This window comes from Myotis yumanensis, unplaced genomic scaffold, assembly GCF_028538775.1.
Source record: "Myotis yumanensis isolate MYYU_CA2020_CCGP unplaced genomic scaffold, mMyoYum1.0.hap1 SCAF_8, whole genome shotgun sequence".
Classification (NCBI taxonomy): Eukaryota; Metazoa; Chordata; class Mammalia; order Chiroptera; family Vespertilionidae; genus Myotis; species Myotis yumanensis.
The window spans coordinates 36916888-37034464 of NW_027223759.1; the positions used below are offsets into that span (position 1 = coordinate 36916888).

General features: G+C 39.6%; 1 protein-coding gene and 3 pseudogenes across 1 annotated transcript; 3 read left to right on the plus strand and 1 right to left on the minus strand.

Annotated features, from left to right (window-relative positions):
• The first annotated feature begins 24334 nt into the window (after window positions 1–24334).
• On the plus strand, window positions 24335–63540 carry DNAJC10 (DnaJ heat shock protein family (Hsp40) member C10). Its single transcript, XM_070422630.1, has 23 exons — window positions 24335–24558; window positions 26108–26456; window positions 28293–28458; window positions 30918–30968; window positions 33684–33766; window positions 34004–34135; window positions 35342–35435; window positions 36517–36594; window positions 38647–38690; window positions 39194–39331; window positions 43660–43749; window positions 44344–44457; window positions 44927–45041; window positions 47549–47676; window positions 47963–48079; window positions 50150–50251; window positions 52413–52568; window positions 53782–53915; window positions 55259–55312; window positions 55584–55731; window positions 56767–56886; window positions 59842–59946; window positions 61070–63540. Exons 2-23 carry the CDS (start codon window positions 26253–26255, stop codon window positions 61079–61081), a joined length of 2385 nt encoding a protein of 794 aa, XP_070278731.1. The 5' UTR covers window positions 24335–24558; window positions 26108–26252; the 3' UTR covers window positions 61082–63540.
• Window positions 63541–63797: 257 nt separating this feature from the next.
• LOC139015470 (superoxide dismutase [Mn], mitochondrial pseudogene) lies at window positions 63798–64497 on the minus strand (annotated as a pseudogene).
• Window positions 64498–65869: 1372 nt separating this feature from the next.
• LOC139015471 (kinesin-like protein KIF15) lies at window positions 65870–80287 on the plus strand (annotated as a pseudogene).
• A 1190-nt stretch (window positions 80288–81477) lies between these two features.
• LOC139015472 (large ribosomal subunit protein eL6 pseudogene) lies at window positions 81478–82353 on the plus strand (annotated as a pseudogene).
• Window positions 82354–117577: the final 35224 nt, after the last annotated feature.

Genomic DNA, 117577 nt, shown 5'->3' on the forward strand with positions numbered 1-117577 from the left:
CATTTACATTAAAAATAGAATAAAGTGTCCTTTATAAGAAATTCATAAGATTTCAGAATTGGAAGGGATATGTAAGAGATCTAGTATAAATTTCTACTTTTATGAGGTCATGAAGCCCAAAGAGATAAGTAACATGACCCAGATTTTTTTTACTATAGTCTACCTTCTACCTATCTAGATTCAGACTATAACATGCTAAAATTTTTAAACAATAAAAAAATGATAAGAGAATAGTATTTCAGAAAATGTGTCACAAAAATATTTATCTTTAGTAATTATCTGTTGTATCTTAACTAGTGGCCTGGGGCACGAAATTCATGCACTTGGGAGGGAGGGTCCCTCAGCCCAGATTGCAAGAGGTTGCAGGCCAGGCCAAGGGACCCCACCAGTGCACGATCGGGGCCAGGGAGGGACGCGGGAGGTTGGCCAGCTGGGAGGGACCATGGGAGGGGTCCAGGGCATGTCTGGCCCGTCTCGCTCAGTCCTGATCAACCGGACCCCAGCAGCAAGCTAACCTACTGGTCAGAGCGTCTGCCCCCTGGTGGTCAGTGCACGTCATAGCGACTGGTCAACCAGTCTACTATCTGCCCCCTAGTGGTCAGTGCATGTCTTAGTGAGCGGTTGAGTGGCCTTAGCATATCAATAGCATATTACACTTTGGTTGAATGGACAAACGGACACTTAGCATATTAGGCTTTTGTTATATAGGATAAAGTTTCATTCACGAACACAGGGTGGGCAAAAGTAGGTTTTCAGTTGTTCTTATAAAAATAATACAATAATTAATAAATAATAGCACATGTAGCCCTGACCAGTTTGGCTCAGTGGATGGAGCGTCAGCCTGCAGACTGAAGGGCCCCAGGTTCGATTCCGGTCAAGGGCATGTACCTTGGTTGCGGGCACATCCCTGGTGGGAGGTGTGCAGGAGGCAGCTGATCGATGTTTCTCTCTCATCGATGTGTCCAACTCTATCTCTCTCCCTTCCTCTCTGTAAAAAAATCAATAAAAATATTTTTAAAAATAATAGCACATGTATAAACTCTTTCACATACTCACAACTGTAAACCTATGTTTGCCCACCCTTATACTCCCCACCCACCCTAATTCCACACCCAAATTTTTCCATAATCCATTCAGAATCACCACCTCTCATCATGGTAAAATTGAAAACAGATTCAGTGGTAGATTCAAAGAAGTTCTATTTTCACAACTATTTATTAAAAATTCAAGAAGCCTGCTTTCTACTTACTATATTTTCTTCTGTACATCCTTAACAGCCTATTTCATCAAACAATGCTCAGTTAGACCCAGGAATTCTTTTCTCCTTCCTAATAAAGGTTACTAATAAAGGTTTAATTACTCATTAAAATGGTAATAGATAGAAACTTGCTTTTACTATATTACAGCCTAAAAGCCAGGAGCTCATATAAGTGGTAAATACTGGAATCATTCTTTTTTAAAGCAAGAGCTACCCCAGAAAAATTGCTATCACTGCTATTTCACATGTATTGGAAGCATTACGTCTAATGCCATAAAGAAAAAGCCTTTAAGGCATGTGAATTGGAAAATGCCCTAAAAGCTTTCTCTTGCTTAATAACAGAAGAATTATGTCATCTGATGTGATGTATACCTGAAACTCCAAGAAAAATCAATGGAAAAACAACCACAAACAATAACTCAGGTAGCAGGATATAGAAATCAATAGACTTTATCAAAACAACCACCATTTAAATGATATAATGGAAACTAAGATCCCATTTACCATAGCAACAAAAAAAATATATGAAATGCTAGAAATATACTTAATAAGAAAAGTAAATATCTTTATGAGAAAAAAATCATTAAAACACTTCTGAAAAACACAAATATAGCCTTGAGCAATGGAAGGCATTTTCTGAAGATATTTCATCAATGTTATAAAGATGTCGGTTCTTTCTGTATTAATTCATTAATTTAATGTGACTCCATTTAAATCATCAACATCTTTTCCTAGAGTTCATAAAATTGATTCAAAAGTCCACATGGAAAAATAAGAAAGCAAAATAGGACAGGAAAACTCTGAAATATAGGAACTATGAGTTGAGGGAGGTGAGTAGAAGGAAGAGGATTAGCTAGCTCTATTAGCTATTAAAATAGTATCAAGCCTTAATAATTAAAATTATGTGGCATTGGCATATGGGTAGTCAGACTAGCCATGAAACAAAATTGGATGTTCAAAAATAGGAAAGGCACATACAGAAATTTAATAAAAAATAAAAGCAATATTTCAAATCACCAGAAAATATGTATAATTATTTCTGCTGTAATGGAACATTTATATTCCTAAAAGTCACTCCATTAGCCCGGCTGGCATGGCTCAGTGGTTGAGGGTCAACCTATGAACTAGAAGGTACTGTTCCATTCCCGGTCTGGGCACATACCTGGGTTGCCGGCTCAATCCCCAGTGTGGGGTGTGCAGGAGGCAGCCGATCAATGATTATCTTTCATCGTTGATGTTTCTAGCTCTCTCTCTCTCTCCCCCTCTCCCTTTCTGAAATCAATAAAAAAAAAATTTTTTTAATCACCCTATTAAAGCAAAATTGCCCAATAAAAATCACAAGACTTATAGGAAAAATAGGCCAGGGTTTAAAATTTAAAAACTTCATCAATAACACATTAAAAATGGAAATCTAATTTTTAAAAGTATAGCACAGTTTGATATATGCTAAATGGTTAAGAAATACTTAACATAATAAATTTGGCACTTAACCTTAAAAAAACCTGAAGTTTACTCATGGAAGTTCATTTAGGAAGGATTGCAGCCTGTGACTCAATATGAAGTAGATAGAAAAAGGTTGCTGGACTGGACTGGACTTTAATATGGAGCAAAAACTGTAGGCAGTAGCCTTTATTCTCTCTCTGCTGAAGACAAGATTGGATTTAAATGGCAAGATGAACAGAGATAGGATCTTGGAGGGGAACCCGCTTAATTTTACATTATCAATAAAACTCTCCACAAACGTCCATCCTCCCATGGGGGCCTCAGAAAATTCTTTTCCTGACAGCACCCCCGGAACCCCACTTCCACCAATAACATCTGGGGTCTGGTACATCTGAGTTTGAATGTTTATTCAGCCACTGGTCCCTTAGTTATGTGACCTTAAGAAATTGTAGACCATATCTGAATTTCAGGTTCCCTATCCACAAGTATGAATCTGATCTTCATAATAATCTTTTTAAAGGCTATTTGTGATAACTTGAGGAAGTATTTCCCAACCCCTCTACACCACTCCCCAGGAGAGGAGGAGTGGCTAGCCTGACTGGGTTCATGGAGAGGCAGTCCTCCATTAGCCTATGTTGACCAAAAGGCAAGAACTACATGGCCATGTGGACAGGAGACTGCCTCATGTCCTCTGGGGCCTACTCTTACATAATGAACACCTGTAAATATACTCTGTAAACCTACGCTCACACAGTGAACACCTGTGTTTTTAATCCTTATGTGATAAGCAGATCAAAAGGGCATGCTTCTCAACTCTGGCTTCTCACCTGTAAGCAGGTAGATATGACAGACAGATGGAATCCAAAGTCTAGGTTTAGAAGGAATTTGGAGACATTTCACCTCCTCAGTCCAACTTTACCAGTCATATGGCTGAAATTTTGAGCCCTGTTAAACTCATGTCTCTTGTGCTGTATTTTATTGACCAGAATCTTGGAGGGGAAAAGGCATGAGTGGTACAACTGAGGCAACAACCCTACTATGTAACTCCATCACTGTACCTGAAGCCAAGTAGGCACTCAACAAATATTAGTTCCTCTCCCCTTCCTTAAGGAGTTTATCAAGTTGAAAATATGTTCAGTTTTCTGTTAAGCTTCTCCTTTACATCAGAAGAGCAGCAAAGAAGGTCCGCATTTTCTCCTGGTAGCAGCTGCTAAATGGTTTACAACTCTCACAGGAGTACCCCCCATTGAGATTTCTAAAATATAACTCCTCGGGATAATCTTCAGGCACCAGATTGTAGGGCACCAGTTAGGTTTTTATCTGGAGAAAGTGGTTCTTTGCCTCCTACTAAAAATGCCTTGAGGGAACATACCTTATACCCTAAAAACAGGGTGGGCAAAAGTAGGTTTACAGTTCATATGGAAAAATACATGCAGATTATGTTTATTATGATGGCTTTATTAACTCAAAAGAATGTCACAATGAACCCATAAGCCTACTTTCACCCACCCCTGTGTACCTAGAAACTCTAAAATTCAACTCTGGAGAATCTATCTTAAAGTAAGAAATGTGAAACAGCAAAAGGTTTTATGCAGAATGATACACCAGCATTATTTATATCAGCAAAGCGAAATCTGGAAATAACAATGGAGTGATTACTTAAATTGTGCTAAATCTATTTAGTGAAATATTATACACTATGCTATTATTAAATATGTTTATAAAGATGTTAAAACATTTAAAATATTTATATTATAATTTTGAAAAGGAAGAGCAGATTAAAAATATTTCAGTATCTTTACAGATTTGTAAAAACTGAATGATACACAGAAAAGTGCTAGTAGTAATTATATTGGGGTGGCAGATATGAGGGTTTTTTTCTTCTTCTCCTTTTTATACCTATTCTTACCAAGAAAAATATGTTTTTTTTAAAGCCCAGAAACATTTGAATGCAGTGAGCACTTAACATACCCTATCACCAAGGCAAAAAGATAAAACTGTCTGGGTATGACTTCATTTCCCCTTTAAGACTGCTAATGTGCATTTCAAACTGATTTCATCTCTAAATATACTCATGTGGGAGAACATGAGAACACAGTGTAGTTGGCCCTGAGACCTCTAGTTTCCAAGGAATGACTACAGACACTTGGCAGTACTTGTCAACTAACAGGAGGATCAGGCAGTAATCTGTTTCAATATTCTTAAATATTAGAGACAGGCTGCATGTCTATGTCTATCCCTGACAGTCCTTTATGAGTAATAATGTTGGCGTCTTGACCCCTGTTTGACTCAACTCTCCACCCCACCATCAACCTTCACAAAGAAAACCAGGCTAGGAATTACATGCATCAGGATAACTAACGCTTCTAGATAAAACTCTGTACTAAATAGCTCACTGTCTACTATCAGGAGGCAATTCACTCTATTTCTTTTCCTGGTGATGACGTAGGCATAATCTACTGATTGTGTTAGGTTGACAGGTGTTGCCTTTTGGTAGATATACCAAATTTCAGGAGCATACTTTTCTTGCTTTTTAGTTTTAGAAAATTGTGTGTGTGTGGTTCGTGTTGTTTTTTTGTATGTTTGGTTGGTTGATTGGGTTTTTTGTCTTACTGTATTTGGCGTCTTGAACCCTGTTTGACTCAACTCTCCACCCCACCATCAACCTTCACAAAGAAAATACTTTGCCCACAATGGCTCTGCACAATCTTCCACGGCACCTCTCTTCCCCCTTCGCTGTCATGGTTTGATAACTTGTTTTGCCTAAAAGCAAGATGGCAATCTTAATCAAAAAGGGAAGCTTTATGTCTTGTGTCCATTGGTTATGCTTATATGCATGCATACAAGTCCTTCGGTTGATCTCTTACCCACCCTGGGCCACAATTCTTTTCTGTTGTTCACTTTTATGTGAAATCCATTTTCATCCAATAGGACATTTCCTCTTACTGAAGAAACTGTACCTTGTAAGATATCAGAGTTCATGATGGGCAGGGCAGCATGAGTATCTGCCAATGACATTATATTGCTTATAACTGGAGTTGTATCTTCACAAAGTAAAGTAGAGGAGGTTACTTAGAGTATGTAGAATTTTAGATGGCAATTGCAGGTTCTTAAGAAATAGTTCCACCAAGCTAAAATCTCTTGATGAAATACCATTCTCTGCTGTAAGATTATTTCTGCAGAAATAACATTTGCTTGCTTGTTTGTCTTATATTACCACTTGTGAATGCTTATTATGTACCAAGTTTTTTAAAAACATGGTCTTTTTCAAAACAACCCTCTGAGATCATCATTATGACTATTTTACAGAATATAAGAAAGGTTCATTGATTTGTCCAAGTCTAAAATGGCATAGTGGGATTCGAACCCAGGTCTGTCTCACTCTCCTGTGATCCCTGCTCTTGATCATGGTTTTCAGGCTGCTGCACACTGCTGGTCATCTAGTCCTGTTTTTTTCCTAAATAAATAAATAGGCAAGACCTTATTCTCCAATTTTCCATTCTCATGAGGAAAACCACTTTCTCTTTGCCTCTGCCATTATAACACTCTTCTTGACAACACAAGTACTTTCACAGTAGGTCACATTTCCCAAGAGTAAAAATTAGTGGTTTCCTCTAGGGTTGGCTGCATTGTGAGTACACTTTACTCTCGTGGTTTAACTATCTCCAAGATACAACATATGGCAAATTAGTTCTGGGGATTTTCCCATTTAAAAAATGTAATCCTTGAAATGCATATTCTTACTGGTTTTCATTAAAGAAAATATCTCTTTCCTGACATGAAGACTTTGTTTTCTTCCTGCCCTGTTTATTATATTTTATTTCATCCTAAATCTTAATGTCTGCTTACTTTTTTATATTTCATTTATATTTATTTATGAATCTCATTTATATGTCAAAGTTATATGTGAACTTCTTTTGTTTGTTTGCTTGCTCTGTTTCATTTTATTTTATCTTTATAGAACAATGGAAAGAACAATGAATACTGTGCAGCTGTAAAAAAAAAAAAAATCTCTTCCTTTGAGATAGCATGGAAGGGCCTGGAGAGTATTATGCTAAGTGAAATAAGCCAGTCAGAGAAAGACAAGTATCACATGATTTCACTTATATGTGGAATATAATTAACAAAATAAACTGATGAACAAAACAGATCCAGAGACATGGAAGCATGGAAGAGAACAAGGAATCTCAGAGAGAAGGGGGAGAGGGAAGAGATTAACCAAAGAATTTATATGAATATATGCATAACCCATGGACACAGACAATAGTGTGGTAGGAATAAAAACAATCAAAAAATTCAAACACTTGGGGGCTGAATAGTATGCTATTAAACAATGATTGGATTACCAAAGAGATCAAAAAAGATCCTGGAAATGAATGACAATGAAAACACAACAATCCAAAACCTATGGAACACAGTGAAAACAGTCTTGAGAGGGAAGTTCATAGCATTAGAGGCCTACCTAAAAAAAAAAAAAAAAAAAAAAAAAAAGAAAAAGAAAAACTGGTAATAAATTATCTAACTCTACATCTAGAGAACTAGAAAGAGAGCAACAAGAAAAGCCCAGAGTGAGCAGAAGAAAGGAGATAATAAAGATCAGAGCAGAAATATATGGAATAGAGACCAAAAAAAAAAAAAAAACAATACAAAAGATCAATGAAACCAAGAGCTGGTTCTTTGAAAGGATAAACGAGATTGATGAACCTCTAGCCAGGCTCACCAAGAAGCAAAGAGAGAGGACCCAAATAAACAAAATCAGAAATGAAAGAGGCAAAACTACAACAGACCCCACAGAAATACAAAAGATTGTAAAAAAAAAAAAAAAAAAATGACTATGAACAACTCTACTCCAACAAACTAAACAACCTAGAGGAAATGGACATATTCCTAGAAAAATACGACTTTCCAAAACTCAATCAAGAAGAATCAAAAAAAATCTCAACAGGCCAATAACTAAGTAGGAAATTGAAGCAGCCATCAAAAAGCTTCCCGCAAAAAAAAGCCCCGTGCCAGCTGGCTTCACAGGAGAGTTTTACCAAACATTCAAAGAAGAACTAAAATCTATCCTTCTCAGACAATTCCAAAAAATCAAGAGGAAGGCACACTTCCAAGCTCCTTCTATGAAACCAGCATTACCCTAATCCAGCGGTTCTCAACTTGTGGGTCACGACCCCTTTGGGGGTCGAACGACCCTTTCACAGGGGTCGCCTAAGACCATCGGAAAACACATATATAATTACATATCAGATATTTACATTACAATTCATAACAGTAGCAAAATTACAGTTATGAAGTAGCAACGAAAGTAATTTTATGGTTGGGGGTCACTACAACATGAGGAACTGTATTAAAGGGTCTCGGCATTAGGAAGGTTGAGAACCACTGCCCTAATCCCAAAAACAGATAAAGACAACTTAATGAAAGAGAATTATAGGCCAATATCCCTGATGAACATAGATGCTAAAATCCTCAACAAAAATTCTAGCAAATCGGATCTAGCATTACATTAGAAAGATCATACACCATGACCAAGTGGGATTTATTCCAGGGATGCAAGGCTGGTACAATATCCACAAATCAATAAATATGATACATCACATAAACAAATTGAGAGACAAAAATCACATAGTCATATCAATTGATGGAGAAAGGCTTTTGACAAAATCCATCACCCTTTCCTGATAAAAACTCAGCAAAGTGGGAATAGAGGGATCATACCTCAACATAATAAAAGCCGTATATGACAAACCTATAGCCAACATCATACTCAATGGTCAAAAACTAAAACCATTTCCCCTAAGAACAGGAACAAGAGAGGGATGCCCACTTTCACCACTCCTGTTCGATATAGTACTGGAAGTGCTGGCCATAGTGATCAGACAAGAAGAAGAAATAAAAGGCATCCAAATTGGCAAAGAAGAAGTAAAATTGTCATTATTCACAGATGACATGATATTGGACATAGAAAACCCCAAAGACTCCACCAAAAAACTACTAGAATAAATGAATTTGGCAATGTAGCAGGATACAAAATTAAACACCCAGAAATCTATGGCTTTTTTTATACACCAATAATGAACTCACAGAAAGAGAAACTAAAAAAACAATCCCATTTACCATTGCAACAAAAAAATCAAGATACCTAGGAATAAATTTAACCAAGGAGGTAAAGGACCTGTATTCAGAAAATTACAGGACCATGAAAAAAGAGATAGAGGAAGACATAAGCAAATGTAAGAACATACCATGTTCATAGAATCAACATCATTAAAATGTCCATACTACCCAAATCAATCTATAGATTCAACGTAATCCCCATTAAAATACCAATGGCATACTTCAAAGACCTAGAACAAACTCTCCAAAAATTCATCTGGAATAAAAAATTTTAAAAAAGACCCAGGCCCTGGCTGGTTTGGCTCAGTGGATAGAGCATCGGCCTGCGGACTGAAGGGTCCCAGGTTTGATTCCGGTCAAGGGCATGTACCTTGGTTGCGGGCACATCCCCAGTTGGGGGTGTGTAGGAGGCAGCTGATTGATGTTTCTCTCTCATTGATGTTTCTAACTCTCTATCCCTCTCCCTTCCTCTCTGTAAAAAAAATCAATAAAATATATTTTTTTTAAAAAAGACCCAGTAATCTTAAGAAAGAAGAACAAAGTTGGAGGGATCACAATACCAGATATCAAGCTATACTACAAAGCCACTATTCTCAAAACTGCCTGGTACTGGCACAAGAACAGACATATAGACCAATGGAACAGAACAGAGAACCCAGAGATCAACCCAAGCAATGGAGCCAAGACAGCCTCTTCAATAAATGGTGTTGGGAAAATTGGACAGACACATGCAAAAAAATGAAACTAGATCACCAACTTACACCATACACAAAAATAAACTCAAAATGGTTAAAGGATTTAAATGTAAGACGGGAAACCATAAAAATCCTAGAAGAAGCCAAAGGCAGCAAAATAGCAGACGTTTGTCATAGCAGTATCTTTACGAATACAGCTCCTAGGGCAATGGAAACTAAGGAGAAAATAAACAAATGGGACTACATCAAAATAAAAAGCTTCTGCACAGCAAAAGAAACCATCAACAAAACAACAAGAAAGCCCACTGCATGGGAGAACATATTTGCCAACGCTATCTCAGATAAGGGTTTAATCTCCAACATTTACAGGGAACTCATACAACTTAACAAAAGGAAAATATACAATCCAACAAAAAATGGGCAAAGGACTTAAATAGACACTTTATGAAAGAAGACATACAGAAGGCCAAGAGACATATGAAAACATGCTCAAAGTCACTAATCATCTGAGAGATGCAAATCAAAACAACAATGAGGTACCATCTCACACCTGTCAGAATGGCTATCATCAACAAATCAACAAACAACCCTCTTGCACTGCTGGTGGGAATGCAGACTGGTGCAGCCACTGTGGAGAACAGTATGGCGTTTCCTCAAAAAATTAAAAATGGAACTTCCATTGGACCCAGTGATCCCACTTCTAGGAATATATCCCAAGAAAACAGAAAAACCAATCAGAAAGGATATATGCACCCCTGTGTTCATAGCAGCACAATTTACAATTGCTAAGATTTGGAAACAGCCTAAGGGCCCATCAGCAGATGAGTGGATTAGAAAACTGTGAAATACTACGCTGCTGTAAAAAGGAAGGAATTCTTACCATTTGCAACAGCACAGATGAAACTGCAGAGCATTATGCTAAGTGAAATAAGCCAGTCAGAGAAAGATAAATATCATATGATCGCACTCATTTGTGGAATATAATGAACAGCATAAACTGATGAACAAAAATAGAACCAGAGTCATAGAAGCATCAAATAGACTGTCCAACCTATATGGGAAGGCAGGGGGGTGAGGGAGTAAGAGATCAACCAAAGGACTTGTATGCATGCATATGAGCATAACCAATGGACACAGACATGGGGCGGGAAGGGCATGTGCTAGGGGGTGGGGGCGGCTGGGGAGAGGTCAATGTGGGGAAAAGGAGACTTACGTAATATGTTAAACAATAAAGAATTTAATTTTTTTAAAAAATAGTGTGGTAGGCCTGGGGGGGGGAAGGGGAGGCAGGTGACACAGGTGCAGGGTGAAAGAGGTCAATGTGGGGGAGGGGGGTTGGAGGAGACATATGTAATACTTTCAACAATTAATGTCTGTTTACTTTTAAAACCTATGTCCAAATGACTGAGAGTGCTAGATTTGTCCGAAGCTACCTACTGGTTTTACTCTCTCGTGATTCTAGGCCAGTCTTCAAAGACATGACAGAGGAGCTGTGATCTCTCAAGTGTTATCAAAGAACAGGACATTTATTCCAACAAAAGTAACTCACTGAGAAAATGCTAATGAGACCAATTTTAACCATTGTTTAGGTGATTGCTGCATTTTATGTGAACATTCTTTTAAAGAATATAAATAAGTAATAAAAAAGACTCGGTTAAATTTGGGCTCTAGTATCTAGGTTCCTCTAAAGAAACCAATAGATTTAAATTTAAAATTATGAGAGAAACCTTAGCATATGTGATAAGTAATAATTTATGCATGTAAGAATTTATTGGATACACACAATATAAAAAGCACTGTGCTACTTTTGGTGAAGGATACAAGTCTGCACTCTAGTGAGGAATAAGAGAAATGTTTATAAGGTTATAGGTGATGCACCACATCAAATATGTGCAATGAACTAGCAGATAGGATCAGAGAAAATAAAGACATACTGTCTTATTTTTCATAATTATAAAAGCTATTTTAAAATATATATTTTTGAATAAGAAAATATGCACATGATATTAAATTAGAACAATATTTTAAAAGCTACTTTCTTAGTTTTTTAGATCTCTCTTAACTCATATGCATATTAATAATTTTTGTCTGAAATCAATCTAACTCTATTAGCAAAGTGGCTGGTAGAGTTCTCTCACCACTGTTGATGTGACTGGTAAAAATTCAAGTCTTTCCTGTTAGAAATAAAATGAGTCAGTTGGTGATAGTCAAAATGTAACAGTTCAGATTTGCATGAATTATTCACTTTCTTCCTTGTGATCTTTCAGATAGAAAAAACACACAAAGTACTTTCTAAAAGGATAACCATTACTTTTTAAAAATTCAAGTTATAATTGCAAATAGAAATGAAAGTTAATGATATGAAACTGTTCGTGTATTTTAAATTGATTGCTAAAGTATATTTGAACCAACCAAATTGTTCTAGAGAGACCAATGAAAGCAAGATAGAATACCTTTTCGGGGAGGGAGTGTGAGTAAGAATTTCAAGATATATGTTTCATGTTAAATTAAAAGTCCTACTTGGGATTTGAACTTTCTTTCTAATAACTCTTCAGTCCCCAGTAGCAATTTATTTTTGAGTTCCTCTTATATTAATTCCAACTTTACATTCTGGAAAAAAACAAGCCTATCTTCACACATTAATTTTCGCAGCTCCTGAAAGGTCAGTGACTCTCCATGCTAAAAGATACCTGATTATAATGCTTTTATGAACAGAGGGAACAGTTAGAAATTCTGATTCTAATCAGGAAGCAGAAATGATCTCGGAGAAAAAAGAAAGAACCATAAAACAACTAAGTAGCACTCAACTCTTGGGTTGGGTCAAATGTATGCCTCCATTCTACATAAATGTATTTATTAAACATCTATTATGGTCCAGACCTCCCTAAAGAAGAAATATCACAATAGGTATTAAAAGGCACCTCTTGCTCATGTGGCCTAGGAGCTAATCAAGCCAGGCAGGGAATCCCAACTCTGCCAACTAGCTGTATGGTCTTGGCCAAATCACTTGTCTTCTTTGAACCTTAGTTTCCTCATCCATAAAATGAGTCAGGATTAAGAAAATAAAAAAACATAAAGTAGCTCATAGAATGTCTGACATATTACAGACCATCATCAATGATAAGGTTCTAGCTCTGATCAGTTCTTGTTGCCTTGGTTATCTATAGATATAAAAGCCTAAGTGACCGTTATAACCGGTTGACCAGTCACTATGACGCACACTGACCACCAAGGGGCAGACGCTCAACGCAGGAGCTGCCCCCCATGGTCCCTCCCCATGGCCGGCTGCCCCGATGGGCCCCGATCACCGTCCAGGCCCAGGGACTCCACCTGTGCACGAATTTGTGTACCCGGCCTCTAGTATGAATATAAGGACTATAGGAAAAAATACTATCAGTTCTAAAACCTCAGTTCTTTAAAGCTCACAGTTCCTATTCTTATCTCCTTATACCTCTCCAAGCAATTTTGTCTCCCAAGTCACCATGGACTCATAAAATTTAGGAACCAAGGTAATTGATCTGGCAGAATTGATACCTGGGGTTGGAGGAGGTGGCAGTGCAAAGAGCAGGGAGGCATAGGATATATGAATTAAAAATGGAGTTGACCATAGCTAAGATTTGGAAACAGCCTAAGTGCCCATCAGCAGGTGAGTGGATTAAAAAACTGTGGTACATCTACACAATGGAATACTACGCTGCGGTAAAAAAAAAAAAAAAAAAAAAGGAATTCTTACTATTTGCAACAGCATGGATGGAACTGGAGAGCATTATGCTAAGTGAGATAAGCCAGTCAGAGAAAGGGTCCCGGGATCCTTTTTTAAAATAATGAATCCATTAAATAAGAACACATATTTATGAAAAGTTTCCTAAAAATTGATAAGACAATGGGATTTTACATTTATGCACATTTCTTTAATATCTAGCTTTACAAAAAAGGGCTAGATTTTCATATTTTATTTCTATACTTAATCTACTGTGATATGACACATCATGTACTCTCTGGAAAACTTCACTGTACACTTGTGAAAGAATGAGAGTGAACAAAATAATGTCTCATTGTTGTGAAAATAGTTTATAAAACAACTAGCATCTCATTTTTAGTATGAAAATAGTTTTGACATAATGGATAGTTGGAAAGAGTTTAGGGGCCCCCAAAAGTCCCTAGCCGGTTTGGCTCAGTGGATAGAGCGTCGGCCTACAGACAAAGGGTCCCGGGATCAATTCCCATTGAGGGCACGTACCTCGGTTGCAGGCTCCTCCCTGCCCCGGGCCCTGTTCAGGGTGCCTCAGGAGGCAACCAATCGATGTGTTTCTCTCACATCGATATTTCTCTCTGTCTTTCCCTCTCTCTTCCACTCTTTCTGAAAATCAATGGGGAAAAAAATATATCCTCGAGTGAGGATTAGAAAAAAAAAAGTACATTCAGTTTTGTTTGATGTTTTTAAATGTTAAGGAGGAAAAAGAAATAACCTCTGGCAACAGCATTTAATAAAGCAATTTCTTTAGGTATATAGTGGTCCCCCCTTGTCTGGGGGGGGGGGGGGGGGAGATACATTTCCAAGACCACAAGTGGATGCCTGAAACCTCAGAAAGCTCTGAAGTGTGTGTGTGTGTGTGTGTGTGTGTGTGTGTGTGTGTGTTTTCCTGTATATACATACCTATGATAAAGTTTAATTTACAAGTTAGAAACAGGAAGAGATTAACAATAATAGTTAATAATAGAAAAATTGTAAAAAAATATATACTGTAATAAAAGTTATGGAAATGTGCTCTCTCACTCTCAAAATATCTTATTGTATTGTACCCACCCCTCTGTGATGATATCCTGCCCATGGCATGAGATGAAGTGAGGTGGAATTTATTTAATATTTTCAAACTGAAGTTGACCATGGGTAACTGAAACTGTGGAAAATGATATTGTAGAGTAGGAGGAGTACTGGAAAACAAATTCACCAAGGAGGGAGTCATATAACTTGAATCTGGTTACAATGAGTAATACATTCCAAGGCAGTGAAAGTAAACTTTTCTAATTAAAAAAGACAAAGAAGCAGCAAGACTTAGAACACACACACACACACATACACACACACACACACATACACCACCCATGTTCTTTGTTTTCTTGTTCTGGCCACAAAAATTTAAAGGGCACATGGCTGGTAGAACAAGCAGAAGTTACAAAAAACAAATAGTGGTTCTCTCTTACCTACAAAGAGCCTGGTTAATTACAGAGACCAATTTCATTTTGGCAACTTAAGAAAGCCGGTGCCCTCAAAGCATTTGATCTCAGACAGGTAGTAACCAAGGGTGTAAGAGAGTAAGCATTGGTTTAAATGACCCTCAGGGCTTATAGTATCAGGAGTAAGAGAAAATCCAGGTTTCTCCTTAAAGCAGAATAAGGAAACCCAAAGGTAAATTTGGCAGCTGATAATGTAGCAATTAGTATGTGTCAGGCTCTGTTCCTAAACATCTTTTCTGACAATGAACCAATGTCACTTCTACAATGGTTCACTTACTTTCTCACAATTGTTTGAGGGAAGCACTAGTCTATTCCCTTTGTTAGGTATAAATCACCCATTGACCAAAGAAGAGTTACAAGGGAAATTAGAAAATATTTTGAACTGAATAAGAATGAAAATACAAGGTATCAAAATTTATGGGATGCCACTAAAATGGTTCTTAGAAAGAAATTGGTGGAGGAGGAGGGAACAAGATGGTGACAAAGGAGGCTCCTGAACTTTCCTCTTGCCGTCAATGCACCAAATGTGCAGCCGTGCACGGAGCAATTCCCTCTGAAAGAAATCCAGACACTAGCTCAGGGACTCCTGCACACGGGCAAATGAGAGAGTGCCACAAGATTGGTAGAAAACGCTGAGACACATCCTCACCAAAAACCCCTCCCTAGCACAGCACCAAACAATCAGGAAAGAACCCCCCAGCTTCCAGCTTCTCTCTGACAAGTAAAGGGTTGGACCTCACATCTAGCAACTCAACTTTTAAGACTCCCACCCAAGCGACAGGCCCCCAAGACGCCTGGCTCTTGAGGGCCAAAAAGGTTAGTGTCCATGACACCCATGGGACTGTGGTGAACAAAGAAGCAGTTCCTAAAGGGTGCATGGACATGGGCCACAGGTATCCTCCCAGGGTTCAGCATTGTCTAAAACGGTGGTTCTCAACCTTCCTAATGCCTCGACCCTTTAATACAGTTCCTCATGTTGTGGTGACCCCCCAACCATAAAATTACTTTCGTTGCTACTTCATAACTGTAATTTTGCTACTGTTATGAATCGTAATGTAAATATCTGATGTGCAGGATATATTTTCATTGTTACAAATTGAACATAATTAAAGCATAGTGACTAATCACAAAAGCAATATGTAATTATATATGAGTTTTCTTTTTTTTTTATTAAATCTTTATTGTTCAGATTACATTTGTTCCTCTTTCCCCCCCCCCCCCACCCCAACTCCCGTCCTCCCAGTTCCCGCCCCACCCTCCGCCCTCACTCCCCACCCACTGTCCTCATCCATAGGTGCACGATTTTTGTCCAGTCTCTTCCCACATCTCCCACTCCCCTTTTCCCCCCAAGAATAGTCAGTCCATTCCCTTTCTATGTCCCTGATTCATTATAATCACCAGTTCATTCTGTACATCAGATTATTTATTCACTTGATTCTTAGATTCACTTGTTGATAGATGCATGTTTGTTGTTCATAATTTGTATCTTTACCTTTTTCTTCTTCTTCCTCTTCTTAAAGGATACCTTTCAGCATTTCGTATAATACTGGTTTAGTGGTGATGAACTCCTTTAGCTTTTCCTTATCTGTGAAGCTCTTTATCTGACCTTCAATTCTGAATGATAGCTTTGCTGGATAAAGTACTCTTGGTTGTAGGTTCTTGGTATTCAGCACTTTGAATATTTCTTGCCATTCCCTTCTGGCCTGCAAAGTTTCTGTTGAGAAATCAGCTGACAGTCGTATGGGTATTCCCTTGTAGGTAATTGAGTCTCTTTCTCTTGCTGCTTTTAAGATTCTCTCTTTGTCTTTTGCTCTTGGCATTTTAATTATGATGTGTCTTGGTGTGGTCCTCTTTGGATTCCTTTTGTTTGGGATTCTCTGCGCTTCTTGGACCTGTAAGTCCATTTCTTTCACCAGGTGGGGGAAGTTTTCTGTCATTATTTCTTCAAATAGGTTTTCAATATCTTGCTGTCTCTCATCTTCTGGTACCCCTATAATTCTGATGTTGGTGCGTTTGAAACTGTCCCAGAGTCTCCTTACACTATCTTCGTATTTTCGGATTCTTTTTTCATTTTGTTTTTCCGGTTGGGTGTTTTTTGCTTCTTCACATTTCAAATCTTTGACTTGATTCTTGTGCTCCTCTGGTCTGCTGTTGGGTGTCTGTATAATATTCTTTATTTCAGTCAGTGTATGCTTAATTTCTAGTTGGTTCTTTATCACAACATCGAGGGTCTCATTAGATTTCTTGAGGCTCTCATCAAGTTTATCAGCAGTTTCTAGCAAATTATTGAAAGCCCTCAAAAGTGCGTTTTTTACCTCTATATCCTCCATTTCTGTCATGTTTTTTTGTCTCCGCATTTTTTATGCTTTCTTGGTGCACCCCCTTGTGGTCTTTGTGCCCAGTCTTGTTGTAGTTAAGCCTTAATTGTTGTCAGCAATACTAGGGGTGAATTGACCTCCAGGCTAACTGGCTATGAGAGTCAGCTGTGTCTGCAGTGGGAGAGCTTCTGTGCTGAATCTCTAGGGCGGTGCTAATCTAGCCTTTGCTTGAGGCTATCTGGCAAATGCTTCTGTGCAGGGCTTGGGTGGGGCGGGTCCCAGGGGATCTACAGGGCGGGCAGAGCGAGCAGTTATGGCTGCTCTCAGTTCCGTCCCCAGCGGCTCTGCAACCGCTGCAAACCTCAGAGAGAAAGCTGCCTTCCCGCTTCTCCAGTTTGAGTCTGGGTCCCTAGAGACTCGCCTGGATCTGGAGCTCAGAGTCTGAAACTCCCTCCCGATTGAAAACAACAACCTCGCCCTCCTCCGCCGGCCCGCTCCACGCGCACCTCCGCACCTTAGTATTTCACCTCCGCACTGCGCCTCCTCTGAGTCTCGGTATGAATTTCTCTTTTCTTCTAGTTGTAGAATCTCTCCTCAGCCAGCCTTCCTGTGGTTCTGGGTGATGTCCGTTCCGTCTTTTAGTTGTATTTTTGATGTGGTTGTTCGAGGCAGCAAACTCCGGCGTTAACCTATGCCACCATCTTGGTTCCTATATGTGTTTTCTGATGGTCTTAGGCGACCCCTGTGAAAGGGTCGTTCGACCCCCAAAGGGGTCTCGACCCACAGGTTGAGAACCACTGGTCTAAAGCCTCATCTTTTCTGGCTGCTGCCTGAAAAATGCGACCCCTAACTGCCTGGCTGTGAGAGCAAGCATGGCTTGCACTTGCCACGGTTGTCCCCCAGGATTCAACATAGAAGAAACAGGTAGCCATGGCCAGTGTGTCTCAGTGGGTTGGGCATTATCCCATGCACCAAAAGATTGCTGGTTCATTTCCTGGTTAGGACACATGCCTGGTTTGAGGGCTCTATCCCTGGTAAGGGCCATGCAGGAGGCAGCAGATCAATGTTCACTCTCACATTGATGTTTCTCTCTCTCTCTCTCTCTCTCTCTCTCTCTCTCTCTCTCTCCCTCTTCCTTTCTCTCTAAAACCAATAAAAATATTTTTAAAAAAGAACGAACAGGCAAAAACATCTCCCAGTTCTTCCCTGAAAGAGGTCTGATTGCATACTTTACAAGCTGCTGCCTGAGGATCAGCTTCTAATTTAACATGCATCTAGAGGCTGGTTGCAATCCTCCAAAGAGACGGGGAAACCAATGGGCACATCCCTGCTTTCTCCATCTGGCTTATTCCAACAATACAATCACACCCTCAGTGCCTCCCTGAAAGAAACTTACACAACTAAAACGCCAACTTTTATGGATGCCACCCAAATGCCAGGACCCCAAATCACCTAGTTCTGATAGCCAACAGGGCTTGATCCATCATTTCAGAATTCTACCAGCATTGAGATCCTTAAACACTCAGCTGTAGCTGATTCCCATGGAGCTCAGCAAAAGGCCCAGTCCCTTCTGAGAGGACAACCTACAAGGAATCAGACTCAGACACCTTTATTCTAAAATTTTACCCTGATTTATTCCTTTGCATATTTTCATCATACATATTTAAAGTCATTTTCATATAAAAAGGACTTCATATAAAGTCCTTTTCCATTTCCTCTCATGTAAGATCTTCCCTTTATTGTATCCACTAGAGGCCCGGTGCATGAAATTCGTGCACTTGGGGGGGGGGGTGTCCCTCAGCCCAGCCTGCACTCTCTACAATATGGCACCCCCCCCTGTGGGATCGGGCCTAAATCGGCAGACATCCCTCTCACAATCCAGGACTGCTGGCTCCCAACCGCTCACCTACCTGCCTGCCTGCCTGATTGCCCCTAACGACTGCCCTGCCAGCCTGATCAACACCTAACTGCTCCCCTGCTGGCCCGATTGCCCCCAACTGCCCTCCCCTGCCAGCCTGATCGCCCCCAACTGCCCTCCCCTGCCGGCCTGGTCACCCCTAACTGCCCTCCCCTGCATGCTTGGAACCCCCCAACTGCCCTCCCCTGCTGGCCTGATCACCCCTAACTGCCCTCCCCCTCTGGCCATCTTGTGGTGGCCATCTTTGACCACATGGGGGTAGCCATCTTGTGTGAGGGTGTGATGGTCAATTTGCATATTACCTCTTTATTATATAGGATTGGCTCAGTCACAAAAAAAGTTCTTGAATGACAAGAATGGCTCACTGTGCCTGAACTCTAAAAAGAATGTGATTTGTGCTAAACATCTACTTTCCTTTGGGGAGTCTAGAATTTTGGTGCCTGCCAAGCAGAGGATGCCTATATGTCTCGCTCCCAGTAAAAACCTTAGTCACTTGTTCCCTAATAAATTCCCTTGTCCACAACCCTGTACACGTGTTGTTACAACTCCAGCATGAGTTGTGTCTCCTGTGTGACTCCGCTGGGAGAGGATGCTTATAAGCTTCCACCTGATTTCCTCCAGATTCTGTCCACACACCTTTTCCCTTTGCTGCCTTTGTTTCAGATTCTTTCCCTGTAATAAAGCTTAGCCATCGGTACGATTATAGTCTTAGTCTGATGGGCCATTCTAGTAAGTCATCAAATCATGATTGTAGGGACAGTGGGCACAGGGGTCAACCTGTATAGTTACCCTAAATGCAATGCCTCAAACCAACCAACGTCTCTAATTCCCTCATTCCTGTGTCGTTTTGTTCTTAAAAACAACCAGAGCCATCCTCACATTTTGCAGCATTCTTCTTTGGGCTTTGCTCAGTGATTTTGTTTGTCAACTCAACACTTTGACTTCCTTATTTCAGGGTTTCCTCAAAATTTCTGGTCCATTGAGGCTACTTGTTTTTCTGGCACATTTTATCAATTAGTAATCTGATCTCCTGGTCTTCTGTTGTTTATCAAGTAAAATGGAAAGAAAAAATATTTCACTAGGACTGTCAATCCATACTTGCTCTGTGTTTGCTATCAATTCATCTTAGCAAATATTTATGTAGGAATTAGTGCAAAAAAAAACAAAACACTAAAGTGTTAATTACCACTTAACATTTTTAATGAAATGTAGTGTCAAAATAATTGGAATGTAAGGAAATAAGCCCAAAAGAAAGGTCAGTTATAGCTGGAGGCAGACCTGTTTATTGGAGATAAAAATATAAAATTACAATTATCATAGAAATATGAACAACTACAAATTCAACTGAATTCAACACATATGTTGAAAGCCAAGTCCACTAGTAAGTGCTGTAGGTGATTTTAAAACATCAATCAATTTGTCTTTACATATTAGGTCTGACCTAATAAAATATTACAATTTATCCCCAAAATCAAGCTCATGTGATGGGTTATTATGTTATTAAAAACTCGGTGACAATAACACCTTACTTAGCTTAAATAAATGCTATCAAAAAGTACTTCAATGGCCCTGATCGGTTTGGCTCAGTGGATACAGCGTTGGCCTGGGGACTGAGGGGTCCCAGGTTCGATTCCAGTCAAGGGCATGTACCTTGGTTGCGGGCACATCCCCAGTGGTGGGTGTGCAGGAGGCAGGTGATTGATGTTTCTCTCTCATCGATGTTTCCAACTCTCTATCCCTCTCCCTTCCTCTCTGTAAAAAAACCAATAAAAATTAAAAAAATAATAATAATAAAAGTACTTCAATGAACTGATTGTGGCGTTTCCTTATGGACTCCACATCTGCCCAGGTTGGAATCCAACTTCTACCATTACTAACTGCAATGTTGGGCTAGTAGCTTAACCATTCTTAGCTTCAGTTTTCTCATCTCTAAAATTGACATAATAAATGCACTTACTTCATAGAGTTGTTATGACAATTAAAAATGTTAAGATAAGTAACATGCTTGATATAATACCTGGGAATATATGTAAGTTTCACTTATTAAGATTCTCATCATTTCACACTGGCTAAGAAAACAGAAAACAGGTTATATTCCATTTCAACCATTTAGATTTGAATGTCTTTAGGCCCCTATGAGTTTAAGGAACTTTAAAGTTTCTACCTGGTTCTAAAATTCCACGTCTGTTAAGGAATTCTTTATTTAGAAACACCCATAATGTTCTTTCATTCTACTTTGAGCACTTCAGTTCAAAATTGAGTCCCTATGAAATATATTGTTTAAATCACTCATTCAACATAATACTGTATATTTCTACATGTGAATGGGTGTGTTCTCCACGTCTTCCCCCCTGAGGCCAGACAATAAGGACTTTTAGGAACAAAGAACTATTCTTTCCTCTCTGCATACAATAAATACTGAGTCTTCAGTTTATTGTAATGCATGTATTGAATAGATGCCAAGCACTGCCCTAACTAGGCATTGATGGAAAAGTAAATAAAATTCGATTTGGGGGGGAGGGTGGAGCAGGGGAGGAGGATATGGGGGTAGACAGGTTTCATCAAAGGGACAATGGCCTCTGCCAGCACTGGACAGTTCAGTTCCTCCCCATATGCCTCTGGTGCTTTTCAAGCTGCTGCCCCTGTGCTGGAACTCAGAGGGAGGGAGTCAGAGTGACTGGGACTCCAGCAGCTCTCTGTCTTCCTCAGCCTCACTGGTTTTTAGAGCCAGAAGTTGTGGGGACTTCTCTTCCTAGCACTGGAACCCTGGATGGGGGGCCTGGTGTGGGGCTGAGGAAGACAAAAATCTCTCCTGATTTTTATCTGCACACATGGGTGTGGGACCAGCACGTTCTGCATCTCCGCCTCCCCTACACACACACACACACACACACACACACACACACACACACACACACACACCAGTCTTGATATGGCTTCTTCCTTAATTCCCTAGTGTAGGACTTCCATTCAGCAAGGTTTCAGGTGGTTCTGAATGATGGTTGTTCTGTAGTTTAGTTTTAATTTTGATGTGATTGTGGGAGGAGGTGAGTACTGCATTTACCTACATCACCATCTTGACCAGAAGTCTTCAAAGGAATGTGTTTGTTTGAAATGGCCCAAATTATAATAACAGAAAATAAGGTCTCATTGTATCATTGTACTTTGAAGCAGATCTTTAATGCATTCAATATTTAGAATATTGCAAAGCAAAAAAATAAAATAAAAATTTATTCCTAATCTCAAAGAATTCATTATAGTAGACAAACCAATGAAATGTAATTATATTATGGTATGATAAATGCAATAATAGAAGATGGTTGATCAAATCTGCTTGAATAGCTTACAGAAAATCATTTTCAGAAAAAAACATGAACTGGGTTTCAAAAGATGAGTAGCAATTCTCCAGCTGGAACTAAAAATGAAACAAAGAAGTCCCTTTGTTGTAACATATTTCATGCAGTGTATCAAGTTTTGAATTATTATACTGAGGCTGGCAAGGCTTTGATTTCCCTGAACCAAGTGGACAGTCCTGATGTCAAGTATCTGAAGTAGAAATGTGCTTTCAAATATCTTTCTGTTCCCCATGATGACCAATTCCTCACCAAATCCTATACATATTACCTTCTATTTTTTCTGTTCATTTCTCTATGAACTAACGCCACCCTAGTCCAAGCTCATCATCTATCACCTGGTCCATTACAATGGTCTCCTAGCCAGTTTTCTGAAATTTGCTACTGCCCACCCACAGTAGCTTAAATAGTAACCTATATACAGTGGGGCCTTGACTTACGAGTTTAATTCGTTCCGTGATAGAGCTCGTAACTCAAATTACTCGTATGTCAAATCAAAAAGTGAACGAGTGAGACACGTGATGCTGGGCTGATGTTGTGGCGTTCACTGTGACGTTTGCTGTGCCAACTAGCGGTGGGGTATCTGCAGCTGGCTCATAACCCAAATTTTAGCTCGTAACTCAAAGCAAAAAATTGGCCGAGAGACGGCTCGTAACTCAAAAGACTCGTTAGTCAGGACACTCGTAAGTCAAGGCCCCACTGTATATAAAAGGCTAATATGCAAAGTGTCCCCTCAGGAGTTCAACCAGGAGACCGGGAGTTTGATCGCTAGCAATGACAGGCGCTGACCACCAGGGGGCAGCATGGAACAAAGGAAGGCCCTGGCCAGCAGCCAGAAGGCCCTGATTGGCCCTGATCTCCAACCCGGCCTAGGAACCATGCCGTGCATGAATTTCGTGCACTGAGCCTCTAGTTTAAAAATAATCACAACCCTTCCTCATCCTGAATAATTCAAACCAAAAGCCATTAGGTGGGTGGGCAGTGTCAGAGTCCAACCAAGGTGCGGAGTGTGCCCACATTGGGCAGAGGTAAAGGAAGGGGGGAGAGGGCAGTGAGTGACTGCATGTTGGAGCCTATTCATGGTGTCCCTGTGGGAAGGCAGCCTGACATAGGTTGGAACCTGAGTGAAGAGCAGCCCAACATAAAGTGTGGGAACCCAAGCAGGATGAAGAGGGCAGCTGCACAGGAAAGGGGCTAGCACCAGCAATGGGAGATTGGTTACATATGGGGGAATTGAAAGTTAAGTACATAGAAAGCAAGGATAATGGGAACCAGATTTCTCGTTGTCAGGGAAAGGAGCTACACCTGGAGAAGGGAGAAAACTGGAATGACTCCTGTGACATTATATTGGAACTGGAAGTTTTGGTGTAAACTCAAAGTTTCATATATATGCAAATATGAACCTGTGTATGTGTGTGAGTGTTAATGTACATATATTCCCTACCTGCTTTCCTTTTTTTTTCAAGGGAGAAAAAGAAGGGGCGGGGGGCAGAGAGAGAGAAATATTAGTTTGTTGTTCCACTTACTTATGCATTCATTGGCTGATTTTCATTGGCTGATTCTCCCATGTGCCCTGACCAGGGATTGAACCCTCAACCTTGGTGTATAGGGGCAATGCTCTAACCAACTGAGCAACCCGGCCAGGGCCCAAGCTTTCCCTTTTTTTTGCAAAAATTCCCTTCTACCCACCCACCCACCAACCAGAACAATCCCCTGTAGCCCCGCCTTCCCTTTAAGAACTGCATCCCCGGAAAATCGCCAGCCCAGAGGGCCCTTTGGGTTTCCCCGTCACCATAGCAACAGGCGCCGGAAGGGGCGGGCTTCGCTGGCCTGCGTCCGGCCCCCGGCAGCGCCGGTCCCAGAAGTGCGGGGGGAGGCGTGGACTTTGCGGTTAGAGCGTGTCCCTCAGCTCCGGGTTGGAACCGGAGCCGGATTCCGCGCCGACCGCCACGTCAACCTAAACATACGCCGCCCTCCCTACCCCGCCGCCGCCGCCGCCCCAGGCCTGTGCGGGTCCGCCCGGGCCGAGCCGGCCACGCCTTTCCCACAGTGCCCCGCGCCAGGCCCCGCCCCGCTCGCGCTGGAGACCGGCGTGCGGAGCCGAGCGGAGGTGGCCGTCGCTGCTGCCCGGGCGGCTCAACCTCCCCATCCCGAGCGCGGCGGCCCGGCGGCCCGAGAGTGCGCGCTTCCCTCCCGCCCGCACCGCGGCGCTCGGCCGGTAGGATCAGCCGAGGGGGAGGCGGAGGGGGGAGGAGCTGGGGCGGCGACCCCGCAGCCCCGAGGTGGGCACGGGCTGCAGCCGGCGGCGCGCGGGCCCGCTGGGAGGGAGGGCGGGACGCCGTGCGCCTGGATTCGAGCCCTGGTCGCTCGGCGGCCGGTTCCTTGTGTGCTTGCTCCCCGCCTTCCCATTGCACACACCACCTTGCTCCCCGCCTTCCCATTGCACACACCACCTTGCTCCCCGCCAGCGGCTCCCCGCCTCTTGCTCCAGGTCCTCCCTTTAGCTCGGCTACTCGGGCTCCTTTCTGCCCGTTCTGGCCTGAGACCTCGCCCACCGGCATCCGAGGACCGTCCTGTCCCCCGCTGTCTCCACCTCCTCCCGCTCCTCGCCTGCCCATCCGAGCGGCAGCTGCGGGGAGGCGTCCGGGTGCACTTACCTGCCGCCTCCACCTGCGCCGCCGCCCGGCGCGGAGCCCGCCCGGCACACACCCCCCCGCCGGGACCTGCGGGGCTCGGGCCGCTCGAGCGGCGTTTGAGAATATGCTCTGTTTTTTCCTAATCGCTGTGATCTAGTATGGATATTGGTACATATACATCGTTGTCTTTTGCAAAGGTGCTTTTTGGTGGCATGAAAAGGAGGGGTTAGAAGTGATTCACAGGTCAGGACAACAGTTTTAAGTGGACATTGAGGGTTAAACGAGGAAAGAACCCGAGGATGCGTGGGAAGGTTAGCTTTTTCTAAGCATCATGAGATCTTTGGGAGGAAAGTGTACAAGAGTAGATGTGATCTGACCTTATTTCCCCCACCACCAGGGAGCCTGTCTGATAACTGATTCCTTCTTTTTCTTTCTCTAATTGTGTTTCTACCAAACGTAAGCTTTGCAATAAAGTCACACTGTTAGCTTGTAGTCATTCTTCTTCTACTTTTATAAAATAGTCTCTACTTCTATGTACTGTAAGCACCTTCTGAGAAAACTCGGGAGAAGACGGCCTACTATGGAAGTTGTCTATTATAACAATAAAAATTCGCTGCCATTTTTGGAAGGGTTGTATAACAAAACAGACCCCCTGGAAGGCACCTGTCCTTTCTGGTCCCCATCCCCCAAAGGATATTCCCTACAAGTGAAATCTGATTCAAATGAAAGCTGGATAGCGTTAAAGAGGTGAAGCAGTAGCCAAAAAGGAAGTGGTATTACAAAAGGGCAATGCTTAGAGCAGGGGAGAAAAAGGAAGGAACAGTCCCCCCCGCCTTGTTTTCTGCTGCTGAACAGAACAATTTGCTGAGCTTATAAAATGTTCTGGCTAGCCACAACCACGCACTAGCTTTCACCGTGTACCTCCATCTCTTGGGTGATGTCACAAATCTGCATACCTGGATGTGGAAGCAGCGAAAGGGGCCCCAAAATAAGAGAGCCCGGGGCACTCACTCTGATTCACTATTTAATGGAGATTGTATTGCTGACCATGTTATTTAATAAGTAGTATTATTGCTGGGTTTGGGGTGTTTTGTTTTAATGTATTTTAACTACTTGGTTTCCTCTCTTTAGATTAACATTTGGGAGACAATTTTATGATCTTTGAGTCACCCGTGGAGTAATGTGGACAGAAGTTCTCAACCTTGCATGTTACATCAACCGGAACCAGCGGTGTATATTAATGTTCACTTAAAGCAGAACTTGTATAAGAAAAAGAATGGGAGTCTGGTTAAATAAAGATGACTATGTCGGAGACTTGAAAAGGGTCATTCTCTGCTTTCTAATAGTGTATATGGTTGTTTTAGTGGACACAGATCAGGATTTTTACAGTTTACTTGGAGTATCCAAAACTGCAAGCAGTAGAGAAATAAGACAAGCTTTCAAGAAGTTAGCATTGAAGCTTCATCCTGATAAAAACCCGGTAGGTAAAAATTTCTTTTTAAACATGTCTCACTAATGCATGTTAGTAACTTTGAGTATCTACTTAAATTAGTTTAAATAATATGTGCTCAAAATGCTTAAGAACATTCACATGTCAAAAATTGTAATTCAACTTAAGTATTAAAAACACAATAAGCAAAAGTGTCTGTTTAGAACAATATTTAGACATGTCAGTACCAAAACTGCAATTACCTCTTAATTTGAAAACTAAATTTCCAACAGTTCTACTACAGATGTTAATCCCAAAGCAGGCAATGTCTGTGAAGTAGTTTTCTTAGTAAAGTAGGTTAAGATCAAGTATTTTAAAGCAGTAAAAAAAAATTATTTTCGTAGAAGTTAGAGAGTATGTCTTGGTAAAAATGGCATGCTATTAATAGCATGCTATTACTATTTCACTATTTTCTCCCATGCACAAGTTTAAGACCAGAGTCAGAAAGTATTTTAAGTAAAACTTGAGAACAGCCAAATCTAGTTCATTCTAATCATAAATATTTGATTTTGTGTCCCATAATTTAATCTTTCAAAACTGAGTTAATTTTAATCCTTTTGATATGTTTATAATTCATCTAATTAATTTTTTATTGAGATTTGATACTCATCAAGGAGAAAGATAGGTTCTAATTTTCTACTTTCTAGATAGAATTTTTTACAGGATTATTTTATTTTGATTGCATTAAGCTGAGCACTAGAATCAGTATTTTTCTAAAACTCTCATTACTTGGTAATCTTTCCCCAGAATCTATATTCTGCTATTTTAACACATTTTTATTGATTTTTAGATAGAGACAAAGGGAGAGGGAGAGAAACATCTATCAGCTGCTTCCTGTACACCCCACCTGGGGATCAGCCCAAAGCCAGTCCTGGTGTGTGCCCTGACGGAGTCAAACGTGACTTCCTGGAGTGAAGGCTAATGCTAAGTCCACTGAGCTGCCCTGACCGGTTTGGCTCAGTGGATAGAGCATCGGCCTTCGGACTCAAGGGTCCCAGGTTCGATTCCAGTCAAGGGCATGTACCTTGGTTGCGGGCACATCCCCAGTGGGGAGTGCGCAGGAGGCAGCTGATCGATGCTTCTCTCTCATCGATGTTTCTAACTCTATCCCTCTCCCTTCCTCTCTGTAAAAAAATCAATGAAATATTTTTTTTTTTTTAAATCCACTGAGCCACACTAGCTGGGCTGTATTCTATTTATAGGATTTTTATTTTTCTTTGAAATTTCAGAATTGGATTTTTTTTGTTTCCATATGAAAAATGGTAGACCTACAACTAAGTATTATTTGGATGAAAGCATTCTTCAAAAACCAATTGAACCAGTAACAAATAAGGACTATTTCCAATCCAGTTTTAAGTCGTTACTCTGATACTAGTTTTTATTTACTAGTAATTATCTGATTACTTGGGGCACATACTTTTTATTTAGTTAATATATTAGTTTTGCCTCAAATAGCAAAATAACCTACAAATTTCTTTGTATTGTTTTAGGGGCAACAGATAACGCTTAACAAATACAAAGGCTTTTCAAGGGTTCATAAGTTGGCCTTTTCTCAGTTGCATTTCTTAGAAGGAATGACTTACATTGTATAAACACATCTATCAATCAGACTTTTGAGGCATCAGTTCTCATTTTTTTAAGATTGCCGTTCTTAAAAAATCCTTTTTTATTTTAACGCATGATAACCCACTTCATATTGTACTACTTCTCCTAACTTGGATATCTATTCTCCCCAAAATCTCAGGATTAAATTAAATCTAGATACAGGTTCTGAAGATACTTGATTATGTATCTGAAATAAATGTTATATCTAATGTTTTTTAATAGAATAACCCAAATGCACATAGTGATTTTTTAAAAATAAATAGAGCGTATGAAGTACTCAAAGATGAAGATCTTCGAAAAAAGTATGACAAATACGGAGAAAAGGGACTTGCAGATAATCAAGAAGGAGGCCAGTATGAAAGCTGGAATTATTATCGTTATGATTTTGGTAAGATAATATGATATACCTTATGAAATGATTGTTTATTTGGATAAATTCAGAAAATTAATTTTGTTTCACCACTTAGCTTATGTAGTTAATACGTTTTCACCTTGACTCTTTTTAATGTAACATAAGAGTGTTATTCAAAAGGAAAATCAGGTGGTAGCTATTATCTGAACAGATATGAAGGTATTTGGGTCATAATCTTGTTAAATGCTTGTAAAATAAGGTTTGCTGTTTAATTTAAAAATACTTACATTAGAAGTTAAATGGGGGGGGTTAGGGGGGTAACGTGGGTATAAGGACACATATGTAATAATCAATTAAAAAATTTAAAGAAAAAAGAAAGAAAAAAAAGTTAAATATTGAAGCTTTTCAAGATTTTTACAGCATCATATTTTCCAAGAAAAGCTAGTTTCTTTTTAAGTTTAATAGTGGTCACTTCAGTAGAAATGCCATCTTTAATAATTGTTTACAATGTTGATAGGAATAAGAAATAAGGTAAGAGCAGAGATGGTAAAAAATCAAGGGAAAGCCCAGCTGGCGTGGCTCAGTGGTTGAGTGTCGACCTACGAACCCGGGGGTCGCAGTTTGATTCCTGGTCAGAGCACATGCCTGGTTGTGGGCTCAATCCCCAGGGAGGGGTGTATAGGAGGCAGGCAATCAGTGACTCTCTCATCATTGATGTTTCTCTCCCTCTACATTCCTCTCTGAAATCAATAAAAATATGTATTTTTTAAAAACCAAAGGGAAAAAAAAGAAAAAGAAATAAAAAATAAAAATCAAGGGAAAGGGAGAGTAAGCAGGTATCACGGCAAGAGGGAGCATTCAAGTACCTAATGTTTCTCTTAGGTCAGCGGTTCTCAACCTGTGGGTCACGACCCCTTTGGCGGTTGAACGACCCTTTCACAAGGGTCGCCTAAGACCATCCTGCATATCAGATATTTACATTACAATTCATAATAGTAGCAACATTACAGTTATGAAGTAGCAACGAAAATAATTTTATGGTTGGGTCATAACATGAGGAACTGTATTTAAAGGGCCAGAAGGTTGAGAACCACTGTCTTAGATCATTAATTAACCTCAAATGTAGACTCAGAATTGAAGTATACCTTTATATTCAACTAAAATATTTTCAATTTATAGCTATTATATATGTTTCTTAAGACTATCTTTTCTAAGTATTATTTTCAGGTATATTCACTACAGCATGATAGCTATTTCAGGTGTTAGCAATTTACATTTCACAGTCTAAATCTAGCCTGCCACCTATTTTTGTAAAGTTTTATTGGATACAGGCAAACCTCATCTCATTGGGATTCACAGGTCTTGCGTTTTTTACAAATTGAAGGCAAGACCCTCCACCAGCAAAAAGATTATAACTACCTTTGATCCTACCTTTATTGTGGTGGTCTGGAACCAAACTGCAATTTTCTGAGTTATGCCCAAACAGTTATGTTCATTTATTTACATATTGTCTATGGCTGCTTTCACACTTGAGTAGTTGTGACAGAAATTATATTTCCCACAAAGACTGAAATAGTTACTAACTGGTCTCTATAGAAAAAGTTTGCTGAACCTTGGTCTATATCCATCACTAATATTATTTGGATGTTTCATAATGGTAATGAGAAATTTTCACATTGGTTTTAATTATTATGGTAAATAAAATTTATATTTACTTTAATAAGTTTGTCTCTACCTCTGTAAGTATTTTAATTATAAAACTTTAAGCCATAGAATATAATTTTAAATGATGCCACTTATTAAAAACATATAATTGAAAAATAAATGAGGTCTGTAGTCTAGTTAACAGTAATGTACCAGTGCTAATTTCCTGGTTTGGATATTGTTCTAAAACTATGTAACAGATCACCTAGGGCAGTGGTCGGTAAACTCATTAGTCAACAGAGCCAAATATCAACAGTACAACAATTGAAATTTCTTTTGAGAGCCAAATTTTTTAAACTTAAACTATATAGGTAGGTACATTGTTATTAACTTAATTAGGGTACTCCTACGGCTTAGGAAGAGCCACACTCAAGGGGCCAAAGAGCCGCATGTGGCTCGAGAGCCACAGTTTGCCGACCACGGACCTAGGGGAAGCTTGGGGGAAAGGTAAATGAGAGTCTGTACAACTATTTCAAAAGAAAAAGTTTAAAAAAAACATAGTAGGAATTTTCTGTGAAGATAAAATTTTGTGAATATTGGGAATCCCACAAACACACACACCTATGACAATCCATATCAGAAACTAATATCTCGATCATTCTTTAAAGGTACCAGCAGCGTTTTTGTGTACTCTAGGTCTCCCTCTTAGTTTGTTGCATATTTTTCAACTTTGAGATTTAGTAATCTGATTTTGATGATTAAAACAAGAGTAAATAACCTATTTTAAATGTGACAATTTACTTTTATGATGAAGTTTTAATTTTATAATTTTTATGGACTTTTAAAATTAGGTATTTATGATGATGATCCTGAAATCATAACATTGGATAGAAGAGAATTTGGTAAGTTTATGGGTATACAGTTATCATCAACTTTCCTTCCATTGTCTTAATGAACTTTAATGACTTCCCTGTGCAGTAGCTACAATTATTCCTCACATTTTACAGCATCACATGAATTGAAATCTTGGAAGGGGTACTAAGCAATATTCTCAACATCTATGCATGTGTGTTTGTGTCTGATTGGCACATTTGAAATTATAATGAACCAAGATCATTCTTTTTTCTACATCATTATTTTCCACATTATTAAAATATTTTTACAACGTTTCAGATTATGTTAAGTGAAAAAAAGCCTAAAACCAAATTTTATATGCAGTGTAATACAAATCATGCAAAAGGTCAAAGAACAGCTGATAAAATTCTAAATTATACACCTTGTCTATAATGTATGGGTTAACTATTCTTCCCATAGGCTTGTGTGTTTTGTAATTGAAATGTAGGTGAATACTGAGTCTTACACATGTTACTAATTAACCTGAATCAGTTACACATACTTAGAATAGTATGCATGTTTTGGTGTCTTACTATACTTCCTATAATTAAGAAACTTTATTTTAAAATTCACTGATTTTGATGTGAAATTATATGGAAACTTTAGCCAAAAGCAAATTGTCTTCACCTTTTTATCTTAAATGTTACATTGTTAAAATTTTTAAATGAATAAATTTTGTTGACTTATATAAGATTATCTTATCTACACTAATAAAAGAGAAACACGCAAATTGGTGTCACTCCACTACGGCCACCAGCCAATCAGCGACTATGCAAATTAACCCAACAAAGATGGCGGTTAATTTGCATACATAGGCACTGAGCGAAGACTGAAGATGGAAGTGGCCACGGAGCTGGAGCGAGCAGGAGGCTTGGGTTGCTCCCAGCAACAGAGGAAGCCAAGCTTCCCACCAGCCCTGGACTCCGCTCAAGGAGTGACTGGGGGCCCGGGTAGCCGGGGGCAACCCAGGCTTCCAGCCCGCCCTGGGCTCTGCTCAAGGAGGGGCTTGGGGCCTGGACTCCACTCAAGGAGTGGCTGGGGGCCTGGGTCACTCCGCTCGAGGAGCTGGAAAAAAAAGAAAAGGAGGGGCTGGGAGCAGCCAGAGCGGAGAAGCCAAGCCTCACTGCTGCGGCTGGACCAAAGGCCTGGGTCCCGGGTGCCAGAGGAAAACCTGTGCCAGCAGCCAGGGGAAGGAAGGCCTATTGTGCGAATCTTCGTGCAAAGGGCCACTAGTCCTATATAATAAAAGCCTAATATGCTAAGTGTCCAGTCATCCAGTTGACCGTTCAACCAATCAAAGCGTAATATGTTAATGATACACTAAGGCTGCCCAACTCTTTGCTATGATGTGCACTAACCACCAGGGGGCAGACGCTCCGACCTGTAGGTTAACTTGCTGCTGGGGTCCGGCAGATCAGGACTGAGCAAGATGGGCCGGACAAGCCCTGAAGCCCTCCCACAGTCCCTCCTGCTGGCCAACCACCCGCATCCCACGCCAACGCTGATCATGCACAAGTGGGGCCCCTCGGCCTGGCCTGTGCCCTCTTGCAATCTGGGACCCCTCAGGAGATGTCGAAGAGCTGGTTTTGGCCTGACGGTGGAACAGCCAGTCGCTATGATGCACACTGACCACCAGGGGGCAGACACTCAATGTAGGAGCTGCCCCCTGGTAGTCAGTGCTCCCACGGGGAGTGCTGTTCAGCCAGAAGCTGGGCTCAGCGGCGGCGGCAGGAGCCTCTCCTTCCTCTGCGGCAGCACTAAGGATGACCGACTGACAGCTAAGGCCCACTCCCTGTGGCTTAGGCGGCTCTCAATCTGTGGGTCGCAACCCCTGAAAATACATCCTGCATATCAGATATTTACATTACGATTCATAACAGTAGCAAAATTACAGTTATGAAGTAGCAACGAAAATAATTTTATGGTTGGGGGTCACCACAACATGAAGAACTGTATTAAAGGGTCACGGCATTAGGAAGGTTGAGAACCAGAGCCATCAGACATCCCCCTAGAGCTCCTGGACTGCGAGAGGGAGCAGGCCAGGCTGAGGGAAACCCCCCCACCCCCCCGCCTGAGTGCACGAATTTCAGATTATAATGTATAATGTATTGTTGGCTAGACATTATGTGGTGTTCAATTCTATTATTTTACAAAATAAATATTTATGTTTTGAATTATTAAAAATCTTGATACTTTTTAAATAATGCAGTTTTCCAAAGGAAATGTCTTAAGGCAAAGATTAAATTGAATCCCAGAGTCCTTACTACATTGTATAGGCCTCTTATTCCATTCTTTCAGAATTTGAAATAACTGTCAGAATTGATTGACCCCATATTTAACTTATGCTGCAGATATAGAAGAGCTTAAATCTCAGTTCAGTCTCTTACGGTTTTTCTTCTTCATTTCTCTCACCCACACAAACTCTTCCATGAGCTTTGGCTGTTGCTGCCTTTCTTTTTACAGCTTCATGGTGAGATGGTACTAAGCAGTTCAAGGCTGCTGCTTGTACAACTATGGGCTTCGAAGAGTTTATTTTAAAAGGTATTATTTGACAATTGAAGTACATTTTTTTATAGAAAATTTTGTACAGAAAATTATTGATAAAGGCAGTATGAAAGATGTACGACTTTTTTTCTTTCTGATCACAACAAAAATTTTTTAACCAAACTATGCACAAACTTCAGCAAATAGTTCTAAGTTGTTTTGGTTTCATGTACTTTTAGATGCTGCTGTTAATTCTGGAGAACTGTGGTTTGTGAACTTTTACTCTGCAGGATGTTCACACTGTCATGATTTAGCTCCCACAGTACGTATTTTTTACATCCTGATTATTAAAGTTTCATTATTTCTAATTGGTCTGTTATTTGAGTTTTTTAATATATTGGGATTTTGCTATTAACAGCAATTATAGCTATCAGTAATAATTATGTATTTTCACATATTTATGGTTTTATTTGCTAAAAATAGTCTTTAAGTATGTATAGTTTGAAGAATGTTCAAGGGAAGTGTTCAGAGAAATACTTATGTTTCCTTTTTCTCATAGTGGAGAGACTTTGCTAAAGAAGTGGATGGATTACTTCGAATTGGAGCAGTTAACTGTGGCGATGATAGAATGCTTTGCCGAATGAAAGGAGTGAACAGTTACCCCAGCCTCTTCATATTTCGGTCTGGGATGGTAAGGGATAAAGTTAGCAGTTGTTAAATTTGGGGAACTTTATGAGAAAGAATATACAGAGAAAACACAAGATGAGAATTTGTAGAATGCTTTGGTATTTACGTTTTACTTTAGGTACTGTCTAACTCATCTCTAGTCATAATAAACATTTTGAGTATTACGAATACTTTTAGATGCCTTTACAGTTCACCTTGGAATAATAACATAGAGGTTAGTGGCGCCTATAGAAAAATGCATAGCCCGGCCGCTGTGGCTCAGTGGTTGAGTGTCGACCTATGAACTAGAGGTCATGGTTTGATTCCTGGTTAGGGCACATGCCCATCCCCAGTAGGAGATGTGCAGGAGGCAGCTGGTCAATGATTCTCATCATTGATGTTTCTCTCTCCATCTCCCTTTCTCTCTGATACCAATTAAAAAAAAAAAAAATTTAAATGCGTGTAACTCAAGTGAGCGCTCTGCATGCACGGATTCCCAATCTCCAGTTGACCCTTCACAGGAGTTTGAACTGCAGACAGTTAAAAACGAAGTGGACCAATTGAAAAATTCCAAGTATAAGTGGACCCGTGCAGTTCAACCCACATCATTCAATGGTCAAATGATGACTTTCAAAATTAAATGATTGCCAATTTCTGTTTCTATCTTAAAGAGCATAGTATAACTAATATGCGCATATTCTACTTTATAGTTTACAAAGTATTTTCAGGTATTGTCTCATTGAAGATAAAATTTTGATGTCCCTTTTTTCCCAGTCTTAAGTGATAAAACTGAAACAGAAATTATAAATAGTATTATTAAAATGTCTTCCTTGAAATCTGTACAATCAAGATTTTCAGTATATCATTTGGAGATATAGTGTACATTTAAGAGGCAGATCTTACTGTATTTTTCAAAATAATGTAGAATCAGCCGAAACCGGTTTGGCTCAGTGGATAGAGCGTCGGCCTGCGGACTGAAAGGTCCCAGGTTCGATTCCGGTCAAGGGCATGTACGGTCAAGGGCATGTACGTTGGTTGCGGGCACACCCCCAGTAGGAGATGTGCAGGAGGCAGCTGGTCGATGTTTCTCTCTCATCGATGTTTCTAACTCTCTATCCCTCTCAATAAAATATGTTAAAAAAAAAAAAAAAAGAATCAAAAGTATTATTTTTAGTGGTGTTTTTAAAAGGAAAAGTAAAATATGTTTCCCTTTTTATTAAAACACCAATAGGCTGCAGTGAAATACCATGGTGACAGATCAAAGGACAGTTTGGTGAGCTTCGCCATGCAGCATGTCAGAAGCTCAGTGACAGAACTGTGGGCAGGTAATTTTATTTTCTTAATTTGCTTGATTTTTAAGGCTCCTTTGAAATTTATATTTTGTTTTTCAGTGGCAGTATTAATACTTTGGTCATCATATTGAAATTTTAAAATACTTTTTTGATGCTTTTAGAAGGGAATTGTGTGTTTTGTTCTGACCACTACTAAATAGTAGGCATTTAACAAATGAATTATATATGTACAGAAACTAAAACAATAAAATATGGGAAATAGATATGAGGTGGGGCTAGAGGAAAAGGCAAATTTCAAAGTGCAACTAAATGTTTAGCAAACCAAGTGTTTTATTGCTTTCATAAGTATACTATATCGGGCAGTAAATTCATGCCTATCCAGTTTAATTTTAAAGTTTAAAAACTCTTCTAATATTAGGCTTTTAATTCTTCAATGTTTTTAGATGGGCTATTTTAACTACTATGTATTACCCTTGAAATGATGGTGTTCACATCTAAAGGGTATTCATTGAATACCATTTATTGTCTCTGAAACTATGTTCAATTCTAGGACTGCAGTAATAAAATAAATAGCCCCTGCCTTCAGGGACCTCTTTATTTATCAAGAAAGACACTAGTAAACCATTAAAATTCAGCATAGTAACTATTATGGTAAAGGTAAGCTTATGGAAGCATGAAGGATAAGGAAACTCAGGTGGGGAATGGGAAAAGGTTAGTAAATACTTCTGGAATGAGGTCAGACCCAATCTGTCATGAAAGTGAAGAGGAAGCCTCATAGGCTCATTGTGTATTTGGGGAACTGGCAGTATTTCATGACTCTAACAGAAGGATGTGTAATGCATTAGTGGCTTGGGGAGAAATATGGCTGGCTGCAAGGGTAGATCTTACCAATTTGAGTTTCCTAATGAAATAATGAATTTAGATTTTATGTGGTGGGGGAAAAATATGGAGAGCTGGTGAATGAATTGTACATACTCAAAAGGATTTTTAGAAATTCCTGACTACTCAGAGTGGATTGGAAGAGGGTGAAATTAGGAGAGAGAAAAAAAATTCAGAAAACTGTTTTCATTATCAAGTAACAAGTGATCAGAAATTTGCTTTATTTTCTTTTAAGGAAATTTTGTTAACGCAATACAAACTGCTTTTGCCTCTGGTATTGGCTGGCTGATAACATTCTGTTCCGAAGGAGGAGGTAATTTATTCATTATTTTGTTATGAAGAGACCATGACATATAATTTTTAAATGACAATCTTTTTTACTTTTTCAGCTTTATTAAGATATAATTAAATAGCATTGTGTAACTTGAAGGGGTCAACATGTTGATTTGATACACTTCCAAAATGATTACCACCATAGCATTAGCTACCATCTCCATCCTGTCAAATAATTGCCATTTCTTTTTTGTAGTGAGAACATTTAAGATGTACTCTCTTAGCAACTTTTAAGCATATAATATACTATTATTAGCTATAATCACTATATGTTGTACACTAGATGCCCAGGACTTGCTAATCTTATAACTGGAAGTATGTATCCTTAGACTAGGTGACCATCTTGAGTATGCTACTATAATTGATTGCTCAGTACTCCAAACTATAATTTATATACAAGGTTATAACTTTTTACTTAATAAATATTTTTCTATTATTTTTCACATAGGTTTTAAAATTATTAATTTTTTTAAGTATCGTTTATGGTTTCTGTTCAGTGGGCAAGTTTTTCAGCCTAATTATATTCACAGTAAATGCTATGTTCAGATAGTCACAGATGTACATATTTATCAGTTTGCAAAAACAGTCATTTACAGATACAGTCCTCCCAAAATAATAATTTTTGGAGTTATTGACATTGCCTCATACTTATGCATATAAATATGTATACATGGTTACCTCATAACATTATATATTTGAAGATGACAACTTTCTATTTCTAGGAACCTTTCCCTCAGTAGATTAAGTTGAAAATACCCTACCGGTCAAACCATGAACTATAAACTGTATTTAAGCAATGTGATTGGTTAAAAATTGGTCCCAGTATTACAGAATATTCTAATTCAGCCCAGCTGGCATGGCTCAGTGGGAGCATCAATTTATGAACCAGGAGGTCACAGTTCAATTCCAGGTCAGGGCACATGCCCAGGTTGCTGGCTCGATCCCTAGTAGGGGGTATGCAGGAGGCAGCCAATCAATCTCTCATCATTGATGTTTCTATCTTTTTCTCCCTCTCCCTTTCTCTCTGGAATTAATAAAAATATTTTAAAAGAAAAAAATATTCTAATTCATTAATATCTTTTCATATGTTTAACCCCAACATGTATCTTTTCCTGAAACTTCACCTCACAGCCTTTATGCTACCATGTTGAGGAGGTATTGCCTTGAAAATAAAATCACCCTTAAATTTAATCTATCCTTGAGGAGTTTATTCATTTTGGCCTAATGCACAAATATTTGTCCATTTACACATGAAAAAACTTTGGAAATTAGAGATTTTACATATCTCTCTAGGCTCTGTGATGCTACAGCTCCCTTTCTTCAAAGTTATCTCATTTACTGTTAGTATTCATGTTTACAGAAATTTTATAAAAATAATGAAGAGGCTGTTTTATCTTATTTTAAGGATTTTTGCATATTTTTATCAAAAAAAGTTCATTACATGTTATTTCTCCAAAATTGTGAGATATCTTAGGTAAAGGGGATTATTGATCAGAGAAATTTGAGAGTAAGATCCTAAAGGAATGCTTGAGAGAAAATTACTCATTTTTTGTGTGTTTTTTTTTAAATATATTTTATTGATTTTTTACAGAGAAGAAGGGAGAGGGATAGAGAGCTAGAAACATCGATGAGAGAGAAACATCAATCAGCTGCCTCCTGCACACCCCCCAGTGGGGATGCGCCCACAACCAAGGTACATGCCCTTGACCGGAATCGAACCCGGGACCCTTGAGTCCGCAGGCCGATGCTCTATACACTGAGCCAAACCGGTTCGGCTACTCGTTTTCTCTTTAGTTGGAAATCCTTGGATTCTAAGGGGGAGGAATAAAAGAATTAGTGAGTGAGTGAGAGAGGTAATGTGTTGTGTGTGTAGAATGAGACTTTGACCACAGTAGTTACCTAGTAAATAAAGATTTCAGTATTTACCAGTAGAGCTCAAATAATTGTTTTAGAATCAGCATGATAGCTTTGTGAAAAGGCAAATGAAAGTATACACTCAGTAGAACTGAAATTGCTTGCTATTTTTTTCCAGATTGTTTGACTTCACAGACACGTCTCAGGCTTAGTGGCATGTTGGTAAGCATCAATTATTTTGTAAGACTACTAGCATATAGCCATGTCAAAACAAACAAACAAACAAACAAAAAAACACCACACACATACACACATTTAAAAACGGATTTCAGATATTGTCTTTGGTAGTTTTTTGAACATTTAACTCGCTTATTTGTAATCTTTCTTATTTTCTGATAAATGTAGTCATAGTTGTAGGTTTCTAATAATGAACTGTGTTCAGTAAATTTTGGCATGTGGTGCTTTCATTGTCATTCACTGCTAAGTATTCTTTAATTTAATTATGAAGTCCTTTTTAACCAAAGAGTTATATATTAGTGTTTTTATCATTTCCAGACTTTATTGTTTTGTTTGTTATTTTTGTTATTTAGTTAGCTCTCATCATATAATGGTTGGGAGTAGTCTTTGTTTTTGATACTTTGTTGTTGAAGCTCCCTTTGGGGAGAAACTTGGTCTTCCACTTGCAACAGGACCTATGTTTTCATTGTTGTTTCTTTCTATTTTAGGATGGTCTTGTTAATGTAGGATGGATGGACTGTGCCACTCAGGCCAACCTTTGTACAAGTTTGGATATAACCACAAGTTCTACTGCCTATTTTCCTCCTGGAGCCACTTTAAATAACAAAGAGAAAAGCAATGTTTTGGTATGAATCATTTTCATTTCTTTGAATGCACACACTTAAATATGTTTTTTTTTTAATCAAAGAGTAAGAAAATGAATCAGTTTATATCATCTGAATGTGGAACATTTAATAATCTAGAACAAATTTAATTTCTGGGATTCTGTTTAATACATTATTCAGTTTGTAAAGTCTGCTATAAGAATTATTTTTAACTGCATAAACTATTATACTTTCGAACCTCAAAGGTATGGAATACATTTTTAGGTTAAATGAATTTTCATTAGTTTCCATTTATTTGTATATTTTCTGATGTTAAAATACACATCATTGGTCGGTTTGGCTGGAACCCGGTATCTATTTCTTTTAAGCACCCTGTTAGATTCTGGTATAAACTCAGTGTGGAGATCTGCTGGTATGGTTCACCTCCCTAGTTTTAAGAATGAGGAAACTGAGTGTCAAGCTAGTTATCAAGGAGTTGGGATAAACAATGGGATATCAGACAAGTTTCAGAGGAACTCCAAAAGAAAAGAAAGACTCTAGGAAGAACAAACTTCCTTTAGTTTTCTTTTCTGTAAATTCTTTTTTTTTTTTGATGTTGATAAACAGACATACTCATTACAGAAATTCATATATAGTAAAGCAATGCTTAAAGAAAGATGAAAAATTTACTGAAACCGAATCACCAATAGACCAGCACCATCCAATTTTGGTAAATATCCTTCCGGAACTCTGTGTAGGTGTGCATACTATTAGGACCTGGTGCCAATGACTCTTCGGTTTTATCTGTGGCCTAGGTCTCTGCCCTCCACTCCAGACTGCATTCTACTACCTATTCAACATCTCTCCTGGGATATTAATTGAGGTCTCAAACTTGGATATCTGCAACTGTACTCCTGATAGTCCCTAATAAATCTGCTCTACCCACAGTTTTCCCCATCTCAGTTGATGAAATATAAATGTAATATATGTGGTACTTACATGCCATGCACACAGACAGAGGTGGGCAAAAGTAGGTGTACAGTTGTAATGCAAATAATATAATAACAAATAATATAAGAGTAAACTATGTTTTGCATAGTCACAACTGTAAACCTAGTTTTGCCCACCCCTGTGTATATATAATCATTATCAACAACCCCTGAATAGTAATTCATTGGCTAAAGGTGACATACTTAGATTAATCATTCCTTTCTTAATAGATATTTAAGTTGTTTCTACTTTTGATGATTATAAGCAGTGTAATGAACAATCTTATTCATCTTTTTATTCTTCTTCAATTATCTGTTTAGAATGAGATAGCTGCGGCAAGTTAAATTCCATTCATGTTGCCAAACTGCCCTACAGAAATTTGTTTAACTCTGTGCCATCAGTTCATGACATTTGCCTATACCCTGTCCAACAATTAATATAGGGTCTTACCTTCAGTAACATGCAACTTCATATTTTAGTGAGCCTTTGGGATTTTTTATATAAACTTCAAGCTCAGAATCAATCTTAGAAAACATAAATGAGTCATACTGGAAATGTAATAACCAGGAGTGATGGATTAAAGTCCTTATCCCTCCTAAAAGCATTTACGTTTTAAAAAATATAAGACACTATGCCAGCTAAATATGTCTGGAAGGTGAAATTTAGAGACTGGACAGTATCCTTTTATATATACAACTACCAAGTTTTACACCGAGACAGACAGGTTTATAATGAGTTTCTAGTGTATTCATCACTTATATATTTACTAGAGGCCCACTGCACGAAATTCATGCCTGGGTAGGGTCCCTAATAGCTGCCAGCTGCTGGCTGGAGCCTGCCTTCATTCTGCGCCGCCCCCTGGTGGTCCACGCATGTCATGGCAAGCGATGGAACTCCCAGTCGGTCGAACTCCCAAGGGGACACTTTGCATATTAGGCTTTTATATATATACTAGAGGCCTGGTGCATAAAATTAGTGCATGGGGCGGGGGGGTCCCTCAGCCCAGCCTGCACCCTCTCCAATCTCACCCTCTCCAATCTAGGATCCCTCTTGCAATCCAGGACTGCTGGCTCCTAACCACTCTCCTGCCTGCCTGATCACCCCTAACCCCTCTGCCTGCCTGCCTGCCTGATTGCCCCTAACTGCCTCTGCCTGCCAGCCTCATTGCCCCTACCTTGCCCCCCTGCCGGCCTCATCGCCCCTAACCGCCTCTGCCTTGGCCCCCGGCCTAAGCTGCAGTCTGGCCTACCTCTGTGGGAGGCGACCTGGCGGATCAGGGGAAGGCGCTGCCCTAATTACCCCGCTGCTGCTGCCACTGCTGGCCTGAGCCTGGGCCCTTTGCAGCTGTGCCTTGGCCCTCACAGCTACTGCGGTTTTGTCCGGAAGGTTGTCCAGAAGACATCTGCCCTAATTAGCATATTACCCTTTTACTGGTATAGACTTAGGGGCCCAGTGCATGAATTTATGCACCTTGAAAGGAACTGTGGGCCACCAGGCTGCAGTGGGCACAGGGGCAGGTCTCAGTCCCTCCTCTGCGCCCCCGCCCAGCCCCTCCAGTCGCGGCCCCCGGTCCCCTGTCTGCTGTCAGCCCCTCTCCTGCCACCGCTGCTAACAGCACTGGCTCTGCTCGCACTCGCTGATGGTGCGGAGCCATTGGGGCCAGCGCCAGCAGTGGGTGCGAGCAGGGCCGGAACCGTAAGCAGGTGCAAGCAGTGGCTGCTGCCCTGATCGCCCCTCAGGAGCAGGGGGAAGTGGAGAAGCCCTCAGTGGCAATTGGGGCCAGCAGCTACCACCTGCATCCGCTGACGGCGCTGAGCGATCGAGACCGGCGCTGGGCGCCAGCAGTGGGTGCGAGCGGTGGCTCTAGCACCGGCAGTGGGTGTGAACAGGGCCAGTGCCGGTGGGAGGTGTGACTGCCGGGCAGGACCGCAGCACATGGGAGCAAAGAATCTTCAGTAACCACCAGAGGCTTGCCCCGATGACAGTGACTGGCGCCCCACCTTGGTCTGGCACCCCCGCTCACCTGCTCCACCATCCCACCACGGCCGATGCCCACCATGTTCCGTGCGCATGCCCCCTGGTGGTCAGTGCACATCATAGCAACTGGTTGTTTGTTCGGTTGTTCTGCTGTTTGGTCTATTTGCATATTAGGGTTTTATATATATAGATAAGATAAGCTGCTATAGGAGTATTTTTAGCAAAATCTTCATAATGAATGTGACTAAAGTGAATGAGCTGTAGTACAGAGGCATGAAAGAATTCTGTTTTGACCTCTTAAGGCCTTTGGTAACAAAATATTTCATATAGAGCTTTAAGAATATTTATGCTATAGATTTAAAAAAAATAGAAAAACAAATTTCCAGGAGGAAAAACTGACTTTGCTGTTCTTATTCCCATTGTTTCTATCCATTGTTTCATATCAAGCACAATTAAGCTGTGAATACAGTGGTAGTTCTTACAAGTTTTAATGGAGTTTTAGATCTTTCAAGTAGTATTTGAATTGTCAAACATGGATGGTTTTTAATTAAATATATATAAAACTGTTTTGTCAACCCATATACATTTTCTTGATATAACCACTGCTGCACTCTTTGTAGTAATAGCTGCTTCATTGAGAATTAGACCACCAGATAGTTCTGTGAGAAAAATATGCTGAGGATGAAATATGGGCAGAAGTAAAGGTGATGTGTTAGAAGGGAGGTGTGCCTTCTTCAGTTATTTGTTTGTGTTTTAAATGAGACCTAGATCTAAAACATATTTAAAATAAGATCTTTACCAGTATAGTTTACTCTGCAAAACTCATAGGTAGTTTGGTTTTTTGGACATTCTTTCTGAAAACCTCTATAATAAGGTGCCTTTTCATTTTCTAGTTATAAGTTCTTATCTTAATTCCTATTAATTATTGGTTGGGGTATGAAGTGTCTTGGGTCATCAAATACTCTAGTGTTTTAACAATTCTTAAATAATGGGTAAAGCATTGTCATTCTGTATGAAACATGGTTAGCATTAACATTGAACTGAACATAAGATAGCGCTTTCCTCGTGATGCAGTCACTCCAGTGTGTTGTGGGGATTATTGTAGGACACACAGAACAGTTAATAGGCAATTCCAGGTAATGAAACACCTAATAATGAAATTTGTTTTATATCACTTTTTTAAAAAACAGCCCAGTTATACAATTTTTAATAATTGCCGAAATATGATAATACTTTTTTTGGGGGGGGGGGGGGGATTAACATTTAGAATAAATAGCTTGAAAACTATTTAACTTCTGTGACTTTTTTCCTTAAAAGTTCTTCTGTGGAAACAACAACAAAAAAGACACTAAAGTAAATGGATGTTGACTTAAAAAAATTACAATATAATTCTCTTATTCTAGTTTCTTAATTCATTGGATGCTAAAGAAATATATTTGGAAATAATGCATAATCTTCCAGATTTTGAACTACTTTCAGCAGACACACTAGAGGTAATATTTTTATAATGATAAATAATGTTGCTAACATTTTAAGTCTTAATATTTTAGCCAACATTTGGTTTATTCATCACTAGAGAGAAAGTAGCAGTTTCAAAGGATTATATATCAGTCAATTTTAGGTTAAACTCTAATTGACAGAGCTGCTGGTGGTACAGGGAGGATCTGTAGTTTTGTAAAACCTAACCAGTCCTAAAGGGCTTCAGGAATGTCATAAAAGCAAGATTTTGATCACAAAGCCACTTTGGATCTAATGGGAAACTTTGTTCTTGATTACAGAACTATTTATATTTTTCAATGAGTAATTAAGAAGCAGCTTCAGCAATACTTATAGCAGAATCAATTGTCTACTTTAATATTTTATAATGTAGTGACTTTTATCCTTCTGTAATTTTATATAATTGATTTACAGAGCATTATCCCAAATAAACTACAAAATAAGAATATGGATGTGCCTGAATTTTTGATATTATTTTGAAGTAATGGTTAGGATTATTAAAATTAACTATAAGAGAATAAAAAGAAAGATTAGAACTCAGAATTTCCTGTCTTTCACATTTCTTTTTAACTTTTTAAATCACTTTTAAGGATCGTTTGGCTCATCATCGATGGCTCTTATTTTTTCATTTTGGAAAAAATGGAAATTCAAATGATCCTGAGTTGAAGAAACTAAAGACTCTACTTAAAAATGAACATATTCAAGTAAGAAAAATGTATTCTGCCTAACTTTCTGCTACTATGCTTTCTTATTAATTTAATACATAAAGTTATATTTTAAATAACTAGTTTTCTTCTATAATGTATGAAAATGTCAATCTTTTTCTTTATTATCTGCTTCTGGGGTCTCACATGAAAAGGTTTCTTTCTCCCTCACCCCAAGATTATATAAATATTCTCTACATTTTTTAGAAGGGTGGCTTTCTTAAACAACTTTATATTATCTTGGAAATTTCTTCTCAGGTTTGTTAACTTTCTAGGAGCTTTCTTTTTTTAATTGCGTTTTAGTGTTAAATGTAAATTAATTATTTCGATCTCTTGTATTTATAGCCTATTAACTTCTGTTTAGAAACTGTTGTTAGAGCAGTGTCATTTTGTGATTACCCTTATGAATATTTAATTGATTGGATAAGATTTCATTTTCATCTAATTAAACCTTCTCTTTCTGCTTTAGATTGGCAAGTTTGACTGTTCCTCTGCACCAGATATCTGTAGCAATCTCTATGTTTTTCAACCATGTCTAGCAGTATTTAAAGGACAAGGAACCAAAGAATATGAAATTCATCATGGTAAGAAGGAGAAAAAATGTATCTTCATTTTCAAATAGTACAGGCATACTTCAGAGATATTGTGGGTTGGGTTCCAGATCACCACAATAAAACGAATCGTAATCTTTTTGATTGGTGAAGTTTCTTGCCTTCATTTTTTAAAAATGCAACATCTGTGCCTGGCCAGCATGGCTCAGTGGTTGAGCATAGACCTATCCCAAATAGCATTATCCCAAATAAACTACAAAATAAGAATATGGATGTGCCTGAATTTTTGACATTATTTTGAAGTAATGGTTATGATTATTAAAATTAGACCTATGCTCAACCACTGATCCAGAAGGTCATGGTTCGATTCCCGGTCAGGGCACATGCCTAGATTGTGGCCTTAAACCCCAGTGTGGGGCGTGCAAGAGGCAGCCAATCGATGATTCTCTCTCATCATTAATGTTTCTATCTCTCTTTCCTCTGAAATCAGTAAATTAATATATATACTTTTAAAACACAACATCTGTGATGTGCAATAAAGCAAAGCACAATAAAACAAGGTTTGACTATAATTTTGAATTTTACTTTTTACCTTATATTATATGGACATATGTATAAATAATTTGCTCTTATTTATTAATAAATTTCTTATAAGGAAAGACATTTTTAATTATATTTAGTTATTTTATATTCTTGACTCTTGATCAGTGTTTCAGTAAGAACTGTGGTGACATGTTAGGCTAGGGAGGAATTTAAGGACCTTGCTTGTTGACCAAAGTAGCACCTATAGTGTTTATTCCAGTTTGCCAAATGGAGCATCTCAACCATTACGAGTAATTTTCAGACATTCTTTTAGATGTTTCCTCCACTAGACTACCAAGCATCTCCATTAACTGCTTTGTCACCTTCCTCGAATTTATAATCACATTTCTACATTACAACTTGTTAGGGATTGCAACTCTGCATTCATGTAAGCGAAGTTCCAGTTCCTAGGGTTTGGGATGCATCATAGTCTCTCTCCTGAAAAGGTGAAATGTAGCAAGAGACCAGCAAACTACTACCTATCACAGTAAATAACAGATATTAACATTGTGCCTGTTAAGCCCTGTGTTAGGTGTTAGGAATGCAAAGTTGTAAGACATGGACTTGACTCTCAAGAAGCTTAAAATGTCTAGTACAGGTGAGAGGAAGGAGATCTATAAGCAAATATGAAAACCAATGTAATAGCCATTATGTATAAATTAATAAAATCAAAGAGACTTCTGCATAGTATAAGTCAGGAGGTGATATTTGAATTCAGGTGACATTTGCATCCTCAATTTCCCAAAGCAAATACAGAAGAATGAGAAGTGAGTTCCTTTAGGCCATAGGAACTATGTGAACAAAGGCTTGCTTGGCAAGGTAATCCCAATAGTAACGACTGTTTATTCTGTACTTTTTGGAAGGCAAACATTTTTCTAAAGGTTTTGCATACTTTTGTATTTCCATTTTGTATCTTCACAACAGTCCTGCAAGGGAGAAAATTGAGGCTCAGAAAGGCTAAGTAACTTTGCCAATGACAAAAACCAGTAACTGGTCAAGTAGATTTTTTATCCAAATATATCTGACTCCAAAGTTAATGGAGTTCTGTTCTTTTTTTACCTCTGAAATATTTCTGACTCCATTTCTGTGCTTGCTGCCTTATTTCAGATCCATCATGTACTGTATCATCCTCTGATACAGTTTTCCATCTCATAGCCTTTCTTCTTTATTGTTGGTTATTTGTTTTATTTGCACTTAATGCCCTAGAACAGCCAGGGCCAAACTACGGCCCGCTGGCCGGATCCAGCCCATTTGAAATGAATAAAACTAAAAAAAAAAAAAAAAAAGAAAAAGACTGTACCCTTTTATGTAATGATGTTTACTTTGAATTTATATTAGTTCACACAAACACTCCATCCATGCTTTTGTTCCGGCCCTCCGGTCCAGTTTAAGAACCCATTGTGGCCCTCGAGTCAAAAAGTTTGCCCACCCCTGCCCTAGAACATCTAGGAACATTCTCATGTCACTTTTCTGCCTTGACTACTGATTTCTTTTAAAATAAAGTTCAGATTTCTTAGTATAGGAGCAATGACTTTATCTGTTTTGCTCACCACTCTGTCTCCAGCACCTAGAATGGTGTCTGGTGTATAGTAGGAACTCAGTATATAGTTGTTAAATTAACGGTATACATTCACAATCTGCCTCTGATGGCTCTTTCAGCCTCATCTCTACCCTTCCAAATAATTATAGCTCCAGCTACTTGTGGATCTGTGAAAATATGATGTTCTTTCACTCCTCTGTGCCTTCATATAAAATTTTTCTTCCTCCTGCGTTGTAATCATTCCTTCTTGCCCCTCTAAATACAGAGGTGGCCAAAAGTAGGTTTATACTTGTGAGTACACAAAACAGAGTTTATTCTTATATTATTATTTATTAATATATTACTTTCCATACAAATATGTTTTTATAGATAAAAGGCAGAATATGGATTTTAACTTTTCTCTTACTCAATTTCAAAGGAAAGAAGATTCTCTATGATATACTTGCCTTTGCCAAAGAAAGTGTTCATTCTCATGTTACCACACTTGGACCTCAAAATTTTCCTGCCAATAACAAAGAACCATGGCTTGTTGATTTTTTTGCCCCTGTAAGTTATTTTTATCTGTCAAAATTCAATATTGTCAGATTTTCTCTTGTTACAGCAAAAAGACATTTTCTAAATAACCTTGAACCATGGGTACAGTTTGGCTACAACCACATATTGTATCTAAGAGAGAACTGATGTATTTTCCTCTAAGGATTAAGCATATACAAGCATAAGATTCACAACTAAGTGTGGCTTGTCTTACTTATATTGCTTGTTGCAAAAATTATGTGGGTTTTGTTGTACATTTTATTTGGCTCAGTGCTTATGAATATTTTTTCTTTTGTAGTGGTGTCCACCATGTCGAGCTTTATTGCCAGAGTTACGAAAAGCATCAAAGCATCTTTATGGTCAGCTTAAATTTGGTACACTAGATTGTACAGTTCATGAGGGACTTTGTAACATGGTAAGGCAAAGTATTAAAAGTTTTCTAATTAATCTGATATTAAAATAATAACTTTTTCAAAAATACATCTACATTTAGAGTAGTAAATTTTTTAAACCAATAATTTCAATAAATTATGATGGATTAAAATATGATAATATATGTAGTTAAGTGTAGATATAGTCTTATTTATTAAACTCAGGAAAATATTTAGTTGACTTGATAAAATATACGATTTTTTAAGATCTTCATATTTTTTTAACTTAATATTTTCTTTTGGAGGTCTATAGCTTTTTTCTTTGGCTTTCCTTGTAATCGTATAGCTAATAGAAGGAAATTAAAATGAATGCGATATGGGGTTAATTAATATTCACTCTTCGGTTCTAAGAAGTACTAGAAATTATATACCTCATGATGAAAGTATGCAATGCCCCCTATAAAATATTCTTGGAAAAATTTTAAATCAAATCATCAGCTCTATTAGTGTATTGAAGAACAGGTTAAGTGACAACATGGGCATGCAATTTGCAAATCCCAGCATATAGAGGACTTTATAGACAAACAACCAGTTTATTGGACACATTTATTAAAAGGGGAAGAAGATTAAAGACTTAGAAGACATGCTATTCAAATGTAAGTATAGTCTTCCTGTGGATGCAATTTAAACAAACCAACTGCAAAAATAGCAAATTGGGGAAATTTGTCCTCTGATAGGATATCTAATTATTTTCAGGAATTGTTAATTTTTAGATATGAAAATGATAGTGTGGTTATATTTGGGGGAAATACATGTTTTTAATATACTGAAATATTTATGAATGAAATGATAAGTTATCTGGAATTATCTTTAAAATAATCTTGGGATAGGGTAGAGTGGAAGGAAGTATAGAGGAATTAAGAATAGCCATGGGGCCTGGCCACAGTGGCTCAGTGGTTGAGTGTTGACTCATGAACCAAGAGAGCACAGTTTGATTCCTGGTCAGGGCACATGCTTAGGTTTTGGCCTTGATCCCCAGTAGGGATCATGCAGAAGGCAGCCGATCAGTGCTTCTCTCTCCTCAATGCTTCTGTCTCCATCCCTCTCCTTTCTCTCTCTCTAAAAAATCAATGAAAACATATTTGGAAAAAAAAAAAGCCATGAGTAAATGATTGCTGTAGTCCCGAGAATACATGAGACTTTATTGTTCTGTTTTTGTGTGTATTTTAAGTCAAAATTCATAAAAACTCAAACTTTTTTAAAAAGATAAATGGAAGTGAATATAGGATGAAATGTTTATGGCATCTGTGTGAGGACTAATTTCTCACTCCACACACAAAAACTAAATATAAAAATCGATGAATATGAACGAATTTGACTACGTTAAATGTAAAAACTATTACCAAAGAGACACTATAAAGTTTTTTTTTTTTTTAAATATATTTTATTGATTTTTTACAGAGAGGAAGGGAGAGAGATAGAGAGTTAGAAACATCGATGAGAGAGACATCGATCAGCTGCCTCCTGCACATCCCCCACCGGGGATGTGCCCGCAACCCAGGTTCGTGCCCTTGACCGGAATTGAACCCGGGACCTTTCAGTCCGCAGGCCGACGCTCTATCCACCGAGCCAAACCGGTTTCGGCAAGACACTATAAAGTTAAGGGAACAGGCTGCACGTATAACTGACAAAGCCTTACAGTCCAGAATATTTAAAGACTATAAATCAATTTTTTAAAAAAATTTTGAAAAAAAGTTTACAGACTTACCGCAAAAGAGGAAATGCAACAAACGTAGAAAATGTTCAACTTAAACTAAGTTCAAGGGAGTAAAAGGGACCAAGCTCAATTATCCATGCTCACTTCCCTGCATTTCACTCTTATGGGTTTTATGTCTTATGTAGTGCCTGTAAGTAAGGGTTAGGTATTCATCAGTACAACTGTGAATCCAATTCTTTTGCATATTTTGTCCAGGCTAAAATTTTTCAGTCACCAGAAATTTAGCAATGGGTCTTTTAAATCCTATTGCTTAAATAAAGGCAAACTAGTTATAAATTTGAAACAAATAGGTTAAATATATAAAATCATCTTTAATTTGTCTTCTCATTCTTAACAGTATAACATTCAGGCTTATCCAACTACAGTGGTGTTCAACCAGTCCAATGTTCATGAGTATGAAGGCCATCACTCTGCTGAACAGATCTTGGAGTTCATAGAGGTATTTAAGTTAATTCTGTAGTATTATAAATTATAGAGGTAATGTAAGTTATTTTAAGTTCATGGCTGTAAATTCTTCTGTGTGTGTGTGTAGTCTTTGTATAAATATTTAATCATCTATACTAATAAAAGGGTAATATGCTAATTAGACCAGGAGACCTTCCTGACAAAGCCATGGGGGCAGGGCCAAGGCAGAGGCAATTAGGGGCGATCAGGCCAGGAGGGGAGGGCAATTGGGGGTGATCAGGCCTGCGGGGGGGGGGGGGGGGGCAGTTGAGGCGAGCAGGCCGGCGGGGGGGAAGGGGCAATTGGGGGCGAGCAGGCCGGCAGGGGAGGGCATTTACGGGCAAGCAGGCCAGCCAGGGGGGGCAGTTGGGGGCAAGCAGGCCGGCAGTGGGGGGCAGTTGGGGGCGAGCAGGCCGGCAGTGGGGGGCAGTTGGGGGCGAGCAGGCCGGCTGGGGTGGGGGCAGTTGGGGGCAAGCAGGCCAGTAGGGGGGGGCAGTTGGGGGCCAGCAGGCAGAGTGGTTAGGGGCAATCAGGCAGGCAGGCAGGTGAGCAGTTAGGAGCCAGCGGTCCCAGATTTCGAGAGGGAACCCCATTGGGATCGGGCCTAAACTAGCAGTCGGACATCCCCCGAGGGGTCCCCAATTGAAGAGGGTGCAGGCCAGGCTGAGGGACACCCTCCTCCCCGCTCCCCCTTCCTGTGCACGAATTTTGTGCACCGGGCCACTAGTGTTTAATAACAGGATTTATTCTTCTCATACCAACACATTATTTTCTGGCAAGAAAATGAATTTCTTATATTTTTCTAATGTTTTACTCTTATTATGTACTTACTATAAACTCTAAGGATAAGTCTGTGTTTTATTTATTATCTAGTTCAGTGCCTTGTACTTAGTGGGCACAATTATTTCTTGAATACATTGAAATTATATTTTCACATAAAGCTTTGCCCCACCCCCTCTCCATGTTGTCTCAGCTAGAACCACCATGGCTTCTTTTAGGTCCATCCATATAGATGAGGTAGGAGTAAACTCAGTATCATCCAGGAAATGTGTGGGTGAGTAAGGGCAGTCTAACCCAACCCCAGTGGAGGGCCTCTTTCAAGCCTGGGCAGCTGTGCCACACCCATTGTCAGCACAGCAGTGCCCTATATCTATAGCATCTCCTTTTTTTTCACTAATAATATTAATTGACTATAATAGTTAAATAGGAGTTTCTTAAGAATGAAAAATTTTAGCTTATTATTTATGTAGTGACCATTCTCTGTCCTTTTCTCTTCCTTCTCCTCAGGAATAATAGTTTTTGGTTTTGTGTTGTTTTGATTTTTGAGGTTTCCCCCAGTGAAGCTAACATCTTCGTTAATATTACCCAATCATGATAGACTAAAACTTTGTTAAAATAGCATTTGGAGCGAGTGATCTGTAGAGAGGTCGTGCAGTGTCTCCAGTCAGCATGTCAGGAAAATAGACTAATAGGCTTTCCGTTATTAATTAAAGGGCCGTTTTCAAACCAATCATTGGTTCCAAAACAGAACTACATCTTATGTAGACACTAGAGGCACAGCGCATGAAATTGTGCAAGACCCAGACCTGCTGTGCCAGCAGGACCGCAGAATGCCCCGTGCAAACCGCAGGCCCCGCCTCCACCATGCCAGCCCCGCTCGAGCCCCAGCCTGCGAGAGGTGGTCTATGCACCTCCTGGTGAATGGTTGTTTGGTCGTTCCGCCGTATGGCATCATGACCACAGGCCTTTTATGATATAGATCTGGGGCAGCTCTTGAAAATCTTGCCTCATCTGCTCATAATTTTAAAGTTGCCTGTTTATTTTAGTGATACATAGAAATAGGAACAAAATATATTTTAATTTAAGAAGACAAAGGTCAGTGGGGAAAAAAGGAGACATATGTACTACTCTTTGTAATACTTTAAGCAATAAAATAAAATTTTTAAAAAACGGATAGGAAATAATCCAAACTTAATAAAAAATTTGGGATCATTTCTTCCTTTTTAAATTAATTCACTATAAATACTCTTTAAATATCCTTAAGTATCTTTTTATTCAAAAACAAATTTTTCTAAATGACTGATACCAACAATTTGCCAAGAATATATGAACAACTCTTTCTATATCTGTTATAATGAAAGTTGTATTGTCTTTAGGATCTTATGAATCCTTCAGTGATCTCCCTGTCACCCACCACTTTCAATGAACTAGTTAAACAAAGAAAACATGATGAAGTCTGGATGGTTGATTTCTATTCTCCATGGTGTCATCCATGTCAAGTTTTAATGCCAGAATGGAAAAGAATGGCCCGGGTATAGTAAAGTCGTTTATTTTAAATGTAAACATTTACTAAGAACGTTTATTTAACAGAATTATTTTGAAACTAGCATGAGTAAACCCACCTCTAGATTATAACTTAACAGTTCTGATCACACCACTTGGATTTCAACTCAGCTTCTGTCCGGTATATGAATGGTATAGAATAATTTACCTTTTTTTGTGTTACACTTCATATTGTATTTGACCAAATTTCTGCCAAAGTCAACCCAAAGGTCTCCTTTATTTTTACTTTTAGAGCTCAAATACAGTTTCTTCACAATATTGTAGGACTTAAAAATTGCTTTGATCTATAATACTATTTGGATTTTTTAAATTTCATACAAATAGACATAGTGTTATATAAATTATGAAAGGTTGGGAAAAAAAGATTTAAATACCAGAATGGAAAATACAGTAACTACTTTGTTTATTTCTAAGATAAAACATGAACAAACCTGAATTAAAGTGATTTCTGGTATCTTAACATTTGAGATAATACAACTTTGTGCTCTTTTCATTAAAATTTTTAAATTTAACTATGAGTCCATGTGCTGCCCACAGCCATGTCTCCATTTAAAAAAGTAACTCTGAAATTCCATTGCCAAGACCTTTATTCGTTCTTGGTTTCTAATTCTTTGAATTTTAGAAAAAATTTCATTTTCCCACCCTGGCCTGTTTGGCTCAGTGGATAGAATGTTGGCCTGCAGACTGAAGAGTCGCAGGTTCGATTCCAGTCAAGTGCATGTACTTCAGTTGCCGGCTCCTTCCTGGCCAGGCCTAATCAGGGCATGTACAGGAGGAAACCAATCGATGTGTTCCTCTCACATCAATATTTCTGTTTTTCCCTTTCTGTTCCACTCTCTCTAAAAATCAATGGAAAAACATTCCTGAGTGAGGATTAAAAAAATACATTGTTTTTAGAAAAAAATTATTTTCTCTATATAATAGGTGAATGAAATCAGTTGTTTAATATGCAATAATTGTAGTGAGTTCTTAACTACAAAATTAGATTTTCAGTTTATTATTCTAAATGTTCTATTATATTTAAGCCCTTACTTTTTTATTTGATGAAAATCACTGATAAATAATATAATAATTGTCTCACAGGGATAGTTTCTCTATGCAAATATATATAAAGTAGTTGTGGAGGTAATTTTTTTCTAATCACTTTGATATATTTGTCTCCTCTTTTTTTTTCTTTTCCAGACATTAACTGGACTAATCAATGTGGGCAGCATAGACTGCCAACAGTATCATTCTTTTTGTGCTGAAGAAAATGTTCGAAGATACCCTGAGATAAGATTTTTCCCCCCAAAATCAAATAAAGCTTATCAATATCAGTAAGTATTATCTAAAATTTTAAGGCACTTACTATAATCATTTATACAGTTAACATTTAAAAGTTATTCTAACTATATAAAAGTTAACCCAACAAGTATTTTTTGGCAACTCACCATGCTTAAGATAGTGTGCTAATGAGAACTTCAGAAAATGAAAAGAGAACGGAACAGTTACACTGTTCATGAAGCTGACAATATAGTAAAGAAGAAATAAGGAGAGAAAGAACTAACCTTCATTAAGTCCCTGGTTAGTTTCAGGTACTATACTAGATCTTTGCTCATATTATCTCCACTAGTCCTCACACATACCCTGAAAAAACAAACAAAAGTTATTACCCTTCCTATACTATTACTTATCAGATAAGTAAACAGATTCAAAGACCTTAGATTAACTTAGATAACAGCTGCTAAGGTCTAAAGTTGGAGCTTGAAACCAGGTCTCTCTCATTGTCCATGTTTTCACAACACCACATGGTTTTTCAGATAGAAAACTGGAAAACGCAAGGCAAAATATAATAAATATTATTTAAGTAAAAATGAACCATGGATTTCAAAGGAGGAAGGAATCACAACTATGAGAAAAATCATGAAATACTGCATTTGTGAAGTGGCTCTTACAAATGGGTATGAATTTTACAGACAGTAGTAACTGGAGTAAAGGTTCAGAAACTGAAGCCTTGGACATGTTCACTTTTGTCATTCCCATGGGTTTGTAGGTGTCCAGCAAGCAGCTACACATTCAGGTCTGTCTGGAACACAAAAAGACATTAAGACTAGTGAAAAATGTATTTGGGAAGCCATGTAAGTAGTGTTTATAGCTAGGTGTATCTGAGAAGAGAGGTGCTAGATAAAGTCATTGGACTAAACTTATCTTTAAACTAGAGGCCTGGTGTATGAAATTCATGCACTTGGGGGCGAAGCGGGGGAGTCCCTCAGCCCGGTCTGTGCCCTCTCAGTCTGGGAGCCCTCAGGGATGTCCGACTGACAGTTTAGGCCCGCTTCCCACGGGGAGCAGGTCTAAGCCGGCAGTTGGACATCCTTAGCGCTGCTGCAGAGGCGGGAGAGGCTCCCACCACCGCCGCTGTGCTTGCCAGCTGTGAACCGGCTTCTGGCTGAGCGGTGCTCCCCCTGTGGGAGCACACTGACCACCAGAGGGCAGCTCCTGCGTTGAGCATCTGCCCCCTGGTGGTCAGTGCGCGTCATCGCCACCGGTTGTTGCGCCGTTTGGTCGATTTGCATATTGGCCTTTTATTATATAGGATTTCTACAATGAGATCGTTTTCTGAACATATCCAATAATGAAAAATTCTATTTACAACTGACATATATTTTTCTTTTTTCAGTAGTTACAATGGTTGGAATAGGGATGCCTATTCCCTAAGAATTTGGGGTCTAGGGTGAGTAACTAAAATATATATTATTGTACGAAATGGATTTAATATTATTTACCTTCCTCTTATGTCTATAATTAAATTTACTGTGAGTTGTTTAAAATTCTAGCATTTTAAAGCACTTAGTAAAAAATTATAACTTACCAAAGATAAGGTTGTGGTTTATTACACTGCCATTTTTTAAAGTCACTTTAAACTTAAAAACTTTTGCAGCATTATATTTTAGAAGTTTGCTTTGGTTTTGTATAATGAAAAATAATTTTGATTTTTGCCTCAGATTTTTGCCTCAAGCATCCATAGATCTTACACCTCAGGCCTTCAATGAAAAAGTTTTACAAGGGAAAAACCATTGGGTGATTGACTTCTATGCTCCTTGGTGTGGACCTTGCCAAAATTTTGCTCCAGAGTTTGAGCTCTTGGCCAGGGTAAGTCTTGTCTACCTCTTAAATAAATTGTAATCACATGCATGTTTTAATAATTAGCTGAAACATTTTAAATATAATTTTTATTTTCTTAAAAGTTTCCTCTGAATTTTAAAAACCATTTCATTTCTACAACTATAATCTTTGCAGTAGGCTTCATTCTTTATTTAAAAAGTTAGCCAGCATCTCTACCTAATTGTTTTTGGGTCAGTGACTTTTTTTTTTTTTTCTTCAACAAGAAACTAAACATCTAACCACTGGGTCTTCAAATTCAAATTTAGGTGATGACTTCTATGATTATTAATACAAAAGCATATGTCTGGCCCTGGCCAGGTTGCTCAATTGGTCAGAGCATTGTCCCAATATGCCAAGGTTGCAGGTTCAATCTCTGGTCAGAGCACATTCAAGAATTAGCCAATAATGCATAAATAAGTAGGACAACAAATCAATGTTTGTTTTTCTCTCTCTTCCCCTCCTTAGATGACATCATCATCTACCTAACCTTAATAGCCAGAAGCCTCACTTCTGCTTGTTCCCTTTTTCCTTCAATTAATTCCTTCCCTGCAATTAAGGAAGGAATCCTTTTTTTGATCAGATGTGTACACGCTAGAGAAAGTAAGAGATCTGATAGTTAGTGAGACAACCGGAGAGTGTAGCTGGAGTAGTTAGCCTTCCACAAGATGGGTGCTACCTCAGCACATGAGATCAGAGAAAGACAGGAAGGAGACCATCTGGGATGTTTATGCTGTGACAGACAGGTGTAGGTACCAAGAAGTTGAGGTCATTTAGGGCAAAGCTCAATTTTCTTGATAAGGCAAAAGAGAAATTAATGCTATTGGAGATGTGCTGGACAAATAGGAATGCAAAGCACCAGTAAGAATTTGGAAGCAATCTTATTTGAATGGGGAGGATTGAAATGTTTTAAATAACAAATCCTTAGGTTTATAAAGATTTGAAATTTTTAGTATCACATTGCTTTGTGGTTGCCAAAATACTTCATTCCAAGGAGAATGGTAAACCATATTTGTTTTTTTTCAGATGATTAAAGGAAAAGTGAAAGCTGGAAAAGTAGACTGTCAGGCCAATGCTCAAACATGCCAGAAAGCTGGTATCAGAGCCTATCCAACTGTTAAATTCTTTCCTTATGAAAGATCAAAGGTACGTACAGGTTTTTCCTCCATGTTCCTTTCCTTTAGCAGGCCAAGCTCAAAAGATTTTTTGTTTAGACTGAGTAATGCTCTTTTCTAGATTCTTTTCTCTTTATCATTATCTTATTGCATATTATTGAAACACGGTCCTTTTTATATATACACTAAATGATTTTAAAAGGTTTTGTGTCTCATAATTGATATGATCTCCATTGCCTTAAAATTTTTACACTCATTAATAGGAAAATTACTCAAGAGACAAACCAAAATACTAATAGTGGTTTTCTATGAGTGATAGAATTCAAGGTAATTATTTACTTTCTGTGAAGTTTTATATTTCCTACTTTTATAGAATTAACATATAGTACCTTTATGATTAACTAGAGGCCCGGTGCACGAAATTCGGGCGGGGGGGGCGGGTCCCTCAGCCTGGCCTGCACCCTCTCCAATCTGGGACCCCTCAGGGGATGTCCGACTGCCCTGTGGGATTGGGCCTAAACCGACAGTCGGACATCCCTCTCACAATCCAGGACTGCTAGCTCCTAACCGCTCACATGCCTGCCTTCCTGATTGCCCCTAATCGCTTCTACCTGCCAGCCTGATCGCTCCCTAACCGCTCCCCTGCCGGCCTGATTGACGCCTAACTGCTCCCTTGCCAGCCTGATTGCCCCCAACTGCCCTCCCCTGCCAGCCATCTTGTGGTGGCGTGAGGACCACCTAGGTTTTTATTAGTATAGATGTTTTTCCAGGAAAGGATAGTATGCTATTGTAATACTTTTGAAATAACCTTAGTACCAGAGTATTTATCTTATAGAATCTTTATTAATGAATGATTTAGGCTATAAAAGTTGGTGCAGTCATTATTCCTTTTTTATAGGTCCGTAACTTTTTTTTTTTTTTCCCAACAAGAAACTAGACATTTAACCAGTGGGTCTTAAAATTCAAATTCAGGTGATAACTTTTATGATTACTAATACAAAAGCATATGTCTGGCCCTGGCCAGGTTGCTCAATTGTTAGAATGTGGTAACAATATGCCAAGGTTGCAGGTTCAGTCTCTGGTTATGGCACATACAAGAATCAGCCAATGAATGCATACACAACAAATCAATGTTTGTTTTTCTCTCTCTTCCCCTCCCACCCCCTCCTTTCTCTAAAAAAATAAATAAATTTTTTTTAAGTACATGTGTATCAGCCAGTATAATTGCTAACTGAAAGTACTCATGACCTTTGCTGTCTTCCCAAGTAAAAGAATGACATTATTGGCACTAGAACTATGATAAAATATTTTCTTTGTACTATATTCATGTTTTCTGATAAAACATGAAATTAATAATTTCAAATATTTTAATATATACTTTTTGAGAAAGAATATCTGATTTAAGGTCTCATGTTATTTATTGGTAATTATAATACATTTTTAAATAGAGCTAAATATTTAAATAGATAAATTAAATGGTGAATTTCAGAAATCTAGAATTGTCAGACATTTAGATTTTTCAGTGAAGGATTCTGATTAGTCCAAGAGGCTAACTATTTTAAGAACAGCATAGGGTAAGTATAACTTGAGAGAGAAAATGTTTTATACCTGAGGCTGAATCTTCATTCCTTTGGAATCACTAGCTTTGCTTCCCAATTCTCAGAACAGCTGAGAAGTGGGTGACATCATGTCAAATGATGTTAGAGAAATATCAATAAAATGACCAATCGTAGAAATGATCAGGCCATAGAGGGAGCTCTTTGAAAATATTGCCCGGCTTAGGTGGCTCAGTAGTTGAACAGCGACCTATGAACCAGGAGGTCACAGTTCCATTCCCAATCAGGGCACATGCTCCAGTTGCAGGCTTGATCCCCAGTGTAAGGCGTGCAGGAGGCAGCCGATCAATGATTCTTTCTCATCATTGATGTGTCTCTGTCTCTCTCTCTCTCTCTCTCTCTCTCTCTCTCTCTCTCCCTCTCTCCCTGAAATAAGTAAAAATATATATATTTTTTGGAATATAATGAACAACATAAACTGATGAACAAAAATAGAACCAGAGACATAGAAGCGTCGAACAGACTGTCCAACCTATGAGGGAAGGCGTGGGGTGAGGGACTAAGAGACCAAAAGACTTGTATGCATGCATATGAGCATAACCAATGGACACAGACAGTAGGGGGGTGAGGGCATGTGTTGTGGGGTGGGAGCGGCTGGGGAGAGGTCAATGGGGGAAAAAGGAGACTCATGTAATACTTTTAACAGTAAAGAATTTAAATTAAAATACACACATACACACACATATATTTTAAAAAAAGAAAATATGATGTTACCATATGTCTAGAGGAGTCCAGAGGACAGATTAGGACCCAGAATATCCCTGTCCAAACTGAAAGGCAGGGTTGGCATCCAGAAGTCCAGGCTAGAGGAAGAGGCCAAAGTAGAATGGTGATTGGAATAAACAGAAATGCAAACCCAGATGGGCAGTTATATGACGAAACAAAATCCTAACACATAATTGTGGGGTTGTCTCCAGGAGGAATGAAACGGGTGGCTCCAGATCCCAAGTGAGCGGAGTTGGTCATATTCACCTGTCCCCTCCCAGCCACCTTCCTGCTGTGGGCAGAGGAGAGCCAGGAGATGGGCATTGCTTTCCCAGTGGTTAGTTAGTCATGGTTTTGTCTGTGTCGGAGATTGTATTAGATGAGAATGATTTTAGTCCCCTGGGCATATCTTTTCTCACACAGTTTAAATGTTTCCAGGCATTTGGTGTGAACAGTGCATGTTTCCCATGTTCTCATAACAGTATCAGTATTTCTTTCAGGTAAATAATGGGCTAACTGTGCTTGTGTAGCATCATTTCCTTGAAGAAATTTAAGTTTCGAGCACTTAGAATTTTAAGGACTATTTTATTCAAGTTTCTGAGGTACAAAGGTCATGTTTTGATTAGATACTTAAAAGATTATAAGAAAAGTGTTTTTAATTTTAGAGAAATATTGGGGGAGAGCAAATAGATTCCAGAGATGCAAAAGAGATTGCTGCTTTAATATATGAAAAATTGGAAAATCTCCAAAAACATGGAATGAGAAATAAGGTAAGGACTAAGTCTAGAGCTGACTGCAAACATTATCTAAAGTTATTCTTCCTATATTTTATATGTATGAATAAGCAGGGAAACGAAGCTTCAAAAAACAGTAAGTAGTTGGAAATTCTTCTTTGGAAAATATGAGAATCAGAATGTAGCCTATAAACACTGAAATGCTTAGAGATTTGGACAAGTAAAATCACTTAAGAAATTATGGCTATAAATTATTTACGTTTTGTTCAAATGTAAGTAAAGCAGTGACTTGTTAGGAAAGGAATACATATACTGGAGCCTCCTGACAGACACATTTGGATAGCAAATATTCTTTTGTTCTTATTTAGTCGGGATGTGTTGGAACCCGTGGACCTCCTGGCCTCTCCTTGAATTTTTAACCCATCAGGCAGTTGCAGCTTTCTCCTGCTGTTCTTTGCAAGGGCTGTTTATTATTTTTCTTCTTTAAATCATGTCATTCTAGGACAGACTTAGACCAAACAGTCCATGAATGCGAGAGTGCCTTCTGAATGGAATTTAATACAATCACACGAGGGTTCTTGGATTCCTTTCCTGTACAGTGAAAGGGCAGAAGAGCAGCACAGCGTGGGAAAGGGCTAGGGACATCTGGCTCCGTAGAATCATTAGAACTACAGACCCCAACATAGAAAGTCTGACAGCCTGCTTCGGGAATTATGTTTTCTCCAAATCTAACAGTTAGGAAAGAGATGGTTATGAATCTTTATTTTCTTGGTTTCAGTAAACAAAAATGTTTTTCTGATAGTTTGTTTAGCTGTTTTCTCAAGATGTTTTGTGACTTTCTCATTAAACATTTGAGATAGCAAACACTGTTACTCATAAATCAAATGTCATAACTGAAATTAAGTTAAAGAGCGCATCAAAATATGAGTTCGAATGTGTAAAGCTATAATTGGTAGTATCTGCCTGGGTAAGAACTATGTGATACCCTTTCCTCTACCATTGTTATAGGTAGCAGAGGTTCTTATGTGGTGGGCTCATTAAATAAGAAATATAATTATTTTTGAGAAGATAAAAGTTTGGTTAGCTTATACTATTTTACCTTGTTTTTAATATAATCTCATGTTTCTTTTCTCTTTCAATTACTTTTATATTGTTAAAGGATGAACTTTAATGATAGTGAAGATGAAGAAAAAGTTGAAAACAAATTCTGACAAATGACATCAGAAGATATCTTTTTAGACTGTTACTACATTCATGGTGGGAATAAGTGAGCATTATATTGGACCTGTAATTGCACTGTCTCAATTCTATACAACATTGATATGAATGAAAGGTCTGCAAGCTCTCTATAATGTGCCAGGTCATAAATATTTTAGGCTTTGTAGACCATATGCGGTTCTTCGTCACATATGCTGTTTTGCTTTGTTTACAACCCTTTGAAAAATATAAAAACCACTCTTAGCTGAGGGCCATCCACAAATAGACCACAAGTCACATTCAGCCATGAGCCATAGATTGCTGACTGCTGGAAATGATGTTTGGGCTGGCTGGCTTGAACATGATTTTGCTCTGCTAGTGTATATGTCTCAGTAGTACAGAGTGAACTCTATCACTTAATGTGTTGTGGCTCACCTGAAAAAAGAGAACTTGGTTTTCAATCACCTGTTCTTCTAAAAATTCTCTCAAATTGATTCTCTAATCATATATTTCATTTAAAAAAAATGTGATGTGGCAAAATAAACAGATACCCTATTTTCATGATGTATTAGAGTGAAGTGATTCTTCATTCTTTTCTTTCTTAAAGGTTAAAGAATTAATTTTAATTTTCTACAGTTGAGAACAATTTTTGTAACAGTGAGTAAGCAAATTCTATAGATTTCTACAGGATCCAGAAATACCTGGAAAAAAAATATGTACAGCAATTAACAGGTCACTGTAGAGTATCCCAAACATATCAAGCACTTAGAGTCCTATATTTTAAAGATACGTGTTAATTTATTTTCTAAATATTTTTCATAAAGGTTTTCCCTGTGATACTAATTAACTTTTGAAGCATCTTTCTAATATTTATGTTTTTGTCTTCTGGGCTCTTTTGTTGTGTATCCTTTATTTCCATTTGCCTGTTTTTCTTCATAGTTGTTGTTTTTCACTCTTTTCTCTTCATTTTTCAAACAGGAGAAATAACTGCAGTTTCACTATAACTCATACTGATAATGTGGTCATTCCAATTATTAATTGGAGGCTATCATGTTCAGATAAATATTGGCACAATAACAAGTTATTTTTGTAAGAAAAGTATATAAATCTAAGAATGAAATCTTTTAGTTTCTCAGTTGTTCAGAATCAGATAATTATAATTCAGGGTAAGTGCTATGGTAAAAATTCCAGTTGAGCAAAAAAGAGGTCATTGAATTTAAAAAATATCTTCAGTTTTCCCAAAAACCTATTAGGATTATGCTTTATTATATTGGAAGAGATTTGTTTTTTTAAATATCATTTTACCTCCTTCCCCAAAATTTCCTCATATTTTATAGCTCCAACTGATAGAAAAATATATTTTTTTTATTTTCAAGTGTAACCCTATTCTTCAGTCTCTCCCATGTTGTTTTTAGTCTATTCCTTAATTCCTTATCTTAGACCTCATTTTACACATGTAGGCACATACAGAATAATTACCACTTTTAGCCTTAATTTACCACCACCTTTTTGAATTATGATCAGTAATGGCAAGTGCCTTTCATTTATTAAATTTTCAAAGCCTAGAAAATGTTTTGAATTGGCTTGTTTCTACAAGAAGCCTAAAATGGAATCCTAAAGAGGTCCTGGTAAATATTTACTGATTGCCGTACCAGGTACAGTGGGGCCTTGACTTACGAGTTTAATTCGTTCCGAGATCGTTAACTCAAATTACTCTATCAACTCAATGCAAAAAATCGGCCAAGAGACAGCTGGTATCTCAAAAAACTCGTTAGTCGGGATACTCGTAAGTCAAGGCCCCACTGTATATGAATGCCAATGTGCTGGACACTGAGGAGAGGACAAACGGCCCAGCGTGATTCACAGTGCTGACGCTGAGTCCGTAAACAAAGATGCAGGCACCTGTGTACTACTACCTATAAGTATCCAAATTTGAATGAAAAACATCTTAAACAGTAAATAAAATAGAAAAAATTATATATCCTGTAACTTGGCCTAAGTCTGTGCCTGTGGAATCAGCTGTAAAGCCAGCGCTATCTGGGAGTCATGTTAAGTAATGTGAATCCTGCAGTCACATCAGTATCATTGGTATTTAAAAGACCGCTGACAGAATTAAAGGCTTTAATGGCCACATTCGTGCAGGAGAGCACCTCTAAAGATGCCATTTCTCTCAGCAACCTCATTGTGTGCAGGTGGCCTCCGGTACCACACCATTCATTTCTAGCAGACCAGAGTGCATCTGTCAGGCAGTTGGATTTGAAAATGAGATACGTTTAAATATGTGACGATGTGAAACCATTTTGAATGTCTGTTTTTGGTATTAATGATGCTTGCCTATCTCAGTTGTCCAGTTTTTAACATCTTTCATATCTTTTTTACTTAAAGTATGTGATTAAGATAAAGGGAAAATAAAATGAAATTATTGTATAATGACTTTTATATTGTAAAATTTTTTTTTAAATTGGTTCTTTTTTAGTTTTGTTTCCTTGGGGGAAAGAAATTAATATTGTTAAACAACTAGGGTAAAAATCTAGATTATCTATAAATGCAATAGAACAGGATCAGAAAGGCTTCCATAGGGGCCTCAATAGTAAGGGATGTGATACTTTTGATGGCTTTATGGTGATATAACCTCCTGGGTATTTTAGCTCTCTGAAGAAAATGTTTACTCAAATGTTTACTCTGCACTACTACAGAATCAGCCATAACGAGCTTTCTGTAATGCTGATATACTTTTTGCAAGCCATGTATCTCTCAGTTACATTTTCCCAGTTGATTACATTCCAAATAGCTTTCAGATAATCAGGTCTGACATTTTTATACTGAAAGTAATAAGCATGCTCCCACACATCATTCCCCAAAAGTAGAATGAGACGAGACCTGTTCATTGAAGGGGATCCTGGTTAGAACAAGCAGCAATCTAGAAGCATCCTTGCTCCTTCTGGAAACCAAGCCAGCTCCCACCTGAGTGAGCCTTGAACGCCAGCAGAAACAGCTAAATGCAGTGAAGGAACCAGTCATGTTGATGACTTCCAGCAATTCCCTTCGGATTCTCCACCACCACGAGGGCTCAGGTCTGACGAGAAAATGCTGGTTGATGTGGCCTCCACTGTTGAACTTCAGGCAGGCTGAAGAGTTATTTGAGTGGCATTGTCACCCTTCTCCGCGCCTCCCCGTGCTTGTCCTCACCTCCCTGGTGTTCAGGTTGTTCACATGGGCAGTGTGGTGCTTGCTGTGGTGCAGCAGCATGATCCGGGCATTGGTGTGAGACTCTGGGGCGCCGTAGTCATAAGGCAAGTCCGGGAGGTGGTGTGCTGACAGCCCAGAGTGAACCAGTCGATTCTTTGTTTTCTGACAGTATTCAAAGCAGAAATTTTCTTTGCAGTACATTCATCAGAAAAGAAATACTGCATGGTTTCCTATGGCGCACATTTACAAAGCTGCTTATATATGAGAAAGTTTAATGAGGAAGTAGTATTTTTAAACCATTTTAACGGAATTTTTGTATAATAATTAGTCTAGTTTTAATCTTTATGTCTACCAACAAACTCAGATAAAGGTCTTAAACTATACATATTCAGTGAAATAATACAAAGGTTAAATTAGCCCTGGGCAGTTTGGTTCGGGGGATAGAGCGTCAGCCTGTAGACTAAAGGATCCCAGGTTTAATTCCGGTCAAGGGCACATGCCCAGGTTGCAGACTCATCCCCAGTAGGGGGTGTGCAGGAGGCAGCCAATCAGTGATTATCTCTCATCATTGATGTTTCTCTTCCTCTGTCTTCCTCTCTGAAGTCAATAAAAATATTTTTAAAAAACAAAGGTTAAATTAACCTAATGTATATTAAATATTCTATAATACCTAAAGAACATTTATTCTGAAGATGAAAAGGAAATAATATATCTGGAAGTATACACTTTACTCAATACCATAGAACAAAACTTAAATATACCCAAAATCTGGTGAATAAGCTTGTTTTCAAAATGAATAATAAAATTTAGGTCAACCACCAAGGTAAGTATAAATGTATTATATCTATATATATCAATATATATATCTATGCCTATAGATATATATATATAAAAGGTTAATAATATGCTAAGTGTTCAACCGGTCGCTATGATGCGCACTGACCACCAGGGGGCAGACGCTCAATGCAGGAGCTGCCGAGCTGCAATGACTTGGCAGCAGCAGTTATCAGGAGATGCACCCCAAAACCAGAGAGGAGAGTGTCCAATTCCTTGTGGGGTGACGTGATTCTACCTTTGGCCTTGGGTTATGTTGTTGCTGGGGCACTGTCAGCCCTGAATCTGGTTTACTGCACACTTGCCTTTGTGTTCCACATCCTGTATGACAGCAACTTTGCAGAGTGCCCTCTCGCACTCCAGGACCCCTTGGGGGATGTAGGAGAGCCGGTTTTGGCCCCGTCCCCACAGGCCAGGCCGGGGCACGCCACCTGCCGGAGGGATCTCGTTCACTCCACAGACGCCTTTCGACACACCACAGCACCACCCCAGGTGCTGTCGGCAGGGGGAGGGACTGAGGGAAGTTGGCTCCAGGGCCTGTTGGGCCATCTTGCCCAGTCCCGCCCCACCGGCCACCTTCTAATTAATTTCAACGTGCACAAATCCATGCACTAGTGTAAATATAAATTTTTTAGGGACCCACTGGCTCAAGTCATTTCTTTTAATGTTTAACAGTGGGTTTGCACTCATACTATGACCCAATCCTCAGATATATTTTGAGAGGTAACTAACCAAAGTTATGGTTGGGGCTGATGCCAAACTGGCCAATATCAATAATGAATCCAAGACTGTATTATTTAGTAGCCTGCTGTTCCGATATTTTGTAATCATTCAAAAAGGTCTGTGCTGATGTCCACACACAAAAAATATATATGCCATATTAATTAACTACTAAAGAAGTGAAAAAAGGTTTTTTTAAAGAATGAATAGGTTCTAGTGTAAGATGGCAACTTAGGAGGTTCCTGAACTCTCCTCCTCTCATGAACACACAAAAACTACCTACATACAGAACAATTTTCCCTTAAAGGAATGCAGAAACTAGAGTGACTACTGGGAACAAGAAAAAACCCACAATGAAATGGGTAGGAGAGACAGACACACAGGGTATTAAACCCACTTCTGGTGTAAAGACACAACTAGAACAAAATTCATGACTTCCAATTTCTCAGAGGAGCAAAGGTTTGAACCTCATCTGGTGCCCCAACTTTCTGTGTGATAAGCCTGTTTGCAATCTCCAGTGCTTCAGCCTGGGGGGCTGGCTTTTAATTTAACACACATCTAGGAGCTGCCTGCAGTACTGTGCAGAGAACATCTCTGCCTCGCTCCAGGTGGCTGTACTTTCCAGAAAAACTTTTGCACATATCTAGCACCCCAGCATCTGTGACCACCATACAGGGGACATCCTTTGATCACCTGGTGACCAAGTGGGGTTTAGATTTGCTGATCCCACAGGACTGGAGCAAATAAAGACAGTTCTTAACTGGTTATCCCCCAGGGCTCAGTGCAGAGAGAGCAGACAGGAAGCACCCATCTCCCACGCTTCCCTGACAGCAGCATAGGTATATTTACACACTTCAAAAGCTGCAGCCAGCCCTGGCCGGTTTGGCTCAGTGGATAGAGTGTCGGCCTGTGGACTGAAGGGTCCTGGGTTTGATTCCGGTCAGGGGCACATGCCAGGGTTGCAGGCTCGATCCCCAGTGGAGGGCATGAAGGAGGCAGCCGATCAATGATTCCCTCTTATCATTGATGTTTCTATCTCTCCTTCTCTGAAATCAATAAATTTACATTATATATATATACAAGCTGCTGCCAGAGGGTATGGCTTCCAATCAGCTTGTATCTAGGCCTGCCCTTTGGAACATTGGCAGGTTTTGGCACATCCTCAGCTACGGGGAGCCTATTAGAACAATGAAAGCTGCATGGTCAATCACAAAGTTTGAGAGATAGCCAAGAACTAGGGTAGGGTTGAACAATAAAGTTCATCTCCTACACCACTCCTTCAAGACAGAAAAGTAGCATGTTTTTGTTTGTTTTAATATATTTTATTGATTTTTTACAGAAAAGAAGAGAAAGGGATAGAGAGTTAGAAACATCGATGAGAGAGAAACATCCATTAGCTGCCTCCTGCACACCCCCCTCTGGGGATGTGCCCGCAACTAAGGTACATGCCCTTGACCGGAATCAAACCTAGGACCTTTCAGTCCGCAGGCCGATGCTCTATCCACTGAGCCAAACCGGTTAGGGCAGTGGTCGGCAAACTGCGGCTCATGAGCCACACGTGGCTCTTTGGCCCCTTGAGTGTGGCCACGAAGTTTCAATCACACTGTATGTGCGCGCCCACACGTGGTATTTTGTGGAAGAGCCACACTCAAGGGGCCGCAGTTTGCTGACCACTGGGTTAGGGCATCATGTTGTTATTCTCGATATATGTGTGATTTTTCTAGTTTTCTTCTTGTAATTGATTTCTGACCATAATTGTATGAAATTAGAAAAGATGCTTGATGTGATTTAAAACTTCTTAAATTTATTAACACTTGTTTTGTGCCCTAACATATAATCTGTCTTAGAAAATCTCCCCTGTGCACTTGAGAAGAATGTATATTCTGCTGCTTTTTTGATGGAATATTTTGTGTCTCTTTCCCTTTGCGACAGCATGGAGGGACCTGGGGATTATTATACTAAGTGAAATAAGCCAGACAGAGAAAGACAAATATCACATGATCTTACTTATATGTAGAATCTAATCAACAAAATAAACTGACAGACAAAATAGGTCCAGAGACATGGATGCATAGAACAGGCTGACAGACCTCAGAGCAGGGGAAGGTGGGTGGGAAGAGTTTATCCAAAGAACATGTATGCAAATATGCATAACCCATGGACACAGACAATAGTGTGGTGAAGGCCTGGGAAAGGGTGGGAACTGGGTGGGGAGGTGCAAAGAGGGGGAGGAATGGGGGATATCAGTAATATTGTCAACAATTTCACTTCAAGATACTTATCCAAAGAAATAAAAAAACACCAATTCAAAAATATATATGCACTTCTATGTTCATTGCAGCATTATTTACTTACAATAGCCAAGATATGGAAGCAACCTAGGTGCCCATTGGTAGATGAATAAAGAAGATTTAGGTATATGTATAGAATGGAATATTAGCAATAAAAAAAATGAAATCTTGCCATTTGCTCAGATACAGAGAACATTTTGATGGTTGCTAAATAGGGGGTGTTGGGGGTGTGTGAAAAGAGGGAAGGAATTAAGATCTACAAGTTGAGGGTTATAAAAACAGTCACGGGGTTGTAAAGTACAGCACAGGGTATATAGTTAATAATATTATAATAATTATGTAAGTTATATAAATGTCTAATCACTATGTTGTACACCTGAAACTAATATAATGATAAATGTCAGCTACAATTGAAAAATAAATTTTTTTAATCCTTCAGTAATTCATTCTCTCTCAAGTCACCAAAGAATATAAGACTCAATAACATGGTATATCAAAAGGCTTAAATATAAGTCACCCTGTCATGGCTTTAGAAAGATAATTTAATGTGCATTCACTATAATAAATTTGAAATGCAGAAAAATACCTATTTTACTACAGAGATTACATAAATTTTAGAATTTATTTTGCTGATGTGTCTTATATAAACTTAGAAAAAGCCTAAATAATAAGAAATTTCTACTTCCTCACCAATACAGGACTGGGAAAAAGTAGGTTCACAGTTGTGAGTACATGAAACAGTTTATTCTTGTATTATTTATGTATTTGTTTGTTTATTGTGTTATTTATTTCTATTATTTCTATACAAACAACTGTTAACTTATTTTGCCTACCCTTGTATTTACAGTTATCTTCTCTATAGATAGAAGCCATGGCTTTCTTATGTTCTGCTCTGTTTTCAGAAGCTAGCAAATACATGTACAGTATATATTCTAACTAAACCAGAAATATTGTACTATATTGTTAAACTTGTTTAGAATTAATTTGCAGTAATTCAATTATGATAAAAAAATTATTGGCTAGAAGTTATTTTATGCTTTAAAAGTTGTAGCTGATGGTCTAGAAATTTAATTAATGAGCAAGTGTTATAATGCTTAGGGGGTATTATAGTAGATATTATAGAAACTTTTCTTAGAAATTACTTTTATTGTATACTTAAAGTAGCTTTGCCTAGTAAGAAAGTACTTATTCCTTTGAAAGGAACTTTCTAAAATAACTTTTATGGCTTCATATTTTTTTTTAATAAAAGTGATAGACTTCCCTGAATGATATTTATCAAAAACAACATCAGGCGCCAGTAGAGGGCAGTAAAGAATAAGCAGAGACATAGAAGATACTTCATTACTTAGAAAATGCTGTTTCTACCTCAGTAGTGAATGAGAATTCACACAGACTAATTTACCTTTATTTTTCACTAAAAAGATCCTGAATGTCCATTACATACATTTGACTACAAGAAATTGTAAATAAACTAACACTGTATTTTTATTATAAGTCCAAAAGTTTATAATCTGCTAAATAGCAAATAAGAAATATTCAAATGTGTGAATGATATGAAAGAATAAATTCAAGAAAGTCATATAGGCACAAATGATATGTATATTGAGGCTCAACTTCTCATGAATTATTTCCACCAATGAAAATGGTTTCGCCCTAACTAGTTTGGCTCAGTGGATAGAGAGTGTCAGCCTGCGGACCGGAGGGTCCCAGGTTCGATTCCAGTCAAGGGCATGTACCTTGGTTGCAGGCACATCCCCAGTAGGGGGTGTGCAAGAGGCAGCTGATCAATGTTTCTCTCTCATCGATGCTTCTAACTCTATCCTTCTCCTTTCCTCTCTGTAAAAAAATCAATATATTTTTTTAAAAAGAAAATGGATTCTAGATAACCTATATACATGGATTGCTATTAAGAAATCATAAAACATTCATTAAATTGTACTGATAATACTTTAATTTTGTATCCAAAAGTCTCCTTAGAATTTTGGTGTTTTTAGTAGTACTTTAATTCAGGAAAAAAGAGGCTCACTGTTAGATCTAAGAAATGAGTTCCCTAGATTCTAGCTCTGGTTCAACTACTTACTAACTCTAAGTTTAGACAAACTGCTAACTTCATCTCTGTACCCTGGTCACCTCATCTGCTAAACGGTGAAATATCTCTTCTACCTACTTCATCAGGTAGTTGTGTAGGTAAAATGAGACAATGTGTTTTTTTAATTAGCATACACCAACAACAAAAAAAGAAATGTGAGAAATTTTGTAAGACAATGACATCATTTCTTAATGGAAAAAAAAGAAAACACACACACAAAAAATAAAATAAAATAAAAACAGGGAACGTTAACCTATAGATTGAGAGAGAAATGAAAGAGAAAGGCTTTTTGAGTCATATCAGTCAAAGACAATGTGTGGACTTTATTTGAATTTGAACAAACTGTAAAAATATTTATGAAACACCTGGGATTATTTAGAATACTAATTGGATATTTGATATTAATCAAGTGTTGTTTTGGGAAGGGGGATTGTATTTAGGTGTGTTCATGGTATTGGCAAAATGATAATAATGTCTGGGATTTGCTTTAAAATAAGCCAATGACCAGGATGTGGGGAGATAAAGGAAAAAATAATCTAGGGGCTGGAGGTGGTTGTTAAATGAAACAAGAATGACTGAATAATGGAGAAACAGGAGCTGATTATACTCTTCTAGTTTTTCTATTTGAAATTTTCCATAATAAAGTTTTTAAAGAACTAATTTCTTAAAACACACACACACACACACACACACACACACACACACAAAATGTTGTCTAAGATATTAGTGAAATTTTATGTAGAACCCCAAATGACAAATTTATAATCATCTGTCAGAAAAATTTGTTTACTGAATTAGAAGAGGTAGGAAAATTACAGGAGAAAAAAATGGAATTGGTTGGCACTAAGCAGGACTATTTTGGAAGAGAATATGTGCAATTCATTTTCCTTTCATTACTCCCTCCCAACTGGGAACCTTGGAGCCATTTCACTATTTAGAGCCTATGTGATTGGCTCAAGCTATCAGAATGCTGGAAAATTATGATCCTGCTCCCTCACTCAGGTCAGAAGACTGGATTCTCAAACACAAAGAATTGACTAGAGATTGTCTAGTCAAAACTGAAGACTGGTAATACACTGAGGTCTCACTCTCTTCTGAAAGGGCGATGGAACTGAATGTGCCTGGTGGGGCATATTATCTTCCTAATGTGGCCTCTGCTGTTCCCAAGGCCATTCCCCTGAATCTGTCAATCTCTCTCTCTGCAGCTCAACAGATTAGTATTGTTCTCTCAGTGTTGCTTCTATACAAAAACTTGTGTGTATAAAAAAACAGACTTTGACCCTATAAGCAGCTCTTTAAGAGAGTTTTGTGTACTGAGTAGCAGCCATCCCAGATGATTCTAAATAATATTACTCATTTAAAAAACATGTATTAAACCCAAGGTGCTATAGATACAACAGTACGTAGTTGTGCAATGAATGCATGAAATGGACTCAGGATTCTAGTCTGGAATTCATGTACACCCCCAACCCCTCGACTCCTTCCGTGTTCCCGTAATGTTTTCCATAGAGGCTGTACCATTTCACTTCCCCACCAACAGTGCACAAAGGGTTCCAATTTCTCTAAATCTTCACCAAACTTTGCTATTTTCTGTTTGATAGTAGGTATCTTTTTTTTAAAATATAGTTTTATTGATTTCAGAGAGGAAGGGAGAGAGAGAAACAGCAATGATGGGAATCATTGATTGGCTGCCTCCTGCACGCCCCCTACTGGGGATGGAGTCCGAAACCCCGGCATGTGCCCTGATGGGGAATTGGACCAGGAATTGAACTGTGACTTCCTGATTCATAGGTCGAGGCTCAACCACTGAGCCACAGCAGCCGAGCTGATAGTAGATATTGTATTGAATGTGAGGTGATGCCTTGTGGTTTTGAGTTGCACTTTTAGAGTACTGTAATTATTACTTTTTTTCATATCAAAATATTTTTTGAGAAGTTATCAGATTTATATTTTCAAACCTTGCTTCATAGTATTTTCCCATCTGAATGTCTTTTTCATCCTCTATCTCATCCTTTAAACCCAACTTTGCCTTCCTCTGTGAAGACTTTGCTGACCTCCTCACACTGATTTTTGAATTTCTAAAAGTATCTCACTCTCTACTGTATAACTTAGTTTATATTAATAAGAAACAGAAGCTTTTATTTAGCCTTATATTATTCTCCAATTATGTCATGTGTTATCTACCAAAGTAGATTGTTAGATCTTTAAGAACAAAAGAAATTTCTTTCATCCTTATAACCTTTAAGAGATGCTGAAGTACTTTAGGGTGCTGAACACTTGGTAGTTGATTCATTTAGTTTGCATGACTTTCTGCCTGTGAAATTTGAGTTTACAGAGTAAACACTTTGACTTCATAAAACTGGATTATATATAGACTAGAGGCCCAGTGCACAAAATTCGTGCACTTGGGGGGGGGGGTTGTCCGTCAGCCTGGCCTGCACCCTCTGCAATCTGGGACCCCTCAGGGGATGTCCGACTGCCGGTCTGGGATCAGGCCTAAACCGGCAGTCGGACATCCCTCTCGCAATCCAGGAACACTGGCTCCTAACCACTCACCTGCCTGCCTGCCTAATGCCCCCATATGCCCTCCCCTGCCAGCCTGGTCACCCCCAACTACCCTCCCCTGCCAGCCTGGTCGCCCCAACTGTCCTCCCCTGCCGGCCTGGTTGCCCCTAACCCCCTGCCAGCCTGATCTCACCCCTAACGGCCTCTGCCTCGGCCCCCATTACCATGGCTTTGTCCAGCAGGAAGTCGGATGTCCAGAAGATGGCCAGTTGACCTGGTTAATTAGCATATTACCCTTTTATTAGTATAGATGTGTTAAAATCTGCTATATAATGTCAAAAGTAAAAGCCATTGTCTAATGAAGCATGTTTTCCCTTTCTTAAAATAAAATAGTAATGATTGTGCCTTGCAACACCAACAAACACCTTAGTTGTTTAATATATATATATATATTTTGTCTTTATTCTCTAGCTTACTTCTTCCAAATAACCATATTCCTTTCTCCTCTACTAGCTTTACTTTCTTCCCTTGTAACTATCCTGGTATTTGACTTTTTTTCAAGTAAATATTTTTTAACATTCTTCATTTGGGATAAAATATACCATATAAATCCAATGAATAAATACCCCCACACAGATCTGCCCTGCATGAAATGTGTTCCCTCAGCTGTTGGCCAATTCATCCATTATGGGATCAAGCCATAAAAAGTGAATCCAGGCAGTAATTCTCCAATTAAAGAAATTCTAGAGTCTAGTTTTAGTCCTTCTGAATCATAACTAGTTGGCAACAAAAGCTGGCATGCCTTGGTGTGAATAAGCCTTAACAGAAAAACTCCTCACCCAGCCTCAAGATGGACTGCTATTATCCAGTAGGTCTTATAATTTAAGGGAGAAATGCATTCAGGTGGCCATTTATACACAATATTTTTAAATACCATTTTGGCCAAATTACTATCAAAAGAGTGCTGTCAAGTGAAAATTTAAAAAGCCAGTAATGTCTTGAACTTTAAAAGCTCAGCCCAGCAAGAAGTCAGTGTGTGTCCTGACACTATGCTAGGGGAAATAGATTTGTCCGTGATGATTAGCAGATCATTAGCTGTTAGCAGAATGTTGGCCAAACCTGCTTCAATTCTATGTCTCATCTTCAAGATACTCTTCAAACTGGCCTCCTCCATGAAATTTCCCTTGACAAATGAAATGTGGCTCCACCAATGACTGCTTTATTCCACCTCTCATTTGTTTTCTGACTAATAAATCCAGCACCCAGGCATTTAAATTGTATGTTTCAAGAGGCTCAAATGTAATGTGGATAAGACACCTCAAAAATCAGGAAGCTAGTAATTATAATATTTAAAGAGGTTTCTAGTTAGAATATTTAGTATCATGTTTTAATTAATTGCAAAATGGGTATAAAATAGATATTTAAAAGTCAAAATGTATCTCACATTTCAACTATGGGAATTAAAAGTGTTTGTAAATTGTGCATTTAACAAGGTGTTGAAGATATGAATTTTAAATTAAACTCTAAACAATATTCTAGAGAGTCAGAAAATTTGATTCTAGCCATTCACCTTGTAAGTTTAGGCTTGTTTATCTGTCTGTTGCCTGGCCCTAAACTACCTGAACCTTGAAGACTAGGACTGTGTCTTATTCACTTTTGATCCACGGACTCAGCATTCAATATGTATTTGGAGAACAAATGAGTAAAATTTAAAATTATGTTCACAAGTCCATTTATAAGAAATCCGCACAAATGTATATAAACTACCAATAAACAATTATTCTTTAAACTTTATGCTGTAATCTTTTACAGTTTTCATTAGAATTAAATGCATCAGCTACAGTATATGTTTTATTGAATTAACCAAGATTACACTAGTGTGGCTTTGGCCAGGTAGCTCAGTTGCTTAGAGCATCGTCCTAATACACCAAGGTTGTGTGTTTGATCCCCAGTCAGGACACATATAAGAATCAACCATCCCTAACCGGTTTGGCTCAGTGGATAGAGCGTCGGCCTGCGGACTGAAGGGTCCCAGGTTCGATTCCGGTCAAGGGCATGTACCTTGGTTGTGGGCACATCCCCAGTAGGGGGTGTGCAGGAGGCAGCTGATCAATGTTTCTCTCTCATCGATGTTTCTAACTCTCTATCCCTCTCCTTTCCTCTCTGTAAAAAATCAATAAAATATATTTTTTTAAAAAAAAGAATCAACCAATGAATGCATAAATAAGTGGAACAATAATCTCTCTCCCTCTCTCCCTCCCTCCCAACCTCCCTTTCTCCCCTTTCTCTCTCTCCCCCCGCCCCTCTCTAAAAGATTAATTTAAAGAGATTACATTAGCGCAGTTGTTTATCTTTGTAAGGGGGTTTTGAACAGGATAATATTTTATAATCCAAAAATAAAGTAAAAGACATATTCAATTTCTTTTTTCCCTCAAAGCTTTTCATTAGCGTGTTACCAACCCTAATAGGATTGATTGATTTCTTTTATAGCTTCCTGTTTGGTACCTCAAGTTAATGTCCAAAAAGTCCCATTTAATGGATTTATTGTTTCAACTGTCTCATTTTTTGAAAGAACAACTCTTTGCATTCCACAAATTACAGTCCATCTAAAATGCATGCCAGTTTCTTTCTTGAATTCATATCATTCAACAAAAATTTATTGAGCACTTACAAGGTACTAGGCTTTGTTCTGGTTATTTAAGATGGTAAATTAATTTCTTGATCTCATGAAGATTTTATTCTAGCAGGGAGAGATAGATAATAAACACAACATAAGTAAACGTTATAGTATGTTAGAAGGAATATGTCTGGAATTTTTTAAAAAGTTAGAACAGGGTCAGAGAGACTAGGAAAGTACAGAGCAGAAACAGAAGAGTTGCAGTATTGAAAGGGGTGGGAAAGGGTAGGTCAATGTAAGGACTTTAACTTTTTTTAAAATTATTATTTATTTGAGGGGGGTGGCGAGAGGGAGATGAAAGAAACATCAAACAGTTGCCTTCGGAACAGGCCCTGACTGGGGATCGAACAAGAAAACCTGGATATGTGCCCTGAACAGGAATTGAACCTGCCACCTTTTGGTATATGGGACAACACTCCAACCAACTGAGCCACACCAGCCAGGGCAAAACTTTAACTTATTTTTAAAATATATTTTTTACTTACTTCAGAGAGGAAGGGAGGGGGAGAGAGAGATAGAAACATCAATGATGAGAATCATTGATCAGCTGCTTCCGGCATGCCCCACACTGGGGATCGAGCCCACAACCAGCAACCCAGGCATGTGACCTGACCGGGAATTGAACCGTGACCTCCTGGTCCATAGGTCGACCCTCAGCCACTGAGCCACGCCAGATTGGCAGGACTTTAACTTTTAATTTAAGCGAAATTGTCAAATTCTGGAACCCAAAAGAAGATCCTAAAATCTTCCACACACACACACACCACAAGTTACCTACAGAAGAACAAGAATCAGACTATAATTGGAACTATGGATATACTGGGAAAATGTGTAGGAAAGCATTCCAAGTCCTGAGGAGAAAATATTTGCAACCTAGAATCCTATACATATCTACCCAGACACAAGTAGACAGAAAATAAAAATAGTCTTTCTTAGATGGTTAGTTGATGGTATGCCTCCACTAAATGGGGGCACACACAAAATGCATGAGATCCAGGAAACAATGACTCCAACCCAAGAGAACAATGAAGCAAATCATAGGACAACTGCTGTGCAGGAGGACTAACAATGACCTGTGTCACATTGTAGTTAGAGAGAGAGGCCCTGGGAGAGCAGTCTCTGAGGAAGGAGGAGGCCGTAAGGCATATCCATGTTTGTGGTCTTGGAAAAAACTTTGAGTGTATAAGAAACTTTTGGTGGGGTATAGAAATGCAGAATGCAATCAGACTCTGTAATCATAGCATTAAACCCACAGAGTAAGAAATATAATTTTAGCCTACTCTTTGGCTTTTCATTGAGCTATGTTTTTTCTAAAATATAGAAATAAATTTGTCATTAAAAAATGCAAATACTATTGATACATGAAAATAAGTATATTTTTGCAAAAAAAAAAACATACACAAAGAACACTGTAAGAAGGGTAAATGAAAATTTAATGAAATTGGAGATCTACAAGGGTGTGGTAGAAGGGATAGAACAGAGGAGGCCGGGCAACTCTGCGGCTTCAGTGCTTGCCTCAACTCCAAATTCAAATCCTGGCCATCTTCAGCAAGTGGAACCCGGCTCACAGCATCTGGAGCTGAGGGGATCCCTGAGTTGGTCTTGGGATCAGGAGGTGAGGGCGCAATATGACAAATTGTCAGTCTAACCATCCAAGTAATGAAGGTGATGCCATCAAAGTTTTTGTGCGAATTTCATCCACCTACAGAGGGTTCAGGATTAGCTGATGGAGAGCAAAACTTATGCTTAAGCGTTCCCTCCTCGACAACTCTCCAGCTGCGCTCCAACAGGGAGCCCAAGACCTTCACTTTTGATCATGTTGCCAGCATGGACACCACTCAGGAGTCTGTGTTCTCAACTGAGGCCAAAGGCATTGTGGAATCTTGCATGAGCGGGTATAATGGCACCATTTTTGCATATGGACAGACTGGCTCAGAGAAAGTGTATACTATGATGGGACCATCTGAATATGATCATTTTTCTCATAACCTGAGAGGAGTAATCCCACCAAGTTTTGAATATTTGTGTTTCTTAATTGATCATGAAAAAGATAAGGCTGGCCCTGGCTGGTTTGGCTCAGTGGATAGAGCGTCAGCCTGTGGACTGAAGGGCCCTGGGGTTCGATTCCGGTCAAGGGCGTGTGCCTTGGTTGCGGGCACATCCCCAGTGGGGAGTGTGCAGGGGTCAACTGATCGATGTTTCTCTCTAATGAATGTTTCTGACTCTCTATCCTTCTCCCTTCCTCTCTGTAAAAAATCAATAAAATGTTTAAAAAAAAAAAAAGATAAGGCTGGAGCAGGAAAGAGCTTCCTTTGTAAGTGTTCCTTTATTGAAATCTACAATGAGCAGATCTATGACCTCTGGACTCTGCATCAGCTGTACTGTACATAAGGGAGTATATCAAGAAGGGAGTCTGTTGGTGGAGCAGATGGTGACCTCAGCGGCTGGAGCCTATCAGGTGTTGTATGGAGGACGGAGAAACAGGCATGTGGCATCGACTTCAATGAATATAGAATCCTCAAAGTCATCTTATACATTCTTTGTCATTACAGTAGAATCAATAAAGAAAAGCAATGAGACTATGAATATACAAACCTCCCTACTCAATCTGGTGGACTTAGCAGGATCTCAAGGCAGAGAGACACCCATGCAGGAGGGATGAGGTTGAAGGAAGCAGGTAATATAAATTGACCATTGAGCTTCTTGGGTCAAGTGATTACCACCCTTGTCAATGTGGGAAACAGAGACATATTTGCTACAGAGACTCCAAGCTCACCTACTTACTCCGGGAATTCCTTGGAGGTAATGCCAGAACAGCCATAATTGCAAATGTTCATCCTGGATCCAGGTGTTTTGGGGAAACCCTAGCAATGCTAAATTTTCCTCAAAGGGCCAAGCTGATTAAAAATAAGGCAGAGGACACCCAAGTCAATGTGAGCCAGCTCCAAGTTGAAGTGAAGAGGCTCACAGAACACCTGGCCCAGCTCCCTTCAGGGCAGATACTACCAGAAAGCTTTTTGACCAGAGAGAAAGATGAGACTGCTTACATGAAGTAGTTTCAAGATTTCTATGAAAACTTATAAGAAGTAATGAAGTTTGAAATTGACCAACTTTAAAAAAAAAAACTACAAAAGAGAAAATGAGGCTCTGAAACCTGGTCTGAATAATTTGATGGAGCTTTTTGAAGCAGAAAAAGAACACAATAACAAATTATTAATATAATTTGAAGAGGATAAAGAAAACAATTCTAAAGAAATCTTAGACATTCTTGAGTCTGTGTGCCAAGAAAAAGCGAAAGAGATGGCCAAGTGTGAGCTGCCGGTGGCAAAAGTACAGAAACTGGAAGAGCGTTTGTGTGCTACCGAAAAAGTCATCGGTCCTCCGGAGACGTCTAGAGATGCTGACAAGGAAGTTGTAGCTGACCTCATGAGCCAGAGCCAGGAGCTGAGGGCATCAGTCCCTGAGAAACCATAGAGCTGAAGCAAGAGCTGAAGGACATCAACTGTAAATACAACTCTGCTTTGGTTGACAAAGAAGAGAGCAAAGTGTTAAGAAACAGGAAGTGGGTATTCTGGATCTGAAAGAAGCCCTTAGGCTAAGAATACTCACTGAAGACAGAGCAGGATACTCTGTGAGGACCTGGATCGTGCTCCTGAGCAGCTGAACATGCTCACGGAGGCCTTGAAGAAGCACTCGGGGCTCCTGCAGTCTGCCCAGGAGGAGCAGACCAGGAAGGAGGCCCTGATCCAGGAGCTTCAGCACAAGTTAAACCAAAAGAAAGAGGAGATATAACAGAAGAAGAATGAATATAACTTCAAAATGAGGCAGCTAGAACATGTGATGGGTTCTGCTGTGAGTATCCCCAGAACCCTAAAACACCGCCTCATTTCCAAACTCGATTGGCAAAACTCCTGGAAACACAAGAACAAGAGATAGAAGATGGCTGAGCCTCTAAGATTTCTTTGCAACACCTTGTAACAAAGCTAAATAAAGACAAAGAAATAAAAAATGCTGAAATCCTCAGAATGACGAAGCAGTTGAGTGAGATGGAAAACCTATAGTACCTGGAAGGTGAGCAGTTGAGAGAGAAAAACTGGCTTCTGCAAGGTCAGCTGGATGATATTAAAAGGCAAAAGGACAACAGTGAACAGAATCAGCCAGCAGCTGAAGAATGAAGAACTTATCAAAGAAAGACTGGCCGAAAATAACTTAGTTGAAGAAATGCTGAGAATGAAAGCAGACCTAGAAGAAGTCCAGAGCGCCCTGAAGAACAAAGAGACAGACCACTTTAGAATGACTGAGGAAGTTGAACAAACCAGAATATTAGAGTCTAAAGCAGTGGTTCTCAACCTCCCTAATGCCACGACCCTTTAATATAGTTCCTCATGTTGTGGTGACCCCCAATTTCATTGTTACAAATTGAACATAATTAAAGCATAGTGATTAATCACAAAAACAATATGTAATCATATATGTGTTTTCCAATGGTCTTAGGCGACCCCTGTGAAAGGGCCGTTCGACCCCCACGGGGTCGCAACCCACAGGTTGAGAACCGCTGGTCTAAAGCATTCCAAGAAAAGGAACAGCTGAGATCAAAACTGGAAGAATTCTATAAAGAAAGGGAGAGAACACTCCAGGAGGTGGAAATGTAAAGGAAGCAGGTGGAGTGTCTCGCTGAGGAAAATGGCAAGTTGCTAGGGTCACCAGAACCCAAACCAGAAGATTCACTACGTGGTGTGGCTGGAGAACGTCCAGCTCGCCAAGGAGACAGAAAAGTTGCACCCTGAAAATATATTTTTAAAGAAATTAAAAAGTGTTTCTGATGAGCATTCTGCACTCATACATGTCAGTGACAGTCGGCAATCTGCTGTGTGAGAGCACTGCCTGCTGCAGGGCTGTAGATCAGTTCTGAATGCTGGGAAACCATTTGTTTCTTTAAAAAAAAAAAAAAAAGCCTGTCGCTGATGTTTATAATGGAGGCTGGCCGGGTCACATTTTCCTGAGATACTAACCTGATCTCCCTGAGTTCTAGGTCAGAAGCTCCCACAATAGTGGGTGCTCCCAAAACTTGCAGTGGGGGTCATAGCTGATTGTGCAGTGTCTGTAAAAGCAAACTTGTTCACATAGATCAGTGATTCCCAAAGTGGGCGCTACCGCCCCCTGGTGGGCGCTGCAGCGATGGGGGGGGGGGGCGGTGATGGCCACAGGTGCATTTGTTTTAACTTTTTTTGTATTACCTTTCTATTCTGAGTTCAATAAATAGTTTCATAATTTCAAACTTCAATGTTTCTAATTTACACCTTTCTTTACTATATTTTACGAAAAAGGTAGAAACATTAATACATATATCTTTCTGTTTAATTGCTATTAAAATTTTTAAAAAATTAATTTCCAGGGGGCGCTGAGTAATATTTTTTCTGGAAAGGGGGGCGGTAGGCTAAATAAGTTTGGGAACCACTGACATAGATCATTTTTGTATTCCTACTTGAAGTATTCTCATGCACATTATTATGACTGCAAACATGGCCATTTTTCAAAATGTAATAAATACTTTTCAAATATACAGTACAATAAATTTTTAAAAAGAAGGGATAAAGGATATTATTGGAATAATCAATGAAACTGGAGTAAGAATCAGAGATTAAATAAAATATTGAATAATGTTAAGATTCCTGAATTTGATAGTTGCACTATGGTTAAGTAAAAAAATATTTAACTTGCACTTAGGAAATACATTCTCGAGTATTTAAGGGTAAAGATCCATGATATAAGTAAACTATTCTTTAATGGTTCAAAAATAATTATGCCTGTTTGTATCTGTAACTATATCTATATCTAGATAGATAGGTGGTAGATAGATAGATAGATCGATAGATAGAGGATGATAAAGCAAATGTGGCAGAATATTACGAATTGGTTCATCTGAGTAAAATAGAAAAACAAAATTAAATTTCATGTTGTTGCCTCTGGTGAGTGAAACAGGAAAGAAGTCTTTTTTTGGTTAAGGTTCTTTATACTATTTTATTTCAAAGTCGTGTTTATATAGCTCTTTCCCATCTTGCAAAATGGCAGGTGAAAAGAAAACTGAGAAGCCGGATACTATGGAGAAGAAGCCTGAAACCAGAAGGCTGATGCTGGTGGCAAGGGTAGGAAGGGTAAGAAGGGTAACTCAAGGCCAAGATGCCGAAGAAGGCAAGCCCTGCTGCAGCCCGAACCCCATCCTACTCAGAGGAGTTGGCAGATATTCCTGGTTGGCTATGTATTCCCAAAAGGCCATGCACATGAGGAAGGATTCAGCAACTAAAACCAGGATTGAAAATAAAAGGAAAGAGAAAGTTCTTGCTACTGTCACAAAATCAGTTGGTGGCGACAAGAATGGTAGTACTGGAGTGATTAAACTTCAAAAAATCCCTAGGTATTATTTTACTGAAGATGGGCCTCAAAAGCTGAAACCCTCCAGTCAGCATGTGAGGAAATCCAGGCCAGCATCACTCCCAGGACCATCCTGATCATCCTCTCTTGGCGCCACAGAGGCAAGAGGGTGGTTTCCCCAAAGCAGCTGAGCAGTGGTTTGTTGCTAGTGACTGGGTCTCCGTCCCTTAATAGAGTTCTTCCACGTAGAACACACCATAAATTTGTCATCACCACCTCCACCAAAATTGATATCATTGTGTGACAATCCCCAAACATCTCACTGATGCTTCAGGAAGAAGAGCTATGCAAGCCCAGACACCAGGACAGTGAGCTCTTCGACCCGGAGAAAGAGGAACACAAGATTACAGAGCAGCGCATGGTTGACCAGAAAGCCGCGGACTCACACATTCTGCCCAAAATCAAAGCTGTGCCTTAGCTCCAAGGCTACCTCTGCTCTGTTTGCTCTCACAAATGGGCTTTATCCTCACAAACTGGTACTCTACATTTCTTACAAAGAACCTAATTAAATAACTGATCTATTAAAAAAAGTCATGTCTCTATATTTACTACTTTGGTTTTATTTTTAAGTTTGAAAATTTTAGGAGTCCTTTATTGAGATATTTTCAATCACCAAGGTAGGTATTTGATTGCACCTGCTTTAAGAATTCCAGATTGCAATTCTCTGTGGGGAATTTTTTGCAATTCTCTATGGGAAATATTTTGAACTCCACAAAGTCATTTTGGTTCCAAATATTTTGAGGCTGGTCAACACCCCAAATTCTATTCTGTTGAATATGGTTCAGTACCAAGTGCGTGGCCCTCTGGTCACACAGTATCCTTGCATTTCCTCAACTTTCACAAGAAAATCCATCCTTCACCCAGCTCAGTTGGCTGATGAAGCTATAACTCCATCCTTACCAACAGCATAGAAGAGTAGCACTCGGGCCCTGGTCAGGAAATAACCTCAATCTCACTACCACTCAAAGTTTTACAAAAGCTCAATTGAGAGGAATAATAATTGCAGACAGTGGCCTGTGGGATCTACAGTCCATTCTTCCCTCTAAATAGCCTAAAATGTTTTCCTAAATTAAGCCAGGCCAGCAGAGATCCACAGACCTGACCACATCTTCTGAAATCCCCACCCCTGCCGAATTGCCTTTTACTGAATTTGGCTTGGGTGTTGGTTATACATTATGACACAGTGAAGGATGTTGTAAGAAACAGCCCTATGAAAACCTGTCAGCCTGACTGCAGAATAGTGTCCACTTCATTACATAGTGGCTTCTTTGTGAGAATTTACAAGAGAATTTTCTTCCTGGTCTCCCAACCAGAAATAATTATGCTACTCTTGAGCAACTAGCTTGTTTTTTTATCTCCTAAACACTGTGAATCATGTAACTGATTGCTTTTTCCTTCTCGATTTTGTCTGCCAAAAATCTTAGAGGTAAATCTGTGGTCGGTCGCTAGCAGGACTGCAGGACCTTACAATTTCTACTTTGTGTTAACCTTATTTCCAGCTTCATTGTTGAGTCAGGAAAGCATCATGGAGCCAGAGTGCCCAGTGTGAGCCCCAGAGCTGTACCACTTACTGCTTATATGGCCTCAATCACTCCTCCAGGCCTCACTTACCTCCCTGTAGAATGGAGAGGATAGTAGTACTGATGCTGTGGGTTGTTGTCAGGATTAAATGAATTCACATGTGCAAAGTGCTCAGCATAGTGCCTACCACCTAGCAAATGGTCTGTGTTTAGGCATTATTATTTTTATCTCACCTTTTCTACACTCACTTTTCCTTTATATTGATTTCCTCTTCCACCATTTTTAATGTATTTTTTCTTATTGCATGTATATAAATGTAAGCCACCTTAAACGTTTTCTGGAACAAAACTAGGTATAAACAAAAGCAAATCAGCACAAAAATTGCCAAAATATATGCAGCAATTGAGAATAAATTAGAAGTAACCAATATGATAATACTGATTTTTATAAGAAATAAACTTACCTAACACCACAATATGGATTATCACCTAAATAAGCTTTAATCTAGCATCTTTCAGAATCTACTAGAAGTCTAATCATGCCCTGATTTTATCCTAATTTCAATTTGTTTTGACGATGGGTTTCTGTGAGAAAAGGCTCCCCCTTTATGCCGCATAACTGTTCCAAGACGGAAGACTACATGAAACTCTTAGTCAATAGACAAGCTCATAGGAAAGGGATTTCTCTGCTTTACCCTTGCTTATATGGAGATCTGCACCTCCAAAGAACTATCCCTCTGGTTGCTCAGCTGAAAAGGCAAGGCCTCCCTTCCCTTCCCTGTGAGTGTGGAAACCATTCACTCAGGTAAAAGTCAGATGCCTGACAAAGGAAGATGGAGGACAGAAAAGGATGTTGTTTAAACATACTGCAAGGTTTTATTCCTGATATTAAATATATTTCAGGCGAAATGAAATCCTGTGGTTCCTTTCTCTAAATTTAAACAGCACTATGCTTCTCTTCTCACCCACTTTTCTTCTCTCACTCTGTCTCTGATGATGGTTGTTACCAGGTCTGGCCTTGGACTTAGGTCAGAAGTCATCAAAAGGAACCCTTGCTGTGCAAAAATACTTTCTTCAAATTATTAGTTGCTATAAGTTAGAGCTTTGTTTCTTTGGCCAGTGCACTTCACAATGTGGTTACAGTATGGTTTTTTTCTATTATAATGAAAGTAACCCCCAGAACATGTCTTCTGTTAAGCCTTTTCAACCATCTTGAGATGACTCTATTTTAACTGAAAGCAGGTTTTAATAAAGGAAAGAAGTTAGTCAACAAATATTTACTCAGTGCCGCTTTGGGCTCAATGGCATCATAAAGCTGGAGAAGGGAGAACCTGATGGGGATCAGTGAATGGGTACTTGGAGAGGGTGGTTGGGGAAGGCCTCACAATAGGAGAACAGAGATGTAGGGGAGCCAGTCATTGAGGGAGTCCTCACACTTTTGTGAGTTTTATCTCCTGAAGCTCTACCAAGTTCTCACAGTTATTATCAGAGGAAAAAAAATCTCCCTTTGCTTCCAGCAGGGGAAAGGAAAAGGAACCATTTTGAAATATGCCAGAGCACTCTGTTCTTCTTAACAAGCCTGCCCTCAGGAGAAACTATTTACCAGAGCCTAACCTGCTGGGCTATTCTTAGAGCCTAACTGACTTGGGGGGAGGGAAATAACCAACTCCAGTCCCCTCTAGCCATCCTGTTCCACCTAATGCGGGGGTAGGGCAGAGGAGGAGTTCAGACAGAGAAAAACTTGTAAAGTGCACAGTCCTGAGGCACAGATCTATTGTGATCTAATCATAGATGTAGAATACTTACCCTCCCCATCTACACCTGACAACACATTAGTGAAGGCTTATTCACATCATGTCCAGCTATCAAGAAAGATCCTAACTGGCTATCAAGAGAAGAGAAAACTATAAGACATACTAAAAGGCAAAAAACACAGTTTGAAGAGACAGCAAGCTTCACTCAGGGGCCCATGGTGAAGGGATGAATTATAACTAAGGTGAGGCACGAAAGACACCCAGACAATGGAGAGAGGAGGGGCCCTAGAGTTACCTTTGCGGATTGCTGAACAGCAACCAAAGCCTGAGTCCTAATCTTGGCTCTGTCCACTCACTGCCCTGCTCCCTTCATCTTTCAGATGAAGGTAATGTTTACCCTGTCTGAACCGTGGAGCTACTGATGTTTGAATTAATGGTTAGGGAATAAATTGAGCCCTACAGGCATGAAATATTAGGAAAGCACAAGGTTCAATTATGTTGTTTTCCCTGTATTTTTCTCCTGTTTCTTTTAGTTCTGGCTTGTTTTTGTTTATTTGTTTTTTAATAAGACAAACGGAGTTTATTCCTCCCTCTCTGTGAGCCAACCTCACAGATCAGTTTATTCATTCTTTTGTAAATATATTTTTATTGATTTCCGAATGGAAAAGAGAGTGAGAGATAGAAACACCAATGATGAGAGAGAATCATTGATTGACTGCCTCCTGCACGCCATCTACTGGGGAAAGAGCCTGCAACCCTGGCACTTTCCCTGACCAGGAATCAGACCATGACCTCCTGGTTCAGAGATTGATGCTCAACCACTGAGTCACACTAGTGGGGCCAGTTTAAATATTCTTTACCTAGCAAGGGCAGTCTAAGATTTTCCTCTATGCTCTAGGGCAGTGGTTCTCAACCTGTGGGTCACGACCCCTTTGGGGGTCGAACGACCCTTTCACAGGGGTTGCCTAAGACCATCGGAAAACACATATGTAATTACATATTGTTTTTGTGATTAATCACTATGCTTTAATTATGTTCAATTTGTAACAATGAAATTGGGGGTCACCACAACATGAGGAACTGTATTAAAGGGTCGCGGCATTAGGAAGGTTGAGAACCACTGCTCTAGGGTCAAGGTCAATACAAAGCTAAAAAAAAAAAAAAAATGTTTTGCTATTTGAGACAAACTCAGTCAACCATTTCTGGACTCAGTGTGTCAGCATTAACCCTTGCCAGGATGTCTTCCTTAGAGAATTTACTCTCATCAAAGCAAAAGAGCACAGGGTTTCACTGAGTCCTTGAGGTAGGAAGGAGAACTGTGTAAATAAAAGCCCTAATAGCAGCTCACATGTTTAATGTGCCAACTGTTCTAGAGAGGTGGGTAGAACCCTAAAAGACACAATTTACTTTTTCTGCATCTGTACAGTTCAATTAAACTCTTTTCAAAATGCTTAGATTGTATTCTAACTTCCATTTTCTTTTATGTACAACAATAGAATAGGGTAAACCTAGAGGAAATAGAAGCCTAGAGAAGGGGGTGAAAATTTAGGAAAACTTTGAGTCAAGTACTAAAATTCATTGGGAGCAGCAAAAGTCCATGAAAATATTTATAATTCAAGTCTTTAAATACTTAGAACTGGGTGTTAGTTTGTTTGTTTTTTAAAAACACATTATTATGGGAAATTTCAAATGTACACAAAAATAGTTTACAAACCCCCAGATACCCATCAGGTAGCTTCATTAATTTTTAACTCATTGCCAATGTGTTTCATCCAATTCCCTGTGCCTCCCTGAATTTTTTTTTTTAATTGATTTCAGAGAGGGAGAGGGAGAGAGAGATATAGAAACATCAATGATGAGAGAGGATCATTGATCAGCTGCCTCCTGCACACCTCCTACTGGAGATTGAGCCCGCAACCCGGGCATGTGCCCCCGACCAGAATCGAACCCGGGACCCTTCAGTGTGCAGGCCAACGCTCTATCCACTGAGCCAAACCAGCTAGGGCTCCCTGAATTATTTTTAAGAAAATCCCAGATATCTCATCACTTCATCAGTAAATACATTTTGTTTTTCACTTGTTTTTCATACAATCATCAGTTTGTTCTCCTTTTTCTGGGCACTTACGTTCCATACAGTCATCACAAACTCTGAATTAGCAAATACTGAACCCATTGCTCTTAGAGGAAATACAAGCCTCTGGTCACATTTTTGTCAATTGGTCAATATAGAACCTTGTTTTATGTGTATTCCTGAAAACCTGAACTGTTATTGATTGCTGGAGGCTAAATGTGGACAAGTCTGAGAGAAAAAACTCCAAGGGGAGCCAGTCATTGAGGGAGTCCTCACACTTTTGTGAGTTTTATCTCCTGAAGCTCTACCAAGTTCTCACAGTTATTATCAGAGGAAAAAAAATCTCCCTTTGCTTCCAGCAGGGGAAAGGAAAAGGAACCATTTTGAAATATGCCAGAGCACTCTGTTCTTCTTAACAAGCCTGCCCTCAGGAGAAACTATTTACCAGAGCCTAACCTGCTGGGCTATTCTTAGAGCCTAACTGACTTGGGGGGAGGGAAATAACCAACTCCAGTCCCCTCTAGCCATCCTGTTCCACCTAATGCGGGGGTAGGGCAGAGGAGGAGTTCAGACAGAGAAAAACTTGTAAAGTGCACAGTCCTGAGGCACAGATCTATTGTGCTCTAATCATAGATGTAGAATACTTACCCTCCCCATCTACACCTGACAACACATTAGTGAAGGCTTATTCACATCATGTCCAGCTATCAAGAAAGATCCTAACTGGCTATCAAGAGAAGAGAAAACTATAAGACATACTAAAAGGCAAAAAACACAGTTTGAAGAGACAGCAAGCTTCAGAACAAAACTCAGATATGGCAGGAATGTTGGAATTATCAGACCAGGAATTTAAAACATATGTAATTAAAATGCTAAAGGCTGTGATGGATAAAAGATAGACAACATGCAAGAACAGATGGGAAATGTAAGCAGAGGGATGGAAATTCTAAGAAAAAAGCAAACAAAACAAAATGCTGGGTATAAAACACACTGCAAGAGAAATAAAGAATGCCTTTGGTGGGTTTATGAGTAGACTGAACATGACTAAGGAGAGACTCTCTGAGCTTAAGGATACGGCAATAGAAACTTCAAAACTAGAAGGCTATCAGAAAAAAGCAACAACACAAAAAACAGCCGGGGAAAACAACAACAGAATACCCAAGAACTGTATGACAACTACAAAAGAGGTGACATACATGTAATGGAATACCAGAAGGAGAAGAAATAGAGAAAAGAACAAAGGCAATATTTTAAACAATAATGACTGAATTTCCCCCAAATTAATGTCAGATATCAAACTACAGATCCAGAAAGTTCAGAGAACTCATACTTCCCCTGAAGTAGTATAGTGTTATTAAAAAGTGGACTTGGATTAGTTGTAAATGCATATTACAAATTTTAGGAAAACCACTAAAAAAAGTAATAAAACAACTATATCTGATATGCTAGGAAAGGAGAAGAAATAAAGTTATACAAAATGCTCTATTAAAACCACAAAAGGCAGAGAAAGAGTGGAAGACACCCAGAAGTGAGAGTGCTGGGTCATATGGTAATTCTATTTTTAATTTTGGAGGGCTTTCCATGCTGTTTTTCTATGGTGGCTATCCCAATTCACATTCTGATCAAGAGTATACAAGTGTGCCCTTTTCTCCATACTCCTGTCAATACTTACGTTTTGAATTTTATTTTCTTTCAGTTTTAGTGAAATATAATTGCAAATACTGTATTTTATAAGTTTAAGAGGTACAGCATAATGACTTGACTTATAAGAAACCCACTTTAAATATAAAGCCCTATATAGATTAAAACTAAAAGGATGAAGAAAAATATACCACGCTAACACCAAACCAAAAAAAAGCAGGAGTAGCTTTATTAATTTCAGACAGAGCAGACTTCAAAGCAAGGATAATTATCTGGGATAACAAGGGGCATTACATAATGATAAAGGGGTTAATTCTCTAAGAAAACATAACAATTTTCACATGTATATGCCTAACAACAGAGCATCAAAATACATGCGGCAAAAATTGATAGAACTTCAAGGTAAAATAGATGAATCAATTATTACAGTTGGAGACTTCAACATCTTCCTATCAGAAAAGGACAGTCCCAGCAAAGACACAATTAAACTCATCAACACCTTTGACCAACTGGATCTAATGGACATCTATTGACTAATTTACACAATAACAGCAGAATAGACATTCTTCTCAAACGCACGTGGAACATTCACCAAGATAAAATGGCATCCCACTTTACTTAGAATAAAATTAAAACTTCTCCGTGACTTACAACAGTCTTGGGGAGGTTGCCCTTGCTAATTTCCCAAGCTCATCTGGCACTGCTCTCCCTCTCTTCCACTACCTCCAGGCATACAGGTTTTTTTTCTATTCTGTGGATTCCTCAAAACCATTCTCTACCTCCAGGCCATTTCACTTTCTGTTTCCTTTGCCTAGAATATTCTTTCCCCCAGATATTTATATGATTAGTTCTTTCTTGTCTTTTAAATCTCAATTTGAATCTTACCTAAAAAGCCAGTTCTTCTTGGTCTAATAGATGCCAAGTGAAATAAGCCAGTCAAGAGAATGACAAGTAGCATATTATTTCACTTACATGTGGAATCTAATGAACAAAATAAACTAACAGAGTGGAGACAGACTCATGGATACAGAGAACAGACTGACAGCTGTCAGAGGGGAGGGGGTTGAGGGCTGGATGAGAAGGGCAAAGGTTGATTAAGCAAAGGAAAAAAAGAAATACTCATGAACACAGACAACAGTACGGTGATAACCCGAGGGAAGGGGGTATAAGGAAAGGTAAAAGAAGGGAAAGTGGGGATCAATGGTGATGGAAGGAGACTTGACTTGGGGTGGCAAACACACAATAACAATATACAGATGACATATTGAAGAACTGTATACCTGAAATCTGTACAATTTTATTAACCAATGTCACCCCAATAAATTAAAAAAGTATTTTATTTTAAAAGAAAACGAGTTCTACTTGTGCACTGCTGGTGGGAATGCAGACTGGTGCAGCCACTATGGAAGGCAGTATGGAGGTTCCTCAAAAAATTGGAAATGGAACTCCCATTTGACCCTGTGATCCCACTACTAGGAATATATCCCAAGAAACCAGAAACACCTATCAGAAAGGATATATGCACCCAGATGTTCATAGCAGCACAATTCACCATAGCTAAGATCTGGAAACAGCCTAAGTGCCCATCAGTAGATGAATGGATTAGAAAACTGTGGTACATCTACACGATGGAATACTATGCTGCTGTTAAAAAGAAGGAACTCCTACCATTTGCAACATCATGGATGGAACTGGAGAGCATCATGCTAAGTGAAACAAGCCAGTCAATGAAGGAAAAATACCACATGATCTCACTCATTCATGGATAATAAAGACCATTACAAACTTTTGAACAATAATAGATACAGAGGCAGAGCTGCCTCAAACTGATTGTCAAACTGCAGTGGGAAGGCCAGAGAGAGTTGGGGGGCAGGAGGGAGGGGAGTAAGAGATCAACCGAAGGACTTGTATGCATGCATATAAGCATAACTAATGGACATAAGACACTGGGGGGTAAGGGAGGGTAGTGGTTTGTCAAGGGCGGGGGGGGGGGGAAAAGGATACTTATGTAATACCCTTTGTAATACTTTAAGAGGAAAATAAAAAAAAAAAAAAAAAAAAAAAAAAAAGAAAACGAGTTCTTTAAAGTCTTTCTGCTCTTATTTATAACAGCTTAGTTTATGTAATTGTGTATGGTGGTTATCTAAAATAAAATAGGAAATACATGAGAAGGATCCAGTTTGAAGAGATTAAGTTCAATTTAGAACCTGTTGAGTGTCACCAGCATAGATGGAACTGGTTCCCAGGAAAGTTACATAGTTCAATATATAGTTACCAGTGCATAGGTTGCAGCTGAATGCATGAGAATTCATAGATTTGTCTCAAGTAACCAGAAAAGAAAGACTATACAAGGATTGATGGTAGAAGACTATGAAACGCCACCCATTTCATTGATGAGTATAGGAAAAGATACCAAAATGGCCTGGGGATAAAAGTAGCAAGAAAATAAGTGAAGAAGGGGGACATAGAGCAAAGGAGAAAGACATTTTCAGAAGAATGAAGTGACAAAACCAATAAGAAATTAAAAGTATTAAAAAAAAAAAAAAAGGACAAACTAAAAAGCACTCATTGCTTTGGAACTGAGCGATCATTGATGGTCTGGGCTAGATCATCAAGTCCAATTGCAATAGATTGAAGATAAAGAGTTGGAGGAGATGACAGTCAACTATTTACTGAATGGTCGTCTTCTTCACCAGATTTTAATTCCTACAAGGGCAGAACCCAATCAGTCCAATGTATTCATGTTTTTCAGAACTCACCAAAGTGTTAAACATATAGTAGAAACTCCTACCCTCAAAATAAACAGGAGGGGTCAGGGAAGGTAAAGGGCAAATGAAGACTGGGGAGGGATGGAAGGAGAAAAGAGGAAAAAGTAATGGAGAAAGGAAGGGCGGGGGAAGGAAGAGAAAAAAAAGAAATGATACAGCAGTGGGTAGAGAGGACTTAATTATTTTCAAGGCAGGAACATATTGAGCATATTTTTATGTGCATGCAAGAATAACCAAATGGGAAAATTTAAGACACAGAAAAAAGACAAATAGAAAGAGCTCTGTGAAAGGGTATGAGATGGGATCAGGAAGTAGAGGAAGAATTATATATTCATAATGGAATGAAAATTAAGTAAGACTGGCAGAATGTTAAAAGACATAAATGACCTATCAAGGGTAATTTTTTAATTATTTCATTGTACTATTATTTTATTTGTTTAATGCAATTATGTGAAATAAATATATATATTCAAATTCATATTCTTGACTGAATACATAATAAGCCAGTTATAATTTGTACTTGTATCAGAATTTTTCTTTTTTAGAAAAATTTTCTACTTTAGCTATAAAACACATTACCTCTGAAGGTGAGGTAGAAATAGAACCACGGATAAGGAAAAATTATGCTTAATTTTCATATAACATAAATGAAAGAATTTCACTTAGAACTCATTTAGAAATGACTTAGAACTAATAAGTGAATTTAGTAAAGTTGCAGGAAATAAAAATCAATATTCAAAAATCTGTTGCATTTCTATACACTAATAAAAAAAAACCATCAGAAAGAAAAAATAAGGAAAACAATCTCAATTACATCAAAAATAATAAAATGCCTAGGAATAGATTTAAGCAAGGATGTGAAAGACCTGCATATTGAAAACTACAAGAAATTAATGAAAGAGATTGAAGACACAAATAAATGGACAGATTTATCAGAACAATCAATATTATTAAAATGATCATACTATTCCAAGCAATCTATAGATTCAATGCAATCCCTATCAAAATTCCCTGGGCATTTTTCAAAGAAATGTGTATAGAATCACAATAAAATCTCAAATAAGCAAATCAATCTTGAGAAAGGACAAAGCTGGCGGCATTACACTCCCAGGTTTCAGAGTATATTACGAAGCTAGAGCAACCAAAACAGTACAGTATTGGGATAAAACAGACACATAGATCAATGGAACAGAACAGAGATCCCAGAAATAAACCCACACACATATGGTCAATTCATTTATGACAAAATTGCCAAGAATACACAATGGAGAAAGGAGAATTTCTCCAACAAATGGTGTTGGGAAAACTGACAGACACATGCAAAAGAATGAAACTCAACCATTACTTTACACTGTACCCAAAAATTAAATCAAAATGGGTTGATGACTTGAACATAAAACCTGAAACCATCTAACCTAATAAAAGGGTAATATGCTAATTAGACCAGGAGACCTTCCAGACATCCTTCCGGACAAAGCCACGGTGGCGGGGATGAGGCAGAGGTGGTTAGGGGCAGTCAGGCCAGCAGTGGGGGGACAGTTGGGGGTGAGTAGGCCAGTAGGCAGGTGAGAGGTTAGGGGCCAGGGGTCCCAGATTGCAAGAGGGATGTCCAGCTGCCGGTTTAGGCCCGATCCCACAGGGCAGTCGGACATCCCCCGAGGGGTCCCAGATTGGAGAGGGTGCAGGTTGGGCTGAGGGACACCCCACCCCCCGCCGTGCACGAATTTTGTGCACAGGGCCACTAGTAAAACTTATAAAAGAAAACCTAGGGAGCAAGCTTCTTAATGTAAATCTTGGTAACCGTTTTTTGTAAATGACACCAACAGCAAAACTGAATAAGTGGGACTACATCACACCAAAAAGCTTCTGAACAGTGAAGGAAACCAACATAATTATAAGGAGTTAATATCCAAAAAATATATATAAGAAACTCATACAACTCAGTAACGAAACAAAAATATCTGATTAAAAATGGGCAAAAGACTTGAATAGACATTTTGCCAAAGAAGACATGCAAACGGCCAGTAGGTACATGAAACAGTGCTCAACATCACTAATCATCAGGGAAATGCACATCAAAACCATAATGAGATATTTCATACCTGTTAGGATGGCTGTCATCAAAAAGAAAAAACTTAAGTGTTGTCAAGAATATGGAGAAAAAGGAACCCTGGCTCACTGTGGGTGGGAATGTAAATTGATGCAGCCAGTATGGAAAACAGTACATAGTAGGTTCCTTAAAAAACTTAAACCTAGAACTATCATATGAATAGCAATTCCACTTTTGGGTATTTATCCAAAGAAAACAAAAACACTAACTTGAAAATATATTTGTACCACATTATTTACAATAACCAAGATATGAAAATAACCTAGGCCTATCAATGGATGAATGGATAAAGAAATTGTGGCATATATGTGTGTGTGTGTGTGTGTGTGTGTGTGTGTGTATATATATATATATATATCAGAATATTATTCAGCTATAAATAATTAAATCTTGCCATATGAGACAACACTGATGAACCTCACAAGTGAAATACGTCAGACAGAGAAAGACAAATAACATATGATCTCTCTTATATGTGGAATCTTAAACAAACAAACAAACACAAAAACAAGGTTATAGATACAGAGAACAAATTGGTAGTTGCCAGAGGTGGGGAGTGGGGCAGGAGAGAAAAGGTGAAGTGGTCAACATGTAAAAAGGAAAAGAAAAAAATTTTTTTAAATTAATCTCATATTTTTAAAATCGCTCTGCTTTGCCAGTATCGGAACCAATAGAGGTCAAGAGAAGAAATAGAAATAAGGTTTGTTATTTGTTATTTAAAAAAAAAAAAAAAAACAGAGCCTAGTCTAAGTCTCATCTATTTTAGTCCATGTCCTTTGAGGTATATAAACTTCTCCCCACCTCTAGAGGAAAAAAAAAGTGAATAGTTACTAAACTCTACTGCAGAGTTGTGTTAATGTAGCCAAATTTCTTGTTTACCAAAATTGAACTGTCATAACATTTGTCCTATCCGTTCCTACCTAGAGGACAAGGCTCTACTGATTTCTTTGTGCTTTTCTAAAACCTTATTTTGGCCTCACCCCTGAACCCAAGGACACAAACCTGAGCCTTACCTAATTTGTATCTTAGTTGAAAACAGGCAACAAGTACAAATTCATTTAATGCCTCAAAAACCAAGTGTCTAATAGGACCCGACATCCAATTTCTCAACTCTGTCTCATAGCTTATCTGTCAGGGCTGGCCTTAGAGGTCATTTTGGAAGAAAACAGTGAGACTCAGGAATTTGGAGTATCTTGATGATATGCCATTAGTGATCAACAAAATTAGGACTAGAAATTGAGTTTTCTGGTTCCCAAACCAATTCATTTCTCACCACCCATGGCGTGCGCTTTTAAAGTACTTGCAAATATTTACACGTGACTCGTGAATCCCTTCTGATCCTTCTAAACCAATGCTTCTCAACCTTGGCTGCACATTAGAATCACCTGGGAATCTTTTTAAACTCCTGATTTCTGGGCCTCATCCTCTGGAAATTCTGTTTCTTTGTTATGGGGTGGGGCTACAACATTAGTAACAAAGAAACAGAATTCCGGAGGATGAGGCCCAGAAATCAGGATTTTAATAAGATTCCCAGGTGATTCTAATGTGCATCCAAGGTTGAGAACCACTGTTCTAAAACTATTTTCTCATTCCACTTTTCTATCTTAATCGTTCCCACTTTCACTAATTCAGAAGACAGTTATCCTGTTTATTAGTAAGCAGAACCTACGTGCCCATTTTGCTTTCGGATCTTTTTATTGCTTGTCCATGTCTCCTGCAGTGGGGAGGGATGGCATTATGAACCAGGGGAGGCTGGCCTTGGTCTATTGAATTTGCAGAGCTAGTTTATCTAGAGAAAACTTTGAAATAAATGGCTTGTTAGAATTTTGTGGCTGGTTTTGTTTTATGCGCAGATTCCTGTCACAGGAGCAATGGAAAGTTCTGTGGGAGGAACTGTGGGTCCCATGCCTCCTCTGCACGCCCAGAGCCTCTCAGCCCTGATGCTTCCTGTTCCGGCGCTGTGTGGACTCTGACACTCCCAGGTGCACCCGCCTGTGCCTCGGGCACTCACCTCCACCTGAGGCACCCCGCCTGTGCCTGTGCGAGGCCCTCCTGGGCACCCCTTCACTCCCACCCCACCCCCAAATGCACACTCAACTGAAATGCAGGCGGCTTTTACGCTCCAGGATTTCTTTTGACCAATGGATGAAAGGAGCCATTTGGATAAATTTTTCCACCTTTCACTCCAGGCCCATCATGGCCCTGCACACAGTCTCTTCCAGACTCAAGCAAACCCTTTTCCGCTCAAACTCCAAGAATTCAGTTATTTGAGCCTTTGAAAGCCCACTCCTTCTCATTCTTTGGAAAGAATTAAAATTAGGTTGTTGAGAGAAGAATAAAGGAAGAAAAATAGTGGGGAATTGCAATGCTTTAAGAGCATGATACACCTCATTCATTCCAGAGAGGGGTAGCACTGGTGATAGGTGACACAACCAAAAACCATCCTTCACTTACACATCTTGGCACATTGAGGGAGAAATGGAGACTTCAACAATATGTCTTCAAATCCTCTTACATCCATTATCGCTCCCCCTTGTCCTCACTACTCAAGCTTCTCTGGTAAAACATCTCTGCCCAGCCTGTACTTTTAGCATTCACACCTTCCCCTCTCCATTTTTTATAATATTCGCACCATACCTTTTTTTTTTAAAGGTCCCTTCCCTCTACTTTCCTGCCTTTTGGGTACTGACTCTGTGCTCCTCCAAATCTCCACCACAAACAACAGTAGCACCTGGAGAAGCTTTTAAGTAGTGAACATACCTGAAGGTTGCAGGAGGGGTCAGGATCAGTGTTGTTGCAGTGGTTCTCAGAGCAGAGTCCCTGGAGCAGCATCCACGAGGGCTGGACCTTGATGGAAATGGAAATTCTCAAGACCCGTCCAGACCTACTGAATTAGGAACTCTGGGAGTAGGGCCCAGGGATCTGTTTTCACAAGCCCTCTAGGTGTTTCTGATGTGAGCTAATGTTTAAGAGCATATATATACTGGTAACCACTGCCACGTGATTCTCATTCAGCCTACCCTCACCGTATGTCAGAATCACCTGGGAGCAATTAAAACCTATAGATTCCTGGGACTTACCCTCTGAGATCAGTTTCAATGGGACTGTGATGGGCCCCAGTGTTTAGATTATTTCACTGTTCGTCCAGGGTACTAAAACATTGCAGTATCCTCAAATAAAAATTAAATAGGAAAACAATTTTTTCTATTGCGGGGGGGGGGGGGAGGAGGGGTTGGGGTGTGGAGGAGGGAGAGGATAGTGCTGATATAAGGGGAGGTTTCTGATTAAAGTTTGAAGTGTTTAGATATGTTTATAACGTTTAAGGTCATCATTAATATAGAGCAAGGCTGCATGTTCAATTTTTTAAAACATGCTTCAATGAAGTCCACAAATGGTCTTTAATATTTCTGAGCACATGTGGTAGAACTGCTTAAAGTAAGCAGAACTATTCCAAGCATCATGGACACCTAGACTGGCCACAGGGCACTTGTGGTTCACTGATGGCTGGCTGGGTGCCTTCCCCCTTAACAAATTTAGCAACCTTTTCAGTTGGTGCCCTGGGCAACTGGCCTCCTCACACTCCCTCTCGGCCCCCAATCCTTTGGAACACAGCTACAATTCTGCTAATGTCTTCAGACAAAGGCATCATTTTATTCAGCTTTTATTAATAGCAGCAAGTGTTAGAAACTTTGTAGACTGCACCCTGTGGGGAGAAAAGCTATAGACCTGGTGTGGATTTAAGCATTATGCCACCTCGTCAGGCCATTTTTCCACTTCCTTTTCATAAGGACCAAAATAGACAATGGGAAAAACACCAACTGCAATTTTCCAAGTGGAAATAAGACACTGCTTTGGGGTTCACCAGTAAAGTTTATGTTTAGATAAAATAACAAGCAGTCATACAAATCTCTACCTTTTCTGGCCTAACCGGCTTCCATTACCACCAGCTGATTTGATTGGGGAATTTTCTTTCAACCTAAGTAATCATATGGCATGTAGTTAGAAGTAGTATACCCTTCTTGATTTTAGAAAATTAAGGGTTGACCAATGGATTCAACTTTCAGTATTTTCATCTTGGTTGCATGAATTACCTTGATTTTCTCCTAGCAATGCAATTAGCCAAAAATCCCGAGTATTACCTGATTACTCCAGGAGCAATGACCAAGCTAATAGTTCAGGGAAAATCGCCAAAAGGCATGTGGTATTTACGAGGAACTTGAGTGCCAGCTTGTCTCGATGCCCAATGACAATAAAACATTTTTAATATCTATTTTATGCTTCTAGTAGGCTAAGTGAGCATAAAGGAAATACATGAGAGGAAGACTGGTTATCCTCCCAATGAAAGCACATCTGTTCTTTTGCTCATGATATTCTCAACAGTGCTGGGAACAGAAACTCACTGCAGAAACTACCTACTGAGAATCCCATAAAATCTGGAATCTTGTCTTTGAAGTTATCTGCAGAACTCAAGGAAAACAAAAGTTGAAGGAAACAGTATGGAGGCAATTTGAACACTGGTCCATGTCAGACACTATTGTGTCTTTAAACGCGTGACTAACTTGTCAGTGGCTTTAGACATGCAGTAGAGGGCTCAGTGAGGGGGGAACTTGACTTTTCCCCCCACAAGCTGTTGAAATACAGAGCCTGGAAGTAGCTGGGGAAGAAGTGGACAAATTTGCATGAGGCCATTTCAACCCTTTCTGAGTTTCCAAGTGACTGACACCTGTCAGAAGACCAAGCAGGACCTGGCCAAAGGCCCAGTAGCAAGACATAAAAATACGCACTGTGGTAGAGGCCAGACAAAGAAGGTAGATGACCCTGTCACCCCCAGAAAATGAAACATGAACTTCGGCCCCAGCCCTTAGCCGTTTTCTGTGTAGTCTGCTGATTAGTCAGATACATTGAGCCAAAGGTACAACTGGACTTTTTCTGCTTCAAAATTGCATGATTGTGGAGGAGAATTACCTCCTCCAAAGATGCCAGTGTATTAAGGCCCCCAAGAATGTTTATCACCAAAGCATATGTAGTATGGGAATTTATTTCTTGGCGCAAGTTATAAAAGTGAATGCCTGGGCTCTCAGATCCCTCAGATCACTGGGTTACTTGGGATGGGGGGTGGGGGTTCTTTACAATTTTTAATGCATTATATTTTCCTCTGCATTTTCCCCAAATCATATGCAGACTGCCAACCATACTTTTTGAATCAATACATGCGGCTTCATAGAAATGGGAACCAGAAAAAAAGATGTTTTGATGTTCTCGCATTTTTTAACCTCAGATTTTTATGCAATTGCAAGTATTATATGTACAACTTTGAATCCTGCTTTATTCATTTAACTATATCATATGAATACTTTGCATTATTAAACACTTTTACAAAAACATTTGAATGGCTGATACTATTCTCTCCAGGGGATAAATCATAGGTCTCTTAAACAATCCTCCAATCATTGACATCAAGCTAAATTTGAAGTATAAAAGTGAACCTACTCTTACTTCAGCTCTAAAGAACTAGGAACTAATCAGTGGGTACTGCTCTCAGAGTTGGTACCTAAAATGCTATTGCAATCAGTAAATTATATATCATGTCACACTTGATCAATTTTTACTATATTAACAGTGATTACATGTTTCTCGAGTTTCACAGGGAAATCAAATAATTGACCACAGCTGGCAATATTTTATTTTACACGGAACACCGCAGCTGGAGGAATGCCAGCCTAACCTTGAACAGGGCTGGAAATTGACTGCAAACATTTAGGGGCAATGTCTTGTGCTGGCTGACTTTCCCCTCCTTTGCTAACCTTTCACTGGGTGTCTGAATATTTTCAAAAGTGCTCATTGGCGTTACATAGCCTTCACCGGGGCCCACGGAGAGCCTAGGAGCCCAGCAAGCTTTATCCCCAAAATGCAAAACAACCCCTGAGCATGTAGGATATGTCAGAGGCACTTCTGAATGTCTGTGGAAACTGGAAGCGTTTGATCCCCTCAGTTTTTACAGCCTCTTGCAATCATTAAGCAAGGACAGTAACTTCAGAGAATGTGTTTTGAATACCAGTAATTCTTGCCACAGAATTTTTATAAGCAAGAATAAAAATGAGAAGAGCAAGAGAAAAAGAAAAAGTGTCCCTACCCCTGAGGTTTACAACCTCTTCCTGATACTCACCATGTGTTACCGAAATCAAATGATTAAACACAGAAGCGTTCTGAGTGTATGTGTGACGCAGCCGTATTAATATTAGGTTTATCCGTTTGGCAGGAATGTTATTTTGTAGTCACAATAGTTTTATTAGAAAGAAATGTCATTCTACCCACATAATCCACAGAATTTTAATCAACATGTTGTATGATTTAGTCTTTCATTTCCCGGAAGATGATTAGTTTTCACTGGGCACTGTAAGAAAAAGGGGGAAAAAATAGTCATAGGGAACATTTTCTAGGACATATTCTTGATTTACTAAAAATAGAGACAGATGCAAACAACCCAGTCTTATTACAGAGGCTTTTTACTTGACAGGACAAAGAATGCTGCTGTCTACATAGTAAAGCACTTACCATCCACACTTGAGATAACAAAATTAATCCTTAAAAAATTAAATTACTACAATATGTCATACCCTAATCTTAAACACATAACTAAGGATCAATTGGAGTCAGCTGATGAAAAAATATTTTCACTTCTAATAAATAGCATTTCCATATATTTATATATACAGAATATAGATATATAGAGATATAGATATAGATATAGATATAGATATAATCTATCTCACAAATTCTGGCCTTCTATAATATAATGTTAATTTTAAAACTTTGATAAATCAGCAATTTAAAACCTGTGTATATTTTTAGTAAGTGCACATCAACATAAGAATGTAAGTTATTTACTTTGAATTTTAAAATGTAGGTTTGCAATGTCTGTTTTCATGACAAACAATTTTCTAAGTTAAACCATTCTATTTTAGCTGGCTTTGAGCTTTTATTTTCAGTATTTTCAAAATCTTACTTTTAGAAAATGTTGAGTGACAGCTTTAAATATGCCTCCAGGTTCTCTGGGCCATTTCTCGTGGCCTCCGCTGGGTTAATGTGGATGTAGCTGCTACACACACTATACCCTCAGGGAACAGCTTTAGGGGGGAAAGAAATCTCATAGGCATTTTAGCCCAGGAATTATTTCAATAACACCTCAAACCCAGGTGTGGTTTGGAGCTTAGAGGAGTTTATAAATAATTTTAAGTGGTAAAATATATGTCAAAATCGAAACCTATTAGTAACAAGAGAATAACTTCACACAATTTTAAAAGCTGGTAACTTCAGTTTATGTTACCATGCCAGCAAATGCCACCTTTATTTTTTAAATTCAGCCTACACGTCTGTAGCCCCTTCCTTCCACGGGTGTCAAGTGGAACTGTTGTGTTGGTAGAGTGTCTTTTGTGGGAATTTAGTAACCTTTCTGCCACCACAATTAGAAATCACAAAGAGGTATGTATTCGTTCAGTATAAATTCTTAGCATTTACAGTTGGCCCAGGACTGGTAAAGTTATTAAACTGGTTCATATCTGATTCACTGTGTTTCTGCCTTGGTAAAATAAGCAATCAGCTAGCGTCCTCATGCTAAGGCTAGACACCAGTTTATAGGGCAAGAAGGCAACAGGCAATTTAACTTTCAGTGAAGTGTTTTTCCATTAATTGGACCACACATTCTCACAAACACCATTGCACTCAGTTTGGTGCTGAGAAGATTTGCAAGCGTTTTGTGTGTCTTTTGTTAGTTCCAACATACAGCTTATCCTTGATTTAGCAGACTACAGTTATACTTTTCTTAATTGCTTTTCATGCATAGTTGGGAGAAACAGCAGGCAGCCTTTAAGCAAAGGTTTTGTGGCCTAAAATGGTAGCTTAAAGTGCCTCCTGCCCTGTGTTTAATTAGCATGCCAAAGCAGCTCCAGACTGGAGAAGACAGGGTCAACCAAACTACACATACAACCAATTTTACTGACATACAAAACAAGGGCAAAATTATCTGCAATGAATTTATCCTGTGCACTTACTAAAGAATACGATAGACAGGGGCTGTGTAGCTAGTTTTCCCAAAGTTAAATCAATCTTTTCCAAAGTTAAATTTGGAAAGTCACAAATTTAAGCTCTTTTTCTTTCCATTAGTGGCTGATTAAAAGTTATCCATTTTCTCAGTCTTCAAGCTTTAACAAAAGCCACACTTGGCAACAATGAGATAAAGACCTCATATTCATTCAAGGTTTTTCTATTAATAAAAAGTGACCTTTTTCTGCCCTGATCGGTTTGGCTCAGTGGATGGAGCGTCAGCCTGCGGACCGAAGGGTCCCAGGTTCGATTCCAGTCAGGGGCATGTACCTCGGTTGCAGGCACATCCCCAGTGGGGAGTGTGCAGGAGGCGGCTGATCGATGTTTCTCTCTCATCGATGTTTCTAACTCTCTATCCCTCTCTGTAAAAAAATCAACAAAATATATATATTTTTTAAAAAGTGATTTTTTTTTAACCAAAGAAAGGCAAACAAAATAAGTATCCTATGAGGGTATTTTATGGATAATGCAGTCACCAAAGATATTTTGGAGAGCCACAAGTGTACTGAGTTGTTCAGTTGCTCATGTTACTGGAAACATGTACACAATGTAGGTAGCTGAGGAGGCCAGAGGGGCAGAACAGAAGCTCCTTGGGTGGAACCTGGCTCTGTAAGCAGGATCCAGGGGCAGTTCCCAGGCAGACGCAGCACATTCAGCCGGTGCCGCAACTGCTCTCTGGAGCCACGTGGCCCCTGTCACCTGGAAGGCCTGTTAGAGCTGTCTCCCCAGCAATTCACCCCGGAGACTGGCTACCGCAGCATGTATGACTGTCGGACCCTTTGCCGTATCCCAACCAGAGGGAGGAATGGGGCCCTTTTCAGTTTGCCTTGGGGTTGTTGGCTTCTTAATGACTTAGGTTTGACTTTGGACATCACTACAGGCTGATGGCTGCAGAAAGTCTGAGTTGGAGGCAGAGATGATAAAGGTTGTAACCTCACAAGCAAATAGCTTGGGGTGGCTGTTCTACCTGCTCTATTTAGTTTACATACCAAAAATTCTAAAACAGGAAGAATTTGAAACTGTATTACTTCTCTTTCCAGCATTATCAGCAAGGTCTCCTGAATCATCCCATTATAATGCTATCGTAGTCTTTGCCTCCTTTCCTACTGTTCTAAAATGTTTTGTCTTACCATTAATTTGTACTTCTTTAGGATTTCTACCCCTAAGTTCTTACGTTGGCTTTCCTGTTGTGTTTATTCTTTTATGCTGCCTTCTTTATGCCTACCTTTTTCTTTTCTCTTTTTTTTTTCTAAATGAGACTTCTAGTCAAACACTAGGTTTCAGATAAGCATTTCAGGAATTGTGTGTATGAGAGTAGTAGAGGCTAGACTCCCATAAAGATAAGATAAAAACTCCTAGATCATCAACTCTCATCAAAAAGAAGAGAAAAATCTGAAGAAAAGGGTTCTGAAAGAAGATAGAAACTAACTCATACAAAATTCATTCATGAAAAAGTTGATATAGAGTCGAATGCCAAGCTGACTCTGGCATTCTTCATGTTGCATAGCTACAGGGTCATTCCCTAAGAAACATACTTTGCAGCCTAATGATCTCCTTCCTGAATTCCAAAATTATTCCAATGCCTGTGTATTTTCTAAAATTCTAATCGATGAGCGAAATTGTTTGAGAATAATGCAACTTTTACTACATTTGCAACTACTGATATATATATATATATATATATATATATATATATATATATATATATACACTAGAGGCCTGGTGCACAAAAATTTGTGCACTTGGGGGGGAGAGGGGGGTCCCTCAGCCCGTCCTGTGCCCTCTCACAGTCTGGGACCCCTCGGGAGATAATGACCTGCTGGCTTAGGCCTGCTCCCGGGTGGCAGAGGGCAGGCCCAATCCCTAGGTGCAGCCCCTGGTCAGGCTCAGAGCAGGGCTGATTGGGGAGTTGGGGCGTCGCCCCCTGTCATGCACAGAGCAGGGCGGATTGGGAGGTTGTGATGCCACCCCTAGTCACGCTCAGGGTACGGCCGATTGGGGGGTTGGGACACCGCCCCCTGTCACACTCAAGGCAGGGTCGATAGGGAAGTTGCAGCACCACCCCCTGTCATGCACAGAGCAGGGCCGATCAGGGGGTTGGGGCACTGCCCCCTGTCATGCACAGAGCAGGGCCCATCAGGGGGGTTGGGGCTCTGTACCCTGTCACACACAGAGCAGGGCCGATCAGGGGGTTGAGAAGCTCCCCCCTGTCACGCACAGAGCAGGGCCGATCAGGGGGTTGAGGAGCTCCCCCCTGTCACTCACAGAGTAGGGCCGATAGGGGAGTTGGGGCACACCCCCCCCCCCCGGTCACACACAGAGCAGGGCAGATCAGGGGGTTGGGGCGCCACCCTCTATTACCCACAGAGCAGGGCCAATCAGGGGGTTGGGGCGTCACCACTGTCACACTCAGGGCAGGGCCGATGGGGAGGTTATGGCTCTACCCTGTCACACACAGAGCAGGGCCCGTGGGGGGGGGGGGGGGGGGCGCCACACCCTGTCACACACAGAGCCGCAGGGCGATCAGGGGGTTGGGGAGCTCCCTTCTATCAGGCATAGAGCAGGGCTGATCAGGGGGTTGGGGCACCTTCCCCTGTCACAAACAGAACAGGGCGGATATGGAGGTTGTGGCCCCATCCCCTGTCACACACAGAGCCACAGGGTGATCAGGGGGTTTGGGCGCTGCCCCCTGTCATGCTGATCCCGGTGCTGGGAGGTATATTAACCTTTTGCTATATAGGATAGAGGCCTGGTGCACAGGTGGGGGCCGGCTGGTTTGCCCTGAAGAGTGTCCTGGATCAGGGTGGGGGTCCCGCTTGGGTGCCTGGCTAGCCTGGGTGAGGGGCTGATGGCTGTTTGCAGCTGGTCACACACCCTTCAAGGTGGGGGTCCCCACTGGGGTGCCTGGCCAGTCTGGGTGAGGGGCTGAGGGCCGTTTTCAGGCTGGCGGGTGACTGAAGCTCCCAACCTGTCCTTTTTTTCTTTTTTTTTAATTCTTGGCCAGCTTTAGCTCTGAGGCCGGCTCCAGCTCTGAGGCCTCGGCTGCTGAAAGCAGGTTTCTGGCCTTGTTTACCTTCTGTATTTGAAACAATGTTGCGGTTCTGCTGGCTGAAGCCTAGCTGACTAAAGCAGGTTTCTGGGGTTTGGTTTATCTTCTATATTTGTTACAATGTTTCCTAGAGTTGCAGCTCAGAGGCCAGCAAGGCAGGCAGGGAAGCTTGGCCTCCTCCATCACTGAAGCAAGCAAGCCTCCCTGTTCGCGTCAGCTGCCTGGCTGCCAGCCGCCATCTTGGTTGGCAGTTAATTTGCATATCTCCCTGATTAGCCAATGGGAAGGGTAGCGGAGGTACAGCTAATTACCATGTTTCTCTTTTATTAGATAGGATATATATAGCGTAATATGCTAATTAGACTGGATGTCCTTCCGGACAAAGGGGGGATGGAGGGAAACCCAGGTCCCGGGTGCCAGAGGGAAACCGGTGCCAGCATCTGAAGGAAGGAAGGCCTACTCTTGCACGAATTTCATGCATCAGGCCTATACTGTGTGTGTGTGTGTGTGTGTGTGTGTGTGTGTGTGTGTGTGTATCATCTATATTCCCTAAGGAAAAAGTAAGAATTTTTTGAAAGACCTGCTTAGCAAATTACTTCCCCCTTATAATACAGTATCTTCATTTCATAGCTCTTTGAAATTGTCTCTCGTGCTATGGACACACACACAAATACGAATTTGTCAGGATCCTAACCCTCAAATAGTGTTTAATTATAGTTGACACTAAGAACTTTCAGTTACACTTGGAAGAAATTAGAGAGCCAATTAGCCAACACTTGTCTTTCTTGCTTCTTTGCAATATACATATATATTGCAAATATATATATTTCACTCTGGGGAAACAGCTTATAACTGAAGCCTCCCAAAGTTAAGGTCTTAATCCACAAGCAAACACAATGTTAGCCACATTTCGTGTATGCTTTCAAAGCCTAGTCTGCTCATTGATTGGAATGATTCAGTGGTGGTGCTATAATTGTTTCTCACAGACCACTAAGAAATGTAAACTAACTGATAACAAAGTTACGAGTTATTAAGACGGTGTACATATTTCACATACCTAATTCATTCCTGCACCCTGGAGTGAGATTAAGTGATGAAGAATAATGTCTCACTCCATAATCCTGCTCCTTTATCACCTTCAAGGGGATATTAGCATATATTTATACATATAAAGTCATATCCATTATAATATTAATAAATGCCTTCCTCAATATGCCTAATACAACATTTTGTGATTATTGCAACCCTCTGACAGTACTTCTGCTCAACCCCCATCATCTTTTTATTAAGAATCCTATAGTTCCACATGAAAGTAATTCTTCAATTGAGGATTTCTACTTATTCAAGTTTAGAGGCTATGTCATGTCTCAATTAAATTACTGAATGAAGAACCAGTAGAAATGGAGCCTTACATAGTTTAAAAATATGTTGCATTTACCAAATATATGTTGGTAGCTCTCAAATTTTTGCCTATAGCTTTCTTCTAAATTTCAGACTCATGTATTTGACTGCCCATTCAAAATCTCACTGTTTAGTAACAAATATCTCTAACTTAATACAACCAAATCAGAGCTCTTTATTCCTCCTCAACTTCATCCACCCAATTTTTTTTTCCTTTTCCTAGGCCTTCCCCACTCTAGAAAGTAGGACTATCATCAATCCAATAGCTCAAATCAGAAAATTACTTGGGTCATTTTTGACTTCACACTCTTCTCAGCTCCCTATATCCTACTCATCAGGTAGTCCTATGTTTTCAAAATCTAATATGTATCTTAAATCTGTCTACTTCCCCCCATAACCATAACCACCATTTTAATCCAAAAGCAACATCAGTCATCTCTCACCTGGAATATTGCAACAGCCTCCTTTCTCTAATCGTGCCCCCAACCCGAGATATCTATTCTCCTTACAGAGCCTGGGTAATCTTTCAAAAACATAAATCTGATCATGTCATTCTCTTGCTTGACAAGGTTTTACATATTACTTTGATTAAAACAAAATTCCATTATATGGCCACCATGGCCCTACGTGTGTGCCCTTGCCAACTTTTCTAAATTTATCTCCTACCTCTCCCCTCATCCTCCATTCTACTCCCTCCACAGGTCCTTCAAGTCGCTCGGCAATTTACAGCTTCAGGATTTTCAAATGTCCGCCTGGACCGCCCTCCTACATCAAACATGTTGGGCTCCTTCTCATCCCATTAGAATCAACCAAAATATTTCTTCCTCAGAGAAATCTTCCCTAACCACCAAGCACTCATCCAGATTTTGTGATCCCTGAAGCTTATACACTTGAAGGAAATTTTTTATTGAAAAATAATGTTTTTAATCTAAAGTTTGCAAATTTTACAGAAACACATGATCATGGAACTCCTCAGAACCTTGGGAGAGGCTGGAACAAGGGAAGGGTGCGGAAGCTTAGCCTCAAAGACTACTCTTTTCAGCAGGTCCTCTCCACTTCCACCTGTACCCCGACGGTCTATTATTGCACCCTATTTATGCTTCTTAGCACCTCTCACATCTGTCACTTGTCTTGTCTGTCTCCTGTGTCAGATTGTACATTCCAGTAGGGCAGGTGCCAGGCAAGAACACACTGCCAAACACAGCATCTGGCTCAGCAGCACTCGGTAAAGACTTGCCCGTGAGTGAAGAGTCCTTTGATAATACCGGCGCCAGATAAATGTAAAGAAGCATTTGACAATTTAAATGTGCCTGTCATTAAAGCAGGCTTGTTTTCCTTCCCTTTTTCCCGTGGTAAGAAGTTTACAGCATGGCACGATTCCTGGTGCAGAAGGAAGAATTCTAATGCCCTCTCTATCTACTCCAAGCCTCAGGAATTTTTAAGGCCACAGCCTAATTTAGAGACAAAAAAGCATTTGTCCAAGAGGGTTGGACTTGGTTACTTGGGTCAAAAACACCATGCTCTGTGTTTTGGAAGAAGAGCTGCCACATGGCTCTGGCTATGGTGACATTAGACAGGGGCCAGGGTGCCAGCAACTTCTGTGGAGCCCTCGACTCTTTCTGGGCTCAGTCCTGTCCCATCTGGACACATCTGTGCACCTGTTTTTGTTAGTCAGCCTGAGCTCATCACTGCAGGACATCCCCTCCCCCCGCCCCCAGGCTGTGGCCGTGAGAAGGGGGTCAGGGAAAGGGCCTGGAGTTTTATCTCCAAGGAGAGCTAACACCTAAACCCAGGTGTCTTTGGCACTAACACACTCCCTCTGCTTGAAGGAAAAAGTAGGACTTGAAGTTTTACTGATTTACTAATATGATATTCAACCTTGTCTGAAATACTTGCATATTTGGCTAACTGTAAAATGTTGAACAAGTCCTTGGGAGAAAAAAAAAAAAGCCTAACTTTTATCAAGTGCAACTAAATATTTCATGTAATTTAACATTTTCTTGTGCTAAAACCTGCAGTGTAACTTGCCAATAGCAGGAATAATGATTAAATTCTAGAATAAGCTACAAACAGAGATCCTTAGATGTCTTCCAGCATACTCTTTGTGAGTGGGAAAGATGATATCCCGTTCTTACCACCTTACACGGTTTATATTTGGTTTTACTTGGACTAGAGAAGAGTTAGTGGGGTTGCTTTCTAAAGAATGAGAGAAAAAATCTTGTCTGTGTTCCACTGAAAATCCCTCAAAGTCCTCAAAAAAGAATAAGCCACACCAATCCAGAAATGAACTCAAGGTTCTTTTGTATGTATAGGAACAAACTGCATTCCATCGTTGAGTGGCTCTGGATAGACATCATTTATTTATTTGTGGCAGGTTAAACAGGCAGCTGGAGTGTATATTTTATGGTTAATTAACCTGAGCTAGGTTAATTATGGTGGCAATTAAACCTCAATCCTATACCTTATAGATGGAACCTCACTGTGACTATCTGCAAATCCAAGCTACAGTATGTCAAACACGAACTTCTGACTGGGAGCAGTTTCAGAACCAATTTACATTCAAATAAAAAGGCACTCCAGTGAGAGGCGTATTAAGATGTTTAAATTATGGGGTGTGTGGGATTCATCAAGCAAGGAAGGCTGTTGTAAATCAAGCTTATGGGGAATGGGTTAAACACACAAAAGGGTTTTAGTGCATGAGCAATACTTCCTAGTATCTTTCTTTTCTTTTCTTTTTTTTTTTTTTTTTTAGCAACTGAAAAGGAAATGTTAAGGAAATAGCAAAGAATAAGTAAGGTTTTAAAAATAAAAACTACCAATCGTATGTATAGTTTTTCACTCTTACTGGCACGCCAGCTTTAAAAATAGGGGATATTGGCATGCAGAACAAAACACATTTTAATACACCAAACTAGAATGAATGGGAGGGGAGGCAAGAGAAAACCGAGGCCAGCAGTTTGAGGGACTTTTGAAAAGAATTACCCTTTGTTCTTGCTTCTTTTGTAGATTCTACCTTCTTGTATTATATGTGGATTTTCCCTGCTGGGTTATCCTATTCCACTCATTATCTTCAATTCCTAGTACTGAGCCTTACCACAAAATAGGTGTTTGTTGAATGGGTGTGTAAGAATGAGGTGGTGCTCTCTGTCTGTCTGGATACTCGAGCATTCATTCATACAGAACTTTATTCCTAAAGAACGCGCCTCTATATGAACAACAACAAAAATATTAGTGGGTGGTCAAATGGATTCTACGAAAAGTTGATTAAGTGTGGAGACTATATCTCCCACTCATGTCTTTCCCCTTTAATCCCCTTTTCTCTGCTCTAGACACTGTGTACTCTTGTGCCAGTTGCTTCATTGGTACTAAAAAAATAGACACTGGATGTATTTTCTAAGCCCTTGCATTTTAAGTAGATTCCTGAAGAGCACAATGCCTGATCCAAAAGATTAAATCTCTGATGTAAAATTTTAGGCCAAGTCCGATTTAAGCACAAGTCTAACCTTTCTTAGTAGTTAAGTCTCCAAGCCACCAAATGTTAAAATAATTCTAACCAGTTATTGAGCATTTGATTAGATACACAAAAGTAGTCAAACTATACCCTGAGGGCCAATCCAGCCCACCTCTGTTTTTTGTAAATAAAGCTTTATTAGAACACCACCATGCTCATTCATGTATGTATTGTCAATGTTTGCTTTTGAGCCTCAATGGCAGAACTTGTAACAGACTGCATGGCCCATAAAGCCTTAAATATTTACCATGCAACCCTTCACAGAAAAGCTTGCCAACCCCTGGGTTAGGTTGTTCCCTTTTCAGCTGGCTCTTTGGTTATCATCTAATTTTCCGTTATGTACCAGTCCGAGCCCTTATGAGTTATTCTTATTTCCCAAGTTTCAATAAGAGCTGTCTCTGTTTAGAGAACCCTGTGAGTAGCCTGGAATGCAGAGCCTGCACTCTTAAAACATAAACACTTTGTCTCCAAATAATTTTAGTACTTCTGGAACTCCTAGGAAATGAAAACACCAAGAAGCTCCTCTGACAACATTTAGCTCTTAATGAGAACTTAATGCAAGTGGCCTCTTCTTTCGGGAAGCGAATCTTTCGGGGAAGCCACACTTTACCCATAACATTAAGGGACAATTGCTTTACTTTTCTCTTTTATGTGAAATAACCTATTGCTTACAATGGCTAATAGTAGCATAACAAAGCCTGATTTCACTGAAAATTTCAAAGGTTATCAAGTGAGTGAATCTGGAAGATGACCTCTCCATAGAACTAACTGGCATAAAGATGTTGAACTTTCGATAGGGTGACCACCTTTTGTATTTAAAAGTGGTTGGAGAAATATTTTGGTTTCTTATTTCCAAAATAAATCATAATATTCGGAATAAAACAAATTTGAATCAGTGATATACATTTTGTAGAATTGAATACTATGTCGTTTTTCCAGAATCTTACCTTTTTAAAAACCAAATGAGTATCCATCAGGTCTCCTGATCATGCTTCTTTCTAAGCACTTCTGCCTCGCTAGTGGAAGAAAAGGAGAAAAAAAAGTTTCACTTTGCAACTTGAGGGTGACTTGAGGGAATTTTTTGAGCCTGGCACCTTAAAGGTGAGGGGGAAGAATGGTTCGGGGAGTAGGATCTCTTGGAAGCTATTTTTTCTTCTTGGGTGGAAAGCACTCACGAGAGCCCTGTTTGAGAGCTGTGTGCCTCCAGAGCGTGCTCAAGGGTAAAGGTGGAGTCATTCTGATACCTATTAAGTGCCTACCATGCTCCAGGCGCTGCTCAACAGGCTCTGCCCAGCTCCGCTCACCCGATCTTAAAACTGAGAGAGCAAGCTCAACAGCCAATAAGCTGCAAATTGGAATTCAGGTGCCCTGACTTCAAGGTGAGGCAAAGGGGCCATTTGGAATGACTGAATGGCTCAAAGCACTGCCCCTAAGGGAAAGGAGCTGGGCAGCTGCAGTCCGGGCTGACGGCATTGTGTGTGCAGAAGCTTAGAACAAGGCTGCCTGAGCTGGCGATCTAAAGGGAATTCAGCTGTGCTTCCTGGATACCGACCAGTGGATCTAGACTAGAGAATATCAAACGTCCCCAGCCGGTTCAGAGAATAGAATGTCGGCCTGCAGACCAAAGGGTCCTGGGTTAGATTCCGATCAAGGGCATGTACCTCGGTTGCAGGCTTCTCCCTGGCCCTGGTCAGGGCGTGTGCAGGAAGCAACCAATAGATGTGTTTATCACGTGGATATTTCTCTCTGTCTTTCCCTCTCTCTTCCAATCTCTCTAAAAATCAATGGAAAAATATCCTCAGGTGAGGATTTTTTAAAAAGGAAAAGAATATCAAACAATTCCTTCGGTTTGCTGACTGCTTGATTTTCTAGCAGATCTGAATGCACTACTGCAGGCTTTTGTTTTATTTAATTGCCCAAGCAATATGAGAAGTAGAATAGGTAAGAATGACCACAAAGGAAGAGAGGAGCGTGTGCAGACGAGACAATGAAGTCTTTGTGGATATATTTTTGAGCTTTTTTAAAGCTTTGCTAAATCACTTGAATGATAGGTCACAGGAAAGAATCTTTCACTAGGGATTTTGTCCAGATTCATCTATTCTTTTGCCTAATCATGTCAGAGCTATTTGCTTCAAATTCTGCTCTTCTATGCTGGTCCAGGGATTCCATCTCTGGGAAGCCCTGACTCCCCCAGTCACCAAAACCATGTAGAACTAAAGGCACTAGAGTGAACTGATCAGTTTTGTTATCTTTATTTACTGTCCAATATAAGTAAGCAATACTTGGTCATAAACTATTGACCATCTCAGAGCTATCCTGAGTGTCAGACATCACCCCGACCCGCCCTTGCTGAAACCCCAGAGTCTCCTAAGATACAACCCTACACCTTGATCTTGGTTCATGATGTTCAGCTTGTGTGCACAGGGTGGTGGCTGTTTGGAAGGGCGGCCCCCGCACTGCTGTATAATGAAGTGGTGTCACCCCCTCCACCTCCTTGTGGTTAATGGGAAGTTCTTTTTGGCATTTCCTTTCATTTCTGAGTCAGTCTCCTCACCAGCGCATCAATCCTTTCCTTTTGGCCTGGACAAGCTTCTCTGAGCACATCCTTTCCTTCTTACAGCTCCTTGAGTTCTCAATACCCACCATTCAAAGCAGAAACAATGCCTGGTGTCTGCACTTTACCCAGAGAAAAACGGCTTTAGTTGTCTTTCAACATGTTAATATCTAACATAATGAAATCGCTTTTAAAAAAGCAGGGGCGGGGGGGGGGGGGGGGAGTTGGCGAGGGGAAGGGGCAGGGGGCTAGGTGATTTGGCTCAATGGATAGAGTGTCAGGCCTGCAGACTGAAGGGTCCCAGGTTTGATTCCAGTCAAGGGCACATGCCCAGGTTGCGGGCTCGATCCCCAGTAGGGGGCGTGCAGGAGGCAGCCAATAAGTGATTCTCTGTCATCATTGATGTTTCTCTCTCTCTCTCCCTCTGCCTTCCTCTCTGAATTAAAAAAATATTTTTTTTTTAAAAAAAAAAGCAGGGGGCATTAGGTCATAGAGAATAGTTTTCTTTCTAGACTATGGAGGACTCTGGTGGTGGGAGGGATAAGGAATGATTTAAGAATGAGAAATGAGAGTTCCCGGTGGACAGTAGCCATTCTGGTTTTATTTGTGATAACAATCAACTTTTTGTTTCATCTTTGTTGAATACTATTAACTCCATACTTTTCTCTAAATTCAAGGAAAAACAAACGTAGAGGGGAAAATACCATTTTTTTCTACTGAGAATCACATATCTTGAAACTATTAATGCCAGAAGCATCACTTTAGTTGTTCATTCACCTCATCCTGTATGAGATTCCATTGAAATTTTGATTTCATAGGTGAGGATACTGAAGAGAAGAAGTGACAGTATTTGGGGTCAGAGTTGGGATTTCTGACATAGGCAGTAGACCTCAACTTAAGGGAAAACATGTTAGTAGCTACTACATGCTTGACAGTATGCTTTTTTACAATGTCAGGATGCATTTATCTTTTTATCAGCAATTACAGTGGCGGGAAACACAACTTGGGAAGTAAGAACAAGAGGGTCTGGCCTAGCCAGTTTGGCTCAGTGGATATAGTCCTGCATACTGAAGGGTCCCCGGTTTGATTCTGGTCAAGGATCCCTGGCTCTGGTCGGGGCTCGTGTGGGAGGCAACCAATCAATGTGTCTCTCTCAGATCGATTTTTTTTTCCTCTCCCTGTCTCTCTCCCACCCTTCCACTCTCTAAAAATCAATGGGAAAAATATCCTCTGGTAAAGATTTTTTTAAAAAGAAGAAGAAGAAGAGGGTCTGCTATTTAACATAACTCTGAAGCTCTATTTTTTAAAATATTATTGATTTCAGAGAAGGGAGAGGGAAAGAAACATAGAAACATCAATAATGGGAATCATTGATCAGCTGCCTGCTACACGCCTGTACTGGGGATTGAGCCACAACCTGGGCATCTGCCCTGACTGGGAATTGAACCATAAACTCCTGGTTCATAGGTCGACGCCCAAACACTAAGCCACGTCAGCTGGGCAACTTTGAAGTTCTAAATCTTTGATTTTGTTTATCTATGAAATAAAAATAACAATATCTACTTCACACTTTCAATGATTACATGAGTTAATACACACACGAATGTTTTCTATAGCGTTCTACTTATCCTCGAACACTATTACCCCCAAAGATATAATTATCAAAGGTATGACTATACTGTTTTTTGTTAATACAGTAAGAACAATATTTAAAAATTCTATCAAATGAGTTTCAGTAACAGTATTAGAAATATCTGCTTTACCTCATTTTAACCATGTTCTTGAATGCCTGTATTATTTAAATATTAAAATGCACCACCTAAATAAACACCAATCTTGAAATACTTATTTTTCAGTCAGTTTCCTTGTTGAAAAATAATAGCAAATAATTTCTTGCAGAAGGCAATAAGTAGTACTATTTACTCACAGTGATTGTAATTTTTGTATTTGCCTTAATACATAACAGATGTGCAAAGCCATGGATTTGTCCCACCCCAACTCCAAATGCTCGATACAACATATGGCACTGAATCTGTATGTGACACAAGAAAGTATTTATGTGTTCATGAAGAGGATCCAAGTTTGCTATTATTTTGATTAGTTTATTCAGCATGTATCTAACATTTTGTTATTTGGTTAGGAAGAGTCAAATCCTAAAAATGAACATAATTTTCCAAAGAAAATTTAAATTAACTTTATAGATCTCAAGATTACTAACAAGGATGCATATATATTAAAATTCTAGTGGCTTTGAAAGTTGGTACCTGCCAGAAAAGCCTGTAGAGAGGACTGAGATGTATTTATTTTATATTATGACAATTACAGAGTAGAAAAGGTTCTACTAGATTAGAAATGTGACCGTTATGATAAAAATCATGTCACCTCCCAAAAGAGGCCTGCACATAATCCTACCTAATAAAAGAGAAACATGGTAATTAGGCATACCTCCGCTACCCTTCCCATTGGCTAATCAAGGTGATATGCAAATTAACTGCCAGCCAAGATGGCGACCGGCAGCCAGGTAGCTTGAAGCAAACATGAGGCTTGCTTGCTTCAGTGACGGAGGAAGCCAATGTTCCCTGCCTGCCGCTGTCGGCCTCTGAGCTTGCAGTTTGAAACATTGTTACAAATATAGAAGCTAAACAAAACCCCAGAAACCTGCTTTCAGCCAGCCGGGATCTCAGAGCTGGAGTTGAAACAGTGTTTCGATTATAGAACCCAAACAAACCAGATACCTGCTTTCAGCAGCTGAGGCCTCAGAGCTGGAGCCAAGCCTCAGAGCTAAAGCTGACCCAGAATTTAAAAAAAGAAAAAGAAAAAAAGGAGCGGTTGGGAGCTTCAGTCACCCGCCAGCCTGAAAACAGCCCTCAGCCCCTCACCCAGACTGGCCAGGCACCCCAGTGGGGACCCCTACCCTGAAGGGGGTGTGACCAGCTGCAAACAGCCATCAGCCCCTCACCCAGACTGGCCAGACACCCAAGCGGGACCCCCACCCTGATCCAGGACACCCTTCAGGGCAAACCAGCCAGCCCCCACCCATGCACCAGGCCTCTATCTTATATAGTAAAAGGGTAACATGCCTCCCAGCACCAGGATCAGCAGAGCCACGAGGCCTCCCAGCACCGGGATCACTGTGACAGGGGGCAGCGCCCAAACCCCCTGATCGCCCTGCGGCTCTGTGTGACAGGGGGCGGGGCCACAACCTCCCTATCCGCCCTGCTCTGTTCGTGACAGGGGAAGGCGCCCTAACCCCCTGATCAGCCCTGCTCTGTGCCTGATAGAGGGGAGCTCCCCAACCCCCTGATTGCCCTGCGGCTCTGTGTGTGACAGGGTAAGATGCCCAAACCCCCTGATCAGCCCTGCTCTGTGTGTGACAGGGTGTGGCACCCCAACCCCCGCCCCCCCCACGGGCCCTGCTCTGTGTGTGACGGGGTAGAGCCATAACCTCCCCATCGGCCCTGCCCTGAGTGTGACAGGATGCGGTGCCCCAACCCCCTGATCCGCCCTGCTCTGTGTGTGACAGGGGGCGGTGCCCCAACTCCCCTATCGGCCCTACTCTGTGAGTGACAGGGGGGAGCTCCTCAACCCCCTGATCGGCCCTGCTCTGTGCGTGACAGGGGGGAGCTCCCCAACCCCCTGATCGACCCTGCTCTGTGCGTGACAGGGGGTGGCGCCGCAACCTCCCCATCGACGCTGCCTTGAGTGTGACAGGGGGCGGCGCCCCAACCCCCCAATCGGCCCTACCCTGAGCGTGACTGAGGGTGGCATTGCAACCTTCCAATCCGCCCTGCTCTGTGCGTGACAGGGGGTGGTGCCCCAACTCCCCAATCAGCCCTGCTCTGAGCCTGACCAGGGGCTGCACCTAGGGATTGGGCCTGCCCTCTGCCACCTGGGAGCAGGCCTAAGCCAGCAGGTCGTTATCTCCCGAGGGGTCCCAGACTGCGAGAGGGCACAGGCCAGGCTGAGGAATCCCCCCTCCCCCCCGAGTGCACAAATTTTTGTGCACCGGGCCTCTAGTTTATTAATAAAGATATTGCAACTATCAACTGTAAAATCAAACGCACTTTACTAGGCTTTAAAATAACTGACAGAGCTTCATGTAGATGAGCAAAATCAAGCATTGCCTGTATAGATCATTAAAATGGAAGGTGGCAAAGAACAAACAAAAAAACCCACTGCTGAATCTAAGAATCTGGTCCTCTTTTGCTTATAAATATCGTAATTGTATATGTATTGAGCATAAATTATTTCAAACTCTACACAAAGATTATCACATCCCCCCCCCCCCCCCCCCCCCGCAAACAAACAAACAAACAAACTGCAGGGGCTGGAAACTTTCATTGTACATCAAAATATTTAATCACATGAAATTCACCATAATATGCTTTGGAAGAGTTGTTGGCATTTTGTGGATGTGAGAAACCATTCCTTTCGGTCTCCTGCAGTCAGTTTTTGCCCATCTTTCCATCGCCAACATGAAAAAGGCCTGGGTAAAACAGGCCTCGGTCCTTGCCGCTCAAGTTGCACGAATCTCCGGGGGAGAGATCCCGAGATGCAGTTGGTTCTTCCGTGCGGCACTGCACTCCTGCTCTGTGACACCCACGCTCACCTTTTCAAGGCCACAACAGCAGCATCTAGGAAGAGATGGCCCTGCCTTAGGCATCTGAGAATAAAGCCCAAATGGCAGAAGGCAGAATTGTCTGAAAGCAGCCACAGGGCGGCACAAAGAACCGCAGTCCTCACGCAGGCAAAGGGGGGAACCTCCTTCCACGAGTGAGGAAGGTGTTGGGGTGCAGGGTCTGTCAGGAGACAAGGATGTTCTATTACCTCTAAAATAGAACTTAGATGAGTTATTATTTAGCACTTCAGGAATAAGTTTCATTCTTGCATGGTTGTCCTTGTAGAAGGAAACAGCACCATTTGCTTCAGAAGTGTTTTATTTTCAGTATATCATAGCTTGGAAATTTGGTTCTACTAATATCAAACATAAAAATGGGAGGGAATGAGACTTTCCAAAGATTGGCACAGGCTCTAAAGAATCACACCGAAGGAAGTAAAAGCATCACTTGCTCCCCACCCCCACCCCCCCACCCCCCATGGTCCTTGGGGATCGCACTGCAGTTTGGGTAACGAGAAAGTGTACTTGTTTCAAAATCAGAGTATTTGGTTCAAAAGTCAGAGTAGCCTCTCTCCTGAAAACCATAATTCCTTTTTCTTCCCCCATTACCTTTTACTTTTATTTACTGAAGTG

What these genes read in the sequence shown, in the direction of transcription:
- DNAJC10 (XM_070422630.1), top strand. Translation starts at nt 26,253, where the DNA reads ATGGGAGTCTGGTTAAATAAAGATGACTATGTCGGAGACTTGAAAAGG. An exon ending in AATGGAAAAGAATGGCCCGG is followed by an intron (nt 52,569 to 53,781) that starts GTATAGTAAAGT and finishes TTTCTTTTCCAG; the next exon opens with ACATTAACTGGACTAATCAA. An exon ending in AATAAAGCTTATCAATATCA is followed by an intron (nt 53,916 to 55,258) that starts GTAAGTATTATC and finishes TTCTTTTTTCAG; the next exon opens with TAGTTACAATGGTTGGAATA.